The sequence below is a fragment of the Phyllostomus hastatus genome, unplaced genomic scaffold (assembly GCF_019186645.2).
Source record: "Phyllostomus hastatus isolate PE091 unplaced genomic scaffold, TTU_PhHast_1.1 phas_scaffold_345, whole genome shotgun sequence".
Lineage (NCBI taxonomy): Eukaryota > Metazoa > Chordata > Mammalia > Chiroptera > Phyllostomidae > Phyllostomus > Phyllostomus hastatus.
In genome coordinates this window covers 28,455,945-28,593,472 of record NW_025334024.1, presented here as the reverse complement: position 1 = coordinate 28,593,472, position 137,528 = coordinate 28,455,945, and the positions used below count along the sequence as shown (strand labels likewise).

Genomic DNA, 137,528 nt, shown 5'->3' with positions numbered 1-137,528 from the left:
TCCCCTCCTCTTCCTCCACCTCCTCCTCCTCACCTTTAGCACACTCAGAGAGCTTGGGGCCTCCTCTGTTTTTTTGGCTCCTCTGAGCCAGTCACTCCCTCCCTCTGTCCTCACTCCTGCTCTTCTCACCATCCCTCTGGATTCTTCCCCACGCACCCGCTCTCTCGCCCTGCTCCGCCCCCTGCCCCGCCCCCTGCCCCAATGCCACTTCCGGCTTGCTCCAGCAGCCCCTGGCCTGCGTCCCCACCACCCCGGTCCAATGCTCTCACTCTGTCACCTCGGGGGCTCTGCCCCAGACCCCTTCCCCGCCATCGCCAAATGCCAGCTCTGGGAAAAGCAGAGAGCTCAGGATCGAGGGCTCCGGGTCCGGGTGGAAAGCGGTCATCACTGCCCACTCGCCAGTGGCATTTGGGTCCCTAAATCCGAAGGACACTTGAGGGGCTCCCTTTCCTGAGTTCCTGGCTGTGCTCCTTGCTGGCAACCACAGCCTCCCTTCCCAGAATGCCTCTGCCCTTGGATCCTGTGTCCTGTCTGCTGGTTGCTGCCCTGTATCCATCGTCCCTTCTTCCTGGGTCAGGGACTGCTGAGTGGAGTTCAAGAAAGACCGCAGGTGTCAGACTCCTTTGCAACTGCATCCTGTGGCTACATTCTGGTCATGTGGCAGCTCCTAGGCCTTGTCCTTAAAAGATATCTTTTTTATTCACATCGTCCCCTTTTTTTCTCCATCCTTTCTTCTGTTCTGCTGCCTGGAAAGCAGATGTAATGGCTGGAACTCTGGCCACTCTTTTGGACCATGAGGATGAGGGCAACACCCTAGAGGTGGTGCTGTGGCTGGAAGAAGCCTGAGTCCCTGAAGACATAGAGGAACAGGGATTCTTTTCTGGACTTGGACACTTGTATTTAGACTATGAGATGGGCGGGGGGGCGGGGATCAAGTTCTCATTCATAAATCTCTCTCACTTGTAGCCAAACGGAATCGTAAGTGAAGTCACTTTCCTGATATCCAGCCCTCTCAGATTTTCTCTGGCCTCCCTGGGCCACTGTCAGCAGTCGGCTTTGCCTAATCGTCCCTTAAAAATGGCAGCACGGAAGCCGGGGACATGGGACCTCTCTGCACAACTTCCCGTGAGACTGTCAGTATTTCAAAAGACGAAGTTTTCAAGATGGTGTCGTTGCTTGCATCTCCGGTCTGGCCCCCTTGTCTTCCTGGGGTCTCAGCCACCGTCAGGGCCAGTGGCTTTCTCCAGGCTGCTGACCAGGAGCTCCAACTCCATGCCCCCAAACGTGGCACGCAACCCCAAGTTTGTTCGGAGCTCAGTAAACAGACAGACAGTCCAGCCCACCGAGTAGCCCAAGCCAGAACACCCGGTGGCCCCCTCTCCTCCTCCTTCCTCACCTCTAACCCAGTGACCAAGAACTTGTGGTTCTGCCCCCAAAAGAGAGTTCACCTCTAGCCGGTCCCTCTGTCGCAGCTGCCCCGACAGTGGAGAGCTGTCAGCTGTCCCCTGGCCTGGTCAGCTTCCCTGTTAGCCGTGGTCCTTCCCATTGGCCTCCACTCTGCAGACAGAAAGTGCCTTTTCAGACACCAGGCCAGCCACGCCGCCGTCCTGCTGGTACCAGAGGGCCGACGTCCGGCCTGGCCGGCTGACCCGGTCCTCAGGGAGCAGCCCCACCCACTTCCCGCCTCGCCCGTGTCAGTTCCCACTTTCCCTCCCTGCCCGCCGCATGCCAGCCGCACCCCTGACGGTCATCACCTGGGGAAAGGGGGCCCCGAGGGCTCTGCTCCTTCTCCCCGAGACGCCTGTTTGCCCTGTCTGGTCTCGGCCTGGGTTCCCCTCGCGGGGGCCGAGACCAGGACGTGGGGCAGGCGAGGGTGTGGGTTTGGTAGAGCAAGGGGCGGAGAAGGCAGGTGGCAGCTGGCGTGAGGGAGTGTCACCGAGGTCGGAGGCGGGGGACCTCTCGGGGTGTGTGCTGACCGCTCCTGGGCTGGCCCGTGTGTCCTCGGGTCCTGGGGCATCTCCGGGGTGCTCTTCCAGGGGTGCTGCCGTCTCCTCACTTCTGGGGTGTGTGCCTGCTGTCGGGCTCCCGCAGGACTGGAGATGGCCCTCGATTTGCAGGGAGACGGCACAGTGTAAGGTGGGACTCTGCCAGGTGAGGTGAGTCCGCGCTTGCTGGAGGGTCCCTCGCAGCCACGGCTGAAATTGCAGGTGACCACGGGTCTGTGGTGAATCTGCCCAGCTCCTCAAGGCCAGCTCCGCCAGGAAGCCTCCCCGGTGCGCCATCCGGGACAGATGCCCCTCCCACACCGCTGTCGGTCCGCTTTGCTTGGCGGTGAGCTGCCTTTGTGGCATAAATGAGACGGGAGGGTGGGGCTTGGAACAAGGCTGTGGGAACACTGTTGGGGCAGAGGGGAGAACTGGAGAGCTGCTCTGAGTGTCCAGAAAGCCGTCATGGGGTTTCCACGGAGTCCGGACGGGCTTGGGAGCCGCGGGGCCGGGGCGGGAAGAGTCTCCCCCTTGCTCCGGGCCCTCTGAGACGGCAGCGCTCCCTCCCTTCAGGCAGCACGCTGCCGGTTCAGTGCTCACAGCGACTCTGGGAGGCGGGCCTTCCAGCACGTCCATTTTACAGACGGCGAGGGTGAGGCTGGGAGCTAGCTCATGGAACTTCTTTACGCCATCGGACCCCGTCAGGGTGCAGGGTTTGTACCGCGTGGAAGTCAATCCCTCTGTCTCTCTTCCCCCAGCACGTCCCGACCACTCGGAGGGGGGCTGTGGTGGGCCTCACGCTCGCTCCCACCCCGGAGGTGGGAGCAGGTCACATGGCCAAGCCCAAGGGCAGCAGGGCGGGAGGGGCCTCCACGCCAAGGGGGACGAGGAGAGTGGACATTGGGGGCAACAGAGCCGTCTGTCCCGAGCGCACGCGTGGTGGGGAGGTACCCCGTCTCGGGGAGTTTGATGAGCTGCGTCTCAGTCCCCGCTCGGCCTCCCGTCTGCTCTGGGGTCTTGAGGACGTCGTCTCCGCTCCGTGGGTCTCTGTGTCCCCATCTCTGCACTGGGGTGAGTGACGCAGGAGTCGCTGGCTCATGTGCCCGGGAGGGTGGTCCCCTGGGCTGCTGGCCCTGAGGACAGGGCTGGGCGCCATGGATGGGGCTGCGAAAGGCACTGCCTCCAGCATCCTCTCCACGTGCCGCCCCCCACCGCCCACCCCCCACCTTGGTCAGATCTGTTCCGTCTGACCCGGGGTCCGGCTGCCCCAGCCTCGCCTCCACCACCGCTCCCTGGTGCCCCCACGCCCGCTCAGACGCCCCATGGAATGCTCTGGAGGCCCGAGGCAGCTCCCCGTCTCGTGGTACGGGGTGGGGTCGGGGGTGAGGATCAGGTGGGGGGTGGGGGGGCATCAGGGTGGCCAGAACACAGGCAGGGCTTCCCAGGAGGCGCCAGCCCGGCTTCCGGTGCCGGGATCAGGGGAAGAGAGAATACAGTTTCCCGATAAAATAGAAGAGGCGATTAAGTTAATGAAGGATCATCTGGGCTGGCTTGGAAACGACCCTTAATGGGCACTCATGGTGCATTTGGAGGTGGAGTGTGGTGTGGGTGTGGAGACGCTGTCAAACACAGTGGCACCCCAGCTTAATGAAGACGGGGCCCAGGCAGTCCCCCCAGCCCCCACGCGAGGGTCTCGAGGGCCTGCCGAGACGACGGCGAGAGGTGCCGCTTGCTCTTCCTCTTCCTCGCGCGACGTCCCTTCCGAGACGATGCTTATCCTCAGCGCTTTCATCTTCGGTTACACGGCATATGGCTTCGGCTGATTAAAACCCCCTCCTGGTTTCAATCAGCGGCTGGGGGTCGGGTTTCCTCTGGTGGCAGCGGTGGCCTTGCGGGTCCCGCGGTAAACTTTTCAACCGCAGCTGAGTCTGGGGACAGGGTGGTGGGGGCGGGGGGCCGGGCGCTGCCCCTGCCCACCAGGTCCCGGGGTGCTGGCCCTTCTGGGAGGACCAGCGCGCTGGGGTGCCTTGCAGGTCAGGCTGGGCTGGCTCCGGGGGTCTCCAGGGGATGGAGCTGGCTCAGGGCTGGGCCAGGCCGGGCTGACCCTGGCCGTGGCTGGGAGGTGGGCACTCAGACGTCCTCCTTCTCATAGGAAGCGTACGACGTGGAGGCCGATGCCGAGGGGCCACCACGGGGGAGGGGAAGGAGGAGGGACTGGAGGGAGGAATGAGGCCGAGGGTGTTTGCATGCATGCTGGTCCCGCCGCCCGCGTGGAGCTGTGAGGCTTCACCAGCCCGGGACTCGCTGGTCTCACTGTCACCGGCACGCCTGCCAGTCTCTTCTTATCCCCGCTGCCCAGGTGAGAAAACTGAGGCTCATTCAGGGCTGGGGAGCTGACTACACTTGGCGGGTGAGTCGGCAAGGATGGCGGTGTTGTATCCGCATGGAGGGGGCCCAGGAATGAGGGCCTGGAGAACTTCGAGGAGGGTCTGCCAGCCCCTCCCCCAGCCCCTGCTGGAGTCCACGAGCTCCTTGAGGCCTGGCACCATGGCTGTGCTGTTCGTGGTGGCGGACTCGATGCTGCGCCCGGTGCCTGGATCTGAGACGTCCCCTGCAGAGGTTTGGTGACGGAACTCGTGATGCCGTGGGGGTGGCGGAGGGGACCACAGCGGGGAGTGTCCACCAGGTGGACAGCAGAGACTTCCATTGATCGGCAACTGTCCATGCACCCCGACATGTCCCGGCCCCCTTGTGGCCACACGGGGTCACAGGGCTCGTGCAGGCCAGTGGGTGGCAAGTGGCAGCGACCTGGGTGGAAGGATCTAGGAGCCTGTGCAAGTCCCTCCAGTCCGTCCGCCCCTAAAGCACAGGCGGCAAACACAAGGCCCGTGGGCCGAACCCAGCCCTCCACCTTGTTTCTACCCGGCGGCAGCGCTGAGCTCTTGCTTAACTGTTAAGCAGTAGTTACATGTACACAGTCCTGAAATTACATTCGGGCCTCCGAAGGCCACCGCGAGGCTGATGTGGCCCCTGGGGAGAATGGGTGTGAGACACCCCTGCCTAAAGCACACGAGGGCCAAGTCACTGGGTTTGCTGAAATGTCGCACAGAAGACAAACACCCTGCAGAGTCCCCGACTTGCTCTGGGCTCCGTGAGAGCCAGAAAGTAAGTCGTGACGCCTTACAGCTTAACCCAGCCTCACCCTGCCGAGTACAGGGCGGGGTTACTGAGCTGGAGTTCAGGACAGAGAGACAGGGCTGCTGTCAGGGCTCTGGCTGGCGTCGGGCTATAGGCCATCTGGTCAACCCCCGCCCACCGCTCACGCCCTCTGGGCCACGCCCCCTTCTCTGCGTGCCAGGCCCTGCGGGCTGCTGTGTGAGGTGGCCTCAGGGGAGAGGGTCCTCGGGAGGAGGAGGAGGCTGAGGCAAACGGCCTCCTAGGGACTGGCGGGGGTGGCTCTTTCTTGCCTCGCCACCTTGCCTGTTTGAGCCCGTGGGAGGAGCATGGGGCTGCCGAACAGGACACCTCGCCGGCCGGGCCTGGGGCTCCCCGAGCTGCCTTCTGCTCCGTGAGTCATCCACGGTGTTCCCTGAGCCCATGTAACGCACGGAAATGTCGGAGCCCCTGGTGTTCAGGCTGTATTCGGCGTCGGACTCCCCCGGAAGGCTTGTTGAACCACGATTCCAGCTTCTGAGTCTGAGGTGGGGCCTGGGAGGGTGCACTTGGAACAAGTTCCCAAGCGACGCTGATCCCGCTGGGCCAGGGACCCCACTTCAAGACCGCTGGTTTGGGGCGCCTGTGGCTGGAGGTCTTGGAAGACCAGCCCCTCTCCAGGGCCACCTAGCTTTGGCACGGATTCCTGTCCCATACCTGCTAATCCTCACCCCACCAGCCTCCCCTCCCCCCCCCCCCCGCCCCACCTGCTCCCAGGGGTAATCCCAGGGGTAAGAGGCTGGATACCTGGGAAGATTCATGAAATGCCCTAGCTGCCTGTGACAGGCCTTTACTCCCCGGCCTCTGGGGCTGACTGGGTACAGCTCTTCCCTTTGTCCGTGACTCAGAGCACCTCAGAGATTTGGAGGCAGTCATATAATCAGGACCTTTTTGGTTGATGAAGTGGCAGAATCCCAGCACAACTGGGCTTACACTTAAAAGAGGACCTTCAGGCACAGCTGGATCCAGGAGTCCAATCAGTGTTGTCAGTGCTCTGTCTCCCTCTCTCCTAGAGGCGAGGTGGAAAGCTAAGTGCTGAGTGTGTGTCAAGAAAAGGAGATGAGGGTAGCAGTGTCAGATGTCCCTCGTCCCTGCTGCCTCAGTCCCTGAACCTGTACAATGGGACTGCCAAGTTCAAGGAGAGTGAGACAGGTTACGGGAGCCCCCGGGTTGTGAAGACTTTTGACCCATTCCTCTGGACTCTCTCTCTCGGGAGAAAAGATGTCCACACGGAGACAACCCAGAGGTGTGACCGTCCCACTTGAGTGAGCCTCAGTTTCCCCGCCAGACTCGTGCCTCTCACAGAGGCCCCTGCAATGGCAGTGTGATAAGCCCAAAAGGTGTTGAAATTGTGCCTAGAAACATGTGAATGGAGGAACTTGTACTTGCCCGGTCCTTGGGGGCCCTGTAGCAAGGGAGGTGCCCGAAGACATGAGTCCAGATGGTAAGAGGTGACCATGAAATGGCCATGTCTTGTCACGATGAGAGAACAACCTCAAATCAATATGTTAAGCAGAAAAAAAAAAAAGGGAGTTTATTGCTGCCGTGTTTAGGTGCAGTTCTATCCAGGAGCGTAAGGTCACCAGGACTCAGCATCTGTGCATTTCTCCCCCCATTTGGGCTGGGTCCAGTCAGAGCCCCAGGATTGCTTCTGGGCGGTTCTGATTGGCCCACGTGCCCACCTTGCAACCAATCGCTGGGCCAGGAGAATCCCCACCCAATTCCACTCTGCCAGCTCAGAGTCATACACCCAGCCCTTGCCTGGGGCTGCGGTCAGCACCCCTGAACCAGAGAAGGGTGGAGGGAGGGTGGTCACCCTAAAGTGAAACAGGGCGTTCTGCCCAGAAAAAGGGGAAACGCACGCTACGAGGCCCGCCCCACCCCTGTCGGCTACTGGCGCCCAAGTATCAGCCTGCTCGGTGTCCCCTTCTCCACCCCCGAGCCTAGCCTCTGCCCTTATCTCTGCATCCTCCCCGCCCCAGATCCTAAAGGCCACCCATCAGAAGGCGCCCTGCGATCCTCCCTCCTCCAGCAGAAAGGAAGGGGGCGGCCAACCACTCTCTCTCCCGAGTCTCTCTGACTTCTTTTGTCGCCTGTCAGGGGAACAAGCTGGTCCTTTGATCACAGCAAAAGGAGGACGAGTTTTTAAAACAGCTGCTGAAGGTTTGCCGAGCGAGCGCAAGGTGGGGAGCCGTCCGGGGCCGCGTTCAGAGCAGAAGCGCGGTTCTCGGGCTGCAGGCCTGCCTGTCGGGGATGGCTCGGGATTCGCCTGCCACCTGGGTTTGCCAGGGGGCCGGGCAGCCCCGAGGGTGGGCAGGCATCTCCAGGGGACGTGGTGGCCGGGGTTTCCGGGTGGGTGAGGGAGGATCGGCGGCCCAGACTGGGATTGGCCAGGAGTCATGCACGAGTCACGGGCTGGGTTCAGGGTCTTTGCAGACGTGGTCACCTGGAGATGAGGTCACGCTGGGTTGGGATGGGCCCAGGTGTCCTTGTAAGACGAGGGGAACTTGGACACAGACACTACCGAGGGGAGAAGCCACTCACGGACAGAGGCAGAGATGGGAGAGCTGCATTTATAAACCCCAAACAAGCCAGGGCTGCTAGAGGCCACCAGAAGCCGGGAGAGAAGCACGGGACAGGTGCTTTCTGGGAACCTCAGAGGGGTCGTGCGTAGCCCAGCTGACACAGTGAGAGAATATGCTTCTGTTTTTTTTATCTTTTTAAAGATTTTATTTATTTATGTTTAGAGAGAGGGGAAGGGAGAGGGGAAGGGAGAGACACATTGATTGGCTGCCTCTCACACGTACCCAACTGGGGACCTGACTCACAACCCAGGCATGTGCCCTGACTGGGAATCGAACCAGCGACTTTTCAGTTCATAGGCTGGCACTCAGTCCACTGAGCCACACCAGCCAGGGCACATTTCTGTTGTTCTGAGCCACCCAGCTGGTGATCATTGGTTACGGCATCCTTGAGAAACTAGTAGAACTTCCCTGAAGAGAGCCCGAGGCTCAATGAGTGGAGGAGCGGGTTCCAGGGCAGCCAGTGCCCAGCCCATCCCAAGCACATGGGCAGAGGACCACAGAGGGGTCACTTCTCACAGGACAATAACCAGATGCTGTTTGCAGAAGGAGCCAGGAGGGCAAACCCAGAAACAGCAAATGCATGACTCCTAGCCCCTTCCTTGGCCTCTCTGGCTGCCCGTGGGCCTGGGGAATATTCTGGAGCCTGTTATCCCATGTGCAGGCACCTGCAGCCTGTCCCTCCTCCCAGGAGGTTGTAAAGACACTGGGGAAGGCTCCCGGGGCAGCTGCTCTGCGGGGAGCTGGCTGCACAAAGGCCGTGCGCTGGCGGACAGGGGCGGAGTCAAGGGAGAAGATCCCAGGGTCCCAGTGGACCCCAAGCTAAAATGACAAAGTGATAAATAGGACCGTGACATTTGATGACTGAACAATTCTTAGTGACTAAATGAGATGCCAAGTGCACCATTTTTAAAATACAGGGTCTGGTACAGATAACACCCCCTGTTTTGATGACAAAATCTTTTATTACAAAATCATAAGCATGGACTCGTGAACATAACAATATCACACTCAAGCAGCCATATGAGATTTTAGGTGAAATGTTCCCATTAAAACTATAAAGTATGACACCCATATTATTGCCCTGCCAACCACACTCAAGCAGGCCTCCCTTCTACCCGACCCTGTAGCTGTTTTAAAAAATCGGGTGTACGCCTTCCTTTCAGAAGGGGTGTTTTAGTACCTGAATTCTAGGAACCGAAGAGCAAGCCCAGGGGTGGGAGGCCGGAGGTCTGAGTTCAAGTGTCAGCCCTTGTACTCCAGTGTTCTGTGACCTTGAGACATCTCCCCCACCCACACACTGTCCCTTCTGCCACATCCTGCTGGCCAGGCATCCAGGACGGCCCAGATGCGAGGAGTGGGGAGACTGGCCTTGCCTCCATGGTGACAGGAAGTGCAACGTCGCGTGGCAGAAGGCACCTGGGAGGGACGAAGAACTGAGGCCGCCCGACAGTTTGCTACATGTTCATTTTAACCCGCACCTGCGAGGCTCTCCCTGCCCCGGCAGCTGGTGCTAGTCCAGCGTCCGCCTTTCAGGAGTTGCTCCTGGGGCCTCAGTGTCAGCACACCACGCTCGGGGCGGGGGGGGGGGGTGACGTGTCTTGGTCTCCACTGTTCACTCGCCTGCAGCCTGACGTTCATGTAACCACTGCCCCTCCCACCACCCCCACCCAAGTCCCTGCAATGATTTAGCACCACGAGGCAGTACCGGCTGGGAGCAGAGGCCGCCGGTTCAAAATCTGAGTGCCCCAGTACTTGGTGCATAATAAGTATCAAGTTCATCTCTGCTGTATCCGTTTATTCTTTTATTCAAATACTTTCATTGTGAAGCGTGCCACACACAGAAGAGTGCCTAAAATGTACGTGTATAACTTAACACATTATTGCAATAACAAACGTCCTTATAGCCATCACTCAGGACCAAGACTAGCACACCTCCAGGTCCTGGAGACTCCTCACTGTCCCTCCCACCAAAGCCCCTCCCTCTTCCAGAGGTAATAGCCGGCACCTGGATGTCCTAGTGACCCTTTCTGTCTTTTCCCCCTTGCCGTCTGAGTAAGCATCCTTAACCACTGTCAGTGAGTTTCTCCCCTTGTCCAACAACATTAAGTTGGAATTATACAGGCTGTACTTTATTAACTGATTGCGTGATTTTAGAGAGAGAGGGGAAGAGAGAGAGAGGGCTGTGGTGCTACGTCCTTACGCATTCACTGGCGTATTCTCGTATGTGCCCCGACTGGGTACCGACCCTGAAACCCGGACGAAGCTCTAGCCGTCTGAGCTACCCCGGTCGGGGCCCAAGCTGTTCTTCCAGTGCCTGGATTCCTTCGCCTAACCCAGCTTTTGAGATTCACCCACTTCATGGTGCGAAAGTGCCTTGGTCCCCACGGCTGCGCAACATTCCCACGTGTGAGTCTACTGCAACGTACTGACCCGTTTTCCTGTTGGCGGGCACCTGGGTTGGCTCCGGTCGGGGGTTATCGTTGGCAGTAGGCCTGCTCTGAAATTCTGGTTCCGGCTTTTCGGTGAACATCTGTCTGTCTGTCTGTCTGCGGGCTGCATTCCCAAGAGTGGGAGGGCTGGGTCTTCACAGAGTCCATGCCCAGCTTTAGGAGACGGTGCCCAGTGGTTCTCCCAAGCGGCTGGACCAATTCACACTGGAACAAGCGGGGAATGTTTCTCTGCTCTTTTCCCTCCCATCCACTCTCCCTCCTCCAGCCCCAGGTTTACCCTCGGCAGGGACTGGGCCCAGGGTAGGGACGGGACCCAGGGTAGGGACTGGTGAAAGGAAGTCCTCTCCCCTCCCCCAGTCCAGTAGGCAGACGGATGGGAAGCCCTCAGCGCCCTCTGGGGCCTCAAAAGTTGGGGCGGGGTGAGGTGTAGGGAGCCGTGTGGTGGGGTCCTGGGGGTGCCTAGCCCCTCCCTTGGGAAAAGGACCTCTGGCCACAATGAGGGAGGTCTAATCAAGCCCCTGTCCAGGAGCCAGCTGGTCACCCGGCGGGAGGCCCTGCGCCCCCGTGACTATTTTTTAAAGCGCCCTATTTTGTTAGGATTTGCGGGTTCCCTGACTTCTTTCTGATAGGCCGAGGAGGTGGAAGGCCGGCAGTGGGAGGCCTCTGCGGGGGTTTCTGGGGCTTTGCAGAAGCTAAGGAGGTGAGGCCCCGAACCCCAAGTAGGGAGCGCCCTGGGGCCCCAACCAACACTGGTGGGGGCGGGGTGGGGGGTCGGCTAAGGAGGCAGCGAAGCATCAGCACTTTCCCAGCAAAGCACTTGTTTGTTAAAAACTCTAGCATTATTTCAAGCCCCTTTGAACGGCTTTCCAAAGCATTTCTTCTTTTTCTTTTTCGGGAAATGCTCAATTCCCCTCCCGGTTCATTCCTTGGCTCCGGCCGCAGCCAGAGATGCTTTCTGAGCCTCCGGTGCGGCAGCGCCACCTGCTGGTTGCTTTTTAAACTGCAGGGCTCGGCCCTCGCTGGGCGCTGCCTGCCTCCAGAAGTGCCCGGTGGAAGGGGAAAAGGAAACAAAGTGCCCGGTGGAAGGGGAAAAGGAAACATCGTTACAACGACGGAGGTGACCAGGAAGCCCGCAACAATGCTCATACTCAGTAGGAAGGAGGACATGCACATTAAACCACGGATACCACTTCTTACCTGTCACATGGAAACTAGTTGTAAAATGCGGACATCCAGTGTTAATGAGATGTTTGGAGTGAATGGCCAACTCCCACTCCGCTGGTGGATTCGTTCCAACAGCCCCCCGGGAGAGAGAGAAATGACTATTATCGAAATCATTAACGCGTTGGCGGCGAGTCAGCAAATCACCAATGGGAATCACTTCGGAGTGCACGGGTCCAAAAAGACATTCATTGGTCAAGGCGTTCACTGCTTTCTCGCCTGAAAGAAGGAAAACTTGGTTCATTCCAAGGTGGTTAGAACACCTCGGGCTCATTCCTGAGGATACAATCAAAGCAGTAACAGTAGCACAGAGGAATACTATGTGTTACAGGGACATGCTCATGACGTATCGATAAAATCTAATCATACTTTAATTTTTTATAAAGCATTCCTTTATTTTCTTTTTTAAAAGATTTTATTTTATTTATTTTTAGAGAGGGAAGGGAGGGAGAGAGAGAGAGAGAGAGAAACATCAATGTGCGGTTGCTGGGGGTCATGGCCTGCAACCTAGGCATGTGCCCTGGCTGGGAATCGAACCTGCGACACTTTGGTTCGCAGCCCGCGCTCAATTCACTGAGCTACGCCAGCCGGGGCTATCATACTTTAATTTTTAATGCTCTGATGTGGCTTAATGGTGGGTGGTTATTGACCAGGGAGGCCTGACCTTTTGTCATCTCTGGGCCACAATGGAAGAAGAAGATTGTCTTGGGCCACACATTAAATACATTGTGACAGGTAATCACCAAAAAAATCTCATCGTGTGTTAAGCAAACTTGTGATTTTGTGTTGGGCCATGTTCACAGCCACCCTGGGCTGCCTGTGGTCTGCAGGACGCAGGTTGGACACCCCTGAAACCCCTCAGGGTGTGAACACCACGGGTGAGCCCTTGTGTAAACTGCGGACTCTGGGTGGTAGCATTGTGTGGGTGCAGTTTCCTCAAATGCATGCTCTGTGGGTGACCTTGATAATGGGGGAGGCTATGCATGTTTTGGGGGAGGGGTGAGTGGGAAATCTCTGTACCTTTTTCTTAATTTTTCTGTGAACCTAAAACTGCTCTAAAAGCTAAAGTCTATTACGTGTACGAAGCCAATTACAAAACAAGATAAGACCTACATCCATTGCAGACTGGATGAGCAATCATGGCTGCTGCACTCTGGGGCGGGGGCTGCCCTGTCCAGGCTCCTCAGGAAGGGGCATGTGGGTGCTCCCTGCATTTCCTACAGTTGAAAGCTTCATGAGAACCCTGGAGGGGGTCCTCTGGGGTTGCAGAGAAGGGAGCGTGCACTCCTGGAGCTGCTGCAGCCATCTTGTGACCAGGAGGCAAGAGAAGGCAGAGCCGAGGAAAGCAGAAGTGATACGGAGAAAGCGAAAGTGAGGGAGAGAGAGTGGGTGACCGGGTTTGAGTCTTTGGATCCAGCTCGGCTTCAGGCCAGTCTGTGTCTGGACTTTTCTGATAACCAAGCCCCCCCTTGTCAGATTAACCTGGCTCCCTGTCACCAGACACCAACAGGGTCTGTGTGCCCTAAACGCAGGCTCCCCAGCTGGTGCCCTTTGAGCCTGTTACTGGAGAAGGGGGTGGCGCAGATGGGGCTCGCCAGGCGTCTCTCTGTCGGCACCTGGCATGTTGCTCTCAGCGGGCATGGCCAGGGCGGGGCTGCCTCCTGGGGTCCCCAGGGATGGAGGAGGTCCCTGCCTCAGGGTTGTGTTCCTGCCTTCCCTCTGCCTAAAATCCTCCCCTCTTCCTGCTGCTATGGCCATCTCCTGAGCCTCCCCTTAAATGCCTCCTCCTCCGAGAAGCCCTCCCTGACCATCTGGCTGAGGGAGGCCATCCTGTGCCAGCCCCTGTCTGCTCTGGGAGTGGCTGCCTTCTCCCGTGGCACCTCAGTGAGTGCAGGGGCCGGGTCTGTCTGTTCGCTGCTGTGTCCTCAGCTCTTTGTAGGGGCTGGCGCCCAGTGGGAATGTCATTATTCCTTGCTTGCTAAGTAAGAACATGAAAATGAGCCTAGATGGGTTCCCATTTTCTGTTTGGGGTCTTACCTGCTATCAGGTAAGGTGTCTGCTCCATGTCACAACCACAGGCCTTCGGAGCTGCCACCTGGGTACCATCTCCCAGGTGGGCATGGAAAACCAAGGATGTCCGTCAAAGCCGGAGCCCAGGTGCTGGAGAACAGGCAGGGCTTGGGGATGGGGGCCGAGGCCGGGGCCAAGGGCAGGGAGGGAGCCCCCAGATGGTCAGGGATGGAGGGCAGACACCGGATGACCCAGGCTACGTGCCAGGAGCTTCCTTTCAGTGCTGTCCAGTCCCCCTGAGAAGAAAATCAAAGTGCAGGCCTCCGCTTGGTGACACCCAGCCTCTGTCACTTGTCTCTGCCCCTGTCTCTGAGTGAGGCCCTCCCCTCCGCAGGCTCCGGCCCAGGCCTGTCTCAGACAAAGGCCTGTGAGGTGTCTCTGTGTTGTTTATTTTTGTAGCTGCTTTCTAATTGCGGCAAGTGACTCTGACTTTCCATTCGGGGAATAACAGGAAGTTTCCATCAGACAAAGGAGGCGGCCGGCCGGGAGGGAAAGGCCAGGGGCTGGTGGAGCTCTGGTGGCATTGTTGGCTGGGAGGGAGGAGAGGGACTGAGCCGGAGGGAGGGTGGGGGGGGAGGGTTCCGGAAGGCAGCCCTTTGTAGTTGTGGCAGGAAGGACAGGAAGTGTCGGGAGGAGCCCAGGAGAGGGGGCTGGGGACCTGGGGACAGCGGGAGCCTCCCTCCCCCAGCAGGTGGAGAGGGAGCTGGCTTTGCTGCTCCCAGGCAGAGTTGCAGCTGGGGGTGGGGCACAGAGCTAGGGCAGCACAGCTCGGGGATGAGGGCATGAAGAGAGCGGGGTAAGGGGTAGGGGGCCGGAGTCCACCCTGAAGAGGGCGTCCTGGCAGGCGGGCTACCAGCCTCTGACCCAGCATCAGCTCCGACCCTGCGCCCCAAGTCTGGCTGGGCCCTCAGAGTTCTAGCCCAGGCTTATTGCATCCTATTGCTCTGATGTGGACACCCAGCTGTGGCCCTGGGGCTGCCCTGTCTCACTGTGTGACCCTGAGTGGGTCCCCGCTCCAGGCCTCAGTTTCCCCACCTGTAAGCAGACATGAGTGAGATGACCTTCAAGGGTGCCTAAGGGTGAGAGGGCCAGGGACCCTCCCACCCCCTACCCCTACCCCCTGCTCCCCCAGTGTGGGGCAATTCAGTCCTGTGCCAAATTTCTTGCTCGGTCTGTTGTTGGTGGTGTGACCTTGGGCAAGTCACTTAACCTCTCAGGTTTTCTGTGTCCAGTCTGTTAAAGGGGAGAAGGACATCTCCTGAGCAGAGCTGGATGGGTGGTGATGAGGGAATCCCGGACGCATAGTAGGGCTCCAACGGTGCTGGGCGGTCACTGATAGGCTGTGTCCCTGTCTTGGCCCGGGGCAGTGGGGAGTTCGCCTGCCAGCATCCCAGACACAGGTCTCATGGGGCATCCTGTCCAGGGGGACCACAGAGCAGCAAGGGGGTGCTGCTGGAGCAGGCTGTTATTTGACGGGCCCCCCAGCCTCTGGGGAGCATGTCCAGGGCGGTTGCCAGGTGTGGGTGAGCTGGCCTGGTGTTACCCCTGCAGCCCCCGGGCCCTGAGCCGGCAGGTGTGTGGCAGAAGCCCAGGCTGAGGAGACGGGCAGGGGAGGAACGGGCCAGCGGACAGCCCAGGCCTTGGGGACGCTACTCCTCCAGGCCCCTGCGGGGTACCTCATCTCCAGTGTTACCCTGCGCAGACAGGAACTGCCTGTGGAAGAGCCACATGGGAGCACGCAGTTCCTGAGTCAGCAGGTCGGGGTGGAGCCTGGAACTCGGCATTTCTAATCACCTCCGGGTGGTGCCGAGGCTTCTGCTCCCCGGCCCGGGGTTGCAGTGGGCCGTGGGGGAGGCTTCCGGGAGGAGGGACTGTGAGGAGTTGAAGGACTTGCTCCGGGACCCAGGAAGCGAGGGGGCCTCTGACTGCTGCAGCTAAAGGGAGATGCCGGGGGGGGGGGGCGGGGAGATGGCTGTTCCGGTCACCCCAGGCCCCCGGACACCCTGGAAAGGGGGCAGACAGACCGTGTGTGGCCAGGAGTGCCATCAGACACTTCCCAGGTGTCAAAGACCTGGGAGGGCAGCGACGACTGTCACCAGGAAGAGGCACGGCGGGACCCTGAAGCCACCCTTGGTGTACCCCATGCACGGGGTGGGGAGCCAGCCCTGCACTAGGGTTCCTAGTGGGGAGCACCCTGAACAGACGCTGCAGGTCCCTCCTACCCCATGCGGGCTTATAAGACATTCTGTCCACCCCGCAAATCACCGTGTACGTGTGATGTCGGGGTGCACGTTACCCCCACATCTGACACCTCTGGACTCAGTGGCATCCTCTCTCTCAGCCGGCCCGGCTCGAGGGTCACTTCGTTCAGGGAGCTGGCCGGCCTCCAGCTGGGACCACTTTGCCACGACCTCTCCGTGGAAGTATTTTGGCCACGCTGTGTGCGATCAGATCCCACACCTTGCAGTTCAAATTCTAGAAGATTCCCTGCCCTCCACCTGGTGCCCAGGTGGACGCACGCGTTTCCTCCCTGTCCCTCCGCACCCAGCGGGCAGATGCCACGTGGACCCTTACATCCGGGACTCTTTGCTTGCCCAGCTCGCTGCCCGAATCTCCTACTAAACTCCCCCTCCACCTCGGCTGGGCATTTTTCTCTTTCTTAGTGAGCACTGGGGGTCCCTCATAGGTGACGGGGCTGTCTCTTTGATGAAAAATAACCTGTAGAATCAGTGTGCCGCACCGCAACAAAGAGAGTTGCGGGGCTTTTGTTTTCGCCTCTAACGCTTTAATTTTCAAGGAAGCCCAGCACCTCCCCACCCGAAGTGCCCCTCCTCCCCTGGAGCAGGTGGAGAGGCGTGAAGGCTTCCTTTGCTCCCAAGTATCATGGAGTTTCTTGCCTTCCGGACAGAGCCTGGCTGGGCCACTGAGGGTGTCGCCTCATGGTGTCGCTGTTGAAGCGCCTCCTGGTGCGGCTCAGCGAATGCTTGTCCACGGCTCAGGGACCCCTTTGCCGAGCCAGCTTCCTGCCCTGGCCAGCGCGGCGCCCCACATGAAGGCTCCTGGGTCCCAGCCTCCGTAGCTCGCCCTGCTAAGCTCGGCCAGACGGTTTAGAGCCTCAGGAAGCCCCAGCCTCAGACACGTCCTGGGCCCACACCAGCTGTGCCATCCGCTTCAGGTCCAGTGTCGAACCCAGGGCGCTGGTCCACACTCCACTCCACTTTGGGGCCCTTGGTGTCCTTTCCTGGCAGCAGACTTCAGTTGGGGGTCACACGAATCCGCGAGAGAACCTCCAAGAAGGTTGTGCCTCGGATGGGGAGGTGCTGAGCATTCAATCCACCTTTTGTTTGCTGAATTGGGCTCAGACACTAAGAAGGAAGACCAGAATGCTTAGGAAAATGGGTGGGAATGTTTGCTATTTGCCGAGGTAGCAGCTTGGAGGAGAAGGAGAGACAGAAAAGACGCAGGAGCAGAAATGGGTGGCGCTACCCCCGCCGCGTGCGGCGGAAACCTCCGCTCCCGCTACCGACGGGAGTGTCCGAGAGGCGGAGCCTCCTGTCCCGGGTCCCCCTGCTGGGCTGGTGGTTTTGATAAAGTGAGCCTGACCTCTAAGGGACACAGGGCACACGCATCAGAGGCTGCTAAGGACGTCCAGGAGAACCTCAACTCAACACAGATGGGCAAATGGAGGACCAGAGGAGGGGCTTGCCCAAGGGCGCCCAGCAAGTGCGACCCCCCAGCGGCCCCACGTGGCTCTCCCCCCATCCAAAGGCGCCGCGCACACGGCGGTCTCAGATCTGCAGCGGTCTTGCCAGAGCCGCGCGTCACAGATATTCCCGCACGGCCAGTTCCTTCAGGGTGAAGCCCCGGGCGGAGGGCCTCCGGAGCTGGCAGTCCTCCAGTCTCTCCTGCAGCGACACGAAGTCCTTGCCCAGCGCGTAGGCCAGGCGGATCATGGCGTCCAGCAGCGGCGCGTAGTAGCGGTGCCCCTCCCGGGCGTGCAGGCGCTCCAGGGCCTGCTCGCCGGCCGCGAAGGCCTCCAGGGGGCGCTCGAGCTCCCGGTGGCACACCAGCATGGCGCAGAGGACGGGCACCACGGCCACGGGCCAGTGCCCCGTCAGCTTCTGCTGCAGGGGCACCACGTGCAGCAGGATGTCCAGGGCCTTGGTGTACTGCCCCGCCCGCAGGCAGCCGAAGGCCTCCTTCAGCTCGGGCCGCGTCAGGAAGTCGATGAACTCGCGGGACCTGCGCACGCAGCGGATGGAGTAGAGCAGGCTCAGGTACTCCTTGAAGGCCAGCTTGCGCTCCAGGATCATCTCCTGCGTGAAGTTCCCCACCAGGTGCTTCCTGGGGAAGGGCACGTCTTCGATCTCCTCCGGGAAGGTCTTGAGGAGGCTTTTCTGGAGCGCCTGGAAGTCCGAGTAGCGCCGCCCCAGGACGGCTTTGTTGCTGTCGAAGCTCCCGGTCTGGATGACCACGACCTGGTACATCTGCGAGGGGAGAAGCAGCGGCCTGTGAGGACGTCCCGACGCAGGGTTTGCACTGACAGCGAGCCCGGCCAATGAAAATAATGACCCTAATTCAAAGCCCGCCCCCAGGACTGGCCGTTCTCATGCGTGACTCTGTTTTAAATTGCCACGGGGATCGGCGGAGCTGTACAGGTGGATCGTGACCAGAGTCAGCCCGAGAGTAACAAGCACAGCGACGCGGAGGCATCCGGGGTGGGGGAGGGGAGAAAGGGCACAGGAGCGGGCCAGGCAGGGGGTCTACACTGGGTCTCCCGAGCCGGGAGGGGAAGCTCGGGTTCCATCTGTGTCCCCAGGCGCCCCACCCGTGGAGGTGGTTTCAGCGGCTACCCTGGCAGCAAGGCTGTGCACAGCAAGACCATCAGTCCCCTCTAGTTCTCTCTCCAGAGGATTCTGACGACGGGGGCAGACCACCTGCGGTGTCACGCCCACCCCACCTCCCTGCGGCCTAGCTGTGTGGTCTGGGGCAGCTGAGGGGACCTCTGGGGGCCTGGCTGTGGTGAGGATGCAGTGAGTGGAGGCACTGAACCCGGCTGGCGGTCCGCGCGCAGTGTCAGCTGTCCTTAGAACTCCAGTCCCGAGAAAGGTGGAGCGTGGCTCTGCCACGGTCATGGATGCCCCCCCTCCCCCGCAGGCTGAAGTTGCACTTTCACCAGGAGCACAGCCCCACGCACCGGCGTTCCCCCCGGCAGCCGGCTGCACCTGAGCAGCTGTTCATAGCTTTCCTTGGACTTACGTTTAGTTACTTTTTGTTTAGGCCGCATGGTGCTGGTTTTCCCTCTAAGGTGGCTTTCTTAGAAATGAGTTTGTTCAGTGATTTTTTTAAGTGGTCCAATTTAAAAGGAAGCATTAGGCAAATAGTAATATAAATGACACTGGGTGTGGTGAAAACGGCGGTGGGACACGGGTGACTAACCCCTGGGATTAACGGCTAGCTCCGGGGACTGGGACTCCGATACCGCCCGTCCTCACGGCGGCTAGCACGGCAGCGAGTGTGACATCTTGCTTTTGCGCCGTTTCCCCCAGAGGAACTCTGCAAGTTCAAGTGTGTGAACCCAGTCCACAGCTGGGGAAGCTGAGGCACCGCAGAGCCGGCTTGGGCAGGGGCAGGGGCAGGGGCGGGGGCAGGGGCAGGGCCAGGGGCAGGGGCAGGGGCGGGGCCAGGGGCGGAGGCGGTGCCTACCACAAACTTGCAGAACTTTCTCTCCTCGATGCGGGCCGAGGCGATCTCGAAGAGCAGCTTGACGGGCTTCCAGCAGCCCTTCTCGTTCCTCCAGTACTCCTGCAGCTCCCGCGTGGTCATGCTGGAGTTGGGGCTCGGGCTGCCGTCGGCGTCTGCCGGAACAGCCCCCGTGAGGACCGGTGCCAGGGAGGGCGGCGCGCCGGGGGGCCCGGGCCTGGGGAGATGGCTGGGTCTGTCCGGGGTGGGGCATCGGATTCCCAGAGGAGCTGTGACTCCCCCCGCCCCCATCCCACCAAGAACAGGTCCGGCCGGGCATCAGCCCGACCCCGTGCCCACCTGGCTGAACCCACCCTGCCGCAGGCGGCCTGAGCTAGCCCGTCTTCCCCATGCGGTTTCGGTGTGAGGTGCAGGGAGGGCTGCATTTTGCACTCCTGACCGGCGGGTCGGCCACTGTGGAACCCCAGACTGGCACTGACCGTGGCCTGCCCATCTCTGCACTACCTGCACCACTGACTCTGGTTGTCGGTTGTCGCCGGCCTCCTGAGTACAGGTCAGTGGGTGGGAATGGGGACTGGGGACCGGGAGGATGATGGATGGGCTTCGGGCTCAGCCTGGCTGGGCCCTCCCGACCCTCTCCCCTCATTGCCTGCACGCCATGCTTTTTCTCGCTCACGCCGCCCCTTCCACCCCCAGCACCGCCCTCCTCATCGCTGCGTCCCAACTGACACCCGCGGGCAGAGACTGGCTCCAGGAGAGGGCACTGTAGCTGACGCTTTGGTGTCACTGTTGGGGACCACCCCACCGGTTTCCGAGGACTCCAGCCTGCAGGGCTTTGCAGCGGCTTGGTGTGCAAAGTCCCTCAGCCGTGAAGGGTGGGCCAGGTGGGTCTTAGCCCCGCCTCCTCGCTCCTCGGAGGGGCGGCTCTGAGAGATGCCCCACACAGGCTCCCAGAGGACCCCCAGTCACTCAGTAATCTGTCCATCAACCGCCCCCCCAGGTGGCTCCCTGCCCTTCCTTCCTCTCCCCACTGCCCTGCTCTTCCCACTGTGTCATCTGGCAGATAAGCCACCCACACGAAGTCCCTGTCTGGGTGCTGACTGCGGGATAGCCCGAGCTAAGGGAGCCGCCCCGTTGTCTGGTGGCACCTGCTGGAGGGCCGGCACGTGCACTACCAATGCCTGCACACCTCTGTCCCCCTGGCCAAGCCCCATGCCTCAAGTTCACCTGAGTCCTCTTCAGGTCCTGGAGAGGGGAGGTCCGGGCCACTGGCTGTCGCTTCCTGCTTGGCCCCTGCTGGGCTCCGGGCCATGCGTCCTGTCCATCCGGGGCTCCCGGGGTGCTTGGCACTGGCCATGCTGCAGGCTGCCTGGGGGGACAAGAGAGGCAGTGAGTGTCCACTTCTGGTGGGGCTCCTGGTGCCAGAGTCCCCACGGCGGAGCCCTCCACTGACCACCTGGCTGTCTGCCCAACCGCCTCATTCTGAACGGGCGCCTGGCCCTTCGCCGGACTGATCAGTCCAGGGCTGAGCGGACCCTTGCTTCTTGTGAGGATCCTTACGTTGCCGAGCTGCTGTGAATTTTAAATGAGGTGACTTCAAGCAGAGGCAACGGCTTCAGTGATGAGCGGGGAGAAAGGTACTGACGTGCCCACTGCGTCGTTCGCTGTGACATTTGTGAATGAACTCTCAGCGTCCAGGGCGGAGATCCTGGCACCTGTCTGTCTTTCCCGTCTGTCCCTCTCTATTGCTAAGCAAATGTGTACTGACCACTTCTTTTTAAAAAATTTCTGTAGCTGTTTTTTTAAAGATTTTATTTTTATTTATTTTTAGAGAGGGAAGGGAGAGAGAAAGAGAGAGAGAGAAACATGAATGTGCGGTTACTGAGGGTCATGGCCTGCAACCCAGGCATGTGCCCTGACTTGGAATTGAACCTGCGATGCTTTGGTTTGCAGCCCGAGCTCAATCCACTGAGCTACGCCAGCCAGGGCAAAATGTTTATATTTAGGATCAGCCAGCTGGACGCAGCTTGGACGACCCCAGCTTTGTTGGCAGCGTCCACAGCGTCCTCAGGGGGAGCCGGTCAGACACCGGCTCCTTCTCCCCACCAGGCCTGATCGGGGTGTTGACCTTGGCCACGTCAACATCATGGAGCTTCTTCCCAGCCTGTTTGATCTGCTGCTTGTCGGCCTTGACCTCCACAAGGAACCCGGGTGCGTGGCTGTCCTCTATCTTCCCCATGGCTGACTTGGTAGTCAGGGGTGATGGCGCAGAGGTCAAGCTCGTTTCTCCCGGGGGCGCCCCTCCAAGTTTAGGCTGCCTATGGAGCCGCAGCGTCTTTGGCTGTTGGAAGTTGGGTGATGTGTGGATCTTCTTCTTCTTTTTTTTTTGTAGTTGTGGACACCTTTCAGCACCAATTGCTTTGCTTTGGCTTTGGCTTTGGCTTTGGGAGGGGCAAGGGCTTCCTTCTTTGCCTTGGGCGCCGTCTTTGTGAAAAGGTTGAATCCCCGTCTTATGATGAAGGAACTGAGACTGCGACCTGACCACGACCAGGAGCTGGACTGGTCTGACTTCAGAATCCTCTCCCCCTGTTCGGGGGAGAGTGGGTGGCCGGAGCCCCAGGGGCCAGCTCACGCAGTGGCTGTCTGTGACCTTGGTGGCAGATGACATAAACCGGTGCCTGGCAAGTTCCCGCACGTGCCTCAGTTTCCTACTGAAGGGGTGGTCGGACAGAGCCCCCCCACTCCTGAGGCTGGTGTCCGTGTGGAGCAACTGTCAGCTCAGGCCCCCCCCCCCACCCCCCGCACGGTGTCATCGTCCCTCCTCTTCTTCCCGCACCTGTGACAGGTGCTCCAGGAAATCATTGAGGAGGAAATGACTCTAAGGCGAGGTATACACCGCAGTAGAATTTTAAGCATCTGAGACAAATCAGAAAAAGGGACAACTAGAACATTAGCAGGAATTCCCACGAGAAGGGTGTGGGCGACCTTGACCCCCCTTTCACAGGAACTGAAGGGGCTGCAGGTGGGTCGCAGGACTGGAGATGGGACTTGAACTCTGCTCTTTCAGATTCCAGGCCTGCGGCTGTGCCCCTGTACTGGGACAGCCCCAGCAGCGTCCCCAACTGTGGCCAGAGCCCACCCCCATGCCAGGGGGCGAGGGCCTCCTGGGTCCGGCCGGGCCAGGGGAGCGGTGAGGTCGGCTCGGGCCAGGGGCCCATGTTCCCAGGGGCAGCTCTCTCTGTGTCGGGCGAAAGGAACCCTGGGCCATGCCCCCGGTGGCTCTGGGCAGTCGTCAGGTGAATCCAGGTCCCTCAGTTCCCCTTACACGGATGGGAAACTGAGGCACGGAGCGGGGGCATGGCTTGCATACCTCGTTCATCTCTCATCTGCCCTCAAGGAGTCGGGCCTCCATCCTGACCGATGGTGGGTCCGTAGGCAAGTCACCGAGTGTCTCCGGGCCTTGGTTTCGCCACCGAATGATCTGTGCTGCTGACAGATGATGGGCGGCTAGCGGCGGGCTCCCTGCATTTGGGGGGGTGCCCAGGCCAGAGAGCGAGTGGTCCTCATGCTCTCTTATCTGACAGACCCCCGACGGCTGGGACTCTTGGGGCCCAGAGTCTCCCGTGGGCCCTCCTAGGCACCCACCGCGGTTAGCTTGTCTGTACTATGGCTGATGGCGGGTGTCCCTGGCCTCAGTGGCCCCAGCCCTTCCAGCTGGTGCCCGGTCAGAAGCAGGGTATCGTTTGCCCAGAGACCCTTTGAGACCCCGGGAATGGTGGCCCCGGCCGGGCCGCTTAGTGGAGTCCTGGGACTGCTGAGCGGTCTGATTTTCAGAATGAAAACCCAGTGCAGCGGCCAGAGCCAGGCCCCGGCCTTTCCTCTCGCGGGACCGGCAGGCTGTCACCCGTGCAGAGGAGCGGGGAGGCATGTGAGGCGGCTTCCTGTCCCTCGAGAGGCCTCGGTTTCCTCATCTGTGAGATGGGGGAAGCAGCCCTGTCACTGCAGATGCCCTTTGGGGGCAGCGACACGTGGGGTTTCGTGGCCCCTCCCTCTGCTCTCCGCAGCCTGCGTAGCAAAGATTTCTAGACTTTGCAACAGAACACGGCAGGCGCCACTGCTGGTGGCCGGGTACCCGACCTTGGCCCAGGGCCCAGAACAGCTTCCCAGCCCTGACACCGGCCAGCCCCTGCACTGTCGGTCTGCTCCCTCCCCGGTGCTCCTGGCGTCCCTCCCCCCTCCAAGGGCCCCTGCCACGTCCAGTCCTTCTGATGGCCACCCAGGGCCACCTTCACCGCCCATGTTGCCTTTGGAGGGGCGGCAGAGGGGTGGCCATCGGGGGCAAGACGCCAGCGGGCCGGGCCTGACCTGGGAGCCAGGGGTCCCGGACCCTGGAAGGGCACCCTCCCACGTGTGAGTGAGCCCCGGAACTTTCTCGGGTCAGGGGGTAGTGCCGGGGGCCGGTACAGAGCAGATTCTCTGGCTCCCAACACCAGAGAGTTCAGTCTAGCAGGTCTGGGGGGGGGGACAAATCCGGGGGTTCCCTGGCACCACTCTTGAGAAGCACAGGTGTGGTGCGATTTCCCCAGGGTCAGGAGAGGGGGTGGAAGCGTCAGCCGCTTCAAAAGGAACTGAAGCCACGAGGGTCAAGGGGCTGCTCCCTGCTCTGCCCCAGGGCACTAAGGAGACCCCTCCTCCCTGTGTACAGACACTGTCACCAACTCTCCTCTGTCCCGCCCTACCCCCAACAGCGACAGAGGCTACATGCATCGCAGAAGGACGGGCTCAGGCCCACTAAGCCTGGGGTCAAACACTGACCTCTGACCTGAGGCGTCTGTGCTGAGGGTGTCCAGGGGTCCACTAGTCGCGTCACACGGCCCCCGCCAGCTCTCCAGCCTGGCTCCCGGGGAGCGGCCGAGAGCCCATGGCTCCCCTCAGTTCCCCATTTGAAAACAGGAAACAGGGTGTGTGACCGGTTCCGGGTCGCCCCAGCCCATTGGCCGGTGAGAGACGGTGTAGTGAACCCCAGCGACAGCCAGCTCTGAGGGTTGGAGCTGGAACTCACGTCCCACAGCCTGGCAGGGGCCTGGCTGTCCCTCCCCGTCCTGGACAATCTCTGGCATTCAGACCTCAGCCGCCAGAGCTCCTCGGTGTTCGTTATCCTGCTACGAGCTAGGCATGGGGGGGTGCCCATGCCCCATTCACAGATGGGGAAACTGAGGCCAGGAGCACAGAGCGGGTGGGGCCAGAGCCAGTGCGGGGTGTGGAGGGAAGTGGGATAGACCCACAGACCCATTTGGTGCCTTTCTCTGGGCAAAGCTGCTTCCCACGCTCCCCACGGAAAGAAGCAGGGAAGCCAAACCTCTGGGGGTGGCAGGGTCATGGCCACCAGCATTGTGGCCTTGGGGGCAGGAGGTGGGGACAGGACAAGAACCAGGACCTCGGAGGCCCGCTGTGTGTCTTCTGCTGATTCCCTGCCCCGCCCCCATTCGAGGGAGTCCCTTTTCTCAGTAATGAACCGCCTGTGGACGGACCCCCAAACGACAGAGTCTCGTGTTACCCCCGTTTTGACTTTTCTATACCTTGAACCGTACGTACTCCTCGTACGCTTTCGTGTCATTGATTTGAAGAGACGCATCCCCTTTAGTGTGTACCTGGAGCTTTTTCATTTTCATGGTTGTCTTGCTCCATTTCTAATCCACGATTATTTATCCTTATTATTATTATTTTTTTTTGGTCTGTGGACGCCCGTTCGGGTTGTTCCGTCACGATGAATGCTGCCAGGAGCACTCTCACACGCGTGTGCCGGTGCCCGTGTTTATCTGAGGCGCGGCGACCGGCTGCCCCTGCACTAGGTCACGTCACACCGTTTCCCTGAGTGGGGGCGCCGGTCTGCGTGCCCCCCAGCCCCGCCCGCAGTGAGGGGCAGTCCCGGTGCTCCACACCCTCGCCGGCACCGGACAAGGTGCCCTTTCTTTCCGCCGCTCTCGAGGGCGCGCCGCAGTGGCTCGTCCCGGGGTCAGGCTGCGTGCCCGCTGGCTGGTGACGCTGAGCATCTCTCCGTGGGCTTACGGCCATCTCCGTGTCCTCCTCGGTGGGGCGTCTGCTCAGGCCCCTCGCTCGGCGTGGATCGGATTATTTTCCTTCTGGGCTGGAGGCGTTCTTTATGAGTTCACTGGGGAACGGGCCCCTCGGTCTCCTCCGTCCTGTGGTTTGCCTCTGTAGTCTCCGAGTGGGGTGTTTTGATGAGCAGAAGTTGCCGACTTTAAAGTATTCAACCATATCACTCTTTTCTTTCCACGTGGGTGTTATACCTTGAGGTCCTGGAGATTCCTCCTTTCTTATTACCGTATTCTGCTGTGTATAATGCGTACTTTTTTGCCCAAATGTTTGAGGGAAGAATAAGAAGGCACATTATATACATGGGTAGTACTGATTCCATAGCTATATAAATGTTTTAATTCTTATTTATGCTGTGCATTAAAAGTGTAATTCTAGGGAGAAATGAGGGTACCCATATGCAAAACGATACCCTGGGACACGAGAATCAGTTTTATTTCTAAATATAGATAAATAAAAAATTGAATTAAAAAATTAAGATGGAAGATTTTTTTTTTTCCTGAAAGTTTGGGCCAAAAACATGGGTGTGCACGATACACGGCGAAGTACGAGTGTTTCCGCCACGGCGCCTCACAGGCTGCCGTGGGGCTGAGGGCGAGCGCAGGTGTGCAAAGCGCCCAGAACGCCGGCAGCGCGCGGGCGGTGCTGGGCGAGCGGTGGCCAGTCCAGTCACTCCGAAACCTTTCCGGTTTGCCGGTCTCATCTGGGGTGGAGTTTTGTGCATGGCGTGAGGTAAGAGGTGCAGTAGTGACTCCTCTGCGTTTACCTACTGGCCTTGCTGGTGTGGCTCAGTGGGTTGGGTGTTGTTCCGCAAAGTGGAAGGTCGCCGGTTCAATCCCCGGTCAGGGCACCGGCCTGGGTTGCGTGTTCAGTGCCCAGTCGGGGCACATACAAGAGGCAACTGATGGATGTTTCTCTTTCACATTGATGTTTCTCTCCCTCTCTTTCTTTCTTCCTTTCTCTCTCTCTAAAGATAAATATATAAAATCTTTAAAAAAAGGGGTATCTGCATACATCAGGGTCTGCTTAACTGAAGGGGAGTGTCCGGACAGTGTGGCTCTGGCCTGCTGGCGGGTGAGCCCCTGAGGGCAGGGGCCGCACCCCATTCATCTCCATCTGGCACTGCCCGCAGGTGGCTGCTGAGGCCAGGTGGCTTGGGCTCTGTGCCCAGCAGGACTGGCCCTCCCTCTCCCCCGCTGCCCTCGGTCCTGCCCTGCAGCTTCCCAGGTTTCTCCCCCACCCTCCGGGCCTGGGGTCTGCGAGATGCCAGCCCCCAGACACTGAGCGCTTCTCTGCAGTCCTGTGAGCCTGTCACCAAGCAGCTGGCGACCACGGGGCAGGGTGTGTGGGAGTCGCTGCTTCCTCTTCTGGGGGCAGGAGACACTTGCTGGAAAGCCCCGGACACCCAGGGGTGTCTGGCCTGTGCAGGAAGAGCCTAGCCGGACCAGGGTAACCTGCCAAGAGCTGGCTTCTCTCTGCAGCCCAGAGCTGGGCGTGGCCCAGGGGCTCTGTGTCTCCAGGGACAGGCAAGGCCCCACGGCCGTGAAGGGGAGGGGAGACAGGAGTGGGTGGCCCTCCACTGTAGTACTGGAGGCAGATGGTGAGAAGGGGACACCGAGGGGTCCAGGGGCATCAGGAAAGGAAATGCTGGCATCTTGGAGTCTAGGGGGGCTTCTTGCTGCCTCAGGAGTAAGTGCAAACCCCCCACCCCCGAGGCTGGTCCCCCTCCAGTCGCTTACACGCAACCGTGTCGCAACAGCCCTCTGTCCTCACACCCACCCCCCGGCCCGTGCCCTGGCGCTTCATTCGGCCGGAAGCACCCTCCTCTCGGTTCCTCCACAGCTCGTTCCCTCCGTCCTCACGCTGTGGCTCTGCTGCCTCCCGCCGTGCAGCCCCCCCCAACGACCCCCTCTGCTGAGAGCCACCGTTGCTGTGCTTATTAGTGTACTTGTGCACAGCTGGTCTCGGACACCGCAGTGGCGGGGACTCTGTGTCATTCTGTCCCTATAGTAGCACTTGTCACAGTAGCATGGGTGCTCCGTGACTGCCGTGGGAACGCATGAGTGAAGACATGGGCGAGTGAATGAATGAATGAGTGGGCGAGGCAGAGGGCGGTGGTCGGGGCTGTGTCCCAGCTCAGCCCCGGCTCAGCCCCGGCTCAGTGTGTGCCCTGGGCAGGCCGCCACTGAGACCCTCCTCTAGATCTCAGTTTCTCTGACTGCTGCATGAAATGGAACTCAGGACCCTCCGCACACCTGTGGGCCAGCGGCTAAGCACCTTACGCTGCCGCTCACCACTGCTCGGGGTGTCCGACAGGCTTGGGACCCCAACACGGACACGTTTCTTCATTTATTTTTGGTAAATTCAACAAGAATTGATCACTGACAGGTGTGCCTCCACAGGTCTGGCAAAAAAAAACCCCAAAACCAAAACAAAAACCCACACCATGAGGCGTCCTTAAGTGACACAAAATTCAGTCCTGTCGGTGCCATTTCTGCGCAGCTGTGTGTACACGTGTCAGCCTTGTGAGAGTCTCAGCGGTCCTTCTGCCATGGACCCAGCAATTCTGCTTCTAGGTATTTATCCAAAGACAGCGAGAACACTGACTCGGAAAGACAGCACGGTCTTTGGGCTAAGAGACCGACAGCAAAGACGACGAAGAAGCAAACACACAGTCCGCTGGGTGCAGGGGTTTGCGACATGCACCAGGGAGAGAGGGAGCCGCGCAGGCGTAGAGAGGGAGAGGAGAGCAAGTGCAAGGGCCCCGGGGTGGTGGCAGGCCTGGCGTGTTCCGGGCACAGAGGAAGTCGGTGTGGCTGGCGCAGAGTGGACGAGGGAGAGGGGAGGAGGGGGTCCTGAGAGAGTACGGGGGGCCAATGGCAATCCTGAGGCCCCTCCTTGGCTTTATCTCTGAAATGGCAGTCACGGGTGGGTTTCAGCACAGGAGTGAAGGATGACTTGACTGTTTTTTGTTTTGTTTTGTTTTGTTTTTAACAGACCCACACTGGCTGCCGTTTGGAAGCATGGCTGGCAGCTGGGATTCCTCTAGCCCAGGTAAGAGACGCCGGTGATTGGCACCCTGGCAGTCACGGTGCTCTAGTACGAAGGGGCTGCATTCTGGGTGTGTTTTTAAGGTCAGGCGGGAAAGCTTGCTCCCAGGGTGGCTGTGCGGGTGAAAGAAGACGAGTCGGCCGAGTTTCCCAGTCGCTGTGCCCGTCGCCCTGGGTAACCCCCTGTTATGGGGCATTTGTGAGGCGGCCAGCTTGGCACGGTGAGAGGGAGGCTGGTGCCGAGCGTGCCGGCAGGTAGCCCAGCACGCCACCTGGAGTGGTCCTCCTGGGGTGGTTTCAGCCCATCGAGGGCAGCGTTTCCCAGCCCCGGCCTGACTCACTGCGAACTACCTGTGCAGGTATGCACCTGTGCAGGTATGCACCGGTGCAGGTATTCACCTGGAGGCAGTGTGGGGTGGCGGTTGGGACCGGAACTTGCCAGGTGCCTGGGGGCGAATCTCGGCTCTGCAGTCACCACTCGGGTAGGTTAATTTTTCGGTGCCTTCATTTCTTCATCTATCACTTAGGGTCAACGTTAGGCTGGCCCCGGAGGCGGCACTAATTGAGTCAGTGTATGTAAGCACTGTGCAAATATCAGTTCTTTTTCTTTAAATAGCCTCGACTTCAAAAAAATATCTCCAAATACAAGTGTTTTTAAATGGAACATTTTTATTAATGCCTTGAATGGAAAACTAGCGTCACTTGCTTGGGACAGTAAGAAGTCACCGGCAGGAAGTGTTCCAGCCCCATGGGTAGGAGACTGAGAGCCTCAACTCGGAAAGCAGAATCGAAAGAAACATGGAAAAATAAAGACACACCTGACGTGTAACCCATCACACCCCCAAAGCGCTGCTCTCGGACCCCACAATATTAAGGCTTTAGACGGCTGTGGACTCACGGACCCCTCTCCAAGCGCGCGGTGTATTCTGCCGCTGCGTTTCCCGGCTCTCATTCCACAGGATGTCACTGTGTGCGCGCGCGCGCGCGTGTGTGGGGGGGGCGTGTTAGGAGGGGCATTCTCTGGTTCCCTCCGGTTGAAAGGCGACCCAGAAGCCAGGATACACAGGGCCTGAGTCAAGCAGCCAGGGTGGTCCAGCCCTGCAGGCAGCCCAGCCAATCTCAGCGGAGGTGTGGCAGCCAGGGAGGCAGACCCAGTGGGATGAGACACAGGGGGCGTGGCTGCCCTACAGGTGGGCGGGACCAAGCGCGGGGGCGGGGCCCGGCGGGGGCGGGGCAGAGCGCAGGATCCTTGGCATCCTGGAGCGGTGGCCCCAACCGCAGGGAGGCTCGGGGTTGCCGGTGGCCCAAACTGTGTGCTCCAGTGCCCGGCGTCGCCAAGAGACGGCGGGAGCGGAGGGTCCCGTCCCGGGACTCGGACACCTGGCTTAAGAAGGGCTGCTTCAGTTTCTCCCGGAGGATCCCGGAGTCCACATGGAAGGTAGAGGGAGAGCGGGCAGCTTGGGGATGGGGAGCCCCCTGGCGGGCTCTGGCTGTGGAAGAAGAGGTTTGAGGGTATTGGTAGAACTTCTGGGCCCCATGAGCCTTTGAGGTGCAGAGAGCCGTGGTGATGTGGGGGGTGGGGGGCTGTGGAGGGAGAGCCAGCGGGTTGGAAAGTCCCGAGGCACCGGCTGGCCTGGGAATGAGGCCAGGCTTCAGGTCTCAGCGGGGACTCTCAGGTCTCTTGTCTCTCTGGGCCTCAGTTTCCCCATCTTTTCCATGCTTGCCTGCGAGTGGATGGGTTCCGGTGAGAGAGTGCTTGAGCGGTCTCTAACCTTTCCTGTGGCCTGGTAACCCTTTTGGGGGTCCCCCGCGCAGCCCCCCTCGGTGGGTGCAGAGACCCCTGTTCACCCTCTCACTGCTGCTGGACAGGCCCACACCAGGATCTGCCCGGGGTCACATCCTCTGGGCCTGTGTCCCTCTCCTTTGCGTCTCATGTTGGGGAGCCCCCATCTGACCCTGCTTGCTTCCCAGAAAACTAACAAGCCCCCCAAGCCGAACCCCTGGCCCTCAGTCTGCCCTGGTTTCTCTCCCTCTTCCTGAGCCTTTGGGGTTTCTCCCTGTTGCGGCAGTGGTCCCCCCGTGGGCTGCCCCCTGGCCACGAGGTTCTTTGGTTTTTGGAGGGGAAACCCCTTGGTGAAGAGAACCAGAGCGACATTCTCATTGCCTCCGCTCTTGTGTCCCAGTCACTCTGCCCTGACGTTTGTGGGTTACTCAGGTCCCCATCACCAGCCTGTGCACTGGGATCTGAGGCTGGCGGGGACCCCTTCCAGCCCACTCCCCTTCCACCCGGAGCAGGGCCCCTCTCCTTGCTAATGAGACGCTGTTCAGAAGTTGGGCTTCCCAGGGCCCCCTCCTCTTTGGCCTGCAGAGACCGAGTGGCTGAGCTTTCATCCCTGAAGTGAATCCGTGCTCAGGCAGGGTCCCCATGACCGAGGCCGGCTGTGGTGTCAGGGAGGAAGGAGGTGTCTGGGCCTGGCCTGGGTTTGGGGATCAGGGACCGTCTGTGTGGGTCGCCCCTTTCCCGGGGCCCTGTTTCAGCAAGGCAGGGCCTCGCCTCCTTCCTTAAGGGAAGACTACGGTGACCCCGAGGTTGTAGTGACTGAAGTGGAGAAGAAAAGCCAATGGTGACAGACGGATGCATTTAGTCTGAAGAGGGGAAGCCCAGGCAGGTGATAAATGGGCAAGCGGCAGGAGTTTAGGGACCTTAATTTTTTTTATTAAATAGGTGATGAGCAGACATCACTCTCTCCCAATTTAAAGTGGAGCAGGAGAAACTCAAGTCAGACATCATAAGGAACTTCCCGAGCTGCTTAGTGAGGACAGCCACAAAGCCAGGTCCTCCGTCCTGGATGTTTATGATGGAACAGGACAAGCCTGGCTTGGAGACAGGGTGCTGGCCAAGTCGGTCCTTGGGGATTCTGCCTGCTCTGAGGTTTCTGGAACAGGGCCCGGGCAGAGCTGGGACTTTCCAGCTGCTGGTAGGAGAACAGAGTGTCGACTGTTATGGCATTGCCCTGCCGCTCCCTCCCGGTGTCCACAAGGCCCTGACATCACTGCCTGGATCTGTGTGGCTCGACCACCCGTCGGGACCCCGGACTCGGTGTGTTCAGGAAGGGTCCTGCTTCCTTGTCCCCAGTGGGTGAGCACACCTGGGTGCGTGTCTCAGGTCCCCGTGGAGGTCATGGCCGATGCACAAGGCTTTCTGCCAGAATGGCCCAGAACTACCTAGTTCCAGACGACAGGTTGGCCAACTCTGGCGCCTGGCCCACTCTTTGGGGGTTTCCCCTGGCGGAGCTAAGCCTGCCAGTCCTGCGTTACCTGGCCTAGTCTTTCCTGCTCAAGGTGTGCCCTAGGTAACTTGGCCATGGCCGCTCACTTGGGAGAGGGGGGTCCAGACCTTCTGGAGAGGGGGGTCCAGACCTTCTGGATTCGGAGGTGAGAGCAGCTATCTGCCTTGGGAGGGAGCAGCGGGCCTCCCCCTGGGCCATGTTAACTTTTACACTCTGTTCATTCCTGGCTGCCCACAGGCCCTGCAGGTGTTGGCTCGGGGGGCGAGCCCCGACCCCGTTTCTGGGCTGTGCCCCGAAGCAGGGTGGGTGGTTCTTTCCCCCAGGGGCGCTGGGGGTGCTGGGTTTGCTCAGCTGAGAACCACTCCAGGGTCCAGCCCAGCACGCTTCCCTCCTCCTCCTACCTTCTCCTCTCCCCTCCCCACCTCTACCCTCTTGACACCTCTGCGTGGCCGTGGGCACACATGGGGAGCCTGCTTGGCCCGAGAGAACAGTTTTAGGGCCTGCTGCACTTACCCACTGTATCGAGGCCACCCTCCTTCCCAAGCCGCCAGACACACAGGCAACCTCGCCGCTCCAGATTCCTCGCCCAGCCAGCACAAGGCTTCCGGCTGGAGAGTTCTCCTTCCCCTTACCTTGGCTGGCGTGCGAAGGCAGGCACAGACCGGTACAGCCCCGCCCCTCCCTCGGTGGATTTTTGGCTCAGGAGCATTCCCACGGTGCCCCTCGAGGGCCCCACCCTGTACCAAGCTCCGGGATGCCGTAACGAGTGAGACCCGGGGTCGGAAGGGAGGGACACCCATAAACAGCCAATAGGAAAGCTGCCAAGCCGCCAGACTCCTGGGAATGCCCCTGCCTTGTAAAAAGCAGCAGGCGTCCCTCCTGTTTTTCCATGCCTGTACCCTTTTACTTTCATTTTTGGCAGGACCTGTGACAGCCGCAGAGCCGGCTCTGCCCGGAGAGTCTCTCTGCTGCTTGGGGACCCTCCCAGGGCTCGAATCTTAGAGAGGCTGCCCCCCCCTCCATTCTCAGCACCCAGAGGCTGAGGGCTGAGCCCAGCACGAGCTGAGCCGTGGACACAGGCGACAGCATGTAAGGCTTGGTGGGGAGGGAGGGGAGGGCCTGGGGCAGGTGGGGAGGGGACAGTGATGACCGGGGTCAGTGTGCCCTTGAGTTTGCACAACGATTTTTGCTTCTCTTGAGTTATAGCAATGTTCTGGGGCTGTATTTATTTATTTATTCATTTATTTTTAGAGAAAGGGGAAGGGAGGGAGGGTTGCCTTCCCCTTACTGGGGACCTGGCCCACAACCCAGGCCTGTGTTCGGACTGGGAATCGAACCAGCAACCCTTTGGTTCTCAGGCTGGCGCTCAGTCCACTGAGCCACACCATCCAGGGCTGGGTCTGTCCCTTGGGGTAGCAGGGGGTTACCTACACAGGCATGGGCTCGGGCCCCTCTGGGGAACCCAGGTATACGGGGTCAAAGGCAAGCTTCTGGAGTTGTGCTCCTTGGGGCCAAACCCACCTCACCTGGCTGTGAGCGCTTGTGCAGCTCCCCTGGCCTTAGTTCTCTGTGCCTTAGTTTTTTCATCTGTAAAATGGGGCTGGTCATCGCACCTTCAGATCTACTTCAGAGTGGATGGGAGGGGTAAACCGATTCAGGTCGGAAACTGCTTAGAAAGGTGCCTGTTACCTCGTAGGTGCTTAATGAGTACGAGCCACGACCGCAGCGGGAGCTGCCGCGGCCTGAGCCCCGTCGGCATGCAGGAGCCCTGGCACACCGCCTCAGACAGAGGTCAGTGCCCAGTCCCTCGGCCCGCCTGGCTCTTCCTACCGGCTCAGACGTCTCTTAAACGCCCTGAGCTGGGGACGAACCCTGGATTCGGGAGCCAGGGGTCTTGATTTAACCGCTGCCCACTTCAAACTCCCTGTGGGACCCTGAGCCCATGTCCTGCCTCCTCTGGGCCTCAGTTTGCACATCTGTGCAATGGGGAGCTGGGATCGGGGCACGTCCGGGGGCTGAACCGTGGCTGGCTTGGACTCAGGGTGGAACAGACGGGCCTCCTCCCCCCTCCCCCCCACAGCCTTCTTGCTTCCGGAGAAGTCATGCTGCCCTCGCTGTCCTCCCCAGGCGGCGAGACATGCACGCAGGAGGCTTTCCGTGCACAGAGAAGCCAGCTCGTGGAGCTGCTGGTGTCCGGGTCCCTGGAGGGCTTCGAGAGCGTCCTGGACTGGCTCCTGTCCTGGGAAGTCCTGTCTTGGGAGGACTATGAGGGCCTCCGCCTCCCCGGCCAGCCCCTCTCCCACTTGGCCCGGCGCCTCCTGGACACGGTCTGGAGTAAAGGCGCTTGGGGCTGTGAGCAGCTCGTCCAGGCTTTGCAGGAAGCACAGGCCGACAGGCAGTCCCCAAAGGGGCGTGGCCACTGGGACCCCCACTCACCCCACCCAGCCCGGGACCTGCGGTGTCACCGGCCAGCCATTGTCAGGAGACTCTACGGCCACGTGGAGGGCGTGCTGGAGCTGGCGCAGGCGCGCGGTTTCATCAGCCCGTACGAATGTGACGAAATCAGGTTGCCTATCTTCACATCATCCCAGCGGGTAAGGCACTTCCGTCCTGGGCGATCAGAATTCACAGGAAAAAGTTGCTGCCGAGTCACCCGCACCGATTCATTGCTGTGAGGTCAGCGCCAGGGGGAGACCTGGGCGGCGGGTTTCCCCTAAGAAGGTGGCCCGGCCGGTAAAGGTGTTGCGTTCTGGAATCACTCCGCGTCTGATGAGACGGAGTGCGGCGTGGTAGCCGCGGGCTGGGCCCGGAGTCAGAATAAGGCCATCCTCACCATGGAAACACCCCAGCCCTGGCCTTTCCGTCTCAGGTTCCTCATTTCTAAAAGCGCCAGCAGCTTCTTGGGAGAAATCAGTGAGTCGCTTTGCGTTAACACCCGAGACAGGGTCTAGCGCGTAGTGAGCGCTCACGAACGTCACCAGCGGCCACTAGCACTTCTGTGCACCGTGCTGCTGCCCGCTGCGCCCTTCTGTGGCTGCCTGTTGGCCACGCGCGGCTCAGCAGGTCGTACAAATTCGTGACGTGAAAGCTGCGTGCAGTGATTCACGTAAGCACACGGCACACCCGTACGGTTTCAGCGCCCACACGGGAGATCTGGGGTGAAACTGGGTCAGGGCACAGACGGCCGCCGGAGCGGGGATGGGGCTTAGCCGCGGAGAGCGCCGTTTGCAAGAACACAGGCATGTCTAACGCCTGAAGCCTCTTCGTTCTAGTTTCCCCCACACGGGGACTCTCAGGCCTCCTGTGACACAGAGGGAGCCGTCATTAACTTCCCACTGTATACATCGGGGGGTGGAGGCCCAGAAGACGCTGCGAGTGAGCTGGCAGAGAGGGCCGGTGCTGGACCTAGTGCCAGACTCGTTCATTTGTCGTTAAATCACTCATTTATGCAGCCAGAATGTATTTGGATGCCTACTACGTGCCGGGCTCTGTCTGAAAGCCCATCGTGCTCAGAGTGTCCTGCACATAGTAGGTCCTCATTAAGTACTTGTCAATGAAATGCCTGCATTATTGAATGAATGAATTGGGCTTCTCTAAACTCATGCTGCCGCTTGCTTGTTTTTCTGGCCCCTCATTGTGTCTATGAAGTCGCAGGAATTGGTGGACACCCCCCCACCCCATGCCTGTCCCTCAGCCCTTCCGGAAAAATAAGGACTTTCTCGTTCCCCGCAGGCGAGAAGGCTCCTGGATCTGGCCACGGTGAAGGCCAATGGGCTGGCTGCCTTCCTTCTACAGCAGGCGCTGGAGTTGCCCGTCCCGCTGGCCCCGCCTTTCGAAGGTATATCTGTGTGTACGTTCTGCTTCGTCCCCAGGCAAGGAAGGAAGGGCTGTGCAGGGTCCTGGCTCGGGGGTCAGGGGAAAAACTCCAGGCTGAGGCACGTCAGCTGGGCTCCCGCCTCCTGGCTGAGCCGGTCTCTCCCGGACCCACCGGCTTCCTCGGTTTAAGGGTGACACCGCCACTGCCTCACTGGGCTGCTGGGAGGAAGAGCAGGGCCCACGGTGATACTGAGGTTAGCTTTTATTATTTCCGGAATGATCTCTGGAGCTACTGCGTGTTGAAGGCTGTCGGCAGGTGTTGCTTGCTAGCCAGACTCTCATGACCTGTACTAAAGAGATGCGGACACACTCTGAGACAGGGCTGGTGTCTCTTTTATTTTTAAAGTTATTTTTCGGTTACAGTTGACGGACAGCATTATCTGAGTTTCAGGTGTCCGACAGAGAGATTCGGCATTTAGTCACCCCACGAAGGGCTGGAATCGCTCGATCTCTGCGATGTAGCTACTCGCTATCGGAAATCCGAGAACCAGATGGATTTCGACAGCGTGCACAGGGTTAGCCGCCCCACTCAGGTGTCCCGCTGGGTGCTTTGTTCACAGTCTCTGTCCCCTGAGACGTAGGTGTCGCTTTCTCTGCTTCCCAGATGTGAGGCCTGGGGCAGGAGGTGGGGGAGGATGGGGCTGGTTGTGGGCAGTCCCCACCCTGGCTCTCTCTTTTCCTGGGGGGAGCAATCACAGCGGTGACAAAGAAAGAAAGCATAAGCCAGGTGCTTTCTGGGTCTTGCTCCCCCGGCACCGTAGGGAAAGCCCATCCGCACTGAGGGCCCCTGTCTCTGCGTGGTGCTGGCGGATGGATCTGTCACCCCGGGCTGGCCTTCTGGGTGGCGAGCGTGCCCGTGGGAGGGGTGGCCGGAAGCCTGTGCCTGGTCCCTGGACGTGCACACTGTCACCTGAGAACAGAGCGTGACATCAGTGCACGGCAGGGGGTGAGAACCATGCAGGGTCACTGCCCGCTTTGCCCTTGGTTGACGTTTGCCGCTGATGTCCGCCAGTTCCGCCCGCCACTCCCGTGCTGTCACCCCGTGCCACGGTGCACGGTTCCCCAAGGTGACGATCCTGAAGGGGACGAGTGGCATTGTTCATTTTTAAAATGAGAGGTAAAAAAGTATTACCTATAGGATTTCTCTGTCGCTGGCGATGGCTGGAGAGGCCGCACTGAAAGTCAGAGTGTTTGGGACGGATGTGCTTTGTGGTCTCCGTGCAGTGCTCCTGGGGCATCATCCGTGGGGCATTCGGAGCCGCGGTGGCCGGTTCTGGGAACGCAGGAGGAAACGCAGGTTTACGTGACGCAGTCCAGCGTCTGCGCGCTACGAGTGCTCTAGGAAGACTGCTCGTCAGAGTTGGGGTTGGGAACATGCAGGCCAGAACGTGGCCGGGGGCAGTGAGGCTGGGACGGGGTGACCGGGGCTCCGAGCTTCCCCTAGGCGGGGCTCTCAGCTGCCACTTCCCCATTCCCTGAAAAGGGGAACTGTCCCCGACAAGGCCGTGGCCTGCCTGGGTGTTGGGATGATAAAGGAAAAGCTGCAGCCTGGGGACACGCCCTGCACTGGGGCTCTGACTGCAGGGGGTGGCTGGAGAGGATGGGGAAGTGGACTTTGGTCAGGAAATCTGGTCTCACTGCTGACCCGGGCACCCCGGTGACCCCGAGGGCTAGGCCCACCCAGGTAACCTCGGATCATCCCCCCATTGGAGGCCTTTCATCACATCCATCTAGTTGCTTTTCCAAGTAAAGTGACATATTCACAGATTCCGAGGACTAGGATGTGGACCTCTCTGGGGGGCGGGGAGGGGGTGGTCCATGGTTGGGCCTAAAACACACCCACTAATAATAATGATACTAAACACCGTTTTTCTTCTAAATTCTATTTTACCTGGTTTCCTCCCGAAGCAATCCTTCCAGATGTGCGTGGGCCCCATTTTTACAGACGAGGTAACCAGGGCCAGGAAAGTGGCGTGCCCGCGCTGACGGGGGCTCAGGTTTCAGGCTCAGGGATGTGTGACTTCACACGCTGGGCTCCGCGGCCCTGGCGGCTTCCGCTTCCCTTTAGGGGGGTTCAGCGGGGTCTGGGCGGTGAAGGGGGTTCTCTAAGGCCGCTCAGTCCTAGGGCGGCGAGTCTTCTGGTCCAGCCCCGGGCCCCTTCTCATCAGCAGCTCGTCCCGACTTCCGTATGACAGCAGCACTAACTAATGTCTTTATTTATTTATTTATTTATTTATTTATTTTTAGAGAGGGAAGGGAGGGAGAAAGAGAGAGAGAGAAAGAGAGGAACATCAATGTGTGGTTGCTGGGGGTCATGGCCTGCAACCCAGGCATGTGCCCTGACTGGGAATCGAACCTGCGATGCTTTGGTTCGCAGCCTGCGCTCAATCCACTGAGCTATGCCAGCCAGGCTAACTAATGTCTTTGGAGAGCTGATTTTGTGTCAGACACTGAATAAAGCCCTTGACGTGAATTATTGTAATCGATCCAGGTAAAAACCTTCCAAGGTAGGGACCACCCTCCATCGCACGTCTCAGGGGAGGAAGCTGAGGGGGAGGAAGGTGACGTGACCGCCGTCCAAGCCCAGAGCCTGCGAGTGGAGAGCCCGCCGGCTGTCCTCTCGCACCTGCGGCGTCTCGCTGCAGCCCCCTCCCGGCTCGGGTCCCACCTCTTCGGCCCCCGCCTCTGTCTTCCAGACGCCGCCGCGTGTAAGAAGTACATCTCCAAGCTGAGGTCCACGGTCTCTGCTCAGTCCTGCTTCCTGAGCACCTACGACGGAGCGGAGAATCTTCGCCTGGAGGAAATATACACGGAGAATGTTCTGGAGATCCGGACAGAGGTGGGCGTGGCCGGACCCCCGCAGCAGAGCCCCGCCACCCTGGGCCTGGAGGGGCTCTTCAGCGCCGGGGGCCACCTCAACGAGGACGCAGACACCGTACTGGTGGTGGGCGAGGCGGGCAGCGGCAAGAGCACGCTCCTGCAGCAGCTGCACTTGCTCTGGGCCTCGGGGCGGGACTTCCAGGAGTTTCTCTTCGTCTTCCCGTTCAGCTGCCGGCAGCTGCAGTGCGTGGCGAGGCCCCTGTCCGTGCGGACGCTGCTCTTTGAACACGGCTGTTGGCCCGACCTTGGCCAGCAAGACGTCTTCCAATTCCTCCTGGACCACCCCGACCGGGTCCTCTTAACCTTCGATGGCTTTGACGAGTTCAGGTTCAAGTTCACGGATCGGGAGCGGCACTGCTCTCCGACCGACCCCACGTCTGTCCAGAGCCTGCTCTTCAACCTCCTGCAGGGCAACCTGTTAAAGAACGCCCGCAAGGTGCTGACCAGCCGCCCGGACGCGGTGTCCTCGCTCCTCCGGAAGTACGTGCGCACGGAGCTCCGCCTGAAGGGCTTCTCCGAGGACGGCATCGAACTGTACCTGAGGAGGCGCCACCGGGGGCCCGGCGTGGCCGACCGCCTGGTCCGCCTGCTCAGAGAGACCTCCACCCTCCACGGCTTGTGCCACCTCCCCGTCTTCGCGTGGATGGTGTCCAAATGCCACCAGGAACTGTTGCTGCAGGGCGGGGGGCCCCCGAAGACCACCACGGACATGTACCTGCTGTTCCTGCAGCATTTCCTGCTGCACGCCTCCCCGCCGGACTCGGTCCGCCGCGCCCTGGGAGCTGGCCTGCTGAGAGGCCGGCTCCCCACCCTCCTGCACCTCGGCCGCCTGGCTCTCTGGGGCCTGGGCAGGAGCTGTTACGTGTTCTCAGCCAAGCAGCTCCAGGCAGCAGGCGTGGACGAGGAGGACATTTCTCTTGGCTTCCTGGTGCGTGCCCAGGGGGCTGTGCCCGGGAGCGCCCCTCTCCTGGAGTTCCTGCACATCACTTTCCAGTGCTTTTTTGCCGCGTTCTACCTGGCGCTCAGTGCCGACGTGACGCCGTCCTCGCTCAGACACCTCTTCAATTGTCCTCGGACAGGGAGCTCGCCGCTGGCCAGGCTGCTGCCCGCGCTGTGCGTGCAGGGCTCGCGGCGCAGGGAGGGCAGCGTGGAGGCTTTGCTGCAGGAGGCCCAGCCGCACAACCTCCAGATCACGGCGGCCTTCCTGGCAGGGCTGCTGTCCCAGGAGCACCGGGGCCTGCTGGCCGAGTGCCAGGCGTCTGAGAAGGCGCTGCTGCGGCGCCAGGCCTGCGCCCGCCGCTGCCTGGCCCGCAGCCTCCAGAAGCACTTCCGCTCCATCCCTCCAGCCCTGCCGGGGGAGGCCAAGAGCATGCACGCCATGCCCGGGTTCGTGTGGCTCATCCGGAGCCTGTACGAGCTGCGGGAGGAGCGGCTGGCGCGGGAGGCCGTGCGCGGGCTCAGCGTGGAGCACCTCAAGCTGACGTTCTGCAGCGTGGGCCCCGCCGAGTGTGCCGCCCTGGCCTTCGTGCTGCGGCACCTCCGGCGGCCCGTGGCCTTGCAGCTGGACCACAACTCCGTGGGCGACGTCGGCGTGGAGCAGCTGCTGCCTTGCCTCTGGGTCTGCAAGGCCCTTTAGTAAGTGTCGCGGGGCCAGGCAGGCAGTGCCACCTCTTCTGGGCAGCCCTGGCCGGGTCCCCTTCCCCTGCCTGGGCCTTGGTTTATTTTATTATCGTATTTTTTATATTTGTTGCAGGTGTACAGTGCAGTGGTTAGACAATTATGTAATTTACAAAGTGGTCCCCCCCCGATAATTCCAGTGCCCACCTGGGCCTTAGCCGAAGTATAGGGTGATGATAGCCACAGTCCCTAGGACAGCCCGTGTGACAGGCACGGCGCCATGCACTTCCCGGAATGACTTCTCTTATCTCCACGGCCGCCCTGGGCTGTGGCAGGGACGGTCTTGTCCTCTCTGTCCCAGATCCAAGGCTCAGAGACGTGACGTAACTTGTCCAGGGTCCCGTAGGAAATGGCAGAGCTGTGAGTCACCTGGCGCGTCTTTCTGGTTACACGGTCCTGCCCCTCACGGGCACCCTGTCACCCCGTCTGTGCATGGGCGTCAGAGGCTCCCCGGCAACTCTGAGGTCACGCGCACAGTTGCGTGTCCTCTGTGGCCATGTTAGGTGTGTTAGGAACCGCTCCAAATCCACAGCGGCTTGTGCCCCATCAGAAGCGTTAAAGCCCCAACGAGATGGGAATTCCGGGACCCCAGAGCGCGAAAGAAGCTGTGGGGTCTCACCCGAGCTTTCGTTCCTTACGCGGTGCGGGGTGCGGACGAGGTATTGGCGCCACCCATGCTGCCGTCAGCCCCGCCTGAAGGTGTGAGGTTGACCCCTTCGGAAGGTCGCTGCCCTGCACCCCCGGGGCCTTCCTCCTTGCCTGGGGCCTGGCCAGCTTGGAGGCTGTGCCCGAGTCTGGTGGCCAGCACCCGGCTCCCCAACTTCCCTTTTGGCCTCAAAAGGGGATGTCCTGACCCCTATTTATAACCCCTGAGAAAGCAGAAGTTGTAACTTCAGAGTTAAAATCAATGCACAGCCTCCCGGGCGTTTGGCACTGCGCAAGGGACAAACGTCTCGTGGAGCCTGGGAAGGTGGCATACCTTCTCCAGGCCAAAGCAGCCCGTCTCTGGTCTTCGTGGAGCAAACGCAGAGACAGCGACTAGACTCTGAGCGGCGATGTGACCTTCACCCCTTTCCAGGGACCGTGGCCCTCAGTGTATAGATAAGGTGTAATAATACAACGTATATCATATACGGTTAATACGGGTATTACATATAACGATGATATATTACACGTATGAATGTATCAGATGACACATTTACATTCGGTGACTTGAGGAGAGTTCAGTAAAGGGAGTGTTTTCAAAGGCTTGGGCAGGTGTTAGGAAGAGCCAGGTCCCGGGGCTTGTAACAGTGGGACAGGGGGTGGGGAAGGGTGTTACACTCCCCAGGCCTGAGGGGCAGAGGAGGAGGGTTATTACCTGGGAGAAAGGTAGGGAGAGGGCTTCCTGACAGCCGCCGAGGTGGCAGCAACCTGGAAGGGTGGGACCTGGGGAATGCACCCCCACCCCTGCCTTAACCCCACCGGGAGCCAGAGCAGGGAACCCACGGGTGACATCCCCAGAATCAGCCCCCTCCAGGCCCCAGAGCCAGGCTGAGAAGGCGGGCGGGACCCGGCTGGGGACAGGGCAGTGGCCGGTGCAGCCCTCCGATCTCCTGGGGAAGGACTTTTCACTCGGGAATTTGCAGGCCAGTGTGTGGGAGCCACTACCTGCTAGAAGTGTACCTGTGCACGCTTCTGGATTATGGGCCCATGGTGGTCAAGGGGGTTCTTGAGCCCCAAGAGGTCAGGACCCACCGGCCTGGGTGGCCCTCCCAGAGCCATCCCTGAAATGAATGGATCCCTTCTCCTTGGTGAGGGAAGCCCATGTGGTCCAGCTCCCGCCTCCCCTCCCCCATCCCCGAGCTCAGAAGGGCCAAGGGCCAGGGGAGGCTGGGCGCCCGTCTCTAGTTCCCCAGGAGCTGAGGCTGGTCCGGTTCTAGTCCTGCGGCTCAGGCACTCGGGGCAGAGGGGCTCCTGGCAGTGCTTCCCGCATTTGGGCCTGTCCCCGGGGCTTCCCGTCCTCCAGGTCTGGGGGGGGGCCCAGGACTCTAGGTTTGAAACAGACATCCCTGGAGATGCTGCTACAAGTGTTCCGGAGGCCACACCGTGGACGCCGCTGGTCGGTGGGAACCAGCTTGCTGTTCTGTCAGCAAATGACCGTCTTTGACCAAGTACTGAAATTGCCACACTCCGGGGGAGGGGGAACAACCACAAGGTTGCTGTGTGAGCATTTCCTGTGTGAAAGAGAGAGAGAGAGAGGCCCCCTCCTCTCTCCCACAGTGCCAGGGGCCTCTTTCCCACCTGCAGCATCTCCATGCCAACCGAAACCACGCTGGGGTGGCGGCTTTCAAAGGTTTTGCCTGGGACCCACGGTGCAAAGGGGAGACGAAACAAAAACTTCTCAAAATGACTTTCCCTCCTTACCTTGGGCTCCCTCTGCTCTTTTTTTCTGTGCTGGTCCTTTTTTTCCGCTTAAACATTGCTGCTCATGACCTTCACAGTTGACTTCGTGGCCCACCAACGAGTCTGAATCTGCAGCGTGGCTGCCGGCACTCCGAAGCCTCGGAGAACAGAGAGGCCAAGCAGGGACCCCGTGAAGGGGTGGGCTCTGGGGCCGGACCGCCTCATGCAAACCCTTCGGGGGCTGTGCGACCTGGTGAAGCCGCTTCCCGTGTCTGTGTCTCTGTCCTTCTCTCTGCCTACTTCGTGGGCTTGCGAGGATTAAGGACTGTTACTCTGAGGAAGTGCTTCAGGCGGCGCCGGTGTGTCCGGTGCTCCATACGCGCAGCGATCCTGCTAGCTTTTACCCTGTGCCAGGTGCCGACAGGGCTTTCGGTGCACTGTCTCTTTAAATCCGCACCAGGGCTTGCTTACCTTCCAGCGAACAGCTGGTGGGTGGGTGGCTGCTCGGGATCAGAACCCCCACCAAGGGGCTCCAGAGCCTGAGCTGTGACCCTGTCAGGCAGGGCCTCCCAAGTTTGCCTGACGCTGGAGGACCCCACCCACAGGTGTTACAATACACTGTGCTCTGGACCCCGGTGTGTACATGCTGCATGGCCAGCTCCAGGCGCCGGGGCGGAAGCCCGTGTTTTAGGGATGCTTTCGGATCTTGTGATGAGGTGAGCTTTGGAAACACTGACCCAAGAGGCGTGTCCAGGGGCTGCCAGGTGGGGTCTGACCCGCAGGAGTGATGTCATTGGGGGTGAAGGGCTGGATAGCAGAACCTCACTGCCCACGGCCTTCGTGCTGGTTTTCCCAAGTATGGGCCCCTCTTGTCCAACTGGTCTACCCTCTGCTTGCCCAGCTGCCCGGTCCTGGGGTAGGAAGCCTGTCTAGTTCCTCTGCTCCTTGGCCGCCTCACAGCTCCTTCCCACCCCGGAACCTTCTGTGCGGCCGTGCTGACGGCCACTTCCCCCCACAGACCTGGAAGGGGCTCTTCGGGTTCGGTCTGTGACTTCCCGAGGGGCCCGGTGTTCTTGAGCAGGGGCTCCGGGTCCCCAGTTCCTGAGCTGCCCCCATGTCATGCACGACATCAGCACCCTGGGCCAGGGATGGGGGAGTCCCCGCGTTTCTGGGTTGCTCCATCACTGTGGCGTTTCCCAGAAGCGCAGATGCCAGCACTTTGGGGTCGAGTGAAAGTCACTGTGGGGACGAGTGAAAGTCTCTTTGGGGACCAGTGAAAGTCACTTTGGAGGTTTTGGTTATGTTTTTTTTGCCCCCTCTCATGAGCTCTGGTTTCAAGTTTATTTATCTGGTGTTTTTTTAGCCTGCGAGATAATAACATCTCAGACCGAGGCATCTGCAAGCTCACCGAACACGCCCTTCACTGTGAGGCGCTGCAGAAGTTAGCGTAAGTCGGGCTGGGCCGGGACGTTGGGCCCCAGGTCCCCAGGTCCCCAGGTCCCCCGGTCCCCAGCCTCCTCGTTCTCCAGGAGCAGCCATGAGCGGTGGTGGGCTGCACAGGTGTGTGCGCGGTGGCAGGGTGCGGGGAGACTCTCGCCCCGAGGGAAGGGCTGTCCTGGGTTTGGGCGGGTGCTGCCCCTGTGCCTGCCTCCACGTCTCTGTCTCCGAACTTTCCAGTTTATTCAACAACAAGCTGACCGACGGCTGCGCGCAGTCCGTGGCCAGGCTCCTCGAGTGCCGGCAGAACTTCTTGGCATTGAGGTGAGCCTCGGCGTCCCCGTTCCCTGGACGCTGTCTGTCCCCGCCGCGGCTCCATCCGGATGGCCCATACCGGGTGCCTGATTTCCTGGCTGAATACAGGCACAGGGGCCCCCCTGGAGGGGGCTTGGCCAATGCTTTGACCTCCCCAGCAAAGCCTGGACCGGCTATGCCGAGGGCTTTGTGCCCTTGGACCTGTAGCGCCCAGGCCCTTTTCCTTCTGTGTCTGAGAGTGTCGCGAGCTCTCTGGGCTTCCAAACTCCCTGCTGTCTGCTGAGCTCAGGCGCAGGGGGCAGATGCCGCAGTCACTTGCCACCACAGATGTGGCTGCCAGCTGCCACAGAAAGATCTCAGAAGGTCCTTTGTGGTGCTTGGTGGGCGCAGGGTTTGCACCCAGCCTGGGAAATGTGCTTGTCAGCTGCTCTTCCCCCCACCCCCGGCCTCCACTGGGCTCCCTCCTATCTGATTGGTCCCTGTCTGGCCCGGCTTCTCTTTCTCCCTGGGGTGTTCTGACCTCCTGGGCCGACAGGCAGTGAAAGAAGACAAAGTAAAGACCTGCCTCCATTGATTCTTCCTGCCCGCCGGGGCTGGGTTTGCGGATGGGAGCTGCCGTTTTCAACTCGTTGACTGTGCCGCTCAGTCTCAGGCAGGGACTGAGCCAGGGGGACCCTTCTGTGCAAAGGACCGTCTTCTGCTGCCAATCTCCCCCACCCCCTAATCACACACGGGAGGGCGGCTGTGGCCAGGCCCGGGCTGGCCCAGCTGCAGGGGGCGCTGTGGGTGGCAGGCCGCACTCAGAGGTGCAGGCCTGGGCCTCTGACGCATAGAGCATCGTTGTTCAGAGCCCGGGGCTGTGCAGCCAGGCCGGCTGAGGTTTGAACCCGGGACCCCTGTGACCTGGATCCTCATTGGCTCTGCGGCCTTGGGTCAGCCCACTGCGTGCCTTTGTTTCTCCTTCCATAAAATGGAGAGAGCCGTGACGGCGACCTCCCAGGCGGCTGCGGTGAGCCGTAGTCACAGTGAGTTAATAGCCATGTACACGCATAGTAAGTGCCTTACATAGGGAGTGAAAGGTCGTGGGGGGTCCCTGTACGTTCCCGGCTTGCTGATCTGCGTCAGCCCGCTCTTCCAAGGAGGGATGAGACGCGCCACGGATGTATGGGAAACGGCCTAGGAGGGGAAGTGGGGATCGGCGCTGGGGAGGCTGCAGTGTGGGTCTGAGCGGAGGGGGGGAACAGGGGGGAGGGGAGGACGCGTCCTGGACTCCAGGGCAGCCCCCAGAGAGTGCGGAAGGCAGCTCAGGGTGTTGCAGGCGGCGGGGACCCTCCGGTCTCTCAGTCGCTGGCCGGCAGCCGGTGCGGGAGGCAGGCCTTGGTGCAGAGCGGACACTGGGTTTTTCAGCACGGAGTGGGGCCTTCAGTCATGCAACCTGAGAGGCCCCCGCCTTCTCGGAGGGGACAATAATACCTGCCCGACAGGGTCCTCGAGAGTCGGAGCGGCTTCGTGTGACAGTTCTTTGAGGAAACGAAAGCGCGCCGTTGTTCCAGGAAGCCTGGGTTTGTGGGCGAGGGCTCTGGGGCCCTCTCTGGAGTGGCCGGACTTTGGTGAAACCTGTTCCGCCAACCCCGGCCCGAGGCGCAGCAGGACCTCCCCGCCGGCTCCCCGTCCTGGGCCTGCCAGGAACAGGTGGACGCCACCTGCAGGAGGTGCAGCCGGGAAGGCGGCGGGGCTGAGACAGGAAGAAAAGTTGTGACAGTGAGTCACCCTGGCTTCCCCGGGAAACCACCTTCCAGGACCTCTGCCTCCTGGGGCTCCTGCTGTACCTGTCAGCCTGCTTTGCCCCGCCCCTCCCTGGGCTGGTGGGAAACAGAGTGTCGGGAGCTATGGCATAAGCCCCCCGAGCACGGACTGGCCCCTGTGTCTGCATGCGGCCCCCAGAGCGGTTTCCCCAGGTTTCTCGGTCGGGGCCCCACTTTCCCCAGCAGACCCGGGCCTTCGGCCGGCCCCCAGGACCCGCTCGCTCTCAGCCTCCTCTGTCTTCCCTTCCAGGCTGGGGAACAACCGCATCACCTCCGCCGGAGCCCAGGTGCTGGCCCGGGGGCTCAGGGCCAACACCTCCCTGCAGTTTCTGGGGTAGGTTGGGTTCCGGGGCCCAGGCGGAGTGGAGGGTTTTGGGGCAGGTGGAACTCTTGAGCCAGAGAGCCCCAGAGGCAGCCCAGGCCCCTGTGGGGAAGGCAAGGCAAGGCAGGGAGACAAGGGCGGCCCTTGGCTGCGGCGTGGTACTCGCTTTCCACTGGAGAAACAGGAAGTTCGGGATGTCAGGGCTGGGGGTGGGCGGCTCCCACAAGGTGGCGGGAAGCCCTCGGGTCCTCGTGGGTGCAGGGGCTGCGCTTCTCACCTCTGTCTGTGCGTTGGAACCACTGGGGTGCCCTGGGGTGCTTCTGCAGGTCGCCATCGCCTGGGCCCCACCCCAGACTAATATGTGAACGATCTGGGGGTGCAGCCCAGTGAGGACCAAGGACAGAGAAGGCCGGGGAAGGGGGGAGCCCGGATTAGCAAGAAGGTTGTCGGGGCAGGGGCAGGGGTGTGTGGCAGGGCAGTCAGACACAGGCTGGGAGGGCAGTTCCTCGGACCCCAGGGCGAAGCTTCCTGTTTGCTGGGCAGAGCGACAGCCCCCAACATTGCTCTGTGCCGTCCCCTGTGGCCCCTCTCCTGTCCTGTCATGCCCTGGTGGGTTCATTGGACAAGAACCGGGGGTTTTAGAACCCCAGACTGTAGGAAGACAGAATAATCTTAGGGCCCCACATGCTCCGATCCAGTCCACATGGATCGGAAGTGAGCTGCCACGCGCCTCACCCCCCACCCCTCACCGGGTGCAGCCGGACCCAGGAGAGGGACTGTGGCTGGAGATACCAGCGCCCCTTCCAAGCTGCTGTAGTAACTCAGAGTCTAGAATGAGGGGGGTGGCCACAGACCCGCTGAGCTCTTTCTTTTTTTTTTTATTTTATTTATTTGTTTTTAGAGAGGGAAGAGAGGGAGATAGAGAGAGAGAGAGAAACATCAATGTGCAGTTGCTGGGGGTCATGGCCTGCAACCCAGGAATGTGCCCTGACTGGGAATCGAACCTGCGACACTTTGGTTCGCAGCCCGCGCTCAATCCACTGAGCTACACCAGCCAGGGCTGCTCTTTCCTTTTTGAGGTCACATCTGGCACATCTGGGGTATTTATCGTTCAACACGTGTTTATGAAGGCCCCTGTGTGCACCCAGCGCTGTGCTAAATTTACCCCAACACCATCCTGTGATACAAGCGGTTCTATAACTTGCATTTTTTCCTCAACCATAGAGTAGAGGCATCTTTTCATCTCGTGTGACCTCACTGTTTCACGAGTAGCTGCTTAGAGCTCCGCTGGCTGCATTGTCATAATCTGTTGCAGTGGTCGCACGCTGGTGCACGCTCAGGCTGTGCCCCGGATTTTTGCTATTGCAGCATCCCAACCCCGGGGCACAGGGCAGTGCTGACAGGGAGGCAGAGCTCAATAAATATTTACGTAGTGAGTGGAAGTGCAGAAAACATCTCAGCTCAGCGATCTTTGCTCACGTGGGCGCGCACGTGGCCGGGCTCCCTCCCCAGGTGTCAAAGAGCTGAGTCACAGGGGGCATGCTGGCTGCACCTTTGAAAAGGGGTGTTTCTGAGCTGCAGTTGGTCTGATGGCCCAGAAGGGGCTGGACGCCATGCGGAAACCAGGAATGTTCAGGAGCAAGAGATAACGAGATAGACTAGTTCTGGGTCATCTCGGGGGGTGGTTATGGACTTGTGGGTACAGCTTCCAGGAAGCCGATTGGACCTAAATGTCAAGAAAAATGTCACAGCCGTGTGACTTGCCTTTGGGAGTGAGCTCCCCGTCCCTGGGGATATGCGCTGGGTGTTCGGAGTGTTCTGTAAGTCTGATTTCAAGCCGCTGAGTAATCTGAGTGGAGGTGGGCCCACTTGGCTGGGACCTCAGAGCCCCAGTGGGACCTTTCTGGGCTGGTGGGGGGCCCTGGCCCTCTGGCGGGGGCCGTGGAGAGGAAAGTAACCGCCAGAGGAGGCCCAGGACACAGAGCGGGCTCTCGCTGACACTGCTGTTGACTCTGTTGGCCTTTCAGGTTCTGGGGCAACAAGGTGGGTGACAAGGGGGCGCAGGCCTTGGCGGAAGCCTTGAGCGACCACCGGAGCTTGAAGTGGCTCAGGTAAGCTTCAGTGTCTGTCCCCTCCTTGTCCCGGGGGGAGCCAGCCTGAGGAGGGGGGAGCCTGCGCCCGTTTGGAAGGTCTTCGAACCTCATGTTCACCCCCTGTTAGGCAGGGGGATGAGAAAGAAGGGGGGTTGGGTTTGGAGCCAGGCCACGAGGGTCTTTCTGGGTGACTTTGGAGATGTCCCCTCCCCTCGCAAGGGTCTCGACCCTCACCTGTAAGAGGAAGATCTTGGGCTGGATCGAGCACATTGTATTTCTGGGACCCACCCGACCGCGTCCACAGTGCCGCCCAGTGCTCCGTGTAGGGAAGGCGGCTCAGGCTGCTCCTGGGCTGGATGGAAAAGGGCACCGTGGCCAACGGTTGGTGTCTGAGAGGGAGCGGAAGAGGAAGAGGAAGGGGGGCTCGTGGCTCAGTCTACCTCTGAGGTCCCTCCCGGCTCTGACGCGCGTGTGTCCCTTGGTCACACCCAGCCTGGTGGGGAACTGCATCGGCATCGAGGGTGCCAAGGCCTTAGCGCTGATGCTGGAAAAGAACGTGGCACTGGAAGAACTCTGGTGAGTTTGGGGGCGTCCCTGCTCGGTATGGGGGGGTGACAGCAGTCCTCCTTCCTTCCCCGGCCTCATGCGGGGAAGCGGCTGTGTGGGTGGGACGCAGGTGCGTGATTGAGCGACTAGGTGAATGTGCTTGTCACCCAGCGTCGTGCGTGGGTGCAGCTTAGAGAGCCTGGCATACAGGTGCTCGCTTTTTCTATGAATGGGTTTGCAGGTGTGGGCTCTGCCTCGGCCGGGCTCCAGGGCGGAGCGCACAGATTCCGGAATCTGGCGGGCTGAGCTTCTAAGCCAAGTTCAGTAACAACGCCTGAATCTCAGGTTTCCCCCAACTAGAGACGCTTGTGTGCGAGGGGAATGCGGTGATGCCTGCGAGCACCCTGATGCGCGTGCACGCTTCGCCACGTTCCGCGGTGACGGGGACGGCATTACCCCCGTGGCGGCTGCTCCCTGCCGCTGCTGCTGCGGGGCACTGTGACTGTCACTACTGGCAAAGTTTGATCCTTTCAGAGCGAGTGGGCGTGTCTGAGGACCCTGGGCGTCAGAGTCAGGCGCACGGTGGAAGGCGCCGTGGAGTTCGGGGAGTGGGGTGGGGCGTTCAGGGGTGAACTGAGAGCCACACTCCCACCGCTGACCTGAAACGGATTCCAGGTTTCCCACCCGACAGATGCCGCCAGTCTAGTCTTCTGAGGACCTGTCTCGGGCAGGTCCGCACCATGTCAGGGCGATGAAAAGCTGACTTATTCAAGAGGCAGAAGGGCACCAGATAAACCTCTGGGCGCGGTCCACGTGGCGGTGGGTGGGGCTCACTGGCTCCGCCCACGTTCCGTTGACTGTGCCCTGATTGGGTCTGAGCGCTTGGACGTTGTTGTGGGAGGAGGGCCTTGCCGTGAGAGCCTCTGCCAGGACTGCCGCGGGCTACGAGGGAGGGAAGACCTTCGCCTACAGGAACAGGACAGGGCTTGGCTTTCCACGGACACGTGTAGACAGCCGGGGGCCGGGAGGGCGGCCCCACGAGGCCAGCAGGGGTCAGGACTCTCTGCGATCCGTCACATACTCAGTGTGTGTCTGCGTCCTCGTGATTGGTGGCCTCGCGATCGCCCGAAGGCTGCAGCGTCTTCCGCACTCCTTGTGCGTCCCGGGATTCAGCCTGCAGAGCCCGGGAGGGCCGAGGCGCAGGCCGGCCGGGCCGCCCCCCTCCACAGAGCATCCCCAGGGGCCCCATCTGTCAACGTCCCCTTACGAGTTCCTGCGTGGCCGTCCTGTGGATGTCCGTCGGCCAGCCCTGGCTGCAGCAGAGAGGGGGATATGTCGTTTTCGTTGTTGTCGTCCGCTTGTGTCTTCTTTATCAAGCCCACGGCTGCCCCAGACAAAATTAGGCTTCCGTTGATAAGAGAGAAAGGGGCAAGGGGTGGAGTCCCTGGGCCAGGAGGGGACTGGGGGCGAGTTCTCTCCCGGAGGTGGCCCTGGAATGAGGACCGTCACACCCTGTCTGATCTGTCCCCGCTTTATTTGTAAATGTTGACTCTCGGATGTTGGACTTTGTGCATGGGGGTCATGGCTCACCGGATGTGGACTCTCGCCGGCGGCACCCCCAGTGTTGTGGCTGTGACGAACAAATTCACACGGACTGCAGAAGTCCTGTGGGGAAAAGGGACAGCGCGGCCACTCTCTGAGGGAGAGAGCGCCCCGACCCTTGCCCGGACAGGCTTTTATTGCTTTCTGGGAGCATGGCATCAAGGAAGGTCCTCATTCACTGTGCTCAGGCAGTAAGGGTCAAACAGTAGATAACACACAAAGAACTACGAGGGCTCATTCTGAGTCAGGGTCTGTTAGCTAAAGGGCTACAAAACTTTGGGAAACAAACTCATTTCCTGCTCGGACCCTTATCAGAAAATTGAGGGCATTCCTCGCAAAGCAGGTTTTCACAGGATTTTATGCATTTTTTTTCTTAGGCCTGATTGCCCCAGGGAACCGCCCGTTCCTGCCCAGGGCTGCACCGCCCTCTGGCATTGTTTCAGGCTTAAGTCAGGCGGGGGAAGTAAGGCAGCCAAGAGATTAGGAGACTTCCTGCAGACAGAATGAGGACTCGGGCTATGTCAAAGCCGAGGGGTGAGGTCCTCACCCGCTTTTTCTATAGCCCCCCAAGTCCTTCCCTGAGGGCCCCTTCATGACCATGCCTGTCTTAGGTCGTCCCTCCCTTGAGGAATCTTACACGTCACTGGCTAGCCTGTCACCCACCCGGGGCCAAGCAGGGTGAAGTAAAGTGGGGCAGAGGTGGCACCCCTGCCAGGGAGATAAGCTTTGTCTCCTTAGTGACTTACGGTCCCAAGGTCTCTTTACTCAGCCTTAGCCACGGGGGGTTACAGCTTCTGAAACTGGGCAGGGCGGTTCCCAACACTCACCTTCATGCACCTGATCTTCCACGATAAATGTTGCTATACCGACAGAGTTTCCCCGTTCTTCTTCCCAGCCTGGAGGAGAACCATCTCCAAGATGAAGGTGTGTGCTCTCTCGCTGAAGGACTTACGAGAAATTCAAGTTTGAAAGTCCTCAAGTAAGGAGCCGAGACAGCAGTGACCAATGTGGGGTGGGGCGATTCCAAATTGGAGACCTGGGCAGGTGCCCAGCCTGGCTAACTTCCCCGAGGCGGCCTGGCTGACCACTGCCGATATTGTTGGGGGGTCCCCAAAACACAGACAGGGACTCCAAGGAAAGGTAGTCCCAGCAAACCCTGGCGAGAGAGCCATGAGGTGGAGCGGAGAAGGGAAGGTGACGGATAACGGTGTGTCACCAAGCCTGTCTTTGCTGAGGCTACTGGGGCTCAGTCCCACGGGTGCTGGGCCACGTGGATATTTATCCACCAGCTGCCTGTTCTTCTTAGGCTGGAGTGTGTTCGTGGGGACGTTAACTGTCCAGCACTTCCAGCTTGCCCTGAACATGGCTGAGCGTGCCTCCGGGGTCAGGAGCAAAGCCTCGGGTCCAGGGGAGAGAGTGGTCTTCCCGGCCAGCAGCCCTCAGAGCCGGAGGGGACAGTGGAGGGACAACAGGGGCTGTGGGCCCCTCCCTGTCTTTGGGGACCTTCCCGGGTTCGAGTGAGAGGAGCTTTCTGATGGCGCCTCCAGCGGCTGCCCTCGTGCTGTGCAGGCAGGCACGCTCGCTGTATTCTGGGGCGTGTGGTCTAGGTGACACCGTTCTTTGTTCGAGTCTCATACCCCATGAAGGGGGTGCTCTTTTAGGTCCCTTTTAGAGACGAGGACATTGGGACTCATTTGCTTGAGGTCAGAGAGGAAGAGGTGTGGGCTGGATTCGGACCCAGGAAGTCCGGCACTGAAAGGCATATGGCACCTTCCCAGGGCAGTAGCCACGTAGTTGGGTAAACGACTGTACTGGATGGGAGAGAGAGAGAGAAGTACGTTTCACTTGAGACCTTGGGGCTTGGTCGATGCGTTCAGAGGAATCTCGGCAGGAGAGGGGCAGGCCGAGGGGCTGGTGGGCTCCAGCGGGCCGGCCAACTCCCAAAGCCTCCTTTAATCAGACAGGGTACCCCCAAGAGGGCGCCCGAGCACCCTGGAAGCTCACCATTGCGTCTTCCTCTCCAGGCTGTCCAACAACTGCGTCACCTACCTCGGGGCTCAAGCCCTCCTGCGGGCCCTTGAAAGGAACGACACGGTCCTGGAAGTCTGGTAAGGCCCCGGGAAGACCTCTCCACCTCTCTGAACCTCGGTTTTCCAATCTGTAACATGGGGTAAGGGGAGAGAGGAACTCAAGAGTTCCTTTTGGCTCTGACGGTCGGTGACATTCTGCATGTGATGGGCGTAGCTCTTGGCCGGGAAAGGCGTCTTCGTGTCTCTGATTGGGGACCAATCCTTTTATTTTTAAGTCACAAGTATTTATTCAAAATGGCTCTGTTCTAGCCAGGCGTGTGGTGGAGGAGTAACAGAGGAAGAACAGAAGCTCCTGCCCTCTTGGGTGTTACATCCGCCTTCACAGGTCAAGGCCTCTGTGTCAGACCGTGTGCGGCTGTGGGTGGACGTTACGCAGGGTGGGCACCGTTGCACAGTGTACCCAAGTCTTTATACTTAAAAGCTGTCTTCTGTCATGTATTCGAAAAAACTAGTGAGTCATGATGTCAGAGATTTGTCTTTCTTTCCATGGAGGTAACTGTCGGTCGCTCACATAGTAAGCAGAAAGGTTCCGCCTGGTTAACACAGTACGCGTGAATGACACTGTATACGTTTCAGACTCTGAGCTAGAAGCCAGTACAACACCTAACCCACCAAACATCGCAGATTAGCCCGGCCCACCTTACGCGTGCTCAGGAAACCTACGTTAGACCCCAGCTGGGCAAAATCTTCTCACTGCCCTGCATGGCGAGAGGGCATCATAACGCAATCGCTAGCCTGGGAAAAAGATCAAAATTCAAAGTGTGGTTTCTACTGAGTGCATTTCGCTTTTGCACCATCGTGAAATCAGAAGATGATGCTGAACCATTGTACGTGGGCGCCCATCTATATTTTAAAACTAAGAGGATCCCCCATTTAAAAAATCTAGACTTCAGAGTTTTCTTTAAAAAAAAAATGCCGGCACTCTGGACCCCCATTGCAACTGCCGGTGAGGAAGCCGAGCGGAGGAGGGACCCACCCCACTCTGCCGGACAAACCAGCCACACCCACGAGGCCTGCTGGCCGGGCCCGGGCCCTGGCCTCGGCTTCCCCACATCACTGCCTCATCGCAGGAGCTTGTGGCCCCGCTGACAATGGGCGGACTCACCCCTCCCTGGAAACGCACTGCAAGGCAGCAGCCAGTGCAGCTAGCAGATGATAAAGTTAAAAATAAAGACTTCCCTAGTCTGCGCTGTGTGCCGGAGAGATGGCCCCCTGTGCGGTTGTGCAATCCCGGTGCCCTGGGCGGTCCTCGGGTCCCGGGCACAGTGTGGGTTATTTTTTTTTTTTTAATCATTGCACAGCCCTAAGGAATGTCACAGTCTGTGCCCGGGGGCGGGGGCGGGGGGGGGTGGAGCAGGCCAACACCAGGTGGGTATTTTAAGGGTTCCGATATTGTTTGCTTCCCGTGGGTGGTGCTGGGGGCAGGGGCGCCTGGTCACGCTCCTCCCATTCTGGGCTGATTCTGCTGTTGCCGTAAAAAGAGTGGCCAGCTGGCTGGGTCCAGTGTGGACTCGGAGCACAGGCACCGAGCCCGTGTCGTCGTGCGCAGTGATTCAGGAGCTGCCCTGGGGACACAGGCAAAACCAGCCAGCTTCTCTCCCAGGGCAGCGGTGGGCCATCCCGGCCCCGGCTTTAGAGAGCTGAGCCTCCGTTGGAAAGCAACTGCTGTGGTTCTGTCTTCACTCCACCCCTCTCTTCGCTTTATCCCCTCCAGGCTCCGAGGAAACACTTTCTCTCCCGAGGAAATGGAGCAGCTCAGCCAGAGGGACGCCAGACTCCTGCTGTGACGTCTCCGGGCCCACGTGCATCTCAGGTTGTGCGTGAGCCCCGGGTTTGGACCCCAGAAGCTGCTTACACCTGCCGGCAGCCCGTTCAGACGGAGCCCCGTCCTGCACAGGGTCCACTCGGGAGGTCCCCTTCGTCCAGGCAGAGAAGGACCATCAGTGTCCTTCAGCGTGGACGTTTCCAAAGCCTACTCTGGCCATCAAGCTGTCCCCGCAATGCAGGCCCCGGGCCGCAGAAGAGGAGCAGCTGCCCTGTGTCACGGGGCCAGCCCCCTGCTGATGGGACCTGTCGGTGGGCCGGGGAAGGTTGCTGAGTGCCTGTCGGCCGGCGTGGGGACCTGGATCCATGTGACAGGCCCCGTTCCGTGCCTCTCACAGTGAGGGTGGGCATCCGGGAAGAAAATCTCTGTTGCGTTTCACTCATGCGCCGGCCCCCCGGCTGCTCCCCGCATCTGGTTCCAGGGCTCATCCCGGCGGACCCGGCGGCACACGGCGTTCCCGCTGTGGTTGCGGGTTGGGAACGACTATCAGTATTCTCGGCTTTGACACACTTGCCCCTCTCCACCCCACCGTGGGAGGGGCCACCAGGTGCCCTGCTCCCCTTTCTGGTCCTTAGGACGTCATTGGGAGGTGACCCATGGCAGCCACTGAGTCCTCCTCAAGGTAGTCTAGACTTGCAAGAAGAAGATGACCGCACGACAGCTGGTCACCCAGGTGCACTCGTACTTCCGGTTAAGCCGGTTCCGCTCCAGTCCAGCCTTTGGGATCGACTCTCCGCGCAAACGCAGCTTTGCAAACGGGGCCTGCGCCAGGCGTCCGCACAGCCCCACGAGCTCGCCGGCAGATGCCATGAACTCTGAGAGCAGACTTCCAAAATACACCCCCAAGAGGCAGTTCCGGGCGATTTGGGCCAGAACGCTGTAGGAGATGAAGCTGTGGATCCAGAGGTTACAGGGGCAGAACTCAAAGGCCCGTCCTTAGACAGCACGTGTGTCTCTGGACTTCTCAGAGTGACGCCTGTGTAGCCTTGGCAACTCTCCGGGGCTGTGCACTCGTTATTGTTTTAGACACTGCTATTTGTGAAAACTGGTGAGCATTTATCAGCCACGCTGCTTTATTCTCCCAAGTTTACGTTTTTATTTAAAAAATGGCCAGGAATTTTCTGCTGTGAGTCGTCACAGAGGTGAAAACTGCGGAGTCCCCCTGAGCTGTCTTCGCTGTGACCGAATGTTTTTTAATGTTCCTGCGACTTGTCAAATATTAAAGCGCCCTTTTCTACTTGAAGGGGGGGAAATGACGTTTCTGACTAGATAGTGTGTTGCTTCAGGCAAAGCAATGATTAGAAATAGCCTTGCCGTCACAACAGATTTTGCTTCGGCCTGGGCGATCTAACCCAGCCCGATATTCTGAGCTGTGCCGGACGGCCCCTGCGGAGGGCCTCTGACCTTACCCCTGCCCCATCCTTCCCCCCGCCCCGCAGTGGCCCCAGGTGTATGTTAACAGGAGAAGGATGGAGAACGTTTGGGAACGGCTCTGCTCAGCCAGCAGCTTCCTGGCTAGGCCCCATGGAAACGTTTCGTAGCTGCATTTAATGAGCAAGGGCTCAGGTGGCCGCGCACCCCAGCGAAATCCACTCCTTTGAAAGATGCCGTGCCTGCCTGGCTCATTAGATGTTGCAGCGTCTCCCCGGGCTCCTGCGTGGGCGTGTGTCTGTGGGTTTGGCCTGTGGGTGGTGTTAGGGTCTGACCGGGTCATTGTTTCTGACGGAGGAGACCAGGAGGAAGGCGGAGGTAGGCCCGCTTTGTCTCGATGACTGAGCACAGCAGCCTCTGTGCGCATCTTGGGTGGGAGACGCATGTCCCTTAATTCCGGACTGCAGTTACGTTAGCCGGATGTGTTACGTGCAGTCGGTGGGTGAACAAAACAGACATAGTTCCTGTCTTCAAGGCAGTAATGGTGAGGGGAGAGGGAGAGGGGGAGGGAGAGGAGGAGGGAGAAGGGGAGGGGGAAGGAGGAGGAGGGAGGGGGGAGGGAGCGGCAGGAACCAGGTAAACAGGCAACAAGCCGTACAGAGACCCTGTCGTGGGAAAGCGCTTGGTATGTGTGGTAGGTTGAATAACGGCCCCCCCAAGATCCTAATCCCTGGGACCTGTGAATGTTGCTTATATGGCGAAAGCGACTTTAAAGACGTGATTACATTAGGGATCTTGTGACGAGGAGAGACCCCCAAATGCCGCTGCAGGCGTCCTCAGAAGAGAGAGGCAAAGGACGAGCTGACCCAGAAGAAGGAGGCAGTGTGGCCGCTGGTGCAAGGCGCTACCCTGCTGGCTTGGACGGTGGAGGAAGGGACCCTGTGGGACTGGAACTGCAGCTTTGGGAGCTGGAAAAGGCCAGGACACTTGTGTCCCTAGGGTGGGTCTCGCCCGGCTGCCATTTTGGTCCCAGCTCCTTTGGGACTTCTGGCCTCTGGGACTGTAAGAGAATAAATCTGTGTCATTCTAAGCCACCAGGTATATGGCAATTTGTTACAGCAGCCACAGGGAGTTAATACAGTACGTTGGAGGCAAGCTAAGGGGAGTATATCTCCAGTTGGGTTTGAAGAGACGGACCAGTTGTGAAGGGCCCAGCTGGCCACGGCTGAGAGCTTGGACTTGACGTTAGAATACTGGCAAGTCATCGGACAGTTCTAAGCAGGAGAGATGTGATGCAATCACATGTCACGGCCTCTTCCGCTCCCGGGTGGAGAAGGGACTGGAATGCATGGGGGCAGGGATGGGGGAAGCGGAAGTAGGGAGACCACCCGGGACGACCTAGGAGCTGTTGCAGGTCAGAAGCGGTGGGCTGGCCTAGGGGGGCGTCCCTGGGGGTAGAGAGGAGGTGGGTTCTAGAGACGGTCTAAAGGTCGATGCTCAAGGGTTTCCAGACGGACTGGATGTGAGGGATGAGGGAAGGGGAAGACTCAAGGATGACTTCCTAGGTTTCCGACTTGAGTACTTGGGAGGCTGGGGATGACAGGTCGGGACCCTGCTTGGAGTGAGTGGGAGGGACTTCCGTCTTGGATTGTCGAGTCTGAGACGCCTGGGTGCAGAAGTCAAGTGAAGACACCAAGTTATGGTGCGAGTCTGGACCCTGTGGGAGAAGTCGCGGCCGGAGAGAAGAGCATGGGGGCTCTCGGCGTCAAGAGGCGGGGAGTGGGGTCCCTGGGCCTGGAAGACACGCCCCGGAGAGATCACGGAGGAAGGAGAGCTCCAGAGAGCTCAGGACAGAGCAGTACTGAGGTCTGGGTGCGTGATGACTGTCAGGGGTCAGAGGAGAAGCTTCCTAACTGAAACATTCAGCAGGTCCACCGAAAGCATTCCAGGCCCGTGCAGGCCACTTACGAAGGGGGATCTTAACCCTAAAGTTCTCCGATGGGGACGCTGCCTGAAGGGCGTGTGCTGGGGACCAATGGCTCCTCCCGGAGCACCGTCCCCGTTTGTGGCAACGAACACACCGTGCTTATGTGTGGGAAAAGCTCTCAGAGCAAGAGAATTTTTAAAAAGAGCTACGGCTTTAATGATATTCACCATCATCCTAGGAGAAAAAGAAGTCAGCCTGAGTGTCCCCCCCCCCACAGCACCAAACCCAGATGCTGAAGTGCACAACACCCCCCCCACCCCCGCCCCGAGACGTGGGTGGCAGAATCAGACTCCAGGCGGGCTGAGCGGAATGACAGCGTCGTTTCATTATTGCACCAACACGCTCGCGCCTCCCCTCCCCCCACCCCCGGCCCTGGGTGAAGCACACAGCCATCAGGGCGCACACCTGGCCTTGTCTGCACCTGTGGGAACGCATAGCCTCGGGCCCCAGCTGGCAGGTGACAGGTGACCAGCAAGGTTATGAATGACGTTTCCCCCCGCCAGGGAGGGACTGCAGCTGTGCAGACTGGCAATCCAAGGTGTTGGGCTCCCTCCCCCTTTTTGTTTTGCTCTAAATTTCACCCCACCTGTCATTGCTGCCCAGACAATTCACAAATCCAGCCTCCCAGGCGTCGCACCCCCTCCCCTCGTCATTCACCCCGAACACCCTTCCTACGGGAGATCGGCATCCCCTTTATTTGTAGTCTCACTCCCCTCCTCCTCAACCGTTCTGCCCCCCACCCCCAGGAAACATGGGGCTCCTTGGGGGCCCCCTTGACTCCCTTGCTGCATCAGTCTCCTGACTGGTCTCCCTGCCTCTGCCCTCCCCCCTTAGAGTGAGCCCGTTAAAATAAAAATGAGGCCAGCCCCTGCCCTGGTCTAAACCCTCCAGGGCTTCCCGTCTGGTGCAGGGTGAAAGCCAAGGTCTCGTGCATGCCTGGCCCACCCCTACATTCTCCCCCCCTCCCCGGCCTCCCCCCTGCCCGTTCTCTGCGCTCCAGCCACACGGCTGCTTGGCCGTTCCTTGATGACGCTAACCGAGCACGCCACTGCTTCCAGAACTTTGCACCTGCCTCTTTCCTCTTAAGGAAACCCTCTTTCCTGGACGGAGGGTGGCTTCCTTGTTTCCTTCAGGTCTTTGTTCCAACGTCCCCTCATTCGGGGAGCCCTTCCAGGAACTGCCCACCTGAAACAGCAGGCACTATGACTCTCTTCTCCCCTGCCCTGCTTGCTACAGTCTTTCTCAGCAAAAGCGACTCACGTCCCTCTGTTTCTTCCGTCCCCTAGCACGTCTCCTCCAGGAGAACAGGGACGCAGCCCACTGCAGCGTCCTCAGAGTCTAGACGGTGCCCAGCGCGTCATAGGTGCTCAAATATGTGTTGAATGGACGGAGTACCCACCCTACTTACAGGGGGCAGAAAATAGAAGTGGGGGCAGATTGTGATAATGAATCTCCTTTCCCCCAGCACCCTCAGTGTCCCTTCCTAAGGGAGGAAGGTTTCCTGGGACGCGGGATTGTTGCCGATGTGGCTACTGCTCAGAATGGGATTCCCATTGGATAGCACTGGACCCCTTTTCCCTCCGTGTGTGTCTTCCAAGTCCCACCGAAATCATGTTGTCACTGATAACGGCAAATAGCTCCCATAGGACAGCGCGGAGTGATAGTGCAGCGGGATGAGTTTAAAGACGATTAAAGTAATCCTTGTATCTTATCAAAAAGCGCATTTAGGTGACCGGAGTAGAAGCCCGCAGACAGAATGCTCAGTCGCACCCAGAGCTCCTGCTCGCCGAGTGGCCTAGGACTTAGAGGGGCACTGAGAGGGGGCCGTTGCTGACACGGCAGACCTTCAGCTCTTCCCTTGATTGAAACACCAACCTCGCTGGGAATCATGGAGAAAGTGGGGTACAGCATCTTTGCTTGGGGGGATGCCTGGTCCGCGTGGCACTGTGGTCCAGAGTTCATTCTGCATGCACCTGTTCACAGCAGGGCTGGGAAACGGCCGGACCACGGGAGGCTGGGTGAGCGGCTGGAAATGGCCTTTTTCTGAGATGGGAGGCAGAGGGTCGCAGTGGACCGGGGAATGGCGGGAGTTCACTTGAGGCTGTGTGGCATTGGAGGTGCCGAGTGGGCAGTGGGACACACGCGCTGAATCTGGTGAGGCCGGGAGTGGGAAGTGGCCTGTGATACCCACTGGGGAAGCACGGGGGGTGTGTAATGAATAACCACGCTGCTGAGGTTCGTGGAGTCCTCACTAGATGCTACTCGAAGTCCTATGTGCCTGGCAGGCTACCAAGAGGTCCCCAGCTCCGGGAAAGAGCTCCATTTAACTCAAAGACCTCCTGCTGGTCCCCCGCCCCATGCAATAAGAGAACCATGCAAGACAGTTTAGAAACACAGTCACCCATCCTGCTTAGAGCCCCTCTGAGGGGTCCCACTGCTCTTGGACCAAGACCCACACCTGCTGTGGCCCTTTTGCACCCACCCCTTCTTGTTCTTTGCCTCTAGCAGTTCCTTCCACACGTCACCCGCATTCCTGTTCCCTTTACCTGGTGGCCCCCCCTCGTCCCCGACTGCCAGTCACCTTCCTCCCTCATCAGAAAGGGGACTTTCTCCAACAGGCTTTCCCCCAGTGCCCAGTGGCCTTTTCTGTGTGTGCGAGCACTTTGCCTTCTGAGACTCATGCTAACCTCAGCAATAATTGATCATGTAATTACTTAGGGGGCGCCTTCCTTGCCAGAGGGCAAGGAGTCCTCTGCCTGGTAGCTGCCCTGTCTCCTGGTCACCGTCGGTTGGGTAAGTGCAAGATAGACAGAGGTGATCAGCAGGGCCTGGAGCCGTCGGCAAAGACCCTTCGGAGACGGTGGACTTGGGCTGGGCCTTAAACTGGGGGAGGAGTTGGAAGGCAGAGAGGGTGGGTATTTCAGCAGCAGAGTTTATTTCGACAGAGGCGGAAAGAGCCCTGGCTTGAAATCAGGAGAAGCAGAGGCTCAGCTCATCTCTTGGGGGGGTGACCGGGTGCAAGTTATTTTCCCTCTTGGAACCTCAATCTTCCATCTGTAAAAGGCGAGGCCAGCTTATCAAGGACTGCGAATAATGGCACTGCACTACCGATCCCTGTCACATCCCTGCGAGCCTGAATGCAGCATCAGAGTTGCTTTCAACACCGTGTTCTAGGCAGCCATTACCAATCCACCGGAGATGGGCATTGAGATAAGCCCCGAGTATCGGGCCTGGCTCGCAAGAGTATCTCTCAGAGGAAGCCAGGCCCTGACACCGTATGATTCAGGGGACGTGTGACAGGAGGACTGAGCCAGGGATCTGACCGCGGCTGGTGGGGAAGAAAGCAGGGCTGAAGCAGAGGGGCCAGCAGCACCAAACGCATCATCATGGAGTTCGCCAGGATGTCCCAGGCTAGGGACAGCCGACTCAAATGCCTCAGGGCTGGCGGTTGACGTAAATAAAAGTGTGCCAGGGGGAATAATAGGGAGTGATGATGGGGTGTGGCAGAGGGAGAAGGCGAGAGTGCCAGCCCCGCCCACAAGGACTCAACACCTTTCTCTCCCACTCTGCTTTCTCTTTCCACTCCTCCTCCTCCCGCTCCCCTCTGTATGGGTCTAGCAGAAAGAGTCTTCAGGCTGGTTTCTTCTCCCAGACAGCCAGGCTGGGACGTCTGATTCCTACCACTTTGTTGGAGAATCTAGATCTAGAAGGAGACCGGTGTCACCTAAGGCCACACTGTGAGCCAGGACTGTGTCCCATGTTATTGCTTTCTATGCAGTGCGGCCATGATGCTTGAGAAACAAGGTAAGGACGGACTAGGGAGGGACACGCATGGACTGAAGCGTAGGTTTTCAAAAGATGCCCATTTCATTCTGAGTGCATATGGCAAGGGACGGGGGTGACCTGTTTACTGCACTGTTAGTAATCACTCATGTGACTTTTTCAGAAATGTACTCACTGGTTTAAATTCCCCAGATCTTCAGAGATATCACTTTCCACTGGGGAAATTTCCCCCTCTCATGATTAAGTACACATACACACACCCCCCTCTTCCTTCCTCACTATTAATCACCTTCTCCTATAATTGGTACTTAAAATGTCAAAGGAGAAAGAATTAATTAACAGGAGTATCCAGTGCAGCAAAGCATGCTGCAAGGCTCTGGGACTGATTATAAAAAGCACTTCCTTAAATATTTTGAGCACTTTTGGGAATCACAAACCTCCCTTCTAATTGAAAGATCCTTAACTACACCCCGAGTCCTGGCTGGTGGCCAGGGGTGCAGAGTTGAGTGAGGCGGTGTCTGGAAATCCCTTTTTCACCACCCTAGGGAGACCTCCCTCTGGCCAGGGATAGGTGACTACCGCCGCTCAGAAGCAGCAGGGGTCCCAGGCTGAATCCGAAGGAGAGAAAGAGATCTGATGCGACCGAGCGCCTGCTGTGCGTCAGGAACTTTCCACAAGGTATTTCACAGCAATCCTTGCAAGGCAAGTGATGAGATTATCTCCACTTTACAGATGAGGACCTCGAAGTTCAGCGTGGTTGTAAGTTCCCCATGCTACGCAGCTCCTTATTGAAAGCACAAAGGATTCCGGTTTCATTCTAACGTGTTGCTTTTCCCCGCGATCCTGAAGTTCTACCCCCAGTTCTCCTCTGGACTGCTCCCCAACACAGCCCCAAACTCAGCCTGCGCGAGTTTTGACAGCTAAGCCTACACCCAGGATCCCGGCATGGGAGGTGGAGCAGGGGAAGCACGGTGCCCCGCCCCGACTCTGGTGCCAGCCAATGGCGATGCGGCATCCAGTCTTCCGCCCAATCATCAGAGTTCCCCGCCCCCATCTTCCTTTGCTTCCCCCGCTCCCCTCGGCTTTCCCTTTGGCTCCACCGAGCTTGACAGAGCGGAAAGTCCCTACAGTCCTCTCCGGGCAGGCAGCCATTGGAGGAAGGTCTGTCACCGGGTGACCCAATCAGAGAGTGCGCAAGAACGCAACTCTAGCTGTGATTGGCTAGTGCGGCGGTTGCCCCTCCGCCCCCGCTCTCACCCTCCCCCTCATGTGGTTCGGGAGGCGGGGCAGGTGGGGGCGGGCCCAGGTAGCAGGTTTGGCTGCGCGTGGGCTGCGAGTCGAAGGTAAATACCAGGGCGGTGGGCTTGGGGCGCAGGCAGTGGTCGGAGACACGGGCTAACGAGGCAGGGGCAGGGAAGACGCCCCGCCGCCCGAGGTGAGTGAGATAGCAGGCGAGCGAACCAGCGAGCGGCAGGCGACCAGGTACCTCGGGCACCCCTCCCCGGCCTCAGGGAGACTCCAGCCGCCGCTGTGGCCGTGGGGCCCTCCGCGTTGGCCCGTTAGTTGCCTCGGCCCCGAGCCGATCGAGTCCACGGGGAGCTGAGCTCGCTGACGTCAGCCCGGGCTTCCCCTAGCCCAGGTCTTCCCCGCCCCCCACCCCACCCCCAGGCGTTCCCGAGCGGCTCCGGAGTGGTGGGAGCTTGGTCGCCGCTGCCGGGACCTCTGGAGAAGACAGGACTTGGGGTGGGAGCAGCGCAGGAAATCCTCTTGCCCTTCGGCCCTGTATTTACAAGTGGGGAAACTGAGGCACGGGCGGGCGGCCAGCTTCTGACCACCGGGGGTGGTATCGGGAGCCCCAGGCTGTAACATGTCACCTGTGCGCGGTGGGGCATATCGATCCCGCGGTGCTGGCTTCCGCCCAGGAAGAGCAGTCAGGGTTCAGGCCTCCCTAATGGCGTGTTCTGCTTTTTCTTTCAGTTTCCCCCTTTCTCGGGTGAGGATGGTTGTGACACAGCCCGGAGTTCCTTAGGGGTAAGGTGCGCTCCGCTGAAGCAAGGTACGCTTTCCTTTTTGTTCCTTTTGCTTTTCTTCGTGGTTGTTTTAGCGATCTGCCGAGTTCAGCTGGGTCAGCTGCCCGATTATTCACACCCTTGGCATCTTTTCTATTCCGCCCCTGGCGTCTGTATGTTTTAGAGCGGTTGTCATCTTCCAGCCACCGAGCCCTTCAGTCTGCCAGCCGCCATCGTCCCTGCCCCCTCCGCTCTCTGGGCTCCCTGGGAGGGAAGTTGCGCCCTTAGCCGAGGCTCTTGCGCTGCCTTGCCTTTGAATTGGGGCTAATGGGGATCTTAATGTGATTGTCCCTTTTGCAGCCAGTGACTCCAGGTGAAAAATCCAGGCCTTGAGAGAGGGTGTTCATTCAAGTTGTGGTTTTCTGCCCACCCCCTCATGTCCCAAGTAGGCTGAATGGCCCTAAGCGTGTAGCTGCCAGTTCCCCACTGGGTGGTGGGTGGATTTGAACTAGAACAGTATTAGGAGGAAATGATTTGCTGGAAATTCTTGTGGAAGTTTACGTGCTGCGAATGTTTTTTTAACACTCAGAACATTTTCTAATGTTCGGCTGCACATTTTCCCAGTGTTCTCGTGGAGAAGCCTGCCTTTGGGTGGTGACTCTGGTGAAGAGCTGGTAAGGCCAGGGCCCCTGTTACATAAAACAGCAAACACTCAGCAGCAGTGTGGTCTGCCCTGCCTGAACGGTGATTTTGTTTGATTTGAGGACACCGTTAGTACAAGACGAGAGAAAGGAGTAATTATCCTGTTCATCAGACCGTTAGGTTTTTGTCACAGGAAGATTTTAAACTTGTTGAGGTCTTTTCAGTGGTTGGACAGAATTTATGGGCAGCAGGCAGGTGCGAGGATCTCGGAAGCCGGTTTCAAATGAACCTCACGCAAGTTGTTTTCATAATTGAAATATTTATTATTTCTTTTGTATGTATGAGACAATGAAGACGTGTAAAAATGGACCATGACATCGTTCTGAATTAGAATGATTACTTTCCAGAGAATTAGGTAAAAAGCATGAAAATACTTCCTTTCTCTCTTTTTCCTTTTAACCTGCAAGAAGCTTGAATCACTTAAGCAGTGAGAATGAGGCCATGGAATCTCGGCTTGCACTGTTCTCACTGGGGTCCGCCAAGTCACTCATTCGTTTCCCGCGTCCTGAATGCCGCAGACGGTCAGGCCGGGGTTTGGGACTCACAGCCCGGAAGTGCAGTGGCCGCGTTGGCCCTGGCGGGACAGCAGACGTCCTTGTTTTTCTCTAAGTGTGCAGGTGCGGGCGCCAGGCCTTTTTTTTTCACCCTGATCAATCCCGCTGGTTTCAGGGACTGAAGACCTGCCCTCTTGGGTCACGAGTGAATCCACGAGGAAAATCAAAGCTGAACGTCTCTTTTCTCATCCTCAAACCTCCGTATTTCTATTCCTTAGCTGTTTAGGAATATAACTTGTTCTTTTAACGAGAGATGCTCTTTCTTAAAATGGTAATTATTCTAGCTCTCCAGAAGCATTTGGAATAAGTCTCGTTGTCTTCTTTCCTTTGTATTCACCCTGACCTTCCTACCTCTTTGCCATGTATCTTGGGGGCAGTATTTTAGTATTGTGATTTGTATTAGGATTTAGAGAGCCTTGTGGGGGTCCAAGATGAAATCCAGATGTCTCAGGAGTTGCAGACTGTTCTGAAATTAGATCCGCTGTGTTTTCTTTGATGAAGTTCTTGGAACAAATATAACACGATGACTTGAGAATCAAAGCGGCTGTGCCTTCCGGGCGAGTTAGTCATTGCGAGTGTCAGGTAGCTGCGGTGGGTCAGCTGTAGTGGCCGGCGGGTACGTTACCTTTCAGAACGGGGCAGTCTGACCTTTACTACTTTCGTATAGAACTTCTTACTCATCTCTTTATTGCATCAAAAGGAAACTGATACATATTTGTGTCTCCGAACCCTCGTCTTGGTTTCATGACTTTGTTTGAACACAATTAAGTGCTCCTTCACTCCGGATTCAGACTCTCGGCCAGCTCAGATAACCAGATAGATTTTCAAATCTTTGTGACCCTGAGCCGTTTCTCATCTTGAATGTTGTCAAAAAGAAAGGCCTTCTAATCAATGCAGCTTTAGGGTTAACTACATTTTTGTGTTCCGGTTCCTTAGTAATCTCCATTCATAGTACTTAACAGTCACTCTCAGGATAGTCACCGCCACTCAGTTTTCCGGCCTGAAATAAGTACGATGTTATCTAGGTGAATCATTTGTGATGTATTAACTCATAAAGTGAAGTGCCTGTTAGAGGCAGTTTTTAAACAATCAGGCCTGAAAGGTAGCGGGAGAACACGGCGAAGGCTTCCATACTTTACAGCCTGTGGTTTTCAGCATCTAACACTGCGCCGAGTGCATACAAACACTAAACAAACGGACAGACCTTCTCGAGTGATAAAGAAACTCATTGCTCACGAGGCTGAAATCTTTTCCACGTAGTCTGGACTCCGTCTTTACTGCTTGGGTTTCCTAAGACTTAATTGAACTGTTCCGGATATCCCGGGAGAGAAGAATGTTGGCATTATCTTCTTTCTAAAGAGACAGAAAGTCTTCCTAGTAACATGTTTCTGCGGTAATGCTGTTAGATCGAGATATGAAAGATCATTAAATGTTTCATCTCGTGTAACTCTAGACTGGAGCTATAAAGTTCCCCCAATGTGCATGCTCTAATTATCAGTTGCAAAGAAGAGAATCCATTTTTAATGCGACAGTTTCTAACCTGTTCTTTCTTAACATATTCTTTGTAAAAGGGGACTGACCGCATCCTTGTCATTTTTGGATGATGCTTTTGAGGTATCTTATAGCTTTTGCTTGGGCTGCTCTGATTTCCTAACGTGGCCCATCCTGGTACCAAGTCTGAGCTGACGCCCCTGGCGCGGACGCACGTCGGAGAACAGCTCCCGCGCCTGCCGTTTGCGGCGAAACACGCTCCCTGATAGAACGTGCTTCCCGATACCGGCCGTGAGATCGCGCCCGGCCTCTTGGTAAACCAGAGCGGCCATATCCAGTCTTCCCGGGGACTGTCTCTTAAAGTGCTCTTGGGGAACGCTTTTGTAGTCACATTTGCTTAAAGGATAGTGTTCTGATGCATTCACGTAGTAATTTAGTTTTGTCTGGGTCACAGCTCATCGGCACTCATGGTTTCATCTGAGATGCCCGTGGGTTGCTGGGCTAGAGAACAACAGTAGGTATTGTTGGCGTGTAATAATTACTATGACTCAAAGGAGTTCTTGGTTTTACTATTCGAAGGTATAATTTTCAGGAATTAAAAAATAATTTCTCTTCAAAACCCAATGGCTATACTTCAAAGCAATTTGTTCTGGCCCCAGATATTTTAGTACATTTTAAAAAGAACAAAACAACCACTCACTTTTGTAGAGATTGCTTTTTTGGCCACCGCGGCCTCCTGGGAGCCACCGAGTTGAATCCCTGCACCATGGCTCCCAGGAGTCGCGCCCGGGAGGGGCCCCTTGAGCATTCCTGTGCGGTGCTATCAGGCGCCCGCCCGTGCAGGGGAGCCGGGGTGCTTGAGGCCCGAAAGACCCGTTCAGGGTGGTTTTGCTTGTTTTTTTTTTAAGCACGCAGACACATTTCATCACCTGGCTTCTCAGAAGGGACTAGAAGCAGCCGGCTGGAAAGCAGCAGTGGTAAGAGAGGCCTGAGGCGCTGCGGGGAACCACAGGAAGTGGCCTATGGCGAGGGGAGACAGGCTGTCCTACACGGGTGGGTGGCGGGCCCAGGGGCACCAGCCGAAGCCTTCCAGCGAAGGGACGAGCACCTCCGCCCCTTGAGAGTCACAGAGAATCGTTTATGTTCATGAGGATAATTCGATGGTCAGGAAAAAGAGTGCTATTTCCTCGTTGAAACACATAGCAGAAGGATTTTAGACAGAAATGACAAGCGGTTCATGCTGGTACTGTAAAGGGGGAGAGGCAAATCTGGGGCTCGGGGGCTGTTGGGGTCGCCCTCGTAGCGGCTTTGTTTACGTGTGCCCGGATGGGGCGGCCACAGGTGTCTTACGTAAGTGGCAGATGCACTCGGGCTCCGTTCCTGCTGAAGCAGACAGTGCCCTCAAGTGGAATTAAGACAAACACCCGGGGAAAAAGAGGGGGGGGGTGGAAAGGGAGAGAAACGCCTGATGCCCGCTCCGCCCTGCCTCCTCCTGGCTGCCCGGGCAGCGCAGTGGTGCCGGTCTGAGGTCGGTTGGGGGTGGGGGCGGACTCTGCCCCGCCGTGGGTGGTCTGCATGGCGCATGCTGGCCCGTGGGGGACAGGCTTTTGAACACTCCCCGCCTGGAAAGCCTCATGCTCCTACAACGCATTCTAAAAGAAGTGTCACCCCGGGTATAGATGGGCCAGATTATTTAATCATTAAGTGATTAAACAAAACATCTGGTTCTTTAGTTTTCAGGGCATTTATTGTTTAATTCCGAGGACAAAACGGCAGCAGGACGGCGCTGTCGGCAGGTCGCTGGCAGGTGCCGTTACCCGGAGCGAGGGAAGCGGACACCCCCGGAGAAGGGTGGAGTGGAAACCGGGCTCGGAGGCCACGTAGCCACCTTCACGTAGCAGAGGGCAGATAGGAACTGTTGTTCTCAGTAAGACGATTACAATAACGAACTAAAGTCTTCATTCAAATTCATGAAATTGTGTCGTTTGCGGCTGTCAAAGTAGGGTTGGGGGGGCCATTTTAACTGTGAGAGATGAGCATTCTCAAAGAATTTTAAGTGGAAATTTGAAACTGAAAATCATCATTTGTGTATTCCTCGCCAGTATACGTAGTTGAAACTGTGGTGTAAAAATAATTTTATATTTGATACTGTATGGCTGTATTTCCTTGTTAAGTTTTGATAGCTACAGAATTAATTTTTTCAAGTGTCTTTAATATAATCAGATTTACCACATCTGATATTTGCGATTGTGAGAAATTGAACGATAGCTAGAATTAATATGACTAACATTTACCAAAGGACAAAACGTACAAGATTAAGGAAATGAAACAGATAAAATGTTCCATTCTCAAAATATGGCACATAGATAAATGAATTATGGCTCAGAATGTGATTTTATGATATTTTATTGATAAAAGATGTGTAAGATAATAGTTACAATGGATAACTTTTTATTTAAACTAGGCGTACATACAGAATTAGTAGCCTTTTTGATTCATGTGGTTTTTGTCCAAATACATCTGCTCATCCATTTAAGTTAGGCAGGATGTCTTTAAAATGTCACTTTTTAAGGTTTAAAAACGTGTACATAAAGTTGCCTTGGACTTAGAACTTGATCTGACAGGCTTCATTGCCTTGAAGACAACATTATCCTATTGTCTTTGAAGAGGCCTCACAATCGATCTCCTTAATTAAGTATGTAAAACTACAGCAGATACAAGTAACATGTGTCTTCCCACCATTTCGGATATTTTTTGGGGGAGTGTTTTGCGTGCGTGCGTGCTTCCACCGGCCGCACGAATGAGGGTGCGCAGTCCCCGGGCCGGGTCTCTCTCAGCCTGCGGAGTGAAGAGTCTCTCTCTGCTTCTCCTGCAGGCGCCGCGCCCCCGGCGCTGCCCAGCATGGACGTCAGCTGGCCGGAAACCGGCCCCGGGACTCTCGGTGAATTTCCCTCCTGCGGTCTCACCACAGACGCCTCTGTTCCCCTTTCTCTGAGTTAATATTTTGGCGTTCACGTCACAATGAGTTCAGGCTTATGGAGCCAAGAAAAAGTTCCTTCGGCCTACTGGGAAGAGCGGATTTTTTACTTGCTCCTGCAGGAGTGCAGCGTCACCGACAAGCAGACCCAGAAGCTCCTCAAGGTGCCCAAGGGGAGCATAGGGCAGTACCTGCAGGACCGGGCCGTGGGCCACGCACGGGGCCCGGCCAAGAGCAAGAAGAGTCAGATCGGCTTGAAGATCCTGGAGCAGCCGCACGCGGTCCTCTTCGTTGACGAGAAGGACGTGGTGGAAATCAACGAGAAGTTCACGGAGCTGCTTTTGGCCATCACCAATTGCGAAGAGAGGCTGAGCCTGTTTAAAAACCGAAGCAGACTGAGTAAAGGCCTGCAGGTGGACGTGGGCTGCCACGTGAAGGTGCAGCTGAGGCCCGGGGAGGAGAAGTTCCGGGGGGTCGTGCGCTTCCGCGGGCCCCTGCTAGCCGAGCGGACGGTGTCGGGCATATTCTTTGGAGTAGAACTGCTGGTATGTCCGGTAAACCGTTTCAGCGGGCGCTGCATGCATGCGTGCATGCGTGTGTGTGTGTGTGTGTGTGTGTGTGCGCGTGCGTTCCCCCCTCTTTAAGTATCAGGTGTGTTCCCAGAAGTTTTCCAAAATTTTTACTCTTTCTAATCCTGGGAATTTACCTTCTAGTGACACACTGAGATGATGCAATAAATACTGCATGGGAAGCTTTAACAGCCGCCTCCGACAGTAGGAAGTACAAACAGATCATGTCATTATGGAAGAACTTGAACATCTTAGAAATTATAAATGTGCCTGTGTTCGATAGGAACCAGACGGATTGTGAACTAATTAAGCACATCACAAAACTTCCTTATCTTGTGGCATTGTCATCTATAGTTTTCTCAGTTTTTCTTACTGGGAGCTATGCAGTGATGGAGTTTGGATAGATTTTTTTTCTTACTAAGTTGCAGCAGTTTAAACTTGACTGATAGTTGTTACTACATGTGAAAGTCATCTCGTAATTTATTTCTACCGAAAAGAGAACTAAGAACTCGTGATAGGTTTTCAAATTTAATATTAATTCCCCAGAACTTAAACGTCAAGTTACATTTTGACATTCTTGCAAAGAGAATTTCAGTCCTGGTTTGCTTCTTGATCTAACTTTCTAAAGCAGTGACGGTAAACCAGTTGTAGATTTGAATCCCAGCTGTGTCAGTTGCTAGCGGGTTACCAGCTTACCGAACCTGGCTACTTCCCGACACCAGCTTCCCCCAGACCTTAAGGCCGTGGCACTATGACATGCCCCGTGGGGCTGGCGTGATGCGCCGATTCCGGAGTTAGCATGGTGGCTGGCACGTAGCATGTGCTCAATAAATGGATCACGTGGTACTGTTACTGTGGAGTCCACTGTCCTTTTTATGGCTCAATTATTTTTCAAAATGACAATGTAGGGTTCAGCCCAGCTCTCTCGCAGTGGAATTATGATATGAAATTCTCAAGTAATTTTATTTCAGCATCAGATGCAGCTTCTTCCTTATTTTCTCAAAACACTCTAAATCCAGTAACAACTCCTAATAATTACATTGTATTTCTTATATGTGTCATTTAGAATTTTGTCAGCGATTTCCCTGAAATCCCCAGAGTGGATATTTTTTTTTCTTATGGGTCATCTTTATCCATCCATCTATCTATCTATCTATCAATCTTTCTTTTTTCTTTAAAAAAAAAAACTAGGAAGAAGGTCGTGGCCAAGGTTTCACTGACGGGGTGTATCAAGGAAAGCAGCTTTTTCAGTGCGATGAAGACTGTGGAGTGTTTGTGGCGCTGGACAAGCTAGAGGTCCTGGGAGACGAGGACAATGGACTGGAGAGTGACTATGCGGGCCCCGGGGACGCGGCGCAGGCGGAGCTGCCCCCCCTGGAGATCAACTCCAGGGTTTCTCTGAAGGTCGGAGAAACGGTAGAGTCGGGAACGGTGATATTCTGCGATGTTCTGCCGGGAAAGGAGAGCTTAGGCTATTTTGTTGGTGTGGACATGGTAAGAAACCTTTGGACCATATCGCCTTCGTGAATATAGCCGTTAGTCCCGTGACCACTCTGGGTACCAATTAAACACTTCGAACCTGTATTTCAAAGGGACGGATTTGAAGTCACTAGGGAACATGTTCTGATTTATCTGTGGTAAAGGAACAAGCATTACTATGGGGCAGGAGTCAGGATGGAGAATTACATTTATTTTTATCAGTTTAAACTGGAAGGTTTTCCATCTTTAAGTTTGCCGTGATGACCAATAGACAGAGAAAGAACATTGAAATATATTACATAATACCTTATTTTTCTTTATTTTGAAAAGGTTTGTTTTTATAATCTGCCTTTCTCTTTTTGTATTTTTTTTTTGTGAAGTTGTATTGGCTAATCTGACTTTAATGACTAGTGTAAAAATCATTTACGGGAAATACCTGGGTAGCGGAAAAGCACATCGCTCTAGAGGAAAAGATAATCAGCACATTTTCTTAGGATGTAGCTCACTCAGAACATTCTTTTTCATTATGGTGACATCCATCGCGTGACATAAAATTCGCCATCGTACCCATTTCCGTGTGCACGGTTCAGTGGCCAGAAGCACAGCCACGTCACTGTGCAGCCACGGCCACATCTGTCCCCAGAATGTCCTCGTCCCCCCAAACTGCAGCTGCGTCCCCACCACACGCCGAGTCCCCGTCCCTCAGCCGGTGGTGTCCGCTGGCTCACCTCTATCCTGTTTCCTGTCTCTGGGGATTTGCCGGTTCTGGGAACCTCATAGAAATCGATTCGTGGTGGTTGTTTTGTTGTTGTTTCTTTCCTTTTTCATGTTCCCTTACAATCATATTTGTTAATAACGAATATATTCCAATCTAGTGAGTTGAGTGAGACCTGTGGCATTAAGAGGAGGGGGAGAAAAGGCTGGGAACATTTTTATCATAGATTGAAAACACGGGCAAGAATGTGTTAGGTCTAAACAAGGAAATTCAGCCCTGCCTGGGTGGCCCAGGTGCTTGGAGCATCGTCCCGTGCACCGAAAAGTTGCGGGTTCGATCCCCCGGGCGGGGTGCGTGCAGGGGGAACCAGTCGATGTTTCTCTCTCACATTGGTGCTTCTCTCCTCCCCACTCCTGCCCCCTCATCTCTCTCTAAAATCAAGGAACATACTCTCAGGGAAGAATTAAAAACGAAAGAAAGACATTCATACTGAATTATCAAACACTAGAGTGAGTTAGGAGAGGATGCGAGAAATAGACTCTCGTGCTCAGGTTGTTTGCAGTGATTGTTTTTGTCCGTTCAGGAAAGCTTCTTGGTAGGGCATGCGCGTTCGGGCACACGTGTCTCGTGCCCGGTGCTCGGAAGTTCGGGACATTCTGTGGATGCCCGTCCGTCGCACAGACACCCCCGTATCGTTCAGACGGGCGTCTTCCGGGTCTTGACCACGGGAGACGTTGGGGCGCGAGCCCTCCCCTCGGGCCCCGCAGCAGAGCTCACGGGGAAGCGTGCCTTCCACCCGCTCTTCTCCGCATGCTCAGCATTCATTCAGGGGAGAGGCGGGGGCTGGCGGCAGGACGACTGGGGGAAGAGGGTCCCTTGGGTCACTGTCCCCTTGCTGCAGGTCCTTAGGGCCTCAAACGTGGCGGAAGCCGGTCCAGCCTTTGCCTCCTTCGATGGTGGTCAGGACGTTGCCTGGCTAACCATGCCTTGCTTCCCGGGCTGCCCTGGGGTTGGCCCGGCCAGCGTCCCCCCCGCCTCTGTCCGCCCTCCAGGCGGCCTGTGCAGGCGTCCATCCCAAACCCCGCCAGGGCAGTCCTTCGAAGGAAAGTTCTGGCAAACGCAGCATTCTTCATCTCCTCCTGATTCCAGTGGCATTTAGTGTGCTGTGCACCTTGGTGCTCAAGACACTTGTCCCTCTGGCCCCCAGAACATTGAAAAGCTGCCCTTGTAAAAAACTCTTGGGAGAACCCTTTTAAAAAAAAAATATTTATTTATTTATTTTTAGAGAGGGAAGGGAGGGAGATAGAGAGAGAGAAACATCAATGTGAAGTTGCTGGGGGCCATGGCCTGCAACCCAGGCACGTGCCCTGACTGGGAATCGAACCTGCAACACTTTGGTTTGCAGCCCGCGCTCAATCCACTGAGCCACGCCAGCCAGGGCTTGGGAGAACCCTTTTCTTTAAAAGTGCAGACTCTCATGCTGGCCTTTCATGGAGGAGGGTTTGCAAGTTGACCCTGTGCCTTAACTTCTAGGACAACCCGATCGGCAACTGGGACGGCCGATTCAACGGCGTGCAGCTGTGCAGCTTTGCAAGCGTCGAAAGCACGATTCTCTTGCACATCAACGACATCCTTCCAGGTGGGTTTGCTTCGTGTTTGCGTGTCAACTGGGCGGAGTTTGAAGGATGTGTGTTGTGATGAGGGGGCAGATACGAGCTTCGAGATGCAGTTTTGGAACTTGACTCTTACACCCTCTGGAACCGTTAGTCAACGGACCGTCCTTTCTCACCCCGAAATGAAAACGACACTCACGGATTTTTATTTTTGAAAGAGTGTGCGTGTGGGGTGGCATTTCTGTGCTGTCACTCACGTCTTCATCCCCACGCACTCTCAGTGGTGGGGCAGGAAGCCTTTCTGGTACCCGGAGGGGCAGCAAGCGTGGGGACTGCTGCCCGTTGGGGTGCGGAGCCGGGAAGCAGGGCTCGGGCATTTCCTGTGACCCCAACGCACAGCGGAGAGGGCCCTCCCCGGCTGTCCCTTGAGGTCCCTGGCAGTTTTGACATGACACGACAGGTCAGGCTTCATGACTCTGCAGTCAGAAACAGATCACTCAGCTTTGCATCTTGAAAAAAAAAACACCTTAAGCAATCTTTTATTTCAACTCAAGCAAGTAGTGCCTGACGGCAGCTGCCAGCTAATTGGCGGATTCCTACCAGTGGCCACGGCAACAGCCCCTGCCCGGCTCCTGACAGAACCCCGGCTACAGGCCGGGCGGTCGCGGGCATGCCACTCGGTAACAGAGGCAGTCGGAGGCGGCGGCCGCCCGGGGCTTCTTGGTGCAGCTGGGAAGGAGGAGGAAGCCTCTGAGGGCCTGCCTGCGGGAGCCGCCGAATCTCGGACCCTGAGTCAGAGGGCTGGTGCTCTTTCACGTTCTTGACAAACTCAGACCGTAGGTGTGAAGTTTCCCCATTTTGCCGATGAGAAACTGGGGCTTCGAGCAGGCCGGAGCGAGCCACGGCGGGCTGGTGTGGATGCCAGGGCGTCGGGCCCCACGGCTCCGCTCCAGACGACCTCCTCGCCCCAGACCCGTGCGGCCCGGAAGAGCGGGCTGCTCAGCCTCCCCGTGTGCTTGCAAACGCCGTTTCCATGGAGACGGGTTTTGTCTCTAATTGTATAAAAGCTAAATTTTACTCACACAAGAATGACAACCGAACAGAACGGTTTGTTTGCCTCCAGTGTTTTTCCGTTACTGCTAGTTTTGCGGCAGAGCTCTCTGGGGTTCCCCGCCGGTCGGTCCATCCGGGTCCTCAGTTTCCTTTTTGGTAGCAGCTCGGGGGACGGACGTGAGACGGTCTTTGAGACTCCATCTGGCCCCCACGGTCTGCTTTTCCTTGTTCCTCTTGGCCCGACAAGTAAGAAATGCGCGTTTTGCTGACTTAGGAAATGCTTTCTACTTTGCATTAACTCAGTTGGAGGTCCGGCATTCAAATGTAGCTGTATTTCAGTTTTACTCTGTGGAAGTGCCACGTGTCTTGCTTTTCCTGATTTTTCTAACGTCGGTTTTTACTTTCATGTAAACAGGATTTGTGGCCGTTGCTCTGCTGCTTCTCTTAGGAAACACGAGGTGCACTCAGGGGAGAGCACGCATTTCTGCATATTTTATCTCGTAATATTTCATTGACCTTTTCCAGCCTGATTGTGAAAATAACACAGTTTAGGATCTGATAAATCAAAGTGCTTGTTAGTGTTCCAGTAGATGCCCGTGTTTAACAGGCAGGCTTGTAAAGGGCCACCCACTCACTCAAACACAGCAGGCCCTCACTTAGCTGCTTTTGGGTGTTGAGGCTTCCGCAGGGAGCAGGACTTCCGACGTGGTCCCCCTCGGGGCTCTCGTTCTAGAGCGGGGACGTGGGGACTCGTCTTCACCCGGCGGCACATCAGCCTCGTGGTCGCCTTCAAACTGTTGATTTGCAAACACGGAACCAGCTTTGCATCTTCGGAGTAAATCTCCTTTTAGTCATAGGATGTAATTTTTGTGTGTATCGGTGAACTCTATGTATTAGTGTTGTGTGAAGAATTTTTGTGTCTGTCTTCACGAGAGATACTCACCTGTGGTTTCCTTCCTCCGCCCTGTGCGGGAGGGCGGTGTGCGTGAACGGGGAAGCCACGCCGAAGGGCGGTGAACCGGGGAGTGTTTTTGCCTCTGCTCGTTTCTGGAAGAGATTGGGTGGAGTTGAGGTCAGTTCTTTAACTTTTGGTAGAATTATCCGACTAAACCGTGTGGCTCTGAAGGTCCCTTTTTTGTGCGTGAGCTTTGGAATTATAAATCCGCTTTCGTAACGATCATACCACTCTCGGCGAGTGGCAGAAGCCTGCGTTTCCCAGAAGTGGGTCCGCAGCACCCGAGTTGTCGGCTCGAGTTGTCGGCTCGATGCGCGTCGGGTTCTGGTTGTGCTCCTTGGTTGCTCTCGTGCTGGCTGCGCGGTCCGCGATGACGTCTCCCGTTCCATTCCTGCTGCTGGTGCATGTCTTCCTTCTTTCACGGCCTCCCTAGACCTCTGCCTGTTCTCCTGGCCTTTCAAAGAGCCAGCGTTCTGTTCCTCTGATGTTCTCCATTGCTGTTCTGTTTTCAGTTTGATCGACTTCTGCTCATCATTTCCTTCCGCTTGCTTCAGGCTCTTTTTGCTCCTCTTTACCCAGGTTCTTCAGGTGGGAGCTGAGATCACTGATTTGAAATGTCCCCTCTGTTCACCGTAGGCATTTCGTGCTGTGGGTTGTCTCTCGGCGTTACTTTGGCTGTGTCCCGAACACGTGGATAGGCTGTCTCTTCATTTTCGGCTAGTTCAGTGTATTTTTTGATTAATTTGGAGGCTTCTTTCTTTAACCCGGGGACTATGTAGAACTACAGTGTTTAGTTTCCAAGTGTCTGAAGATTTTCCCGTTATCTTTCTGTACTATTTCTGGTTTTGTTTTTATTATGGTCAGAAAATACACTGTGTATAATTTCGAATATTTTAAGTGTGTGTTATGCCCCAGCCTGGTCTGCGATCTGACTCGGTGCGTGTTGTTCCGTCGGCACTTGGAAAGGGCGTGCGTTCTGTTGTTGTGTGGTGCGGTGCTCTCCGAGTGGGGGGTGATTTCCTCGGTCAACGGAGACGCCCGGTGCTTCTGTGCCCTTGCTGACTTTTGTCTACGTGCTCTTTCCGTTGTTAAGGGTGACGCTGAACTCTCCAAGGTCATTGTAGTATAAGCCCACTTTTTCTTTCATTTCTATCAGTTTTTGACTCACACATTTTGTAGCTCTTTTGTTTGGTGCATATATGTTCAGGATTGTTGTGTCTTCTTGGTGGATGACCATTTTTAACCATATAATGTCCTATCTGTATCTAGTAATTTTCTTTGCTCTGAAGTATACCATATAATATATTAATATATCTACTACTGCTATTTTTGTATTAATATTTACATGATATGTTATTCCCAACCTTTTATATTGAATATGCTATATTATTATATTTGAAGTGAGTTTCTTATGGAGAAAATATAGTTGGATCATGTTTTTTTTAAAGTATATTTTTAAACTTTTAAAAAAGATTTTATTTATTTATTTTTAGAGAGAGAAGGGAGGGAGAAAGAGAGAGAGAGAGAAACATCGATGTGCGGTTGCTGGGGGCCATGGCCTGCAACCCAGGCATGTACCTGACTGGGAATCGAACCTGCGACGCTTTGGTTCGCAGCCCGCGCTCAATCCACTGAGCTGCGCCAGCCAGGGCTGGATCATGTTTTTAAATCTACTCTGACAATATCTGTCTTTTAATTGTTCTATTTATGCTACTAACATTTCTAAATTATTGTAAATTACTTATATTTATAAATTATGTATAAATTATTAGAACTGAAGTCTAACATTTTGTATTCTCTTTGTTTTCTCTCTCCTTAATTTCTCTATTTTTTCCCCTGCCTTCTTCTAGGTTATTTGAACATTATTTATAATCCATTCTGATTTATCTCTAGTATTTTTGAACCTACCTTTTTATATAGGTTTTTTAGTAATTACTGTAGATATTACATTATGTATACCTATCTAATCAGAGTTTATTGGTGACATGATTTTATCAGTTTGATGAAAGTGTAGAAATCTTATCTCCCTTTTTTATATCCCTTTATTCTTTCCCCTTATAATACCATTGCCTTAAATATTTCCTTGACATACATTTAGAACCACACCAGTGCTGTAATGTTTGCTTCAACCATAAGCATAATTTGAAACTCAATGGAAGAAGGAAAGCCTGGTGTATTTAATCACATTTTTCTCTCTCTGTCATTCTTTCTTCCTTTCTGATTGTCCAGGATTCCTTTTTTGATCATTTCCTTTTTCTTTAGAGAACTTCCTTTGGCCATTCTTTCAGCATGGGTGCGCAGGTGACAGACTACCTTAGTCTTCCTTCATCCAAGGATGGCTTTATGTGCATGGAATTCCGTAGGAATGTCTCTTCCTCAAAACTGACATTTGGTCCCCTCTCAGGCCAAGTTTTGGCAGGAGATAACCACCGACCCCAGCTCCAGTACCCTCCATACTCCTACTCCGGGGGGCGCCCCGCCCCCCCATCTCCAGCAGAATGGGCACCACCGGCTCACACCCTGGCCCTCTGGTCCTGCCTGGCTGCCTCCGTGAGGACCGTTCTCGGCCTTTGTTGGGGTCCCCGTGAACTCGGGTGCACCCAGGTTACGGGGCACCGTGAACATCTCTCTAAAGTAGACGTACTTAAATCGGTAGTTGGAATTCGTCTTAGTCGATTTATGTGCTATGATTCGGGAACTTTTGCCAGTGAGTAAGTTTTACCCTCCACAGTAGCGCTCCCGTGTGATAGTTGAGTGGTAGCCTCGGAAAAGGACTAGGAAATAGCTTTTCTTTTACTGCACCACTTGGTTAAAATCATGGGCATTTAGTATGCTTTCTAAATTAAGACAATATTTTCTTTAATCATATTCGGAGACATTTAGGATATAGTTTAACAGTGCATTTTCCTCCCCTTCAACCATGGAAAAAAGTTACCAAGCATCATTTAGATATAATTTAGTGTTATTTCCTTTTCGTTAAAAGAAAAAAAAAAGGCCTTCTCCTGGTATTTAAAATATAAAATTTTCCCACTTTTTTTCTTTCCGTTCTCCGAAACCCACTGTGGGGACTGTTGTCTTTGCTGGCGCACAGCTGCGTCAGGCATGGCCCCTGAGTGCCACCCTGGACTCCACGCTCCTCACGTGTGTGGTCGAACTCCGCAGGGGGTGCTCCCCAGACTGAGTTTTCCTCCTTCACTTGATCAGCATTGGTGAATATTTTGTGAAGATCACAAGCTTAGAGTAGTCTTGGTGTCAGCAAGTTTGCCAAAGTTATGATGCCTATATTTCAAAAATAAGTTTTTAATGTTTTCCTTAGAAATGTTAGTGATATTTGTCTCTTTCTCTGCATTATTAATCAATGTATAACTCTCTGGGTGTTTCCTACTTATATGTTTGAATACACGTTTATCTTATTGATGTATGTGTGTTTTAAAAAACTGACACATATTTTTAACCAGACTTTTTCCAAACTGTGTTCATGGGTGACGGTAATCTGAGATGCTAAGTAGACTGGCACAAAAAACGTCGTCAGATAGGTTACTGTATCCCTGTTGGAGAGATTCAGAGTGCACACGAGCACATTCGAGTTTCCGGTGTTACACGGTATGGAGGCCGCTTATCTCAGCCCACCGCAGCATCGTTGGGAAATGTTCGTGTGTGGAACGCTTCAGAACACGCCTCGGTGTGCAGGGGACACTGGTTTGGGAGGTCCTGCAGAAAACCGAGAAACCCGACTAGGGGCTAGGGTTTTCTTGGTAGTGTTTTATGATACGAAGTACAATTGAGCGAAGGTGATTAAATTTTCGAGAAGTTAAACCATTTAGCTGAATTGTATTTGAGGTGTCTTATCTCGCAGAAATTCTGTTTTGAAATGCAGCGTTGATTGCAGTCCTTTCGATGGCCTTGAAGAACGTGTAAAACTATTGTGAAAATGCTGCTTGTTTTTGGCAGAGAGAGATTTTTGTCGTTGATATTGCCCTTATTTGCTCGATTGTTTTTCTTCTAGAAGAGTTCGCTTGTATCTTTAAGGAACATGTTTACCGTTTCAGAGAGCGTGACACAGGACAGGAGGCCTCCCAAACTCGCCTTCACGTCAAGAGGTGTTGGGGACAAAGGTCCATCCGGCCACAGTAAACCAAAGGTTACAGGTATGGCCTGATAGGGTACAGTGCCCGGCACCTTTGTGTACGTGTAGATTGTCCTCTTCAGAACGGTTTCAGTAGTTCACTGAAATTTTCTATACGTGGTGTTGCTCAAGCTGCGGGTCCCAACCAGCCTCTTTCTGCCGATGAAAAGTGTCCAGTGAGGACCTGTGTCTTTGGCTGGCATCACCGGGTTTTTGGAACTCCCTGCTCGTGACATTTGTATATTGTTTAGAGTTGCAACTGGACAAACTGATCATACGGGGCGGGCATGAGTAGGTTTACAGTTGCGAGTAGGTAAAACACAGAGTTTATTCTTGTGTGGTTGCTCACTGGTTACCGTACGACTTCCCGCGTGAACAGCTGTAAGCCGACCGCCGCCCCACCCCACACGTGGCTAATGTCACAGTGGACACAGTGCCCTGGAGAGCGGATGAATTTCCCTAGCTAGATGTGGTTCAGATTAAACTCCAGATCGCCAGGCAAACACGTTTGTCTCTCTTCCAGAAACTCCCCAAAATAGATGTAGAGTTCTTAGCTTTGATTTTTTTTTGTTAGCTTCCACAGATTTCATAGATTTATAGGATGGTAGTTACATAAGCTAAACAGCTCATTTAAAAAGCTGTAAGAATTTTTATTAACTCAGATGTGGGCTAGAGAAGAGAATTTTTTCTCAGTTGTCTAGTGAACAAAACTATTTCTGCTCATTTAGAAAGAAATTGTACTTTAGAAATATTTTAAGTGACATGGGACCCTGGGAAACTTAGGATTCAATAAAATAAATAGGTGATAGTATTTTTATGCTAACCTATAGTCTGTTGTAGGTAGGGTAGCTCAAACATGCTACTCCCAATTAAATATAAATAGCCCAAATATTTTCTTAAGACCTGTGTGCTACTTATGCTTTGCAGACCTTGGTCGTAGGTGTAAACCATAGAGCTCCCTGCTCCAAATGGAAAGACAGCTCGGAGTTTTGTGTGGGTTCCGGAGACCCCATTGCTCGCACCCACAGCCTGGCCTCCCAGTACTGCACCAGGGCAGGGTCTTGAAACGTCTGTGACGAAGCCACGCCAGCTCTGTCTTATATTTAAGGCATCTGAGACCTCAGAAATAACACCGCTGCACCCTCTCAAGGATGTGAAGGAGTTACGCAAGGGATTCGATGATCAACTGTTCTAAAACGTTTAAACGTTAGGTTTTTCAAGCTGAGTTTGCTCGCTAGCCCGTGTGCGGTGGTCGAAGACGACCTCCTTCTGAGAGCAGCTCTCCTGGGGTAACCGGTTACACTGGCGAGCCCGCAGGCTCAGCGGAATCGGGGCGTGCCGATTTCGACGTTAGGAAATAAGCCGTAGTACACAAAATGACTTAAAAACTTTTTAAACAATAAAAGTAGTTTGTTTAAAAATATATATGTGGTTTTCTTTAAACTTACCTCTTTCCCCTCCTCTATTGAGTCTCGGTGGCAAGAGTCTTTTTGCCGCTGCCAAGGTGGCCCCCAGAGTTGTAAGAGCTGAAGACGGTAACAAAACACAGCGTGTCCGTGCACATCTACTGGTTGTGTGAACCCTCGTTAATGTCACGGGAATACTAATTGCTCTTAGAGAAAAAACTTCCAAGGCATATCGGCTTTATTTCTAAAGGGAGCTTTTCTTGTTTCGTAGGATCTACCTCGGACCCTGGGAGCAGGAACCGATCTGAATTATTTTACACCTTAAATGGGTCTCCCGTTGACTCGCAGCCGCAGCCGAAGTCCAAGAACACGTGGTACATCGACGAAGGTAACCCGCCACTGCCGTGTTCTCCCCGACGCCCTTTTCCACGCGTCGGAGAGAAGTGGCTTTTCCACGAACACGTGTGGTCTTGGGAAGGAGAGTGAGCAGGCCGTTCTTCGTTAATACTGCTGAGCCGGAGTGTCGCACGCGGGTTGAACCGCACCACTAGGACGAGTAGAATATTGAGGAAGTGTATTAGCAGCGCCTTCTCTCACCCTGACTGATCTGGTGAGGGTAGAAGACCTCTCGAATCCATGAATCACCTAAAGGCTTTTCCGTCTGGGCCTTTCTCTCTTTAACCCCCCGCCCCCCTTGGAAAAGCTCGACCTCCCCTTGGTTCTGGGATGTCTCATTCTCCCGGTTTGGTCTTGTCTTCCTTCGTCTGTTTGACACGTGTTTTTTGGGAACTGAGCTCTGTGCCAGGCATTCTCCCGGGCATCGAGGCCACGTGGCGAGAACAACAGGAATGGGTGCTTTTTGGTTGGACAGTTGGGTGCCGTTCGAGGAGGCAGCACGTGGGGAGGGGCGGTGGGGCGAGTCCTGCCGGAGAGGCCAGGCGGGCGCTTGGACTCCGTGTGCATATTAACTTTTAGGGCTGTGGGGCCTACTCAGTATTCGTGAATGCGTGTCTCTAATTTAGAACAACTGTTCCTAGTTGCCGAAGACCCTGCAAAGTCGCTCACGGAGCTGTCTCCAGATTTCGGGCAAGCGTCGCCGCCCCAGCAGCCTCCGTCCGCGAACTCGCTGTCCAGCGAGAACAGGTTCCACTCGTTGCCGTTCAGCCTGACAAAGACGCCCAGCGCCAACGAGAGTATTGGCCACAGTCCGCTCTCCCTGTCCGTGCAGTCTGTGATGGGAGAGCTGAACAATGCCCCCGTGCAGGACAGCCCCCCGCTGGCCGTGTCCCCGGGGACCTCGCACGGCCTGGAGGTGGGCTCGCTGGCTGAAGTCAAGGAGAACCCGCCCTTCTACGGGGTGATCCGCTGGATTGGGCAGCCGCCGGGGCTCAACGAGGTGCTGGCCGGGCTGGAACTGGTAACTCCGTTCGACCTAAAGTCGCCCTCCTTTGCTCTCCGGGGTTTTGTACAGATTTTCCCTCCTTGTATGCTTTTGGGTGAAATGTTAACATTCATCAGAAAAACCTTCCCTCGCGAACAATTTTATCACCACGTCGCCTGGCTTCCTCTGCCACCTTCTGATCGCTTGTCCCTAAATGGCAGTTGGCCCATGTCCCCGGAGCGACAGTGGTTTGAGGTTGGTGTGTTTGGGCTCGTTCTGTCAGACAGGACTCCGTAAGGGCCGCAAAGCCGTCAGCGGCTTTTCCTCCTCGGCCCCCCGACCCCTTCAGTTCTAATGTTTGGATCACTGGCTTTGAGATTAATCACCACTTTAAGAGATCTTTTGGGATCTTTGCCAGAGGGAGAGAGTTTCCCTTTGGTGATGAGGAAAATACATTGTTTGACATTTCACAATGAGGAGAGGAGAATTTGAGTACATTTAGCTTTTATTTAAATATTTCCTGTTTCATTTGGTTGCATGCTAGTGAATGCTATTTTGGGGGGTTGGTAAGATGGACAGCCTCTTCTACCCGCCCCCTCCCCTAGTTTTAATACTTTTGGAAAAGATGAAGGAAGGTTAGTAAACCAGGGAAGGTTCAAGTGTATATTCTGAAGGGAATTCCATTAAGAACTTCATGTTGGATTTAGGAGTTAATTTCTTTTCTTTCTTTCATTTTTTACAAAAGATTTTATTTATTTATTTTAGACAGAGGGGAAGGGAGGGAGAGAGGGAGAGAAAAAAAATCAGTGTGTGGTTGCCTCTGGCACGCCCCTTACTGGGGACCTGGCCCACAGTGTAGGCACGTGCCCTGACTGGGAATCGAACTGGTGACCTTTTGGTTAGCAGGCTGATACTCAATCCACTGAGCCACACCAGCCAGGGCGAGGAGTTAATTCCTTAAATCACCAGCCGTGGCCCGAAGTCCTGATCAGTGGACTCTGCCCGATCAGTGAACCCCTTTCCCCGAGGCAGTTCTCAGTACAGGTGTGACGCGGGGATTCAGAAAAAGGATACACTCGCCACGAGCCGTAGTCCTTCGCGCGCTGCCTTTGCCAGAAGCAGAGTCACGCACGCGGGCGCGTCTCTTTTCCAGGAAGACGAGTGCCTGGGCTGCACGGACGGGACCTTCAAGGGCACCCGCTACTTCAGCTGCGCCATGAAGAAGGCGCTCTTCGTCAAGCTCAAGTGCTGCCGGCCCGACTCCAGGTTCGCCTCCCTGCAGCCGGTGTCCAACCAGATCGAGCGCTGCAACTCCCTAGGTGCGTGCACACCGTCCACCCACCGGCCGGCCGGGACTGACCCCGGCCCCGACCTCGAGCCGCCCGGCAGGCAGGCAGGCAGGCAGGCAGTGGCCCTGTCGCAGTGTGTTCCTTGCCGTGACCGTCAGGCTTCGACGTCGCTCAGAGCGGTGGCCTGGTGACCGTGTGAGGAGGTTGCAGTTACCCTAAGAGGGGACACTTTTAAAAAGTCTTAGGAAAACGCGTCAGAGGCTTAAAAAGTGAAAAGCAGTGGGGGGTTTATTTTCCTCTTCCTGCTGATCAGCAGCATTTAATTTTCAGCAGCATGGTGGGGGGTGGGGCGGTCGGGGGCCTGTCTGGGCCCCTGGCGTCCCTCTCGGTGTGGCGTTCAAAGGCGTCAGTGAGCGGCGCCCTCGGGAAGGGCGTCCCTCCCGGCATGCCGGGCGCAGCAGGGAGTCAGCATCACTGTAAGAAGTAGTTCCGGCTGCCAGATGCAGGGTGGACCTCGTCGCTGGTGACGGGGCAGGTGGCCGGGGCTGCCCACTGCCGCCTCCCTTCCGGCTGATGGCGGCGAAGCACTTTGAGGGTTAAACAGATGCAAATAGGAAAACCGTCCTCGTGAAAAACAATTTCGGTGCGGCTGAAATGGCACTTGGGAATTTTGCTTCTCTTTTTCCGATTTGAAAAGGAGCCATCTTCAGACGAGCAATAAAATACTTGGGGAGAACATTTCACTGGGCAGGTGGTTTTGTACGTGAATTACTCAGCATCCTGAGGTGTTTTCTGACGCGCGGAGGGAGCGAGGCGGCGGCAGGTGCGCACACGCCGGGCTGAGACACAGTCCGTCAGCACCTGCCCTCGACTCAGCTCTCAGGTGGGGAATGCACTTGGCATCAGGATGCAGAAAAGTATTTTAAGCGAAGACATGTACAGGGATGCCTGTTGTCGTCGTCTAAGAGAATCACTTCTTTCGTTTTTATTTTTTTCCCTGCAGCCTTTGGAGGCTACTTAAGTGAAGTAGTGGAAGAAAATACTCCACCCAAAATGGAGAAGGAAGGTTTGGAGATAATGATCGGAAAGAAGAAAGGTATCCAGGGGCATTACAATTCCTGTTACTTAGACTCGACCTTATTCTGGTGAGTTTAACATCAGTGCAGGAGGCCTGCAGCGCCCCGGGGGTGGGGGCATGTGTGTGTGTGAGAGAGAGAGAGAGAGACAGAGAGAGGGGGAGTGGGGGTGGGGAGAGCCTGCCAGCTGCCTCTGCGGAGAGCCGCCGGGTGTCTGGGGGTCGGGGGTCGGGGGAGGTGTGCGTTCCACTGTACACCCCTTGGAGGCTGTCCACTGTCGTCTCGTGGACCTGTGTCCAAGAAAATTAGTGTAAGACGTAGTGCAGTGAACGACGGCTCAGAGGTGAGGGACAGTGTCCCGGCAGAGCACCCCCTCCGGAGAGCGTGCGGGCGACCACGGGCCTGCGGGGCGAGGCGCGGTGTCTCCGGGCGCACCAGCAGGGGGCCGCCGGCTGGGTGTGCGTGTGCCCCGGGTGGAGGCGCTCCCACGGCCCCTGCGCCGTGAAGCATCGCTGTGCTGTCCGTGGGAGCCCGGCTGGTGACCTGCCCGCTGTCCGCAGCCAGGACAGGGGCGCTGGGGAGTTAATGGGGTGCTGAGACGTTACAGGCAGGAGGAAGAACTGCAACGGTGGGCCAGTTTGCGGGGGCAGGCTACTTGGGGGGCAGGCTACTTGGTCTCTCTGACGCGCCGACTAAAGCAACAGTCGATGTCCCGCTCTTCAGATTTCCTGATGAAACATCCTGTTAGCCAAGGGTCGTCTCTCTTTGAGACCAGCAAGTGCCTACTGTCAGCCGCTCGCAAGAGAGTTTTGCACTTAAAGAAGTTTAGGTCTCCGCACGGGGTGCAGGCAGAGACTCAGGTTTTCCCAGAGAAGTCTTCCCGACCCCGCGACGGCCCGGTTTTACCCTCTCGCAGCGCCGGTCTGCAGTCTGCCTTCTCGGTGTCAGCGTCCTTCCGACGCTGGCAGGGCCCCAGGCCGGGGAGCCTGGCCGCGGGCTGCCCGGCAGGGTCCTGGGACCCCGTCGCGGTGGGAACACACCACCGTGCGTGTGATCTGCGGGTCCTTCCTCACAGTCTTTGCAGGGTGTGTTTCTCAGAAACAAAACAAAACAGAGTAAAACAAAAAAAAAAAAACCCACAAAAACAAAACCAAAACCGTCTACAGCGTGGGGAAAATGTCCTTTTCGTCTCGCAGCCTGTTTGCTTTTAGTTCTGTCCTGGACACGGTGTTGCTCCGGCCCAAGGAGAAGAACGACGTGGAGTATTACAGTGAGACTCAGGAGCTGCTGCGCACGGAGATCGTGAACCCGCTGAGAATGTGAGTGGCAGGGCAGGCCCGGCCGGCCGGGTGCGCGCACGGGGCTCCCTGTGCGTGCGTGTCGGCGCGGAGAGCGGAGGGGGGACCGAACCGCTGGCATGGCAACGGCTCTGAGACGAGCCGTTCTGACCGGCCCGTGGTCGGCCCGTGGTCGGCCCGTGGTCGGCCTGTGGTCGGCCCGTGGTCAGCCCCTGGTGCCTCTGATGGCTCTCCCGAAGCCGTTGTGAGAATGAGAATTCGGTCGCCACCGACATGAAACGTGTCGGGTGCCCCCGTGTTGGGACAGGGAGGAGAGGGGGTGTCCTGGTCGCCACGCCGGGCGGGGGGAGAGGGCAGGCTGACTTCCAGTGTCCCCGCGCCACCCGCCCCTGCCTGCGGGCTGGTGCGCCCTTCAGCGCTGCAGCGGACGGGCTCCCTGTCTCAGGACCCTGTGCTCCGTCCCACCAAGTTAGTTTTCACTTCTTAAGCAAATAGCGCTTACAAACCAGTCACAGTAAATTAAAAATAGTTTCCTTGTGTTAGTGCGTGATAGTTAGTTTCAGGGTCGGACAGTGTCTGGGATAAGTCTGGTCCTAGAACCCTAATTTTGCAAAGCACAGGAAGAAGCCTGTGCTCTGTCTTCCACCGATAGCGGTCCCGTCTGTTGACTTGTGGTATGCCAGAGGCACAGGAGGCGTGTGTGGCCGTCAAACTGTGTCATTAGTTTAGGGTGTACGTGGGTGTTCACTCCCGTTCTTTACTAACGCAGATATGGATACGTGTGCGCGACAAAGATTATGAAACTGAGGAAAATACTTGAAAAGGTGGAGGCTGCATCAGGATTCACGTCGGAGGAGAAAGGTGACTGTCCCTCCTTTCAGGACATTCCCTCGGAGCCACCAGAGGGCGCACGCCAAGTCACTGGCGGAAACACGTGCGCCTGCGTCGTTTGGGGAGTGTGTTTGAAAACGGGAACTCCCCTGCGATGGGCGCTCTTCCCCCGTTTTCTCCCGGTGCCGTCTCCCCCCTAAAGGGGGCGCTGGTCTGGGACAGCGAGCTCCGGCAGAAACCGCCCGCCTCTCGCGTGCCCACTGCACGGCGAGGAGGGTCGCCCCTCCCACCCCGCAGTGACGGAGGGTCCCTGTTCCCGCTCCAGTCCCCGCTGTCCCCCCTCCGCACCCCTGCGCGGTGAAGGCTGCAGGGCGCCGCCCGCACTGTCCCCCGAGCTGTCCTTGTCACGGAGGGAGGAGCTCTGTGGTCCGAGTCAGCAGTGCCGTGGGTTCACAGGGGATCTACTCAGGCTCAGCTCTGGACTCTGAGTGTGTTCCCAGCCTGTGGCCACTGGCCGGGACGTTTAGAGACTCAGTAATTTTTTAACTATCAGGAAAGACAAGGTCGCGCTTCAGACTTCATCCCGCCTCCCCTGAACCCCTCAAAACAAAGTTACTTCACTCTGTGTGCGTTGTTACACCGTTTCAAATGCGATAAAGTTATAACGAAACGAGGACTTAGTACTTTATCATACCCTTTGTATTTTTAGTTAGGAAAACTTGAGAACTATGCTTTCAATTGAAACAAGATTGATTATGGCATTGAATTCAGTAGAAGAATGCGACTTATAAAAAATAGAATGATTTAAAAGTTTTGCCAGTGACTCATTCGATTTTTTAATTTTCTCCTAGATCCTGAAGAATTCTTGAATATCTTGTTTCATCAAATTTTACGGGTAGAACCATTGTTAAAAATAAGGTAATTTAAACATTGTTACAGAAGCATTGGAAAGGGGACAGCCCTCATTTCCACGCCGCCATCCTTTGGGGATGCGTTCTTCAGGGATGCCTTACTATTGTATTTGTTTCGGGATCTCCATGTGGGAGTTTCCACAGTGCAGACGGGTCTTAACCGTTGTCTTCCCTGTAGTTTCATACTTGAGGGACGAATCCAGTGTACGTGTGCGGTTTTGATTTCAGCCCTGGTGATACACACCATTGCAGACCATTTCCTTACGAAAGTGTATGTGAATACTTTTTAACCCAGATTAACGAACCCTCTTCAGGTGACCTTACTCCAACCTCATCAAACACAGTGAGGACACTGGTTTCGAGTCCCCATCCCTCAGTTAAACAGCTCCTGTTCCCGGCTGTGTAGCCCGGTCTTCTCCTCGCCACCCGGAGCGAACGCCTTGCATGTGATGCAGTGAAGCTCTTAGTGAGAGCTTCCGAGGGGATGGCCTGTCCGAGTAGTTTGGATGCTGAACCTTTCTATGCTTGACCGTGGGTGTCTCTGCTGAGAATCTTGCTGACATGTTACTTGTTCCCCTGAAAGCTAATCATGGACGAGAACTCGTACTCAGTTTGTCTTGAGGGAGAGGTGTTCGCGGCCAGTGCTGCCCTGGCGGTTGGCAAGGGGCGGGGCTGGCAGTGGCAGCATTCGATTCCGGTGCTGTTGCGGGTGCTCTAACTAGCGAACACCAGGTACATGTTTATCATCTATTCAGAGGTGGCAAGGCTGTGTGTGCGCCTGGAAAACTCTAGAGAATAGTTTGGAAACTACTAGTATTGATACAAGAATCTGTAATTTGACCATTTAGGAAAAAACTGTGGCGAAATCAACACTATTTCTGTATATCCTTTTGCAAATATGAAAAAGGGATAATTTCTTACATTATGGAAATACGAATTGCCAAGAAATCAATTTTATTGAGATAGATTTTTTTAAAACACACGCACAGAATTGAAAGGTGATTTGATTAATTAGTGAGGAAGTTTGTGTTCTAGATAGGAAGATTAAACAACTTAAAGACGCTAATATTTTTACAAAATAATTTGCATAAAAGCAAGACCTTAACTTTTTTTTAAACTCTGAAGTGACTTTAGAGTTCTCTACGAGATGAAATGGGTGGAGAAACTGAAGTTTTTACTTTTAAGAACCACAAGCTCTGAAGGCAGAGCACCGGACAGCGGGCAGTGTGGCGCTGGCGTCAGGTCAGGGATCCTGGTCTGCAGACAGAACTAAGTCGCTGCGGCATCTCGGCCTTCCCACGCAACTGGGGCAGGGCAGGTCCCGGCCCGGCGCACCCGAGGACATCACGCACTCCCCGAGGCGACGCGGGCGGCGCCACATGGGTCCTCAGGGCGCCCGGAGGGACCCGACGCAGGAGCAGAATAAAGTGTGTGTGCATCGCCGTATAAAATACGGGATGGGGAAGGGGGGCCTCACAGGATGCCGCAGGCCCAGACGAGGAGAGGGTCGCCCCTATGGAGGGAAGATCTGAAGGAACTGCCCGGAAGGCAGGCAGCGGAGAGGGAGGAGGAGCTGGAAACAAGGCAGAGGGGAGCAGGGCATGCACCCCAGGTTCCCATGGGGATTCCAGGCGGTGGCGCCGGAGAGAACAGGGACTTGCCGGGAGGTGCCTGTCCTGCCCCCGGTGGCGGGTCCTTCGCCCAGAAAGGACGGGTGCGGCCCAGGGGTCCGGGGGGTCCGCCCCGTTCAGGAGCGTGGGGCCCATTGTCCCGTTTGGAGCATCAGGTGCCGTCGGCTGCCCTGCAGATTTGGCCAGTACCACGGTGAGTGCTGTTTCCCCGATTTACAATGATACCTAAACATCATCCAAATGTTTTTTAAATGTTTACAAAATAAATAATGCGCTCATATTGGTATCGTTCAGTTGAACTGAGTGATTTTAGCTTCTGGTTATGATGCCACAGTGCTTCTTGGCTGTGGTATTACTCCATCGTTTTTCTCCTGGCCACCGGGGCACGTCTCGGTGTGAAACTGGAACAGGAGGTCATGCGCGAGGTGTGTGCAGAAAGGCCCTGGCTCACTTCCCTCCTGACCGTCTCCGCCCCCTTGTTCTGAGCGTCCGAAGTTGCACCGCCGTTTGCGTGCTAATCGGTTCTCGGATACTGCGGGGACAGCTTCACCTTTTGATCTGAGTGTTTCAAAAATAAATTATGTTTTTTTTTTCTGTATTCTTTTAGGTCAGCAGGGCAAAAAGTACAAGACTGTTACTTCTATCAAATTTTTATTGGAAAAAATGACAAAGTTGGAGTTCCTACAATGCAACAGTTGTTGGAATGGTCTTTTATCAGTAGTAACCTGAAGTTTGCAGAGGTTAGTGACCATTGCTTGTATATTATATGAAAGTTCTTAGGCCCTGGCTGGTGTGGCTCAGTGGGTTGAGTGCCGGCCTGTGAACCGAAGGGTCGCTGGTTCAATTCCCAGTTGGCACAGGCCTGGGTTGCGGGCCAGGTCCCCAGCAGGGGGCGCTCGAGAGGCAACCACACATTGATGTTTCTCTCCAACTCTTTCTCCCTGCCTTCCCCTCTCTAAAACCAAACAAACAACATCTTAAAAAAAGAGAGAAAGTTCTTAGGATTCTTAAGACTACTGGCAGATACAGTAACTGTGACTTGTAACCCACTGAGAATAGTTAGAAACACAGACTGGCAACAAAACACCAGTTTAAAGAAACTGCAGCGTTTCAATTTTGTCCTTGTAACAAATGCTTTAGAATTAAGATTGAACTTTTTGGATTTTTTTATGCCAAAGAAATATTAAGTTAATGTGTCATTTGGAAACTTTTAAGTAGTTTAAACAAAGAAGATGTATGTTCTTTAAAAAAAAAGTTATTTTGCCCAATTTAACCTTCTGCCCGAGCACACTACCCGCGTGTCCAGAAAAGAACATTCGGGCAGTCCGTGCAGTGAGTAAGAGACGACGCGAACTCACTCACGCTGCCGCTGCCGGCGGGCCAGCGGTGCCCGCTGCTTCCTTTCACTGTCCATCGAGCGTCTCCGTGGTGCAGCCGTGCACACTGCCCGTCCTCACCACGTGCGTTTCCGAGGGGATGTCCTCGTGAAACCCTCACGGCTACGACCGTGATCTGTGTGTTCAAGTGTGAGGAGTCGTGTCCTTCAGCCGCGGCAGTGTCTGTGTTACCCAGGCAAGAGCAGCCCTTCCCGAACCTCTGGAAAATGCAGCCCCAGGGCGGGACGGGGCTCCCGGCCACCTCCCTGCTGTTTGAGACCCGGGGCTGCCGGCCTGCGAGAGCCCTGTGTCCGTGTGTCCACGGGTCCACGGGACGGGCGGCCGGAGGCCTTGGAGCTCACTGCTGCTCCCGCTCGACGGGCCGTCGGGGTGGCGGCGAAGCCACTGCCGGACTCGGCCCCTGTGACGATCGCAGCGTCAGAGGGAAACGATTCTCTCAGCTCTTTGACTCTAAAAATACACCTTTTTTTTTCTTTCTTTTTTCTTTAGGCACCGTCATGCCTGATTATTCAGATGCCTCGGTTTGGAAAAGACTTTAAACTATTTAAAACAATTTTTCCTTCCCTGGAATTAAATATAACAGATCTACTTGAAGACAGTAAGTATCAGAGTTTCCAGTCAGTTCTGTGTGCTTTCCGGGAGTGGCCCGCTGGCCATTCTCATTGGCTGTCGGAGTGACAGGGACCCCGGCCTCTTCGGGAGGCAGGCCAGTGCCGAAGGGCCTGGGGACACGGGGCTGGTCCTTGCAGCCTCAGGGATTCCCTCCAAGAAGTCACCAGGCGCGCCGGTAAATATCTCCTCGGCGCCCACGTTACTGTTGGTGCGGTGAAGAGGTTGGAAAGGGTCTGTGTCCTAGCGGGAGGAGCGTTCTTGCACTCTTGAGTGAGCTGTGGTGGACCCGTGCGGGGAGACCGCAGCCCCTGGCGGTCACGGGCTCACAGACCCGTGCGTGTGGGCGTGGTCACGTGTGCTCCTAGGTGGCGAGGCATGTCCATGCTTCGTCCAAGAGCAGCCCCCCCCGCCCCCCCCCCACACACAGGGCTGCGTAGGAGTGCAGAGAGAAAGGGGGCACTGGGGAAAATCCCCAGCCTCTCGCTACCTGAAACTGTCGACACCCTCAGACTTCTTCTTCATCCCGTCTCGTGTCTTGGAGTGTTCGTCCACAGACACGTTGCGATCAGGGAGGAGCACCCTAGAATGTCTGAGCTAAAAACAGTGTCATTCGTCCAGGGAGAAGGCCCTTGAAGCCACCCCGAACCCATGGAAACCCAGTTTACGGCTGCTGGGGACGGGGAGGGAGAGGCTTTTTCGAGTCCACGCGTGCTGTCCTTTTTGAAGCTGCACTCGTGGCTCCTTTGAATGAAAGCACTCCTTTCGCAGAGGCCCCTAACCCCGCCCCCCCCCCCCCCCGTCCCGCGCAGCCCCCCGGCAGTGCCGCATCTGCGGCGGGCTGGCCATGTTCGAGTGCCGGGAGTGCTACGAGGACTGCGACATCGCCGCGGGCAGCATCAAGCAGTTCTGCGAGACCTGCAACACGCAGGTGAGGGCGGCGGCCGGGGCTGGAGGGCGGGCGGCGGGCTCTGGGGCGGGGGGTGTGTGTGCAGACCCGCGAGTCACTTCTCAAACGTCACAGTCAAGTGGCATCATCGCTCCCGCCTCTTCCGTTCACCGGCAGACTCCGGCGGAGCCCCCCGTTCCGGCTGCTGGGGACAGGGCTGGGCTCAGGCCGGGGAAGCGCATCCGTTCGAGAGAAACACGGGGTTCGGCCCCTCCCCGGTCCCTTTCAGGTCCACCTTCACCCCAAGAGGCAGAACCATCAGTACAACCCGGTGTCGCTCCCCAAAGACCTGCCCGACTGGGACTGGCGGCACGGCTGCATCCCCTGCCAGAAGATGGAGCTCTTCGCCGTGCTGTGCATCGAGACCAGCCACTACGTGGCCTTCGTGAAGTACGGCAAGGACGACTCCGCCTGGCTCTTCTTCGACAGCATGGCCGACCGGGACGGTAACGCCCCCCGCCCCGCCCTGCCCCCCGACTGTGGTGCGCCGGTCCCGGTGGGGGGGTGGCAGCTCCTGGGGCCCGCAGCGGGAGTGTGGGAAGCCCTGCTGGGGGCAGGCTGAGGCCTCCCCGTGCGGTCGCAGCCCTGCCGCTGGAGTAGCGATGCCCGCGGGTGCGGTGCTGACCTACGTGTGGTCCCTGTTAGAGAGAGGACCCTGACCTCCCTATTTCGGGGCCGAGGGGTGTCCTCTCCAGCTTTGCCTCCTCGAACCCCCAGGTTCCTCTCAGTTTCTGGACGAGCTGGTAGCCACGTGCCCAGTGCGCGTGAGCCCGGCTCTCTGGGAGGCCCAGTGAGTCACCCACCCAGATCCGGGCGAGAGGAGAAGGACCCTGTTCCTCTGTCACTAACCCGGAGGCAGAGGGGCCGCAGGGCACAGGGCTGGCATTTAACTCAGTGTCAGTGACCTCAGCGCTGAAGCGCTCTGTGCCGAACCCGCGGTGCTGTCGTCTGAGTGACAGCACTGAGATCGGAAGGGAGCGGGGTGCTGCCCCCTTCGGGGAGTCGTGTCCAAGCAGTGCTGGCCCCGTGCTAGGCAAGGCTGAGACGCCCGGGGCCCCCCACTCCCTGTCCTCCGCCCTCTGTAAGCTCCCGTCCCCGTCTCCCGGCGAGGCCCTCTGCCAGCCTAGGGCGCCCCCCACGGCAGCCTCTGGACCAGGAGCCCAGGCCTTGGGATGTGCCGGCCAGCCTTCTCTCAGCCCGCAGACACGGCACAGTGCGGCCCCCCTGTCCATGTGTCCCTGCCCCAGGTCATGGGTCATTGAACCGTGAGACTCAGAAGCACGGGGCTCAGGCTTTCGGAAAAGCCCCCCGGCCTGCTGAGCCAGCTCCCCCACGGGCCCTCTGGGGCCCTGCACCCACCTGAGTCGCAGCCCCATTGGTCTGATGCAGGGAAGGAAGGCTGCGCCCCGGGGGGCGTGCTTACATGGAGGGGATAAAGCAGTTCCCCGTCCCGGACCCCCGCGCCCCCCCCCCCCGTCTCATAGTGGGGACGGCAGGCAGGAACGGGGAGCGCCGAGTGCCGCGTGCACCGGTCGTCCTCGCGGGGTGACTCGTGGGCAGGAGAGAGGCCTGGGGAGGGGTTTGGGACTTCTGCCAGCTGCCCGCCCCTCCGCCAGCTTTCTTCGCGCTCCGCCCCAGAGCCCTCTCCGAAACCCAGAAGCGGGAAAACTGCCGAGAGCAACGCCAGGCTTTAAGCCCCAGAACCCAGACGTCGGATCGGGCCTTCCGGGTGCTGCCAGTCCGCCTGCCCGCGCTGCAGAGCGGTCCGGTGGCTCTCGGGGTGGACACCTTGGCCCTGAGCAGACCTCTCCCCCCGCCCGCAGGTGGTCAGAACGGCTTCAACATCCCCCAGGTGACCCCGTGCCCGGAGGTCCGCGAGTACCTGAAGATGTCCCCGGAAGACCTGCACTCCCTGGACTCGAGGCGGATCCAGGGTTGCGCCCGCAGGCTGCTCTGCGACGCGTACATGTGCATGTACCAGAGCCCCACCATGAGCCTGTACAAGTAGGGGCGGGCGGCGGCCCGGCCCCGCGTCCATTGCCGGCGGTGGACGGCTCGGCGGGGACGGGCCCTCCGACGGGAACTCCTGTGTTGAAAGCAGACTGCTTTGTGTTACGGAAGTATTTAATAAGAAGCATTTTGCACTCTAGAAATATGTCTGTGTTGGTTTTTTAAGAAGTCCAAATGAAGTTATTAAAACCAGAAGCTTTCAGTTAAGTGCATTGATCACATGGTATTTTTGGGAGCATACAATTTTAATTGTGACCGTTTCCACCTCTTCTAGTCCGTCGAGAATGTAAATAAATGTGTCTTCTTCATGGATCAAGGCCATGTGATCATTTTTCCTCTGTAGCTAGTGGTTGTCTTGAAGACATTTTTTTTGTGTTATTAAGAGACCACTTTGGACCCAGTCATTAAAGTCCTACCGGTGGTGTTTTCTCTCTCTGTTCTGGGGCTGGGGTAAATGAGCCAGTCTGTCACAAAACGTCCATCTCTGACGTGACCTTCAGGGGGACTCCGCGTGTCCTGCCACTGACACGCTGTGTTCATAGTGGCAGCTGCCAGCCTGCGCCTGTTGTGGGGCTTTGAGACTCTCCTTGACGGAACGGGCACCGTCAATCCCACAGACGTCTCGGAGTGGCGGCTGTCACGCCGCACACGCGTGTGGCTCGTGGGAGATGAATCCGGCGCGAGGAAGGACTCACTGGAGCTTCCCCGAAGAGACGCGCCAGGCGCCCGAGGCCATCTGGGACCCAGGGCTGAGCGGCCGGCCCCTTGCTCGGACGGCACTCGAGACACGGAGCGCTCGGAGCGAGATGTCCCGTTCGGTGGGTGGCAGCGGCGTCCTCCTCCTGGTTACACGAGTAGCCGGCGGGTGTTGGCGTGGCGGATGCCGCAGAGCGTCCAGGCCGCGTGGCCGCGGGAGACGGGCCGCGGGCGTCTTTCTGGAGTGGCTCCCCAGCCGTGCAGACGGAAAAGCTGTGACGTGTGTACAGCGTAGGACTGCAAAAAACAGTGTTCCGACTTCGCGGGGAGAATCCCGAAATGATTTCCTTAAAGGCACGTTTACCCCTCAGCTTTTCACCCCGTTTGCTGACACCTACCAGCTTTATCCATCGCAGTGAGGCCCAAAGATTCCTGCGTCCTGTCGTTTTTTTCCTCCTTGAAATGAGGGTGCAGAGCTTCTGCATAGGGGTTTGCCGAGTGCGGGCTGGGGCGTTGGGCTGGACTCCAGGTCGGGGTCGGGTGCAGACCCTGGGCCCCCGGGGCCGTGGGGCCGTGGGGGCACGGGGTCTGAGGCCCCTGCCAGCCCCGACCACTCCCGAGTCCCGTCGCCCTCGATAAACACGGGTGGAGTGAGTGCGCGGATGAAGGAGCGTATGGATGGGGCCTTCAGGGCTGGTCTGGGAGCACGGTTAGGAACCTGGAGGTAAGACTGGATGGCACGGTTAGAAAGAAAAAAGCCGGGAAGCTGGGGTGTTTTCTGTCAAAGTCCAAAGGAAAGGCAAGTGGAGGCAGGGCTGCCCGCCGGCCTCCGTGCGGAGGATGCAGAGCACGTGCGGGAAGAGCCTGCTCACTTCCGCCGGCGCGGAGGCTCTCACGGGGCGGGGCCGCCGGCCTCCGTTTCTGGGGACCCCGCTCCTGGTGGGGCTTCCCGTCCTCCCGCATTCCCGGGGTGGGGGGCGCCCTCCCAGAGGCCGTGGGTCCTTCCCCGCCCAGGGAGAAAAACATTGGCCAATTTTGCGTTGGCCCATTCATTGCAAGCTGCCAGGGAGACTTCCCGGGAGGCGGGGCTGGGAAGAGCTGCCAGTAGGATGGGCCCCACCCAGGCCTTACAGGTACCAGAGACACGGCTGTCACGCTTTTAGGGGACGGTGGCAGAGCAGTGGCGACAGAGACTGTACGCCCTGCACAGCCTAACATATTTACTCTGGCTCTTTGTAGAAAGTTTGCTCGCCCCTGGCATAGGTAATGGCAAAATGTAAAATAATTCGAAAGTGATGAGTTTCAAATAGGACTTACGTAATGACAGCTTTTCAATATCACTAATTTAATTGTAAGTTGATATAATTTGACTTCGATAATGGAGGTATTTAAGAGCTGGCTCACCACATTCCTGACAGTTGAACGGTTGGCTCTGGGGACCAGGTGGGATCAGCTAACATGTACCCGAGGCGGCCGGGGGGCCGGGTCTTCAACCCCATGGGGCTCTCGCACCGGACCAGCGACTTCTGCAGTCCCTTCAGTTTCTTAGCACCGCGACGGGCGCCTGGCACAAAGCAGGGGCTCGCGCATTTGCTGCGCAAAAGAAGGAACGTTCAGCCTTGTACGCATAGACTCCTTCCCATTCACTATATTGCGCATGTGGCCAGAATGACGTCTCTCTCCCCATCTCTTGTAAGAGGCGTCAGCCTCTGGCTCCCCGTGTCTCAGAAGTGGATACACGGGAGGTCTGAGGTCAGAAGAGTGTATGAACTTGAAACCATGTTTGTGAAGTGCAACTGTAACCAACCACGTCTCTTTTCACGATCTCACTTCAAGGTCATACTCTCAGTCTTCAGATAGATTGCTTTTTATAATGTAGATTTTTTTTTTAAATGCTTCCGATGCTTCTGGCGCAGCATCGCCATCTTGTGGTCATAACAGGGTATAGCAACATCATATATCTTCCCTCCCAGCGGCTACTAGCAGCCAGATCCCAGGTTTGGGAAGTAGCAGGTGATTTTTGAAAGCCAATGTGGCGATTAGCCAGGGCTCCACCGCAGATTATAAAGTATATCCAGGAGGTTGTGAGCTTCCTCTGTGTTATTCCGGGACAGTCGGTCAGTGTTGGGCGTATCTGCCTATGAGCGTTTCCCCTACTGTCTCTGGGTGGCCTTTTTCCGCCTGCCCTGAGCTTCAGGCGCCGGTTACAAACGGTATTTCAGATGAGTTAGCGCCATCTACTGGGAGAATGCCGTCAGGGCGGGTGTGCGGCCGGTCTCTCAGGGATCTGCAGAGGAATGAATGGATCACACAAGCAGGCTTCTTGGTGGGAAGAAAGCGGGCGAACAATCGGATCCTGCATCAAGCCCCCCCCCCCCCCATAGAAACCTTCTTCTGTGGGGTGCGGGGAACGACCACCAGCCTGAGCCTCACATCTGTGTCGCTAACTTCCGCAGCCGAAGTCGCCTGGGCCTCAATGCAAAACCCAACAATTAGGCCCTGGCTGGCGTAGCTCAGTGGATTGAGCTCCGGCTGCAAACCAAAGTGTCGCAGGTTCGATTCCCAGCCAGGGCACATGCCTGGGTTGCAGGCCATGGCCCCCAGCAACCGCACATTGATGTGTGTCTCTCTCTCTCTTTCTCCCTCCCTTCCCTCTCTAAAAATAAATAAATAAAATCTTTAAAAAAACAACAACCAACAATTATTCCTAAAGAGCGGTCTTTGGGCCACCTGCGTCCCAGTCATGGGGGTGAGCTCAGAGCCCCCTCCCCTCAAGTGGACAGGATCAAACTCTCAGCGCAGCACTGAAATTTGCATTTTGATCCCCCAACTGACTCGTATACACCCCGAGGTCTAGGGATCCCTGCCTTAGATCCCCGGCCATTGTGGAAAAGACTTCTTTTCTTTCAGCAAAATCCAGACAGAGGTTGCGCGCGCGGGTTAAAGCTGACGGACAGCGGTGTTGTGCAATCCGGTCTCCCCGGCACTCTGCACCCTCCCGCACCCTGCTCTGCGGGGCAGGTGGGCGGGGCCAGCTCCCCTCCATCCCGGGGAGGCTCAGCCGGCACCCTCGCCTGTGCTTCCCAGGCAGGGCTCACTCTAAAGAGAGCCCGGGGCTGTAGGGAGCCAACGCCAGAACGGAAGGTCACTGCCTTCCTGCGTGATACGTCCATGCGCCCTGTCTTTTTAGCACCTGCTCAGGCGCCCTGGGCTCCTCCCAGTTCCTCTTCCCGCCCCAGCGATCCCATCCGGTCGCTGGGGATTCATTCTGCTGGGTTGCAGACCTCTCCTGCGGAGAGACGGAGAGCCTGTCCACTCAGGTGGCATCTGTGTTTCCCATCTGTTTGTTCACCTAGCTCAGGTGTGTGGCCCTGTCATGCAAACATGCCCCGATTTCGTCACTGGTGCTCCTGGCGATGGGCGTTTGGGTCATTTCTGGTTTGCGCTGTTAGGAATAGTGCTGCTTCCCTGAACTGCAGGACGTGGAGTGGAGCGGCCCAACTGCTGGCCCTCCGAGGGGGTCTCGGGCTGTAGGGTTCCAAAGCCTGGCACGGGCGGCCTCAGATGCTCCCCCCACAGCCAGGGGGTCTGTCTCCGGCTCCCGGATCCACCATCTGTGGCCCCACCCTCTGTGGCTCCCGGCGCCCTCACCAACAACGCCTTCTGAGCCCCACACCTGTTCCAAGCCAGCCTCCCCGCCCTCAGCGGCCTGCCCCTTGCTGCCCGGGTAACACGGAAGGACTGGAGACCGTCCCTTCCGAGAGGCTGTCCTCACTTTCCTGGGCTCACATCACAGCTCAGCGGGCTGCCCTCAGCCCCCAGGGCACCAGGCCCCCAGGTACCCCGAGACTCTGTGGGCTCCTAAAAGTCTTTACACACATCTGCCGGCTCCGGGAGTGGGGCCGCCAGAAGGCCAACGCTGTGTTGCGTCTGTGTCCCCTACAACGAGGGGCATCCACTGTCACCAGGAGGGTGAGCAGTTGACGTGAGGTCCTTTCTCGTGAGCATTTCCACGTCGGAGGTCCTTCTGGGCTCATGACGGATCTTTCGGCTGTCAGGACTTTTCTCCTCGGTCTGCAGGCCTCGGAGGGCCCGTGTGGGGTAGGGAAGGGTCCCCCCACCCTTCTCCAGCCCAACCTAAGACGTGGGATTAGCGGGACATCCTCACCCCACTTTTCGGGACCGGGGCCTTGAGCGCTGCTTACCCCCCCAGGCTCCTTTCCCTGGGCCTTCCCCGGTCCACGGAGGGAGAGTGTCCACTCACGCACGGGCCACCTGTCCCCGAGTCCCCAGGTCCGCCCAGATGCTCTGTGAAACCAGCCGCACCCGGGCTTCCCGGAGCCTGTCTCCCTCCCGGCCTCCGTCGGTCCACCCGCAGCAGGAGCGGGCGCACCGGCCTGTGGCTCTCAGGCACGCCGGGGGGCGGGGGCGGCGGGAGAGGGAAAGAGACGGGGTGGCCACGGGGGGGAGGCAGGCCCCGCGTGTGCCGGTTTCTCTAAGCCAGAGATTCCCCCAGAGAAGCGACATTCCTGAACTCGTACAATTCTGGCAAAAACCTAGTTCTCTGCGTGTTTGTTGTCTAGTGCTCTGGGGGTCACCGGCCTGTGAGCTCCGACCTAGGCATCTGTCCCAGCCCCTGGGTGCCTCCCAGGCGGGGCGCCGGCTGCTGGTGGCCGGGTGGGGAACCCCGAAACGGTCCGGGCTGGAATGCCGACGCGGCCGCACCCCTCCCCAGCCACCAGCTGTCACCGCAGAGGCACCCTTTGTCGTGGGGTCGCCTTGCTTTCGGGGTGCCCGGGCTGGCATATGAATTTTTGATCAGATTGCCTTTTGAATGAGTCGGCTGTCATGAATAATAGGGCAAAGGACGCCAGCATTGTCTTTAACTATAACTGTTCCAATTAATTATGGGTTTAATTAGCATACATTGAGAGCAGCCTTGGAAAATAATACTTCGCGGGTTACAGACGCCCTGGTAGCTCTCACAGGAAGTGTGATACCGGGCTGGGGAGAGATAGTTATTAATAAATTATTCCCCATTGTCAGAGACCCTTATTTATACAAATTAGCAGGGGATACATAATCAACTTTAACTGTATAATTTATAATAATTGATTTCATTTTGACTGACCACTGGTCGCTTACCAAATACCCTCAGAAGAAAAATTGCCCTATTAGGGTTAGTTTAATCCTAAACATAGCTAATGAATCCTATTACTTTAAGGTCATATTTGAAGCTTTTGTTAATTGTCAGAACCATTTTAAATTGATTAGAGTTAAATTAAATCAATGTAATGTTTGGAAAAACAATATTTCTAATGGATGAGGCCAGGCTGACCTCAAATAAACATATTTATCAACCGATTCCCAGTGACGAGAAGGGGAACAGCTGGGCCCATACTTCACACTTGTCTATAATATGGGACATGTCACCAGGCAATTAGTTATGTCAGGTAATGAATAGGGAGCCTGGGACCCCCCTCTGGCAGCCGGGGCGGGTAGGGGTGGGATGTTCCAGACCAGGCTGCTCACCTCCCGAGGTCCCGCCTCTCCCCCAGCCTAAGCACAGGGCTTCCCGGCATCCCCTGGGCACACGCCTCCCCAGGGCTCACCTGGCCCGCGGGGCCCCTCCCTCAGCCACCTGGCTTCCTCCAGGAGCCGGGGTGCTGCCCCTGGGCCTGGTCCGCACCCACTCGCCCCTCTTCACCCCTCGGGTTTTGCATCACTGCCTGGGGGAAGCCTTCCCTGACCCCCCAAGTCCATCAGGTCCCCCAAGTCTGGACTGTCTGAAGGACACGGACACCTGTCCCTGCTGTCATTTCGCATCCTGGTGACTCTCCGGCGGCTGTCTGGCTTCTGCACCGGGCTGCAGGCTCTACCAGAGCCGCCCGAGGCTTTACTTAGGTCTGTGTATGTGGGGTGGGGGTGCCTCAGTGCTGGCTGGGCTGGAGCCCTCGGTGCCCTGGCCGACGACACGACTCCTTGGGTCGGCCGCGGACCCTGCCTGTCGCTGGTACATCTGCTGGGAAGAGCTGGGAGGGGTGGATCCTTCCGCGGTTACAACTCAGCGTGGCCTTCCTTCCGTGCATCGCATCCCTGACACACAGACCGCCAGAGGGGCAGTGAGCACTTGAAGACCCCGTCAAGCAACCGGGCAGTGCCTGGCTGGGCCGTGGCTGGGTCGGGCGGCCAGTGTCCCGACGGCTTCGTCAGGGACCAGCAAGCAGCACGCTTCCCAAGCGGGCTCGCTGCACCTTCTCACCTCCACCTGGATCCGCGGCCCGTTCCACGGTCGCCTGTCTGGTGGGTGTGCGGTGGTGGCTCCTCGCCGTGGCTTTCCCTTGCCTTTCTTAAGGGACCCACCGTGCTGAGCTGACTTGCCACCTGCCCGTCTTCCTTGGGGCAGTCTCTGCTCAGATTCCCCCCCACCCCCACTTTAAAGTTGGAGCCCCTGCCTTACTACTGAGTTGTGAGAGCGTTCTCCATGGATTCCAGAGACGGGACTTTTATACAGTGTTTCTCACTATGTTTGTTACATTGCTCCCAGCCCCCACAGGAAGCCTTCTTAGATGTTTTTCCAAATGCTCTTTGCCGCCCATGAGACTTCCTACCAGTGATACACTGTGCATCTGTTTTAGGTCCCCGGGGCTTTGCAGAGGGCCGCACTCAAAAGGAACAATTGAGAATTTTTTTGAGTTCCTCAAGAACCAGTTTTTGCCCCCTCTGGGGGGAGGCGACACCCCCCCCCCGCCCCCGCTGGAAATGCACACCTCCAGCAGAGGTCCGCTGCCTGTGCGTGGCTCTCTTTTCCTTTTCTTAACACTGTCTTTTCAAGGGCAGCTTTTAACTTCGGTGAGATCCAGTGATTTCTAGTCTGGTGTGAGCTTTTTGTGTTCGATGGAAACGTCCTGTGTCTCAACCCCGACAGCAAGCATTTCTCCCGTTGCCTTCGAGACGTTTCATGGTTTAACCTCTTACATGTAGGCTCTCGGTCCATTTCGAGTTACCTTTTGCGTAACTCGAATGGAGGTGCCTTCTCTTTGGAAACGAGTGTCCAGCTTTCCAGCACCTCGTGGAACACATTCGTGTTTGCCCACTCGGGATCACCTTGGCAGAGGTGAACGGGTCGTCCCGTGCGGGTCTGTTTCCGACTCTGCGTTCGACCGTCCCGTCGGTCCCTCGGACCGCCGTCCTGCGGACCCCACGTCACCGTGGCTACCGGGCGGGGTTCACAGTGAGCCTGACACTGGGGCGGCCCGTCCACACCTCACTCCTCCTTCTCGAAGTCGTGTCGGCTGCTCCGGGCCCCTCGTTTCCCGCACAGAGTCAGCTTCCTGCGCGTCAGCGTGCCAGTGTCTGCCCAACGCCTGCTGGAGCTCCGGGTGGAATCGAATCGGCCGTGGAAGACGCGTGGGGAGAATCGACGTTGTAACAGTATCGAGTCTTTCTAATCCACGGACGTGGTTTGGGTCCGCCTGTATTTTGATCTTCAGAATGTTGTGTTCTCAGCAGCGTTTTATATGCACGGGTTCCGGCCTGTGAGTTCCGCACGTACGTGGCCAGGTTTAGCCCTAACCATTCTGTGCTTTTTGGAAGCTATCGCTAATGGTACTTTAAAATCTCAGTTTACAATTGTTTATGTCCAGCACATAGAAATCGAATTGATTTTCCTATATTGATCTCGCACCCTGTGACTCTGTTAAACTCACATATTAGTTCTAATTGCTTTTGGTAGATGCCATGGCGGGAGAAAATCTATGGTAGATTTTCCCTTAAGTAAATGATCACAGTGACGGTGCACACGGGCGGCTCCGTTTCCTCCTTTCCAATATGTGTACACACTTCTTACTTCTGTGGCATTGCTTGTTACTCTGGCTGGGGCCCCCGTGCATCGGTGGCTGATGTCATTGCGAACCTTGTGTTTCGTGCACGTGTTAATCCTTTCCCAGCATCATCCAGGCCTTTATTAAAGGGTGCCAGTGGTCCCAGAGTGTGCTCACACTCACACACACACACACCCCTGAACATCAATAACCCTGGGCTGGAGAACAGAGGGATACAGTTACTTTGAAGAAGACCAAACCACCACCTCAACGGGCTGACATTCCTAAAAAAAAAAAAAAAATCACCATCATTCTCAAGTTGTGCATTCCAAGAATACAGGGTGCACCACCTCCTGGAACAACTAGCCTTAAATTATGCTGGACTGGAATTCCTCGGGGTCCTTAGGATGCTGCTGTCCCCTCCCAGAACCCCTTTCTGGACCCAGGCCGGTAACAGCCGCCAGCTGCCCCTCCTCTGCAGAATTGTCCTCAGCTGGGGGGAGGTGCTTTGCCCCGGAAGTGCAACCCCAGGTGCAGCCAGGGCAGCCCGCAGCCAGTGAGTGGCTGGTGAGGGTACAAAAGACTCCGCTCCGGGGGTGAGGGCTGCAGCCCCCCCACACCGTCGCCATTGCCATGGCGCAGGCGGGACCAGACTTGACCGAGGTTGGCCCTCGCCCTGCTCTTTGTCCTCTCTTATCTGGCTTAATCCCTGCCCTTCCCCACTTTTTTTTTTTTTTGGGGGGGATGAGAATGCTCTCAGTTCCTTGCAGGCTCTGGATTCCTAGTCTCAGACCTGCTTCTGGGCGACCTGAGCTAAAAGACTTGGTCCTAGGACACGGACTCAAGGGTTGGGGTGCTGCAGCCGTCAGCGGGCTGGAGGGACACCTCATCCCCGGTGGTAGCGGAGAATCACTCGTCGCTCTAGTGAGATTGCTACGACCGCCACCTGGGGAACACCTGTGCGCGGGATGCAGGTGGGAGGGGCTCGCTGCCCCGCGCAGGAGCTGCGGTGCTTGGGGGGCGTGGGCACCACAGGACTGCGCGAGACCGTGGACCTGGGTGTCTGCTGGGCACGGAGGCCTCGGCATGGCGGGAGACGGAGCGAAACAAGCCGAGACTGGGAGCATGAAGCCAGGGGCAGAGAGGGCCGGACCCCGGGCCCAGGGCTGCAGAGAAATCTCAGGTCTGTGCCTGGACCGTCGCGAGCAAGGCACTGTGAGCCCTGAGGGTCCGAGGGGGCCCCCAGCCGGTTCTCAGCCCCTCTGAAGAGGGAGCGCGTTTGGCAGCTGGGGAAAGTGGGGGGGGGCAGGCTCTGGCTAACCCTCCCCACCTGTGATTCTCTTCACAGGCCCAGGTGGACCGGGACTCCACTCAGAGGCCTGGGTCTGGGACCTCACTCTGCCCCGTGACACGGGGATGCGTCTTCTCCCTTCTGAGCCTCTCGACCTCTCCTGTTTGAAGGTAACGGTGACCTCGATCTCACGGGGTGGGTGTGGACGACACAGGGCATGGGGTGATATGTCCAAAATTCGGGGGACACTGCAGCAATATTGATGGCCGTGGCCTCCCCTCCTCCTGTAGGGAGCATTGCTGAGGTCAAAGCTCAGGAGCGAGAGATTGAGAAGGGTGACAATGTCGCCTTCGGGGTAAACTGTGACACTGACCCTCGCTTTTACCCTGCTTTGCCCCAAATCACGGTGTCCCCCTAATTCGATTGCACGATTTCTTGGACAAAATGTCCAGTTTCTTTCCTCTGCTCACAGATAAGATCTGATGTCGGTCATCTACATCTTAGGGACGGTTTCTTGGACAGTTGTGTCTGGAGGGGACACAGAGGGTCTTCCTGCCGGACGCTCTGACCCATCTCTTGTCCCTGTGGTGGTGGGGCCGGCTCCTGTGGAAGGTAACCAGAGCAGACCGAACCCGAGCCGAGGGCCACGCTTTGTACACGGCGCTTCTGTTGAGGCAGAAGGGGTCCTCCCCACGGGCTCACCAGGCCGCCCTGGACCCCTCCCGCCCCCAGCCGGGCCGGTGCCTCTTGGGGGGCTCCCAGGGCTGCCCTCTGTGCCCACCGGACGGGATCTAGCTGAGCCGTGGGCACAGGGCCTTGTCTGCTGTGGGCACGACTATCCTCACCCGCACAAACTTTTCTCGCCATCGTTTGCACTCCGGAGAGGGCTCCGGAGTGCACTCCTGGCTGGGTCCCAAGCACGCACTGCTGGCTGCGTCCGCACCTCGCTGCTGGAAAGTAGAAGCTGGTCAGATAGAAGTTGGTGTCGCCGGCGGGGAAGCAGGGGTACAGACAGTACAATCCACGCTTCCTGCTGCGGGCCATGAGCTGGGCACCGCGCCAACCACGGTGGGACGGTCCCCAGTGTCCCAGCCGGAAGCCGCATCTTCGGCCCAGGAGGGAGGACCCAGGGCGTGCAGGGCGAGTTGGGCAACTTCAGTGTGTGCCGCCTCCTTTCCCCCAATCCCTCTTTTCCCTCCACTTTTAAGTTTTTTTTTCCCCCAGAAAACGTGCAGTTTTATATGCTTTTCTCTGCATGCATTAAACAAATTGCACAGCTGAATAGCTTTTCTTAAAACCTGGACATTCACCAAAAAGAAGTTTACTCGCACAGACAATGGAGCTTTCTTCTCCGAACAATGGCACGCCTGACTGGCACATTTGAAATGCAGGCGTGTTTTTTTCCCCCCCCATTCCACTGTTCATCCTTCAAGCTGATAAACAGCAACAATGGCAAACAGCTGGGACAGGAAAACATTCGAGTTGGTGTTTTCAAAGCAAGCGAGAAAGAAACCCGTCAGCGCGGGCCAGGTCCCGTCTGCCGCCGGAGGGCGAGCTGGCTTTCGGGGAGGGAAAAACGCTATACATATTTCTAATCAAACATTACATATTTATTAATGTGCAGCTGGCGCATTGTGTTCCGAGAGTGGGTGGGGGGGTGTGTCCCCCACCCCCACGCCACCCGCCTTCCCGCTAATGGGTCTCGTCTAGCTGGCTGGTATTGTTCTCTCGCTGACATTAGTTGATAAGGATTTGGAGCTCCGCACACTTAATAGGAACTTGTGGAGACAATGTGCTCGGAGCCGGTGGGGTCTCTGCGATGTGGGTGCCACCCCCACCTCCGCTCTGGGAGCAGGGCGGGTGGGCGGTGGAGGTGTTCTTTCAGTGGGTGCGGTGAGGCTGCTGTCTGTGGGGAGGCTGGCACCTTCTCTGCCACCCCACCCCGCCCCACCCACCCGGGTCCCTTCTGTGAAGGCCACGCCCCCTGCCCACGTGGCCCTGTGCTTCCTAATCGTGGGAGCAAATTCCTTTTGATGCTTATTGAGATTAAACTCCCCGTGCTTTTCATTGGGAGCAAGGGTTGCATCTGTTCATTAGGTGGGGAGGCTCACCTTGTCAATTTCCATCACGCGCGGGCACGCACGGTCACTTTATCATCATTTGTCAGCAGCCTGGACGGGTTTTACTCAGCGGTGATTCCTCCCGGGCCTCGCTGTCATAACTTCATTGGCTTTATGGTGGCAGCCGGGCTCCCTGGTGTAATCGTCTAATAGATGTACTTTGCCTTAATATTGGTAATACGTTAAGTGTGAAGGAGTGGGGAAGGGAGGCGAACGCTTTCAGCCCCAGACAGGCCCCACCCTAAACCACCTCCCGATTCGATTTGTCTTTGCAAATCCCGTTAGAGTGAGTCAGGGAGGAAGTCGGTCTCTGGGAGCTGGGGAAAACTGGAGCTGAGACTTCACCCTCCCTCTGGTCTTGTGGCCCCCCTCCCCAAGTAGGGGGGTTGGGAAATCCCCCCTATTTTTAGTAGGGGATGGGAAAGGGTTTCGAGCTGGGGGCTGGGAGCATTTGGCGGCTGGGGCCCAGCTGTAGCTTCAGTCCTCCCATCTGTTTGCTGAGCGCAGTGAGCAGGGAGTCAAGGGGCTCACACTCGGGCTCACACTCAGACTCACGCCGGGGCCAGGCGGCAGCAGGGGGGGTGGCGAGTGGGCCGGGTGGGGACTGAGGCAAGCTGGAGGGCACCCCCCCACCCCGTTCCCCTGCAGTCAAATACTACCCCGAGTGAGTGCAGGTCTGCAGACTCCGATCTGCCTGTTTGAAGAGAAGCCGGGATTCTGAATGAAGTCAACTGTTTTAATTTTCAGTGTTGGCACTGAATTTAAAAACATTAAAAAAAAAAACCCCATTCTGTGGATAACATAAGACGTCAGCTGGCTTTGATCAGTGACGATGATGAAGTAGAAGAAGATGATGATGATGATGATGATGGCAGCTAACATTACTGCGTGCTCGCCAGGTACCAGGGACTGTTCTCCTTGGACAGGCTTTGGTCGTCCTCACAGCCACACGGTGAGGCAGGCACTAATGCCATCCGGGCGTGCAGGCCAGGGTGTGGAAGGGCGGCAGGTAGCGAGTCCGGGGGCGTTCTCCTTGCTGCTGTCGCCGGTCCTCGCCCCTGCCACGGACTTGGGGCCCTGTGGACGAGGGACTCTGGGCCCATGCAGGAAGCCCAGCTTGCGTCTCAAGATAGATGTCCTTCCCTCGCGAAGGATAACTTAATGCTACGTTCCGTTTAGAACGTAATCTATGCTGCCCCGCCCTTACAGAAAACACCTCTTTTCTGGGGGCAATCTCAGGGTTTCTTCGAGGGTCGGGAGGTGACCACGTTGATTTCTGAGCTGCAGGGCAGAAGCAAATGGCTCGGCCTGGGGTTTCCCGACTTGGTGGACACACGGGTTCCGTCCAAGCCGGAAGCTCTGTCCGAGGCTTGCTGGGCTGGCGAAAACCCTGTCTGCCTGGCCTTGTCCTCGGAGCTCGGCCCCTGGGCCTCCTGACGGGACGTGGAGCTGAAACTTGTTAGACCCTCAATAAACAATACAAGTTTGGTGGGTTAACAGTTTGAACGCAGGGCATCTGAGCAAGGATTTTTCTTTTCTTCTTGGGTGGGGGTCAGTGACTGCTTCATTTCTTTCTGCCGTGGTCTCAGTTGCCATTGTCTGCACCTGCGCTCACGGACCAACATACAGCTGAGCATAGTTACCTGGGGTTCAACACATACCTGAGCGCATGCAGTGCTTACATGTGGACTAACACACTTGGGCACAGACTTCCACGTAGCCCAGCACATGCATGTGTGAGGGCACACACTCATGTGTGGGTCGGCGCACAGGTGTGCACACACATGCGGGCCGGTACACAGATGGGTACACACATCTGGCTCACCGTAGTGTGTCTACATGCTTGGCAGGCAGGGTTCAGCTACACTTGTGGAGTTGGGGGGCGGGGCTCATGGGTCCACAGGTGACCCCGCGTCCTGCCACAGGCTTGGCAGCGATCAGGTAAGTTTCTCTTGCGCTGGCGCGGGAGAGGAGGTCGGGGCTGGCTCCTGGGGGGCATGGTTCCTTTTCCTCACCTGAGCCAGCATCTGCGGCTGCCTCAGTGAGTGTTGGATGTTGGCTGGTGCCCAGCATTCCCCAGAGGTGGAGGATGATGGTCTCTGGTCCATGTAACCTTCCCGGGAGGGCCCTCTGGCTGTGCAGGTCCACCCCCCGGAGTCCATCAGGGTGGGCCTGACCCAGCCCTGCAGGTGGGTAGATGCAGGTGGCTGGATGCAGGTGGCTGGGTTTTCTGGGGTGTGACGTGGAGTTCGAGCACACAGTGCATGTTCTTTGTGCACGAGTGTGCGTGTACACACGTACAGTGCAGTGGGTGCTCACAAATGTGTGCTGGGCGAGGAAGGGTTCCCTCTCGTGCACCTGACCAGGTGCAAGGCGCCCTCTGCTGACCTGACCAGGGAACAGCGGCAGCCTGGTGCCCACGGGGCCCACACAGTTCCTGGAAGCCCCAGTTGAGCAGGCTGACTGGAAAGATGGCCTCATCTTCCCCAGGGAGAAGTGTGGGTGGACTGAGGGCCATTAACCTTTCGCCCAGACTTGCATTTCACTCCAGGGACTTCATGGAGCCCCTGCCCTTTTGTAAGGAAGGGGCGCTGTTCAGGTAGGTGGCAGGAGGTTCTGTTAGACTGGGCTGTGGAGGTTGGTGGGTGGTGGGGGTTGGGGGCTCCTGTCTGTCTAAATGCAGGTCAAACACAAGGGTGGAGAAAGGGAAGGGAGGGTGGCGGAGGAGGGGACAGTGGCCTGCGGGGATAATAACTGGGGACGATCGTCGTCAGTGGTGAAACTGAGCTCTCACTGTATATCCGCATATTCCGTGCTAGGTGCTCCTCACAGGCAATTTCTAATCTCTGGGAGTCAGTCTCTTCAACATCCAGGTCCATTTTCCAGGAGAGGCGAGGCCATACCACCGAGGCGCAGAAGTGCCCGGTCAGCCCCCGCACACCTGCCTGCACAGGTGGACACTCAGCGTCTGCTTTAAACCCAAAGCCCTTCCCGTGCCCAGAGGAGCGCGGCCTCCCGCGCCCCCCAACCGGAGCCAGCCCTTCTGGGTGGAGCCCCACCCCCCTCCTGAAGGCCGGAGGAAAAGAAAACTCCCAGGGTCCTGCCTGGGACCCCACCAGCCAGGGCTGCTCCCGCTGCGTTTGGAGAGGGCGAGCCCGACCTTTCCCAGCCCTTCGGCGCTTCTGCAAGGAGGAGAGAAGTGGAGAGCGGCTTCTGCTGGCTGTCCTGCGTTCAAGGTTATCCAGATAGCGCGCCGCCTCATTTGCATGGCGGCGCATTGCGCACGGGCCGGGGGCGCACAGATAAGGTCTTGGGGGCCCAAGTCTGCGGCTGTGCTCGCATTATCACGGGCTTCCTTAAGCTGCGAGGAATATGTAAATCTCTCCGCGCTGCCTCCTCGGCCCGCCGTCGTGGGGGCCCGCCTCTGCCGTGGCAATTCCGAGGGTAAAATTGATTAATATTTGTTTTCAAAATGACACGCGGTGATGTATGGGCCCTTTTACAACTTAAATTAATACTTTAAAGAGATGAATGGTCTCTACAGAGGGTGTTAAAGTTCAAGCCCAGGGAATTTGCATATTTATATTGCAGTCAACTGATAGTAATTGTGGGAATGGTCTGTAATGCTGTTCGTTTGTCATTTTCAGCGGGGTGCGCTCCAGCCCGGGACCTCATTAACTCCGGAGCCTCCGTCCGCCCACCCCGGCCCTGCCCTGCCCCGCCGGACACGGGCTGGAGGCTGGGCACTCAGGGCCTGCGTCCCGGCCACAGTCCCACCTCCCGGACCCCTGGAAACTGGACCACCTCAGGTCCCCGCGCCTGTTTCGGGGCACAAAGACACACCAAGCAGGGGTAAAGGCAGAGGCTTTGGGCCTGTGCACTCCACCTCCTGTTCGCCTTAAATCCCTCCCCAGTGTAGCCAGAATCCGGACCACACCCCTGTGCTTGCTGGGGGTGGGGCCTCCTTCCTGCTGGAGGGGCTGGGAATTAAGTAACCCAAGGAAAGGGGCGTGCCACTCTTGGGGGGAGGTAAAGGCAGGGACTGAAAATGTCCCCCTTTTCAGTTCAAGGAGGGGAATGTCCAGTTTGGAAACACTTGTGGGATTAGGGGTAGGAGAAGGCAGGGTGGGGGGAGGTACCCCAGGGTAGCTGCCTGGGGCCGGGGGTGGAGGAGGAGAGGCTGTTACAAGTGAACAAGTGACAAGGTCAAGGCTGGTGGCAATAGTCCTGAGACCTGCTCAGGCCACTTCGGGCAGAATGAGCCAACCCTCAAAGGGGCGCCAACGGCCCATGTCACCAACCAGATGGCGGGCACCACACACACACTCAGCATGAGTAGGACAGAAGGCACGAGACATTTCTTAGTTAAATTTTTTTTCCCCCGAGAAACATTCTCATAGCCTCTATGAAGCTACAAGAACAGTACGGTGGCTGCCTGGTTCCCATCACCATTATTCAACAGTTGCTAGCGTGGTGCCCCGTTTGCACTGTGTATGTGCGTGTGTGTGTCTGTGTACAGCGTGGACACAATTATGGCTGCCCCCTCTCACAGGGAGTGTTGGTATCACGACCCTTCTCATGCCTACGCGTTCCCGAGAATACCTACAAACCAGCGCTGTCCCTCACACAGCCAAGTCTAGTCGTCCACGTGAGGGACGGGAAGTCTGGGGACACAGTGCTGTCCTCTCTCTCACACACAGTCCGCACTCAACCCCCTGGCCAGCGGATTCTCTGCAGAAATTGTGGCTGGCACTTCCTGGGCCTGAGTAATCACCTGCAGTGTGGTAAGGCTGCCATGAATTCTCTTCGGCACAGTGACCAGCAACTTTTGAGACGGTGGCCACATCCCTTCTGGGGTTTTGTAACCATCGTAAGCAGAGTCACCCCCTCTTTCCCTTCCCCTTCCCCTTGAAGAGCAGAAGGAGCAAGCAACGAACTTTGGCCACTGAGAACATGGGCTCGTTTGTTACTGCGGCAGAACCTGGTTCATCCTGACTAATGCGGAGCTGCAGGAATGTAACGACGCCACCCCCGTCAATATTCTTCTTCGAGTTATTGTCAGTATTTCTTGCACCCCTCACGCTCAGAGCCTTTCTACTCTGTCGTGCTGACCTGTTGGATTCTGGCTCCCTCTCCCCACCCCCGATGGGGAGCTCCTGAAGCACAGGCTCCACTGCTCTCTGCCGCTGGGATCCCCAAGTCCGGCTCAGGGCCAGTGGCAGACTCGGTGCCCGGTGCCCAGTGAGCCTCACGACATCTGAGCGACGAGCAGCCTGGAACGGCTCTGACTTCGGTGTTGTCAGTTGCGCGCACACTATTGTAGCCACAGCCATACAAGTAGAAGGCAAAAAAACCCCCCAAAAATCATTTATGATCCCTCTGACTTTAAGGGCTCCCCTGTGTTCACTCTCGTCTGTCCCCCAAGTGTGTGGTTTCTGAGTGGCGCGGTCCGCCAGGTAGAAGTGTGGGCCCTGCTTTTCTCTCCACTCGGAATACCATCAGGAGGACACATTTCCGGGAATATACGAGACCCTCGTTCTACAGCTCCTGTGTGTTTTGTGGGGTGGATGGAGCCCCCCGCCCCGGGGCTTAGAGGGGCTTTGATTTTCTTTTTAGGCATTTAAATGTTTCCCAATTCTTGGGGGTTTTGGATTATTTATTTTACCAAAAAAGATCATCTTAGGCACACTGCGCTGCCCGATGAAGTGACCTCTCCTGGCTGTTCCGGGTCTTTATGAATGATCCAGAGGACGGCCATGGTCGCCCCGCACAGTGTGGCCGCCTGGAGAGCGTCGTGTTCTCCTCCCAGGGCTCCAGACCCGACAGTCCTGCTGAAGGCCAGAGCCGGCCAGCGTTCCCAGGGTCGGGATCAGACGAGACCAGGCAGGGGCGAGCCCTCTGGGGTGGATGGCAAGGCGGAGGCGGGGCTGGGCCGGGTTCAAGTCTGTCTTCTCCGAGGCCTGCCCAGTTCAGGGGAACGGGGGTGGGTGAACAGGGACTCGGCAGAATGTATAAACCACAGCTCCTGAAGAACATATTGGACACAAGGGCGGCGTGCTGCCTGGCTTCCCGCCAAAGCCCCGCCTCCTCCCCGCCTGCAGGCCCAGGCCGCCCGCCTATGGCTCCGTCTCTGCATCACAGCCACCTGCCAGGACCCCCTGGCTCACGGGCTGCTCCTTTCCCTACTGACTTCCTGCTGGGAGACGGGAGGGTTCCACTCACAGCTTGAGCCACCTGCACTCCCTGCCGCCTCCCGGAATCCACCCTCAGCAGTGGCGACCTCTCTAACCTTGAGGACTCTACCTCCCTCCGTGTTGGCCCCCCAGGGCTGGTCCCTTCCTGCTGCAGCTCCCAAACTCCCTCTTGGTCAGACAAGGCTCCCCAGGCCCCTGGCTTCCTTGCAGCTCCCCAGCGCCCTCTCCTGACGCCCAAGCATATGCCTGTGGGGACCAGCCAGTCACGACTGTGGCCAGACCTCGGGCCCCCAGTTCTTTTCCCCCATCATCACTCTGTCCTTCCTCATCTGTTCGGTCCCCCCCCACCACAGGCTCTGCCGGGGTCCCCTGCAAGGCACGGGCGGGGACGTCTGCCTGGCCGGAAGTCCTGCGGCCTGAAAAGACATTCAGCGTGTTGGGGTCCCACAGCCCATGTCTCTGAGGCCACCTTCCTGTCTTCCCCACCAGCACTTTGAAAGAGGAATGAAGGTCTCCAGGGGCCTTTCTCTTATTATGGAATGATCTGGCCTCATGACGTCACCAGAAAAAGCGAGAAGCAGGGCACGCCCAGGACTGGCAGGCACCTGACTGGTGTCAGCGGCCCAGCCCGAGCACGTGGGCTGAGTTTGCCGTCACCCCCCACACTTTACCTTTGAAATATGAACAATGTGGCCTTTTGCGGGGGGGGGGGGATGTCGCATCTGCGGGGCCCTCTGAGTCACTGCATATTTTTATGTGTTCAGTAATATACAGTGTGAGTCATTCTCCAGCTTGGGGGTATTTTGGGACTTGTGCTGTTTTCCCTACAATTGCAGAAAATTTCAAATATTACAGAGGTGATAAAAAATACAGCAAATTCATATGACCCAGCTCGGTGTGCGTGCAGCGCGGGGGGCTGAGGAGGAAGCCGGGGCGTGAAGTCGGCGCTCGGGCTCCTGGGGGGAGGGCGGGGCACGGCCGAACGCCAAGCACGACCCCTTTCTGCAGAAGTCACAGTTCAGGGGTGAGGATGGCGTTCCTAAGGCATCTCCTTAGGCCGAAGGCGGAAGGAGCTGGCCCCTTGGTCCAATCCAGGAGGGTCCGGGAGGGAGAGAGGGAGGCTCCTCCCTTGCTGGGGGCTGTCCTTCCAGATGCTCCGTCTTTAGACAGAGGGTGGTGGGTGGGCAGAGGCGGGTGGAGTGGGATGGAGGGGACGGTGCTGAGGCTCTGCGTCCTCCAAACGCCCACGGCTCCAGACGCAGGGAGCCTGACCGAGCCCCGTCTTGAGGAGGAGCTGGGGGCTCCAGGGGCCACTCCAGCTGGGGAAAGGGCCAGATCTAGTGCTTTTGCTTTACCGAGATTTATGGGGAATGGAGGGATGCCCAGTGGCCTCACGGACCTCCACAATAGTGGGGAAACTGAGTCACAGCGTGAGATGCTCCCAAGAGGTTGCTATGATACCGGTCCCTAAAGCAGGGATGAGCAACGTCCCCTCCCCCCCACAATGTCACCCCGTCTGGCCATGCTTCCTGTTTTCTGCCGTTGACCTTGGTCAGGCGAGTCATTTCCCCTCTGTGGGCCTCAGTTTCCCATAACTGTAACAGCCGGCTAGCTGGTTAGAGAAGTCGGGTCCAGCCTGAATACTCTCCTCCTCTGACAGGCGTCTGCTTACTGGACTCCGGGTGGCCGAGGTCAGGGCCCCTGTCCCTCGGGGGTTCCGTGTCTGCTGGGCGCCGGGGCAGGTCCCAGGGCGCAAGGTGTGGCCCAGGTACCAGGGCTCCAGCACTAATTGCATTTGGAGCCCACGTCTGCCTCCCGAGCTGCGGGGCCTGTCTCTTTCTATTAGTTTAACAAGCCCTGGTATTAATGAGATTGCTCTATAATTGAACCTTTTCACGGGTCCCTCGGTAATGAAATTATGCTAATTTGCATTCAGCACCACCAGGCATCCGTCACGCGGGATCAGCTGGGAGCGGCCGGTGAGACGGCGTGAATGCGCCGCTAATTATCACCGAAATGAACAAACCCCGCAGTGTTATTATTTCATCTTCTGCCCCTTCCCCTCCGTGCTCCCCACCTCTCGCGCCCCAGCCACAGTTTTGTCTTTCCGTCCTTGTGGCCGGCCGGCTGGCCGGCAGGGCGGGGCGGGGCAGGGTGGGCGGGGCCTCGGGGAGGACGCTCCTCTCCGCTGCGTGGCAGCACCGCGCTGGGGACACCGCCTGTGTCTGCGAGTGCGCACGCGCGGGAGAGCGCTGTTTCTCAGCGTGTGTGCTGCTGCCTGGGTGTGGGAGCACACCTGCCCCGTGCAGGGGGCTGGGCGTGAGCCCGCCTGCTGGCATGGGAGTGAGTGTGCCGTGTCAGTCTCGTGGGCGGGGGGGGGGGGTTGGCAGCAGGATGTCTGGCTGAGACTGTGTGCACAAGTGAGTGTGTACAGCGCCTGTCTCTCTTTGTGAGCATGCATATCTGTGCGAGTGGGGAGCTCAGCAGACATCTGTGCCTGTGTGTGTGTGTGTGTGTGTGGTGTGACATACTGCCTCTGCTCATGGGTCTGGGTGTGTTGGCATGTGTCTGTAGGTGTGTGAGTGTCCGGTGTGGTGTGTGTCCGGTGTGCAAGGCTGCGAGTGCCTGTGTCGGTGGGAATGGGCTGTCAGTGTGGGCGACGTGCATCTGTGAACCCACGTCTCTGGCCATGTGTCTGGGGGCCTCCAGCTTGGCTGGGTGGCCTAGCAGCTCAGGCAGGGCGGCTCACTGCAGGGTGCCACACTCAGGGCGGCTGACGATGAAGCCACAGAGAAACCACGATGAGGGGAAGACACCCTCCCACCCGCCGCCCACTGCCCATTTGCTGGGCCCCAAGGAGCCCTCCTGGGCTCTTGGGTGAATCCGGAACAGTCGAGACCCCGATTCTGGCCTGGCCTGCTGGGCAGGGACTTGGAGGAGGAGGCTTATATTTGACTTAGAGACAAGAATGGGATGCTTCCCGCTAGCCTGAGTAGGTGCAGCAAAGTCACTCTGCCTTCCTTGGAAAGCACAGGTGTCCCTCTGGGCCAGGCCCCCTGGAGGGTGCGTGGGGGCTGGCAGGCCGGGAGGGAAGGGGGGCCCTGAGCCTCCCCCCACCTGTCACTGGTTCAGCTGTCCTCTGTGGGTGACACTCGCCCTCTGTGTTCCCCATTGTCCTGGCCCATGTGATTCTCAGGTCCTTCCTAATAATGCCACGGCACTAATAATCGTGCCTGTGGTGGCATGGCTGTTACCATGTGACGGGTGAAGGCCTGGGCTCCGATGAGATCATTAATGTGCTATTAAGTGCTTCAAAACACGCTTGGTGAGAAAAAATGGTGTGTGTGTGTGTGTGTGTGTGTGTGTGTAATTTACTTACATGAAGGAACACAGCACCCAGTTTACAAGTAATAGTCAAGTAGGTGGCACTTTCTACTGTGAATTCCCTATAGCCAGCGGATTCTCCCGGAAGGCTTTTGTTGCACGGTCCCGCGCATAAACAGCCTCCGCGTGGTAGCCACGGACGCGCGCCTGCCGTTCTGGAAATGAAACAACTGACGCGTGTGTCAAAACTCCACTCACTTGTCAACGAGGGGCGTGACTTCCCGCCGAACCGCGCAACAGGTTTTGAGTAGGAAAGCTCATTTCCTTAGTGTTTTGTGCTGCTGGCAATACAGTGGCTACAGACGGCATGCTTTTACATTTAATGTGGATTATTAACTTTTCTTCCTTAGCTCCTCCAGTCTAGACCATCAGCAAAACAATAAATCAACCCCTGCTTCGTCCTGTTTGCTGATTTCCGTGGTGTCAACGCCCTCACCATGGCCAAGTTCAAACTGTCCGTGTGATATCACTGAACTTGGAGTTGTGAAGCGATGCACGGCAGCCCCCAAGTAAATAGTAGTTTTTGCGAGAGTATCGTATAAAAATACAATAGATGCAAGTAACCTCGAGAGCACAGATACTAGTAAAACAATCAGCAAAGGCCAGTGATGAGTTTTTGAGGGTTATCTTTGTTTGTAATGTAATGTATTGACTTGTGGATTATGTAATTGCTCAGGCTAGAACTCCTTCCGTGTCGACTAGAAGAAGTGAAAGCAGAGTCCTGGTCTCCTTCCTTGGAGGGGGCGGGGGGGTGGGGAGCTTCCTGTGTCTCATCGCTGACCATGATGGTCGCCGTGGGCTTCTCATAAAGGCCCTTCCGCGTGTTTAGGAAGTTCTCTGCACTTCCCATTTTGGTTACATTAAATAGTGTCTTTTCTGCGGCAGCTGAGATGCTTGTGTGTTCCTTGGCTTTCATTCTGTTAACGTGGCGTACTGCAGCTGTTGGTTGTTGAGAGGTGAACCACACTGGAGCTGCTGGGATAAGCCCCCTGTGCCTGTGGTGTGTAGTTCTTTAAACAGACCGTTGGTCTTGGTCTGCTCGAGTTTTGTTGTGGATTTTCCCATCAATGTCCCTAAGGTATGTCAGTCTCTAGTTTTTTTCTTCTATTGTTTTTGTCTGACTTGCGTATCAGCGTAAGTTGAACTCATAAAATGAATTCAGAAGCATTTACGTGGTTGGTAGAATTCATCGAGTCTTTCAGTTTCTGTTGTTTTTCTTTCTCCTTTTCGTTCTGCTTCTCTGGCTGGATAACCTCACTCAACCCATCTTCAAGTTCATTGAGCCTTTCTTCTGCCTGCTGAGTGGTTGAATCTCTCTAGTGAATTTTTCTCTTGTCCTTTTTAGCTCCAGAATTTCTGTTTGGTTCCTTGTTTTAAAAAAATTAAATCTCTTTCTTGACACTATGTGTTAAAAGCATTATTCTCCTGGCTTTCTTTACTGTTTGTTCATGGTTTCCTTCGACTCTTTGAGCCTATTTTAGACCACTGACTTAAAGCCCGTATCTAGCAAGTGCTTCCTCTGGGGAGTTTCTGTAACTTGCTTTATCTCCTGGGAACCAGCCGTCCGTACTGGTTTCTTTGCTGGCAATTTTGTTGACACGGAACATTTTGAGGATTAAGTGCAAAACCCTGCAAGTCAGATCCTCTGTCTCCCTTGAGGTTACTTGTGCTGCTTGTTGTGGGTTGTCGTTGCTTAGTGACTTTTCTGAAATATTTGTATAAATATGGTGGTCTTTGCCCCGTGCAGTCACAGAAATCTCTTGTTTTATGAGACTAGTAGCCAGGTAGTGATTTGACATAGATATGTTTAAGTGCCTGGAACAACAACAACAACAAAATAAAATAAATAGAACCACCCCCACACCCAAACCTCTCCCCGTGTTCGCAGATTGGCTCTGTGCTGGGGGCACCTCTTGCATGTGCGGTCACACCACGTACGGGTCTGCCGGAGACTTCGCTCCCTGCTTTTACGGACCCTCAGTGTCAGCTAGGAGTGACAGCTCAGAGTCTTGGCAGGTCCTTTGTGTACGTGTGCCCAGACCCAGGCATCTGTCTGTGCAGGCTGTGGGTGCCCCCGGGTGTGCAGGAGAGTTTAAAAGTCCACATGCCACCACGTGTCTCCTTTGTAACTTCTTCCCTCACGGGTGTTTCGGTTTGTCTGCTTTTTTCCTGCGTGTCACCCCTCGCCCCAGGTGGCTGGGGGAGGAGGACTGTCCTTCAAAGCCTTTGGCCCGTGCCGTTCCGAGAAAACTTCGAGACAGGCAACCCCAAGGCGAGCCCCTGAGATGATTCCTGGGGAAGCCACAGGGCAGGTCAACACTCACAACCACAAGTCTTTGAAAACCAGGATCTGTGTTTCCCCTTCCGTCACCGGGAAGTCCCACTGGGAAGTCCCACCGGGAATGTGGGCTGGTGCCGGCTGGCCACCGCCCCGCCGGCGAGCAGGGAATGGTGGGCAGGCACGTGAGACCGCCACCGTGTTCTCCCACCCGCTCTCGGCAGTGCACTCCCTCCCCAGGCATCTCCTGCTTATCCAGAGTTTTTGACTAGACTCCAGAGGAGTCCTGAGAAAGCTGATTCGGGCAGCTTTGGCAGCCGGACTGTGGCTTCGGTGGACGGATGGAGTTTGGGAATTCCCTGCTGCGCCATCCTGGGCGAGGCACAGTGTGTCTCCTACGTCTGGTTTCGACATCTAGGGACATATCTTGGCCTCGCAGAGCTGCTGGGACATATTTCTTCCACCTACCTGTTTGTTCTGGAAGATTTTCTGTAGGACTGGGACTGTTTTTCCTCCCTACGTGTTTACTAGAATTTACTGTGGACATCATCTGGGCCTGCAGTTTTCTTTCTGGAAATGAGTTGAATCTGTTTCATAGGCAAAAGGCTACCAACACTTTCTGTTTCATTTTGTGTCAATTTGGATGTGTTTTGTTTTCTTAAAGAAATGTTTTAATTGTATCTGAGGTGTTGAATCTATTGCTACATAGTTGTGTATCCTCTTATTATTCTTTTAATGCTGCAGAATTTGCAGTGTCGTTCCCTCTCTGTTACTGATATCGGTAATTTCTGTTTTATTGCTTTTTCTTAATTTTTCTCGCCGAGGTTTATCTATTGTATTAACATTTTCAAAGCACCAGATTTTTTTTTGTTTGTTTGTTTTGCTCTGTTACCCATTTGTTTTCTATCTTACTGACTTCCGGTCCCAGTTCTATTATTTTCTCCCTTCTACTTACTTCGGATGGATTCTCTTGCTTCTGTCAGGCTGGATTTCGTGTTTGGTTCAAATAGGTCCACCGAAGGCTTGCCCTTCGTCCCCGGACCCGGCTCTTCTGTTGCACGTGCTTCTTTCTCCTGATGCACAGACCTCGGGTCTCCTAGCTGGGAGCCTGAGGTGCTCCGTGAAGGTCTTTTCGCTCTGGCCGGGCCAGGACCCCCCACGTGGTCCGAGCCCCGATTTGCAGCCTTGAGCCCTCGGCAGCGGCCGTCAGCCCCCCCCCACCCCCCGGCAGAGTCGTGCTGCCTGCGCACAGCCCGGCTGTTGTCCAAGGACCCTCAGGAGACCCCGACGGAGATGTCTGGCTCCCAGGTTTCAAGCAGCCTGCCTTGGAGACCTGGAGGGGCTCAGGCTGGTGAAGTGTTAAAGGGAGGAACTGGAGAAACAGAGAAGACTCCTCCACCATGTCCTTTGCCACGTCCCAGCTACGGTAAGGAACTTAGAGAACCTTGCCTTAGTTTCTTCATCTGAAAAATGGGGATAACAGCATTTCCTGTGGATCAGGTCCGGCTGAGGATTGAGATGACATCTTAGAAGTACCGAGAGCAGTGCCCAGGCCGCAGCAGGAGCTCTGTGGGGGTGGCCTGTCGTTTTCCCATGGGGCTCGGGCACACGGCGGCAGCACCTGGGAGATAGGGCTGGGGGTCCATGTTTTTACTGAGCATTTTCTGGTGGTTTAGCGCTCTGCCCATCCCACTGGGGAGAATGCTGGGTTTGCATGCAACAGTGACTAAAACTGCTACTCACCTTTGGGCAAGTTGAATATTGGTGACGCGCACCAGTGTGTGTGTGTGTGTGTGTATGAATATGTGTGTGTGTGTGTGGCTGTTTAACCCTTGCATTTCCAACAACTGGTTTCCTGTTGGTTCCTAAAGTGCTTTGAGGGCCAGGAGTATTTAGTTAGTTCGTTTTTTTCCTTATGTTCTTATTCTGTAGCACTGGGACCTGGCCTGCACACTTACTTAGGGGCGGATACAAATAGCATCTGGCAGAGAAAGAAAGGACACTAGCAGGCTCGTGTTAGCTCGGTGACTCCTACCTGAAGGAGCCGGAGACCCGGGAGGCCCTTGGAGGCCACTGCGTTCAACGCTTTCTCTGGAAAAGGGGGACACGGAGCCCCACAGTGGGGAGGCCTTGAGCCGGGCTGGGCGGAATCAGGCCTCCGCCCACAGAACGGGGCTTCTCCGGTTTGTCTGCACCTTAGGGTCGCCCAGGGGAACTGTCAACATCCTGGTGTCCAGGCCACATCCCAGGCCCGTGAAATCTGAACCTCGAGGGTGGGACGTGGGCAGTGACAGTTTTTACATCTCCCCGGTGACTCCCCTGTGGGGCCAGGCTCAGGAACCAGTGCTATGGGGAGTGTGGACACCACGGGGGACCCTCAGGGCTCTTGGGGGCAACTGAGGAGGGGCTGTGGACGGGGAGAGGGTAGGGGCTGTCAGGACCAGCTCGCTCGCTTCACCTGCATCAGAGCAGCTGTGCCGGACTGTCTGTTACCATATGTTGTCAAGTTAATGCCCACTTTTTTTTGCCCAAGTTTTTGAGAGAAAAATAAGGATGCACATGATACATGGGTAACGATCACATACCATGGATATAATAAGCCCGTGTATAACGTGGACAAGAATGGGGGTGCACAGTGTACACGGCAGAACACGGTATCTGTTGCTCCCTGTGAGATGGCCCTTGGAGGGAAGCCCCACAGTGCTCCCCGAAGTCACCCCCTCCAACCTCACGGCTGGGAAGGGGGTGTGATCTGCTCAACAGCACAGCAAGCCCGTGACCCAACCCGGGCTGGAACCCCATGTCCTGATGCCAGCCCAGGTGTGTCAGCCATCCTTTGTCCCCCAGCGATTTTCAAGTGATTCAACACCCCTCCAGTCACCCCCCAAGCTCCTGCTCTTTCCCCTCAACCCCACGGGCAGTGCCGCTGTGCTGTAGGCCACGTTCGCAGTTTGGGTCCTACAGATGTGTCAAGAATGGGCCGTTCTGGATGCAGAGATTATGGAGATGGCTGTGTGGAGGGGGAGCTGACATTGAATTAGCCTTCATTTTAAGTTTCGATGCAGCAATTATGACTTCTGAATAGCACTGCTCGTTACTGAGGATGGTCGCCTAAGCAGTGCACGTAATTATTATAATTACTGTGTACCTAATGACGCCTAATAAAGAGCAACATCACACAGAGGCACGGCGGCTGCTCAGCCTGGTGGTCCGGGCTCCGGAGGGGGTGCTGGGCTTCTGAGGCCTGCGTGGGGCTGTTACCGGGCTGCCCGGCGGCCGGCCTGCCAGGGACCGGGAGCTGCAGGGCGCGCCGGAAGAGGGGACCCCCAGGAGGAATGCGCTAGTGTCAGCTGAGAGGCCACGAGTCTGGAAGCGGCTAGACCGGGCCACCCTTCTTCGGCCTTGACTTCAGGGCCTTACATTCATGCCAAGTCCAGGCCCCGGGGGATCTGCCGAGGACAGGCAGAGAGGGGTAGATGGTGCTGCATAGGCCGGGCGTGTGTGTGTGTGTGTGTGTGTGCACTTATTTCTAAAAACAATAGTCACACATTTGTATAGAGGGCTGCGTGCCAAGCAGTTTCCCCATTTTACAGATGGGGTGATCGAGGCTCTAAGGTTAGCTCAAGAATAAACACAGCTGCCATTTGTGAAGCACTTTAAAGCCTACCAGGATTATCTTACCCAATCCCCACAACCGTCCCGTTAGATAAGTATCATTATTGTTGTTGTTTTCTTATTTATTCCGATTCTGTAACTGAGAACCCGAGATGTGGGGAGCGAAGATGACTTGTCCGCGGCCGGACAGCGGACCCGTGGCAGAACCCGGGCCGCCTAGCGCCCTTTCCCCTTCCCTAATCAGCACTTACTGCTTGACTAGTGGATGCTGGGCTCCAGCCAAAGCGGGCTGCGTTCTAGGCGGGAGAGACCAAGCAAAATCAAGCAAGCAACTGCGCCCATGATGCATCCCCAGCGGCAGGGCACATCTCGGGGTAAGGGGGTGGGCTGGAGGGGGGCTGAGAGCGGGGACGACCCCACGAATCCCGTCAAGTGTGAGCGGAGACTTGGATGCAGTGGGAGGAGGAACCGTGTGACCACACGCATTTCGGGGGACGGGGAGCTCAGCCACTGGGAAGGCCCCAAGGCGGGAGTGGGTGTGGAGTGTTCGGATGGAGCAGGGTGACGGAGGGGGACAGGGTGACAAGCTCAGAGAGGCAGTCGGGAGGCGGGTCTCACCGGCTCCGTAGACCAGGCTGAGGACTTGGCTTATTTCCTTCTGAAAGGGCTGGGAGGCCCTGGCGCAGGGGCGGGGCTTGGCTGGGCTTGGTTCTGCCTGGTTGCCGAGTGTGTGGAGGAAGGACTGTGAGAGGGTCCCAGCGATGACCGTGGCTTTGACCCAGGGGAAAGTGCAGTGGGAGTGGCGACATGTGGCTGGATCCCCCACGCTTTAAAGGAAGGGCTCGTTTGCTAATAGTGTGGGTGCGGGGCGAGAGAGAAGGAGGGGAGTCATCAATGACCCCTGGGCGCCTGGGTTTGGGCGAGGGGACCCCGAGATCAGGATTCCAGTGCAGGTGGGTTAGTTGAGAGGGGCTCCCAGGAAGTACCCCCAGGGCAGAGAAGCGAGCTGGGGAAGCGAGAGCAGCCAGTGAAGGAAAAACCAAGAAGTTGCGTCTGTGGGCGTCTTCAGCTTGTTCCTGCCGGTGGTGGGGGGGGGGGCTGGGGGAGACAGGGCAGAGCACACATCTTAGACTCCGGGGTGAGGGGGATGGGACCCCATCTGTCAGCACCCTGTGCTGCCAGCAGGACTTCGCAGCCAACAGCTTCCTGTCTAGAGGCCAGTGCCAGGGGGTAGGGGTGGGGCATGGTCTGGTCAGCTACGCCAGGTTCTTGGACAGACAGCTGGGTAAGTGGCCATCCCCCCGAGACACCAGAATTGTGCTTTAGACAAACGCTGGCCCGCAGGCCTCATTTGGAGCAGAGTTCGGCAAACTACAGCCCGCGGGCCAGATTCTGCCCTCTGTGCGTTGTGGCACTTAAAGCTTTATTGGAACCCAGCCACGATCCTGCACGCCCTTATGGTCCCGGCTGCTTTCCTGCTACAAGGGCAGGAGCGAGGGGCGGGGGCGCAGAGCAGCCCTCAAAGCTGAGAACATTCGCTGTTGGGCCCCTTCCAGGGGAAGGGCGCCAGCTCCACATTGACCTGGCGGAGAGCGAGCACGCATTCTCGCGTTGAGATTCAGGGATCCCTTCGGAATCAAGATGCGGGAAGGCGCTCGGAGGGACCATCTCTGTCTCCAGGGCCGTGTGGCAGGTGCGCTGCTGCCTGCGTGCAGGTCCCCGCTTCGGGGTAGACCGAGTGCCTCTGACATGCGCAGAAGTTTGCAGCATTGGTCCTCTCACTTCCACCTGCCCTTGGCTTTGAACTCCCCGACCAGACAAAGATGCTGCTCCCTCAGGGCCTTCATCGTCCTGGGCCCACAGCTCTCTGACCCGCAAACATTCTGACCTGATTTCCAGTTTCTTGGAGGGGCGTTTTGATTGGCTCATCTTGGGTCAGGCACTCTCTTGGACCAATCGCTGATGGCGGGGGTGGAGCCTCGTGGTAGGTCGGCGGCAGAGGCTAGAGGGAGGGGCGTGGCCAGGGTTTCAGCAGGTTCTTCAGGGTTCGGGGATCCTCTGAGGTCACCAGCTCCCTGTCTCCCCTTTCCACTGTGCTTAGCACAGAATGGGTGCATAATAAAAACCATAATTCAGGTCCTCCAAGTTCCCAGCTCTGGGGGACCTCGGGCAAACTTCCTGACTTCCCTCAGCCTCAGTTTCCTTATCTGGTTGGCCTGAGAACAACTGAAGATAACCAGGAGGTTGGCCAGAGGCAGCATCTCACGAGAGCTGAGAATAAAGCGCGAGTCCTCCAGCAGGGGGCATCTGGAAGGAGACGCCGACATTCACGTGGTCCTGATCCTGTTGACTAGCACCAGGGACCCCGCACTCACACCCCAGGACTGCTCTGGCCCCGCCCCGTTCCCCTCCGCTCCCTCTCCCATCCTCGCCGTCCTTGCTCTGCGCTGGGGCGGGGACCCAGCCTCCTGGTTAATGGGGTATTGTCCCTGCTCCGCAGGAACAAGGGGAGCTCAGCTGGCCTTAGTCACAGGTCAATTGTTTCAGACAAATCCACAGGGACTGGCGGGTGCTCCGACGAGGGGCGGGGCTCGGGAGGCACAGGCAGGGCTCCAGGTGCCGGAGGCTGCAGAGCCGGCTGCCAGCCCAGCCGGGCTCGCGCAGTCCTGCTAACCGAATTACTGAGAACCGGAGAGCTCCGGCTCTCGGGAGAACAGGTGTCTCCCAGAGGCAGGGCAGCCGCCCCTCAGCCTGTGGATACCGTGGAGTGGGATCTGTCTTCCCCGTGGGCGGTGTCTCGTGCACTTGAGTGTTCAGCATCCTCCTTGGCTGCCTGCCACCCACTAGATGACAGTAGCAGCCTCCTCTCTGTGCATCCCATTTGTTCCAACCAATGCCTCCTGGGGAGCGGGGACAAAACAGCCCCAGTGGAGAACCACTGCCTCAGAGGATGACACTTGGTGTTTTCTGGAGCAATCCCATCAGGCGGCCAGGAAGCACACCTGGGTGGGGCGGGTCGAGGGTGGGGCAGAGGGCAGAGCTTAGGCATGGCCCGAGAGCGTCCCACTGCTGGGCAGAGGACATAAGTCCCCAAGATGTGACTGGGGGGGGGCAGTACAGCCTCTGTGAGTGCCGGAGCATGGCTGCACGGGAGGTGGTGCCCAGGGAGGGCTCCCCGGAGGAGGTGAGAAGTGGGCTGGCCCCAGGAGCGGGCTGGGCTGGGGAGTGGAGCAGGTGTGTGAGACAGCGTGAAGACAGGCCTGGGTTCAGGCTGGGGACCTGTTAGGGAAGGGAGTAGAAACAGTAATAATAAAAAAATATATAGTCAGAGCAACAAGCAGCATCCTTGATGTTGTGTACTGACCATGGGCCACATGTTTAGAAGCACTTTGACTGCATTGTCTCATTTCATCCTCAAAACAATCCCTGCGAGGTTGCTTTGATTACCCTTCTCGTCTCACAGGTGGGGAAGCCGAGGTTCCCAGGATCTGATGTTGCGGGGTTCGCCCGAGCTGCACAGCTTGGAAAGGCAGGTCCAAACCTGGGGTGCAGGCCTCGGCCGTCTGGCCTCGCTCACCTCTCCACCCCTCTTTTCCATCTCAGGGTCGCCCCACGCTGGCTGGGGCTAGGGGTGGAGAACTCAGCAGCCTGCCCCTGCCTCCCGTGGGACCAGGGCCGATCCACCGGGCAATGAATGAACCTGTGAATAAAGGAATGAATGAGCAGCATATCGGGACCACGCAGGAGGAAGTAGCTTCCCACCTGACGCCTGGCTCCGCCCACCACTCCCAGGGCTCCCCCTGGATACGTTTCAGCTTTGGGGGCATCACGCGGCACCTCTGTGTGGGCCCTTGCTCAGAGGGGGCTCTGGCAGCAGCGCCCCGGAAGATGCTGGTCTCCCTCCCCCACTGGCCACGGCATGTCGGGGAGAGGGGTGAGAAACAGCTAGCCGCCAGCAAGAACTTCCAAGTGATACGAGCGCCCGGGGGGCGCTGAGTGAGCGGCTGGAGGCCTGGGAGACCCGGAGCCTTGCAAAGCTTTGTCACACCCCTCTGACCACCCCGTCCCCCGCTGGGCCTCCGTCCCTCCGTCCCTCAGTCCCAGGACCGGCCCCACAGGACACCCTTTCCTCAGAGTCAGAGGCACAGGCTCAGCGGGGCGGGGGCAGGAGACTCTCCCAGGTGCCGCTCCCACGCGCTGGTCCATTCCCTCCAATTTGTTCAGTGGCCACGCGTGCTCAGCCGTGGAGCGCAGGGTGAATTCGGCTTCTGTGTGCCGCACGACCACCTGCCTCTCCCGGACACTGCAGCCCACTCCTCATGGGGGCCTCTGGGGAACCTTCTGATTCAAATTCCACTTGATTCAAATCCCGAGAGTGCCTCTTGCCAGGGCCCAGCTTGTGGTCCTCCTCATGCTCAGAAGGCAGAAATGCGGGGGGGCGGCACCCAGGGAACCCCAGGGGTCTCATTGGGTGGCAGGTGCTGCCACGGGCCTCTGCCGTGTGCCAGGCTTCCTATTACAGGCCCACACGGGAGCGTGTGCCTGGGGTCTTCCCGGGCAGAGCCGTGCACCAGGCAGCGTCTGTGACCTGAGTCTCTGTGGGCCCATCTGTCTGTCTTCAGCTCCCCCAGCCGCAAAGTGGAAACCACAGCGCTTACATCTCGGGGGTGAGGGGGTCTTTGCGCGTGAAGTGAAGTTACGGTCGAGGTTCCACGCATGGTGACGAGGTTCCCCCCCTGCCTGGCCGTTTGGTGGATAATTCTTCGTGTGAAGGGCTGTCTGTTCCTTGCACGGGGTCTGGCGTGACGAGCCCTCGCCTGCCAAGTGCTGTGAACAGCTCCTAAACGTGGCCATGAGCAGACACATCCCCGTATGGGTTTAACCCCTCCCCGCCCATCTGCAGTCTGGCGGCCCCGGTTTCTCTCTGACTCCCTTCCCCGCCGGAGCGCCCCTTACCTGCTGCACTGCAGCCACCCCGGCCACCCCAGCTGGGAGTGTGTGTCGGGGAGGAGATGCTCGGGGCAGAGGAAACAGTGCAAGTGTCCTGAGGTACGCGTGTGTCTGGCATGGTCCCCACACGGGGAAGGGGCCACGGTGGCCAGAGCAGGACGAGTGAGGGGTAGAGAAGTAACAGGCGGAATCAGGGGCAACGGGGCCCACATGCAGGACCTCTGAGGTCATGAGAAGGACCGACATTTGAAATCCAAACTGAGGGCATCTTCTGAGATGTCAGGAGGTTTAGCAAAACCGGGCCCCCATTCCTCCACTTCTGCATAACAACCATTGGCCAGGTCTGTCCGCTATGGGAGGGGCATTTGCTCTTCAGTTGACTGCAAGCCCCACCAGTCCCTATTGCCTCATACACCCATGTGGGCTTGCCCATGTACATTGCCTGTCTGTCCCTGAGGGCATTGGAGTTCGTAACCCTGGGTGGGAGAGGGTGCATGAAAGAGAGATGCGGAGGGAGGGAGAACGTAGTTTCTCGCTTCCCGGCTCTGGGGGAAACCGACCCCAGCCCGCGGGGAGCCTGCCAGGGGGTCTCCTCCCTGCACCCAAGCTGCGCTCTGCTCCCAGGCCTCCTGCCGGGAGAGCGGCTCAGCAGGGGAGGCCAAGGCAGGGGCCCCCACGGGCGCGCCTCGAGGAGCTAGTGAAAATATTTTCCCGGGGAAAGCCAAGCATTGCTCTTTGTTGTAGTTGCTCAAATTATATGTGTTATTTATTTTTTAAGTGGTCTGTCATTATTGGTGAATGGGGAAGGCGCCCAGCCTCACAATGCAACCAAAATTTTAGATATTGCTCGGTTGTTATTAACAAATGAGCTTTGTGTCTTCGGAACATGTGCCGGGTGGAGCCCTCTGGGGCCTGGTGTCTCGTCACGGGGTAATTGCGGCCCACGAGGCAGCCAGGGCGGGACGCCAGACCCTCTGTGTCGTGGCTCGCGCATCTGCCTGTACGTTCACTCACAACAGGTGTCGGGTGAGCTGGGAACCCGGCGCGGTTTCCGGTGCCGAGGGCGCCGCAGTGAGGGGTACCACAAACGACAAAGCCATCGTTTGCGCTGTTCTGAGCGTTCTGCATCCGTTGACACCTCCCATTTTACCTGTGATGTAAAATCATCCCCATTTCACAGGCAGGACAACTGAGGCCTGGAAGGGAAACAGAAACACAGGCTTCTTGATTAGGGGGCCAGACGGTGAAGAGGAAATGTCCGTGCTGTGGGACGAACAGAGCGGTCGTGTGGCGGGGAGGGCCGGGAGGGGTCAGCCTCGGACAGGGCGGGCCGAGACGGCCTCGGGGACAGGTGGTGGGGAGAAGGGGCGAGCTCCAGAGAGCTCTGGGCAAGAGCGGAGCGGTCCCGAGGCCCCGGGTGGGAAGGAGTGTGGCGTGAGTGAAGAGACAGGAAGCAGGGGCTGGGGCGGCGGGACTGTGGCTCTGCTGAGAGAGCCCAGTGCCCTCCGACCCTTTGCAACGGCTCTGTGACGGACCCGACTGTGGCGGGACCGGGCCTGGAGGGCGGGACCGGGCCTGGAGGGCGCGAACTCCAGGAGGTTTTAGCTCAAGACAAGGCAGCTGGTGGGACGGCCGGAGCTGGCCAGCAGCCAGTGGCACGGCCTGCAGGGACAGTCGTGTTTGGGCCCAGCCTGGCCACGGAGGCTTTTCCACCGTCTGGGTCCATGGGGGGGGAGTGGTTTCCTCTGTCACTCGGACGTCACCAAGTCACCCAGAAGGCTGGGGTCACTGAGAGAGAGTTTGCGTGCAGGCCAGCAGTGTGGCTTGCAGTGGGTCAACATCTCTCTGTTGGGGACTTGGCCTGGGGACCGTACGCTCCCCTGCCCCCCAGGAGGACCCCTCGCAGACCCCTCCGGTCACTCTGGGACCAGGTGCTGTCTGGTCAGAGCCGGTCGAGGCTGCGAGGGCAGGACAGGGCCTGATGATGAAGAAGATGAAGAAGGAGGAGAAGGAGAAAGAGCGGGAGGAAAGGGCAGGCTGGAGGTGACAGCCAATGCCACGGTCACCTCGCCCTCTCCTGCACGCTCACATGTGTTGGACGGAGCCCCCGTGCTCCCCAGCCGGGACACCCGCCGGTCCCTGCAGCGACCTTAGGAGCCTGGGGCGGCCCCTCCACTTCATTTACGGGGACACGGAGGCTTATCGTTGGAGCCCCCCGTCCAAGGCTGCTGAGCGAGCGGGAGGCAGAGCCAGGGACGGAATTTAGTGCTGGCGGTCCGAGTCCTCCCCCACGGAGCAGTCCTGCCAGGTGCAGCCGCCCCAGTGACCTGGGTCCACTGGGCAGGGGAGACCGGCTCCTTGGAAAACAGGGACTGGCCTGGGGCCCGTGCTTGGAGCCAATGAAGTGAAGCCCCTGGGGGCCCCGGGGACCCCAAGGGCCGAGGAGCGAGAAGGGAAAGCACAGCCACCCCCTAGGCGAGGCCTCCTTGAGCTCCAGGTTCACGGACTGGGTGACGCTTCCGGTGTCTCACACCCCCCCACCCCCGCCCGGCAGGCCATGCAGGGATAAACACCCGCTCTCCACCGAAATCATCTGTGCTCTTCCCCTTCCCAAGCGGGCGCTCCCCCGGGACCCAGGTGTTAATGAAATCAAACAAAATGAAAATGGGTAAATTATTGCAACGCTATGGACACCTCCGCGGGGCCACGCCTCACTGGTTTCCAATGCCGCCTCGTTTGGGGGGGCTGTGGAGCAGCCGAGGCAATTGTGTCCCCTGGGCGAGGTGGCGGGAGGGGGGGACAAAAGAGACAAGATATTGCAATCCAGAGGTCGCTGACCCGGGCTTTTGTATAATTATAGAATTTCATTCTGGCCAACCGGACTGACGGCTGAGCTTGTTGGCGAATTAGTGGCAAAAAAGAAAGCAATTTTTAGCTTCCTCGAAAGAGTTGCCCTTCCGGAGGGGTGTCAGGGGCCCAGGGCAGGGGAGGCGGTGGGGGACAGATGGAGAAGCGAGGCCCAGGCTGGGACTCGTCCCTCCTTTGGAAGCACAAGGCACACAGGTTTTAACTCAGGGCCTGGGAGAAGGGGCCCAGGGCTGCCCCGAGAGAGTGAGGCCCGGGTTCGCTGGGGTTTGCCTGGAGGAGAGAGGCTGGGACCAGATGGGGCCCCCACACCGTCCTGGCCCAGAATCGGGGTGCCCAGACCCACCTGACTTTCATCCCTGTTTTCTCTTTCCTTGTAGGATGGGGCGAGAGATCACTCACTCTGCAAGGGCATTAACAGCTCCGTCTCTCACAGACAGGGGAGCGCTCTGTACATTAAAGTGAAGCACGACATTGGGCTTTCCAAGTTTTTATTATGAAATTGGCCTTGGAGTTTTGGCGGTGTATTTGACATCGGGGAGGGCTCCCTGCCCTTCCTGAGTGCACTGGGCTGTGTTTTGCCGTACCTGCTCGTGCACCAGCGGTACCGGTATTCTGGCTGAGCAGCCCTCAGCCCAAGGCTGGTCGGAGGTCTTGCCCTCATGGGGGAAAGGCGCGTGGAGGGCGCGGTCCTCCGTGGCGCTGTGTCCAGGGCTCACGGCAGTAACCTGTGCACGGGAGTTTCTGTGTCGGCTGCCTTCTGGAGGCCTCTCTGGTTCCCCACGCCCCTCCAGGGCCTCCTGGGGCCATTTCTCCGCTGTTCGCACACCCGTCCTTAGCGCAGGGGCTGCGGTCCCCGACTCCCAAGCCCACCCCACGTGCAGGCTGGTTCTCGTCTCTTCTCATCCCGCTCAGTAGTGGGGGGGCGCTCACAAAATCCATGGCCCAGCCTGGGGTGTCAGGCTGGTCCCCACAGCCCGTCTCTTGGGCAGACCCCCTGGTGTGGTGCCCGGTGGGCATTCTGTGGCCCCCCTCCCTCCCCTCCCCGAACCCCGCACTGAGTCGCATCGCACTCGCCCTCTGCCTAGGCTTCCGCTCTCACGGCCGACCGTTTTCTCCCTTCTCCACGCTCCTCCCAAGCATTTGCTCTTCTTCCCCCGGACTGGGGTGGGGGACGGCAGGTGCTCACGGGACCTGTGAAGCAGCCCCTTACAGGGTCTGAGGGGTGGTCCTGCTGCTCTTCTGCAGAATATGGGGTGCTGAGCCCCAACTGTGGGACACCCAGCCCGGGCCCTCCAGTGAGGGGGGGAAAGTCCCACTCACGGGGTGGTCTCAGAAGGATGGTGGGCGCCCGCACGCCTTTCCCGGGGCCCGGCAACCCCTCCTGGGTGCGCGCCCGTGTGCTCAGGAACACGCTCGTGTGCTCACCGACAGACACGCCCAGAAGTGTGCGCAGAGCGCTGTGTGTGGTGGCACAAAACTGGCAAGCCCCTGGCGACGCCCATTAGCGGTAAAAGAGACACGAACACAGGGACACGGCCCATTGGGACAGTGGAGAGCTGCACGGCGGTGACAGCCGGCGGACACACCCCTCTCAGCCGTGTGGAGGGGACTGGCCCTGCCGGGCCGAAGGAGCAGGAGCGGGGAAAGGACCCCTGTGTGACTCCACCTCACACCGCCCGCACGCAAGCAGCGCTGACCCGGGGCGCGGAGGTCAGGCTCGTGCTTGTCTCTGGGAAGGGGGGTGCCAGTGCCTGGGAAGGATCAGTATAGGGGGGCCTCTGGGGGGCTGGCCACGCTGTATTTCTCCATCATCCAGAGGTGCTGGGTGGCTGGGCGAGTTCATTCACGAAAACGGAGCCAGCTGCGCTCTGGGGATCTGTGTACCTCCGTGACGTCTGACACGGTTCCATTTCTGTGTAAACGTACGAACGCCACCCCGGGATAGACCTGCGGGGGATGTGGTGCTGGGCCCGCTAAGAGGGGCAGAGGTCACATTCTGGCCGAGCTGCATGAATCGGCCAGCACTTACCGGCAGGAGTCGGAAGGGCCCCCCGGGGGTAGGATTTCTGGGGTGTTTCATCAAGGGAGCCAGGCCACAGACCGAATAAGCAAGAATCCATTGAACTGGGACACAGGATTTCATACCCCAGCACACAGCCCAGGCGATGGGGCAAGCTCACTTCGAGGGAGGCTTTTAGACGCCTGGGGCAAGCCGCGTGGCCCATGCGGACGAGAAGCGGACACACCCACGCTGCCCTGGGGGATGGCGGAGGAAGGTAGAGACCAAGGAAACGGACACGCACTGCTGTATGAGGCCGGGAGACCCACCAGCAAAGTCTGTTCCACTGGGGGGTCCAGGGGACACCATTCGTCAATAACATCAGGAACGATACACAGGCGCGAGAGAGGGACAGCAACGCCGCAACAGAACATAGCAGGGACTCTCCTTTGCAGCCTGAGGATGCCGGTAGGAGAGATGGCAGAAGAACCGGGCTCGTTACTAGCCGTGGGGGTGGGGGTTCCTGAAGGCTCAGAAGCCAGGGGGCTGCCATTATCATAATGACTCGAGAGGTCAGAAGGGCAGCCACGGTGGCTTGACCTGCCGGGAACGGGGAGGATGAATAATAGAACGCGGTGCCCCTGGAGGCGGAATAGTTCGGCAGCCGATGAGGCTGCTTCTGGACGCTCCTACAGACAGAAGCAGCAGCTACGGAGGAGCAGGCCTAGAGAACCTTTGCTTCCAGCCAAGGTCGAGTAGCAAGTTTTGGATCTGCTCCTGCGCAGGGAACAACCGAAAAGGAACAAGATAGGTTACATGATGATCGGTAAGACATCGGACTTCAGGCAATGAGGAGGCAATAATACCTCTGAGAAAGACAGGTGGAGTTTTCAGGACGGAGCCCTGGAGGGACAGCAACCTAGAAGGAAAACTTTCGAGATCTATGGAAAGGGCCCCTCGAGTGTTCAGTGAAGAGCCGATGAGCACCCGTGGGTGATGAAGCTGGCCCGGGCTGGAGACAGAGCCTTCTGGAAGGACTGTGGGGAATAGTACTGGGCAGTCACCCAGGGCTGAGAACAGGGCTTCCGCCCAGTAGCCAGACAGGAAAACCGCTGTTCGTGGGGCGCTCGCTGGGGAGAGTGCATGGAATGGTCTTCATGTATCCTGAGTCCACGCGTTGCTCTGGTCTTGCCCAGCAATGAGTCAAAAAGCAAGACTCAAAAGAATCACACTGGTTCCAAGTTACTTATCTCAAAAGTAGTTTTAGGAATACAGAAATAGCCAGCATACAATACAGTAAAGTGCACAATGCTTGATATCCCATCAGAAATTTTCAGGCACATAAACACACAAAAGTCATTGTCATCATATGGAGATAAGTCAATGAAACAGCATTGACTAGAACTGACCTAGCAGTTGAAGTTAGCAGGCAGGCATGAAACTAGTTATTGTAACTGTAGTCTCTGTACTTCAAATATTGAGTAGTGATAGGAGAAGTATTTAGAAAGACCCGAATTAAACTTCTAGAGTTCACACTACAATATGTGAAATGAAAGGCACATTGAATAGGGTTAATGGCAGATGAGATGTCGCAGGAGAAAATGCTAGTGAACCTGGAGACGCAGCGACAGACACTACTTGAATGGAACCATGCAGAGGAGAGACAACCCCAGGATGGGCAGAGGGTCAGTGAGCTCTGGGACAGCTCACGCGGCCTCATCGATGTGTGGTCCTCAAAGGGGAGAAGAGAGAGGAGGAACCAACACATTTTAAACAAACAATGCCTAACCTGTTTTTCAGATTTCCCAAGTCACAGTTAAATCCACAGATCCAAGAAACGCAACAAGCGAGCAGCACAAGAAACTCAAAGAAAATCACATCGAAGCACATCCGAATCAAACTACTCAAAGCCAGATGAAAGAGAAAATTGCAAAAGGCGCCAGGAAAAAAGGCATAGTCACACGAAAATGACGAGAGCAGGTTTTTTTAACTGGAAACAGCGCAAGGGGAAAGACGGCGACAGCGGCCACCAGGTGCATTGGACACCCGTGTCCGGGGACCAGCGGCGGTAACTGGCCCTCAACTACTGGGCTGCAGTCACACGGTGGGGACAGGGAGGGATGTGTGTGGGCCCAGGTGACCCATAAGGGCCTCTCAGGACTCCCTCGACACCGGGCAGCACCCTCAGTGTGAGGAGCGGGCGGTCCCCAGGGGCCCGGGTCATGCCTATGGGTGGGTCCCTAAGGCCTGCGAGGGTGGAGGGGGTTTGAAAAGAGAGCGGAGGTGGGAGAGGAACGGCCCGTCTGTGGTCCTGTGACCAGCTGCAGCGATGAGAACCTCAGTCACGCCACCCCTCTTCCTGGGTCCCCCTGTGGGACCACAGAGCAGCTGGCCTCTCACAACACGCCTGGAGACATGGACCAGTGTGGCCAGCGGGTGAGCTCTGGTGGCCACGGAGGTGCCTCGTGCAGCTGTCTCCTCAAGGGACCCCCTAGCTGCTGCACCGTGGGACCCGTGGTAGCATTCACACTGAGGTCACGCTTCCCCGGGGTTACCCACAGCCTGGGACTGAGCACCCTGGGCGTCCAGGGGCAGGACCATCCCCACCCTGTGTGCACGCGGCCGCACGCAGCTGCACGCCGCTTTGTTCAGGCCCCGCCCACTAACCAGGCGGATCACAGGCTGGAGATCCCTCCTCCACCTCCCGCTCTTCTCCTGCGTCAGCCCCGCAGGCGTTTGCCCGGAGAATCTCTCACACATCCCGCTGGGGCCCCTGCTGCCCAGGGGCCCGAACCTGGCCCACCTCCTCCACCCCTCCCGCCTCAAATGCGCGTCCCTTCTGTAGTTCTCCACCCCAGACTCTGAATGTGTGAATGTCCTGTATTTGGATTTGCTTGTTCGTGGCCTGCCTCCCCACCCAGGACAGGGAAATGCGTGCTGCTGGGGCGCTGGGACGGACCCCTGCGGAGCTGACTCTTGCGTCCCCAGTGCCTGGCACGTGACAGAGACGCTACAGATGTTAAATGAATGTTCCGTAGATGATGGAGAAATCGGGGAGGGGGTGGACACTGGACATTCAAAAATGCTTTGGGACAGGCCAGCGATCCCCCTTGCCCCTTGTGCCCGCTTACGACCTGGCGTCATTTCCGGCGCTGTCACGGGGGGACTCTCTCTGCAGCTGTTGGGTGCACGTGGCCCGTGCCAGCCCAGGGAGACCCCAAAGCATCCTGGCTGCATCCCACCAGCAGCCAGACACGAGTGGCCCAGGCGGGGCGGGGGTGGGGGGAGGAGCACCGTCCTGCTGGAGTGGGCGCTTTGGTAACACTACCCCTTGAGAAGCATCTCGCTGGGGTCAGCGCCGGACGGGGTGTTTGTTTTCCGAGCGCGGCGTGCGCGCAGCGCTGTAATTAAACCAGCAGGGGCGGGGAGGCAGGCTCGCGGCGAACGGCCGCTTTGAAGATGAAAGTCATTAGATTTCAATGAGAATCAGGATGCCGCATCCCACCAACACGAGAATATTTAACCTACATCCTACGGCGGGGCAAGCAATTGATAGCATGATTGATAATAATTTGATTGCCGTAATTGCGAAGGGGAATTTGAAAATGGCTAGATTAGCAGGAAGCAGGCGATGAGTCGATGGCGTCTTTTGTGGAGCCAAGTTTTCCTAGAATTCAGTTGAAGTTCCTCCACGTCCTTTGTTTTCTTGGCCAGAAAAATGCAGGAATCGCTCTCCAGAAGCCAGAGAGTCGTGGAATCTCATCCAAACACACACCATCCAGGGAAAACACAGCCTGTCTCCTCTCGGGAAACCTCTGACGGGGGGATCCCCGGCACCTGGTGAAGCATGTTTGCCGCACGCTGACTTTCCTTGCCGAAGCGGCCTCGGCAGGCACCCGCCCACCCCCGCGGCAAATTGCTGCTCCGTGGGTGCCACCAGCTTCCGGCTGCTTCCTCTCTGCCCGCCCGGCAGCCTTTCTCAGCGGAGCGCCAGTGCCGGGGTTGCGGTCCTGGGAGCAGCCAGCCCGGTGCCACTGACACTTGGGGGTCGCGGGTCCATTCTTGGCCCCTCGCCCCTCAGGAGGAGCGCTCCCAGGGTGCTCGGTGCCCAGGCTGGGAAGGAAGTCCCCCGGAGCCAGCAGCACGAGTCACCTGCTCCTTGCCATTCCGTGAATTGCCTCCTCACTTTCTTGTGGTTGCTCCCTGAGATGCGTGCCCAAGAACCCGCACCCAAATCTTTGTCTTACGGTCTGCTTTGGGGGACCCCAGAGCGGCAGGAGTGTGCGGTCAGGGGTGAGATGCCGAGTATTGACAGGCGATGTCGCTGGGGCCCTGCCCGGGCAGGAGGGAGGGCCAGCAGCAGCGCCAGGCACTGCCCCGATTCGCTGGGCCGCCGTGTGAGTGTAGGGTACCCCTGACCTGCCCCACTGCGGGCGCCGGGAAGTGCCAGATGCCATCGTTGGCGCCAGGGGTGGGCGCTCAGGGGCTCCGGATGGTGGTGGTGAACAAGCAGTCCAGGACTACTTCAGTATTGTATCCGATTCAGCTGCGTCCATGGCCATGAACTGTGTATCAACTCTGGAAATGTTAGAACCTTATCCCAGTAGCTGCAGGGGTCGGGGGGCGAGGGAAGCACGTGAAACAGGTCAAGTGCAGAGAACTCACGCAGACACCGGGTCTCTATTTTCCCTTTGATAAGGGGTTGGAGGAAGCTTTCTCTTCTGCAAAGAACGCGACAGGGCTAGTGTGAGGATGATGGCAGGGATGGTGGGGCGCTGGGGAGCTAAGAAGGTGGCGGGGTGGGGGACAGGTGTGTGCTGGCCTGCTTAAAGGGGCAGCTACATCTTTTTCCAACCGCCCCCTCGTGGGATGTGGCCGCGGTGGTGCCGGCTCTTGGTCGAGAGACTCGGCAAATGTGGATTCTGGTGGGACAGGCTCCAGCTCAGACAGTTCGAAACCACTGTGTGGGCCGGGGGACACGTGTGGCTGGGCTGTGTCCCGAGTTCAGGCTGCCCGTTGGCGACCCCTGTGCCCTGGGGTGGGTTTTAATTCAGCGTGGCCTCTGACTGACTGGCCGCTCCGATCGGGCGGTGCTGCTGACCTTGACTTTGCTTCCTCCGGCCACGGGGCTGCTTCCCACGGGGCCCTTCACAGGGTCCCCTGCACTCGGTCTCTGTGGCCTCACTGCCTACGGAGGGCAGGCTCTGCTTTGCTCCCGTGACCTGTGTCGCGCCCTGCCTGCTGTGGGGGCTCCCCGTGCCCAGGGGGCCCGAGCAGAGACCTCTACCAGCGACCCTGAGCCGGGCGGGAATGGAGGAGGGGCTGGGTCCACGGAAAAGACTCTTTGTGCGTATGTGTGACTGTGCGTATGTGTGCCTGTGTACATGCCTGTGCTCGTGTGTACATACATGTGTATACACACGTATGTGTATGTGTGAGTAGGTGTGCGTGTGCGTGTGTGGCAGGGGGAGGCAGGCCAACAGCCGAGTCACCGTCCGGTCCCGTGTCTAAAAGGAGAGCACGTTCCTTCCCAGAACTGGAAACTAAGACGAGCGGGAGCTGGAGGGAGGGTTGCCACTTTGTTTCTAGTCCCAGTTCCTG

At 57.3% G+C, this 137,528-nt stretch overlaps 3 protein-coding genes and 2 long non-coding RNA genes across 22 annotated transcripts; 2 read left to right on the top strand and 3 right to left on the bottom strand.

The window, feature by feature from the left end:
• Positions 1 to 9,563: 9,563 nt before the first annotated feature.
• LOC123806037 lies at positions 9,564 to 13,871 on the bottom strand. The gene is made up of 3 exons (XR_006783416.1): positions 13,492 to 13,871; positions 11,431 to 11,673; positions 9,564 to 10,437 (listed from the first exon to the last, which is right to left on the bottom strand). It is a non-coding gene; the product is annotated as an uncharacterized LOC123806037 (long non-coding RNA).
• A 2,421-nt stretch (positions 13,872 to 16,292) lies between these two features.
• Positions 16,293 to 24,178, bottom strand: SNX20 (sorting nexin 20). 8 transcript variants are annotated; one of them, XM_045818711.1, is made up of 6 exons: positions 24,043 to 24,161; positions 22,873 to 23,198; positions 22,598 to 22,713; positions 20,455 to 20,596; positions 19,231 to 19,382; positions 16,293 to 18,011 (listed from the first exon to the last, which is right to left on the bottom strand). In XM_045818711.1, exons 3-6 carry the CDS (start codon positions 22,604 to 22,606, stop codon positions 17,346 to 17,348), a joined length of 969 nt encoding a protein of 322 aa, XP_045674667.1. In that variant the 5' UTR covers positions 22,607 to 22,713; positions 22,873 to 23,198; positions 24,043 to 24,161; the 3' UTR covers positions 16,293 to 17,345. The 8 variants fall into 8 exon arrangements, with proteins under 8 accessions (XP_045674667.1, XP_045674671.1, XP_045674669.1 ...); XM_045818715.1 differs by having other exon boundaries at positions 24,050 to 24,153; XM_045818713.1 differs by lacking the exon at positions 22,873 to 23,198 and having other exon boundaries at positions 22,598 to 22,716; positions 24,043 to 24,178.
• A 4,867-nt stretch (positions 24,179 to 29,045) lies between these two features.
• Positions 29,046 to 32,327, bottom strand: LOC123805854. 2 transcript variants are annotated; one of them, XR_006783390.1, is made up of 2 exons: positions 32,198 to 32,327; positions 29,046 to 30,118 (listed from the first exon to the last, which is right to left on the bottom strand). It is a non-coding gene; the product is annotated as an uncharacterized LOC123805854 (long non-coding RNA). The 2 variants fall into 2 exon arrangements; XR_006783389.1 differs by lacking the exon at positions 29,046 to 30,118 and adding an exon at positions 31,089 to 31,369 and having other exon boundaries at positions 32,198 to 32,322.
• Positions 29,058 to 55,793, top strand: NOD2 (nucleotide binding oligomerization domain containing 2). 2 transcript variants are annotated; one of them, XM_045818652.1, is made up of 14 exons: positions 29,058 to 29,832; positions 32,607 to 32,773; positions 33,381 to 33,475; positions 33,812 to 34,278; positions 35,417 to 35,522; positions 38,257 to 40,075; positions 43,866 to 43,949; positions 44,180 to 44,263; positions 46,310 to 46,393; positions 48,409 to 48,492; positions 48,967 to 49,050; positions 51,518 to 51,601; positions 52,647 to 52,730; positions 54,427 to 55,793. In XM_045818652.1, coding segments are annotated over exons 2-14 (3,150 nt in total). In that variant the 5' UTR covers positions 29,058 to 29,832; positions 32,607 to 32,771; the 3' UTR covers positions 54,500 to 55,793. The 2 variants fall into 2 exon arrangements, with proteins under 2 accessions (XP_045674608.1, XP_045674609.1); XM_045818653.1 differs by having other exon boundaries at positions 33,765 to 34,278.
• Positions 55,794 to 62,943: 7,150 nt separating this feature from the next.
• CYLD (CYLD lysine 63 deubiquitinase) lies at positions 62,944 to 95,021 on the top strand. Of its 9 annotated transcripts, XM_045818572.1 has the most exons (20): positions 62,975 to 63,113; positions 63,656 to 63,734; positions 67,343 to 67,411; positions 68,168 to 68,361; positions 69,310 to 69,956; positions 71,172 to 71,474; positions 73,708 to 73,813; positions 79,845 to 79,943; positions 81,599 to 81,715; positions 82,365 to 82,744; positions 83,862 to 84,027; positions 85,001 to 85,142; positions 86,270 to 86,392; positions 87,141 to 87,232; positions 88,054 to 88,120; positions 90,352 to 90,484; positions 91,631 to 91,739; positions 92,563 to 92,681; positions 92,929 to 93,145; positions 94,523 to 95,021. In XM_045818572.1, exons 5-20 carry the CDS (start codon positions 69,456 to 69,458, stop codon positions 94,705 to 94,707), a joined length of 2,859 nt encoding a protein of 952 aa, XP_045674528.1. In that variant the 5' UTR covers positions 62,975 to 63,113; positions 63,656 to 63,734; positions 67,343 to 67,411; positions 68,168 to 68,361; positions 69,310 to 69,455; the 3' UTR covers positions 94,708 to 95,021. The 9 variants fall into 9 exon arrangements, with proteins under 9 accessions (XP_045674526.1, XP_045674521.1, XP_045674529.1 ...); XM_045818570.1 differs by lacking the exon at positions 68,168 to 68,361 and having other exon boundaries at positions 62,944 to 63,021; XM_045818569.1 differs by lacking the exon at positions 68,168 to 68,361.
• Positions 95,022 to 137,528: the final 42,507 nt, after the last annotated feature.

Coding starts and splice junctions, on each gene's coding strand:
- SNX20 (XM_045818713.1), bottom strand. Junction 19,383..20,454: donor AGGACCTGAAGAGGACTCAG/GTGAACTTGAGG, acceptor CTGTTCCGGCAG/ACGCCGACGGCAGCCCGAGC. Junction 18,012..19,230: donor GAAAGTTCTGCAAGTTTGTG/GTAGGCACCGCC, acceptor CTCCCCTCGCAG/ATGTACCAGGTCGTGGTCAT.
- NOD2 (XM_045818652.1), top strand. Junction 33,476..33,811: donor GCACACCGCCTCAGACAGAG/GTCAGTGCCCAG, acceptor TGTCCTCCCCAG/GCGGCGAGACATGCACGCAG. Junction 49,051..51,517: donor GTGGCACTGGAAGAACTCTG/GTGAGTTTGGGG, acceptor TCTTCTTCCCAG/CCTGGAGGAGAACCATCTCC.
- CYLD (XM_045818570.1), top strand. CDS start 69,456: ATGAGTTCAGGCTTATGGAGCCAAGAAAAAGTTCCTTCGGCCTACTGG. Junction 73,814..79,844: donor CATCAACGACATCCTTCCAG/GTGGGTTTGCTT, acceptor TTACCGTTTCAG/AGAGCGTGACACAGGACAGG. Junction 90,485..91,630: donor GTAACCTGAAGTTTGCAGAG/GTTAGTGACCAT, acceptor TTTTTTCTTTAG/GCACCGTCATGCCTGATTAT.